This window comes from Lissotriton helveticus, chromosome 2_1, assembly GCF_964261635.1.
Source record: "Lissotriton helveticus chromosome 2_1, aLisHel1.1, whole genome shotgun sequence".
NCBI lineage: Eukaryota > Metazoa > Chordata > Amphibia > Caudata > Salamandridae > Lissotriton > Lissotriton helveticus.
Window position 1 is genome coordinate 1,985,654,826 of NC_136059.1, and position 144,179 is coordinate 1,985,799,004.

The window sequence follows — 144,179 nt, forward strand, 5'->3', positions numbered from 1 at the left end:
ATCCACCGTTCCCAACAAGTGTTGACATTTCTCAGGGTAACTCAAATATTTCCCTTTGTCTCTGTATCTGGTCTCAAAAAATCAAATTCTTCCATCCAGGTTCTGAATCGATTCTATTCACTCATCCTCTGCGGGAAGTCTCAGTCCACGGCGACGGGCATATCCTCTGGCCTCCGTGCCACGGAATAAGATTCATTGAAGAGTAAAAGGGAAGTTGAGGTCCTGCAGCTGAATAAACAAATAACATAGATTTCGAGTACTGTCGCTTATTAATTTGATGTGCACTGGAAAAAGAAAAGTGTATTTATAAAAGCTATTGAAAGCCCTGATGATGTCCGTCATTGGACGAAACGCGTCGGCTGTCTGATGTTTTTGATCATCTTGGATTTACTTAAAGTATTGGAATACATTTTGGAAACTGTCGTCAGTGTGTGACTGATACTTGAATAAAATTTTTTGGGGGGGAATCAACAATTTTTGACCCTGTGATGTTTACATGAAGTGGAGTCCACTCCCTCAAATTATTGAAGTAACATTGGACAGTTTTTGGATCTCTGGGCAGTGGATCCTTTTGAGGTTTTGAGTGGACAACGAACCAAGAAAAGACATTTCGGTGTGAATTCAATTTATAAATTTGGTTGTTTTCTGTGCCACAGCTTTTTGGCCCTCACCATCGCTTCTATTAGCATCCTATCCGCCATATTGCTAAACTCGTAAATGATGCGCATTTCATATCCGACGACTTTGTGGCACCGCATCCCTCCTAACATCATATACGCATGAAGTCACCCTAGCTGCTACTTTGGTATCCGACAGGTACACAGTACCAAGCCACGCGTTACGTCATGAATGCATGGGGTCGCGCCTGCTGCATGTTGCGTATGCAACAAGTACACGCTGCCAGGCCCTGTGTTACGTCACAGATGTATAGTGTTGCGCCGGGTACGCCATTCCCTCTTTTTTTTTTTTTTTGCTCTCAAAAGTTTATCTAAATAACTTTAAACAGTATATGAGAGCGCGCGATAATCTAAAATATTTTAAACATTTATATATTTCTAACTGTAATAAACTTACATTATGATATATTTTGTCCTTGCGCGCTCGGTGCGCGATTGCCATGTGACCTTAAAAAAAACCATTTGATTGCTTCATAAAATTTCCCATTGTAACAGTTGGTCGACCTCACCCAGTTTACTCATTCTCTCTACAGCGTTATATGAGAGACACCTCTTCTGCTTAGACAGCTTTTTTGAAAAGTTTTTTGCTTTGTTCACATATCTTATACTACACACAACATGCAACGATCATCTTGATCAATATTCATGGTCTATACATTAGCCTTCCACGTGTGATTGCCATGCATCTCAAACGTTCCATTAAAAACAAATATGTTACACCATGCCCCTGGTGTGTGTGTGTGCACATTATTGTGCTCCCTTTCGTCCTGGGTATTCGTGGCTCTAAGAAGTATCAGGAGCCACAGGCAGAGTGCACATCCTAGATCACATGTGACAAACAGTAAACAGCAATGTGTAGATTTCTTTTGCTGTACACGCTGTTGTCAGGCTTTACCAATATACTAATGTGTTACATGTGAGACTTTCAGATTCACATTTGACATGTATTCCTTGACCTTAATGAGTGTTATCACTGTGTATGACGTAGCCTCACTGCTCATCTTCCCTCCATCCGAGCACATTCACAAGTGTACGCTTTGCGATTAGCAACACTTTCAATAATACCGAACACCATTGACATGCGTGTCTACGCATATCCACAACCTTGACAACGACATGTAATGTTCACCATTCAATCTTTTCAAACACCATCTCATTAATAATAGTTTCCGCCTTCCCAACACATGCTACATTAATGTAAATTGCACACTCTGCGAGGTCAAAACTACAAAAGAAACACACATAAGTACACTTCCTGGCCAGACAGGAACTGAACAACACCCAGGTCCCCGGAATAATTATTCACACCCCTACACTGGCCTGGCGTGCGCAAGCCCAGCCCACTTTGCGTATGTAAAAATAGGATAGCCATGACAACGCACGTCCCTCTTCTTTCCACACTGCCTCAGGTGACATGTCCGCATCCACCGCGCATATCACAATGCGCAATAAAAAAAAGGGATCCATGAGGTGTACACCATTCCGGCAATCAACACGGGCTCTAAATTGTGAGCCCTGCTGCCCGTCATCTACAAAAGGGATCCATGAGGTGTACACCACCCTGCAATCATCACTCCACCTGAATTGTGAGCACTGCTGCCTATAGTGTTTGCTCAAACAACAATGACAGCAGGTAAGCAGGGCGGCCTTAGTGCACAGGGCCTCCAATTGAGTGCGGTGCGGCAGGATGGGTGGGGTGCATCACCCTGGCTGCGCAGGTGCGTACAAACGATGTTGCCATGCGTAATGATGTGATCTCTGACCTGATTCAATCTCATCTCTGTCTCATTTTAAAGACCTGCTGGACCGTACTGTAGACCTGAGCCAGCGGGCAGCGCTGCCCTACAGACACCTCTTGAGTGCGATGCTGTGGGAGGTGTAGGATGCATCAGCCTGAGTGCGCACGTGCGAATAAGCAATGTGCCGTGTGTAATGATGTGATCTCTGACCTCATTCAGTCACATCTCTTTCTCATTTTAAGGACCTGCTGTACCATACTGTAGGCCTGAGCCAGCGGGCAGCGCTGCCCTACAGACACCTGTTGAGCGCGATGCTGCGGGAGGGGTGGGGTGCATAACCCTGAGTGCGCACGTGCAAAAAAGCAATGTTGCCGTGCGTAAGGATGTGATCTCTGACCTCATTCAGTCACATCTGTCTCATTTTAAGGACCTGCTGAACCATACTGCAGGCCTGAGCCATTGGGCAGTGCTGCCCTAAAGACACGTGGCTTTTAGGGCACTGTAGTGAGCTTGTTACTAAGTGTACATGCACATAGGCTTCAGCCACTGCCTTATACACGCACACTATGCTTCTAGCATGCTCTCTGTTCCTTTCTTTATAAACCTTCGTATAACGTATGATTATTTAACCTTGTGAATTCTTGAGAACTCCAACTCCTCTTTGAACCACGATTGCCACTAACAGTTGGTAGATCATACTTCAAAAACAAAGGATGCACTCAACTCCTGTTTTCTATCAAGCTTGAAATAAATCTTCATTTACCTCCAGACATTTCCACCATTAAATTATTTCTCCATTTTCAGACATTCAATTGATTGCCTCAAGAAGGGCGGAGCGGGAGCTGACCCCGCAATGATGCCCTGGGCATTCTGACACCTTCCATCGTGGTATGAAGACACCATCCCCGACCAGAGACCTGGTCTACCGTACAAACGTACCCCGAACTCAGAGCTTGCACCAATACATCGTGGGACACACCGGTGGTGGCAGGTGAGCGGTGAAGCCTCGGTGTGCAAGACCTACAATTGAGCACAGTGCGGGTGAAGGGGCCAGGGTGTAGCACCCTGGGTGCACAGGTGCATGCAAGCAATTTTCCCGTACCTAATCATGTAGGACTATATTATCAAAGAACGGCAATAACATTATCGCTGCTTTAGTGGCAGGAAACAGCCACTAAAGCGGTGATAATGGGCTTGATAATATGCCCTTGTGAATTCCCATAGAAGCCCAGGTTCACATCAGAACCAAGGCTTCTATGGGCATTCACAAGGGCATATCATCAACCCCTTATCGCCACTTTAGCTAAAGCGGTTATAATGTTATCGCCGTTCCTTGATAATATGGCCCCTAATTTCTGGCCTCATGTATTTCATTTGAAGGACTTGCTCAACCACACTCTTTCTCGTGGACCCCCGCGTCCTAGACAAACGGGTGACGGGAGGGTAAACACTAAGGGCTGGGTGCAGTAGGTCGACGCTCTGTCTCCTCCTCCCTCTCTTCTTTTGACTCTCCCTCCCCTTCTCCCTTCCACCCACTCCCCCTCCCTTTCATTCTCACTATAGTCCTTTCATTCGGACTACCTTTCTTTACCTCTTCCACATAGCCCACATACTTATGTTTATTTTTTGTCTTGCAGGTTTCCTTCACTGCTTCCACTGGAGTCCAGCTGACACTTTTTATATTATTCTGTTTGTTTTATTAAACTATTTATTTGTGTTTCAATAAAGTTACTTTTTTTTCAAATAAATAATTGAGTGTATAGGTCTTCTTTTTCTGACAACACTTGTCTATTATTTATTGTGGAAATCATCTGTTTATAGGACATTTTAAGGGCAAATTTTTCTACTATTACAGTGCACCTACCAAACATAATCTAACTGACTATTAGACAAATGAAGCCTGGGTAATTCTACAACTGCAAGAGTTCTATGAGTGTATCACTTTATAACACCACAAGTACTGCCTGTGTGATTACCGAACAAATAAGGCACTGCCTAGGACCACCGAGGCTTCAGGGACTACCGAAACCCACCCTGCATATTTAAATAAAGCTCCGGAATGTGGCGATCCCCGGATTTCAGTTGACCTCAAATCCCCCCGAACAATTAGTAAACAATACCCGGGAAGGTGGCGGTCCCCTAGGCTGCAAAACGTCTGTGTGCCCTTCCGTGCCTAAATTACATGTGACATTAAGATCCCCAGTCCTACAGAGACCCCGCAATATAATAACTGGATTGGCCACGGAACATTAGCCACCAGGGGCTTCATTTAAAAGAACGGGTGAGACCCCGCTTTTTTTTGTTTGTTTATTTGTTTTCTCAATTTTTACCATCCGCATCCCCTCGATTAAAGCACTACGAGGTTTTCCTCCTCTCGCTTCAAGTAGTCAAACAAGTATTTGCTATCACAGGGTGGAAGCCATGCACCAGCTCTCCAATAGCAAACACAAATGTCCCGCGAATGCACACCCTGGTACATTGTATGAGCTGCGCCTGGCATGTTGCCCTCCCTAAGACCATGATGCACTTATTAGTATAAACGCATACTAACACTACTTATACAAGTGTAGTACAGTGACCAGAATGTAGTGAAGAAGCAGCAGAAGCACAAAACCTAAAAATATAAATCCTACCAGAAGTCAGATGACATAGTTCAATTAGCCAACGACCCTGGCATGACTAGAAACAGCTACACGAATAAAACGGGTCTTCAGCACAACTCAAGCAATTTTGAAATATTGGTGAGTGGTGCTTTCTTTTTACCTTCTCCCGCTCGTCGACAAATGTATGTAGTCAAGAGGCAGACAGCAGTGGATCCAATAAATAGACTTATTACAGAAAAACAAGACACCTGAAACAGCCACCAACTGGAGCAGACAGCAAGAAACCGTTTTCTCCAGGACTGTGTAAAAACTCTTCAAGGTTCCCCTTATGACAGCCCTACATTCTAACATTACATACTTAGATTGTAGTAGAATTACATACTAACATTCTACTATAACTTACATTGGAATACTACACAGAGCACATGACTTTACAGCAATGAGCTCATGGTTTCATCCACAAATCTTGAGACCGGTAGGGGTAAGTATTTCGCTTCCCACTCCCTATATTGTGTAAACTCAAACTAACACTACTTCCACAGGTGTGCTACAGCACCCAGAGCACATCACTTTACAGCAATGAGCTCACAATTTAGGCTCATGCTTTACTCCACAAGTCTTCACACCAGTACGGGTGAGTAGTTCGCTTCCCACTCCCTATATACTATATAAGCATACTAACACTACTTACACACTACAGCGCCCAGAGCCCATCACTTTACAGCAATCAGCTCGGTTTGATCCCCCAGTCTTCACACCGGTAGGCGTGAGTACTTCGCTTCCCACCTTCGGGATAGTATAAACGCACGGTACCGGTCAGTAGTTCGCTTCCTGCTTCCTGTATGGTGTTAACGCCTACTAACACTACTTGCGCCCAGAGACCATCCTTTTTATAGTAATCACCTCGGTTTCATCCCCAAGTCTTCACAACGGTAGGCATAACTACTTAGCTTCCGATATACTGTAACTCGGTCCTAACTCTATAACTACCTACTGGCGACCACCAGTAAGTAATAAAGAACAAATTAGAATAGTTCCTTGATTCTTTTAGCTTTCAAAACTTCTCTCTATTACTGTCATTCTAATTTTCCATACAAAAATTGTATTAATATTCAAGTACACATAGAAGTCAGAAATGCAACGTATTCTATCAACACACTTTCTAAAACATTCCACAACACAGGGAGGTTAAAAGTTCATCAACAAAGAATTAGTTTTGAAAATTTCTCGAAGATTCGTCAATCGGCACCAAAGTTATTGGGAATAGAATGCTGCCATTTTCCTATGGTAACTAGGTCCTAACTATAACTACCTACTGGCGACCACCAGTAGGTTATATATATATATATATATATATATATATATATATATATATATATATATATATATATATATATATATATATATATATATATATATATATATATATATATATATATATATATATATATATATATATATATATATATATATATATATATATATATATATATATATATATATATATATATATATCCTACATATATATCCCACAGATACATATATGTCCTACTGCCGGTTGCCAGTAGGTAGTTATAGTTAGGACCTATTATCCATAGAAAATCTGCAACATTCTATTCCCAATAACTTTGGCGCTGACTGATGAATCTTTGTGAAATTTTCCAAACTTTTGGCCAGCTCTGGTCAGCTCCTATCCTGAAAGTTTCACGGTGATTCGTCAAGTGGGGGCCGAGAAAAAAGGGGGTCCCAAAACATGTTTTACCTATGCAATTTCCCAGGGGACCTTTAGCCACAGCTACAGCCCGAACTACTGAACAGAATTACGCCAAATTTGGCAAAAAGTTAGTCCCCAGTTCAGACTTGTGCCGTTTGCTTAAATGGTGTCAATCTGTTCAGTAGTTACTGAGAAAATTACAGTTAAAATCATTTATATATCTATGGGCGCGGTGGATCCGTGGAGTCTGCGCGCATCATCATTGCACCATAAGCACACACTTCTGATCACGCGCTGAATGCTAATTGGCTGTCATGTGGTTGTCAACATTCGAAACCAGGAACTGTTGGCAGCCATTTTGTGCCTCGGTAGGAGCGAGGCTGAGGAAGTCAGTGGAATATGTGTGCAAAATGTAGAAAGGGGGCAGGGTAGAAATACTTTTACCGTCTAGACCTGCTTAGAGCCCACAATTTAAAAAAAAATTGTTTTAAAGATCCGGCAGGTGCTTGTAGGGTGCGCGGACTCTGCCGTAAAAAAAATAAATAAAATAAACGGAGCTTCTTTTATAATTAGCCCCCAGGGGCCAAAATTATTAAATTGAAAGGGGCCCCAGCGGGGCCCCCCAGTCTGGGGACCGCCACCCCCCTGGGCTACAAAATAAATTATTGGGAGGGACTCAAAAGCCCCTCCCAGTATAATTTGTAGGGGGGCTGAACGGCCCCCCTAGTCCCGGGGACCACCCCCCCAGGAGCTTTCTGTATTGTGGGAGGAGGGATGCATGGCCCCCCTCCTGGAGTCCTCGAGGGCCCTGGGGACCGCCACCCCCAGGATGGCTCCTGCAGTGTCCTGGGGTGCCCACCCCCAGGACACTGTTGTTTACTATGAGAGGGTGGGAGTGTCCCCCCTCCTACAGTAAACGTGGTTTGGATTTTGAAAAAGAGAGCAGGGAAACCTGCTGTCTCTTTCAAAATCCAAACCGTATTGCTTTTCCACATGCGGGGCTGCATGTTAACAGCTCCCCATGTGGAAAAGCAATGCCGGCTCCCGTAGGATGCTGGGAGTCGGCTGGGACCGTGTTGGCATTGGGGCTCCCCCCACGGTCTCCAATGTTATTTATAAGCCCCGGGGTATGGGGTCACCGGGGATAATAGTAATTAGTGATAGGGGCTATTTTTTTACGGTACAATTAGGAGTTGCGCACCCAGCGCGGCGCTCAGTGAAGCCCCCTGGTGTGCACACGTTGGGTGCGTGACTCGAAGCAACAAACAAAATATTCTTTTGAGATGTACTTCAAGTTTATGTGTTTAGTTCGTATGTGGCTCTACAAAGAGCCCTTGTGTTTATTGAGAGATTTTAGTACCTACAAGTAAGTACCTATGCAGAGTCTAAAGTTCAAGAGGAAGACTCTGTTTCCCTCATCTGTAAAATGTACACCATCTCTCCTATAGATGCCATCCATATTGAAACGCAGATTGTTGTGATAAATGGACCCCATTCTATAGTCTCTGAGAAAAGCAGAAACAGATTTATTCACATGTTTCCTAGCTTTCCCAATCTGTGGACAAAATCGATTGGACCAGTTCCAATTCTGCCTTTGGCATATGTTAGAATAGACAAATGCAGTTTTGGGGCAAAGTGACATCAATTCTCCAAAGGTGTCCTTCATAAGCATTTCCAGACCTACCCCAGTCAAAGTGCCTAGGTCATTGCCACCACAGTGCACAATTATGAGGTCAGGGTGTTGGAGATGCAAAAAGGATTTAATCAATGGCATCAATTGGTGCCACGTTAACCCTCTCTGTCCAATCCATTTAATGTCTACATTTGGTTAACCTAGGTCTTTGTGAATTCCTTTATTTTCTGCATACCTTTGGCTCCAGCAAAATATAGCTGTGTCCCACAATCCATGTTCTAAGCATCTTGAAGGGAGGTCTGGATGCACTCAGATGGTCTCTGTAAATGAAATGGCAGTTTGAAAACTAAAATTTTTCTAAAATAGTGTATAAGATGCAGTTTTGAAAAAAGAAAAGAAAGCATTGGTTGTTTGACAACATTTTACACTGAGAACTAGGGTGCATGTTTCTGTTTTTTAAAAGCATGATTCTTATTGGTTAACAAAATCTGATTGAAAGGAACATTACATAGGATAAGCTGATATGTTGAAAAGTTAAGCACACTTGCTGTTTTGATTAGCAACATTGTGTGATGAACTTTTGACCTGTGTGCTCAGTTAAGTGTTCCATGAACTGTTTCTATGGTAACAGGCAGAAGGCAGATTGGGGATAGTGTTCAAATGTATGTCAATTGGAAAGGGTTCAAATGCGTAACCAATAGCAATGTGTGTTTGCTTTTGAATTAATGTGGGAAGCAATGTGATTTGATGTTCAGGTGTATATGTGTTCAAAATGGGGGAGGGGGGACTTTGCCATTCTTTGGTTCTGGTGAGAGGTGTACAGAACAGAGATTCTGTATAAGAAAATCTGGTGTGTGACTGACATACTTATTATTGTACAAAACAATTTGAAAGGTGAGTTATTAATTTGTGAGGGGATGTATGTGGTGCATTTTGATTTTAATCAGACTAATGTGTTTCTCCTGCTAAAGTGCAAGGAGTACTTTCTTCTCTCTAGAATTTTATTGTGAGAGTGTGTGCATTTTGAAACCATTCTGAGATAAGCATTTGTGTATTTCATGTGTTTGCAGACAGATAACTATGCTGTTCTCATGTTTTGGTAGAATTAGAAACCAGTCATTTTGTATGTATTTGCAAAATGAGTCCTGTTTCTACACTAAAATGCAGTACTCCTTCTAGGCTATGAAATGTGTTTTGGTAAAATGCAAGGGATAGTGTTGTTTGTCTAGAATCACACAGTAAGTCTTGTATGCATTTAGGAATCGTTCTGATAGAAGCACTCTATACTAATGTGTAGTAGAAAATGTTGTGCAATGTGTACAGTCACCTAAAGTCTTGTAGACTAGTAAATGTGTTTTGGTAAAATGCAAGGGACAGAGTTGCTTGTCTAGAATCACACTGTGAGTCTGTGTGCATTTAGGAATCACTCTGAGAGAAGCATTTTGTTACCTTATGTGTTCCTAACATATAATTGATTAAAAACTTATTGTGTTCTCACATTTTGGTAGAATTAGAAAATAGTTATTGGTTATGTGTTTCCAAAATGAGTTTAGCTTTAATAGTAAAATGCAGTTATGAAATATGTCGAATGGATGCTTGATGTGTTTGCAGACAAATAAGTACATGTACTGTTGCAGTGAGACAGGCTCTATGGCACGCAGTGCTTGAAACTCCTATGCACTATGTATGTAGTAGTCTAACCACCTTCACAGTTGTGTTTCAGGCCTATATTTTCCCAGTCAGTATCTGTACACTCCATTTATAAGACATACTGTTATTTGTCTAGAATCACACAGTGAGTCAGTGTCCATTTGGGAAAATTGAGAGAGAATGATTTGGTTTGTTGATGTGTTTGCAGACATATAAGTGCATGTACTCTTGCAGTGACACTACCCCCAGCACGATTCCCTATACTACACAAACACCACTGTACTGCCCTAAACCCTCAATCTACCTCCAGCACGACCACCTACACTACCCATTCACCACTGCACTACCCTAAACCCTAAAACACTACCCCAGCACGACCCTCTACACTACTCAAACACCATTGCACTGCCCAAAACTTTAAATCTACCCCAGCACGACCTCCTACACTACCCAAACAACACTGCACTACCCTAGAACACTACCCCAGCATGACCCCCTACACTACACAAATATCACTGCACTACCTTAAACCCTAAAACACTATCCCTAGCATGACCCTCTACACTACATAAACACAACTGCACTACCCTAGAACACTACCCCAGCACGACCACCTACACTACCCAAACACCATTGCACTACCCTAAACTTTAAACCTACTCCAGCACAACCCCTTACACTACCCAAACACCACTGTACTACCCTACTACTCCATTTATAAGAAATACTGTTATTTGTCTATTTGGGAAAATTGAGAGAGAATGGTTTGGTTGGTTGATGTCTTTGCAGATATACAAGTACATGTACTGTTGCCGTGAGCCTGACTTTAGGGCATGCAGTGCTTGAAATTCCTATGCATTATGCAAGAAGTAGTCTAACCATCTTCACACTTGTGTTTCAGGCCTACATTTTCCCAGTCAGTATCTATATATTCCACTTATAAGAAACATTATTATTTGTCTAGAATCACACTGAGTCAGTGTCCATTTGGGAAAATTGAGATAGAATAATTTGGTTGGGTGATATATTTGCAGACATATAGGTACATGTACTCTCGCAGTGACACTATCTCCAGCATGACCCCTTACCCTACTCAAATACCACTGCACTACCCTAAACCCTAAATAAACTACCCCAGCACAACCCCTATACTACCCACATAACACTGCACTACCCTAAACCCTAAAACACTACCCAAGCATGACCCCCTACACTACCCAAATACTATTGCACTACCCTAAACCTTAAACCTACCCTAGCACGACCCATTGCACTACCCAAACACCACTGTACTACCCTAAAAGAGTACATCAGTATGACCCCCTACACTACACAAACACCAGAGGACTACCCTAAACTCTAAATCTACCCACAGTACAACCCCATACACTACATAAACACCACTACACAACCCTAAAACAGTACCCGAGCACGACCCCCTACACTACTCAAACACCATTGCACTACCCTAAACCTTAAATCTACCCCAGCATGACACCCTCACTACTCAAGCACTACTGAACTACCCTAAAACACTATCAGAGCATGACCCCCTACACCACACAAACACCACTGCACTACCCTAAACTCTACAATACTACCCCAGCACGACCCCCTAAACTACCCAAATACCATTGCACTACCCTAAACCTTAAACTTACCCCAGCACGACCCCTTACACTACCCAAACACCACTGTACTACCCTAAAAGAGTACTTCAACACGATCCCCTGCACTACATAAACACCACTGCACAACCCTAAATCCTAAATATACCTCAAGCACGACCCCCTACAGTACCTATTCACCACTGCACTACACTAAACCCTAAAACACTACCTCAGCACGTCCCCCTACACTACCCAAACACCATTGCAGTACTCTAAACCTTAAATCTACTCCAGCACGACCTCCTACACTACACAAACTCTACTGCACTATCTTAAACTCTAAATCTACTCCCAGCACTACGTCCTACACTACCCATTCACCACTGTACTACCCTAAACCCTAAAACACTACCCCAACACTACCCCACCAAAACACCATCGCTGTACCTTAAACCTTAAATCTACCCCAGCATGACACCCTACACTACTCAAACACTAATGCACTAGCATAAAACACTGACAGCACGACCTCCTACACTACACAAAGACCACTGCACTACCCTAAACCCTAAAACACTACCCCAGCACGACCCCCTACACTACCCAAACACCATTGCAGTACTCTAAACCTTAAATCTACTCCAGCACGACCTCCTACACTACACAAACTCTACTGCACTATCTTAAACTCTAAATCTACTCCCAGCACTACGTCCTACACTACCCATTCACCACTGTACTACCCTAAACCCTAAAACACTACCCCAACACTACCCCACCAAAACACCATTGCTGTACCTTAAACCTTAAATCTACCCCAGCATGACACCCTACACTACTCAAACACTAATGCACTAGCATAAAACACTGACAGCATGACCTCCTACACTACACAAAGACCACTGCACTACCCTAAACCCTAAAACACTACCCCAGCACGACCCCCTACATGACCCAAATACCATTGCACTACCCTAAACCTTCAACCTAACCCAGCACGACCCCTTACACTACCCAAAGACCACTGTACTACCCTAAAAGAGTAATTCAGCACGATCCCCTGCACTACATAAACACCACTGCACAACCCTAAACCCTAAATCTACCCTCAGCACGACCCCTACAGTACCCATTCACCACTGCACCACCCTAAACCCTAAAACACTACCTCAGCCTGACCCCCTACACTACCCAAACACCATTGCAGGACTCTAAACCTTAAATCTACTCCAACACGACCTCCTACACTACACAAACTCTACTGCACTATCCTAAACTCTAAGTCTAATCCCAGCACAGCCCCCTATACTACCCAGTCACCACTGCACTACCTTAAACCCTAAAACACTACCCCAACTCGACCCCTACACTACCAAAACACCATTGCACTACCCTAAACCCTAAAACACTACCCCAGCAAGACCCCCTACACTACCCAAATACCATTACACTACCCTAAACCTTCAACCTAAGACAGCATGACACCTTACACTACCCAAAGACCACTGTACTACCCTAAAAGAGTAATTCAGCACGATCCCCTACACTACATAAACACCACTGCACAAACCTATACCCTAAATTTATCCCCAGCACGACCACCTACACTACCCATTCACCACTGTACTACCTAAACCCTAAAACACTACCCCAGCACAACCCCTATACTTCTCAGACACCATTACAGTACTCTAAACCTTAAATCTACTCCAGCACGACCTCCTACACTACACAAACTCTACTGCACTATCATAAACTAAATCTACCCCCAGCACGACCCCTACAGTACCCATTTAATACTGCACTACCCTAAACTCTAAAACACGATACCGGCATTACCCACTACACTACCCAAACAGCATTGCACTACTCTAAACCTTAAATCCACCCCAGCATGATCCCCTACATTACCTAAACACTACTGCACTACCCTAAAACACTAGCACAGCACGACCCTCTATGCTACACAAACACCAGTGCACTATCCTAAACTCTAAATCTACCCCTAGTACGACCCACTACAGTACATAAACACTACTGTACTACCATAAACACTAAAACACTACCCAGCACAACCCCCTACACTACCAAACACCATTGAACTACCTTAAACCTTAAATCTACCCCAGCATAACCTCCTACGCTACCCAACCACCACTGCACTATCCTAGAACACTACCCCAGCACGACCCCCTACACTACACAAAGACCACCGCACTACCCTAAACCCTAAAACACTACCCCAGCACAACCCCCTACACTACCCAAACACCATTACGCTACCCTAAACCTTAAATCTTCCCCAGAACGACCTCCTACACTACCCAAACACCACTACACTACCCTAGAACAGTACCCAAGCACGACCCCATACAATACACAAACACCACTGCACTACTCTAAACTCTAAATCTGTACTGTTACAAAACCATAGTGACTGTTTATGTACCATGTAGTAATCTACTTACTAAAGTAAAAGTGAACCAATTATGAATTCACTCAGTGTCTCTCCTTATAGTATTGTGATCGTAATATGCATGTACTCGTACAGTGCTTCAGGTTTTAGTGTTATGAAGTGCTTCAAACTGCTATGCACTATGTATGTACTGATCTTACCACCTTCACAGTTGTGCTTCAGGCCTACAATTTCTGACTCAGAATTTATATGAAATGTGTTTGTATAGTAATAAAAAAGTATAATTTATAAAGTTATTAATAAATACTTATTTATGATTATTTTTTACAGATACTGTTTATCATCATTAAAATAAAGTTATCAAGCCGGAGAAAGAAAGAAGAAGAAAAGGTCAGAAAAAGGATACTTACTTGAAAAAAACTCAACCACAAGTATTGGAAGACCAACATAATGTGGCTAAAAAGAGAAAGATTTCTGGTAAGACCACAAAGGACTTTATTAAACAATTACTAGATTCAGAAAAAAACCTGAAAATGTTCCAAGCACTGAAAATGTTCCAAGCACAAAAAAAGTGCAAAGAATAGGAAAGAAAAAAAGGCAATGTACATACAAAGGATACAACTTATAGTAAAAGAAGAGAAAATCAATATAAAGATCCGCAAAAAATATTTTACAACAGAGTAGTCCATAATTTGATGAAACATACAAAGAAATAAGGCCTTTGAAGTAAAGAGGAAACTATTCATTTTAGTATTAAAGAGAATTCGATCACTAGTTAACCAATCCATTTAATGTAGGCCAAAAGTATGAGGAAAAGAGTAATCAAAAAAAGTAATTTTTGTGATATTTTCTAAGGGCAGTGGAAACACAGTTCCATTTCTGAGCCTTTTTTTAATGAAGAGAGTTATTACAGACCAATGATTTGTTGCATGCAGTTGACACCAGTGGTCGAGCTTATGAGGTTAGAAATGGTTGTCCAATTAACAAAGAGGAAATGGTTCCTAGAAATGCAGAAGAAGTGATAGCTGATGAATTTCTAGGCAGACGTCCTAAAGCTCCAGTGTACACTTGGGATTGTTGTAGTATTTGTAGTGTACGACAAGAATCTATTGATAAATTACGTGATTTCTTACAAGCATATTGTAAAAAAAGTGTTAAACAAAAGATTAAGGTGTTGCAAGGACTAGACCCTTGCAGAGTGAGAAAACATACTAGTTTGCATGGTCATTCTCTGGCTTGTCTTTCTAGGAAAGTATGTCAAAGTGTTTTTCACCATTTCAGGATGTTGGCAGTACATCATACTCAAATGCAGAAGTTAGTGAGAACATTTTATTACGCAAAAAGTCCAGCACTAAAGTTAAATGAGTTGAACAGTGATCTTTTCCGTGGGTCAGTATCAGATGTGAAAAAGGTTTGTGATGATATTGAGTTTTGTTAATTTGGTCCTGAAGAAGAGAGTGAAGAAACTCAGACATTAATGAAAGAAAATGTTGTAGAGAATGTTCAACATAGATGTACAAAACATTTTCAAAATTAAATTACAAAGCTTAAGGAGATTTCAGGTGAAAGGCCAAATTTTTCTTGTATTTGTTGTTGGCGAACTCACTATAAAAATCAGACTAGGAGTGTTGATCTGTATTTAAAAAGTGAAAAAAAATAATGATAAGTGGAAGGAATTTGCAACTTATTTGTTGGTAGAGAATTGTTTGGATTTGGGTTCTGATCAGTGTATTTGTAAATATTGTTATAACAAATTAGATGAGAATAAAATGCCAGCTAGAGCTGTGTATAATAATTTAGAGTTAGTTGCTATTCCTCCAGAATTGATAGATTTAAACACCTATGAGTCTATTATCATTCAATGTGTGCACCCGTTTCAGGCTATTGTTCGTATGGAGCCTAAAACAGGTAAATTGCCTCCTTCAGATTTACAAAGAGGATTAAAAGGAAGAGTTGTGTATTTACCATTACATTTAAAGAAAAATATTGAAACTATTGGTGTAGAGAGTGAACCACTAATTATTCTTGATAATGGTGTGCCGACTAAGAATAAGAAAATCTGGCAGGAGTTAGTAGATGTTAGGAAAGTGCAAAAGGCAACATTGTATTTGATAAAAAACAATACATACTATAAGAATGTTTATATGGGAGAAGAAGAAATAGTTTTAGCAGAAGATACTGAAATGTCAAGTGGACAAATTGAAAAAGAGGATATGTTAAGATGTGAAGAAATCTATGAACATTGCAGTGTGCATCCACTTCATTCAAAAGAAGTGATGGGGAACACTATTGAGTTGTTCCAAATGAAAAAAGCAAAGGGAAGTCCCATGAGTGTAAGGGAAGAGAGCTTGGAAGCTCGTTGTTTTCCGCAGTTGTTTCCAACTGGAAAAGAAGGACGATATGATGACCGTCCTGTGCAGATTCATGCATCTGAATATCAGACAACAAGATTATATGCAGAAGATCCAAGATTTTGACAATGTATCCCTTATATATTTCATCTTTTGTTTGAAAGTGACTTGTCTGGACTTTCATATGCAGCCAATAACATTTTAAAAACTGGAATACACCTGCAAAATGTATCTGCGAAAGATTTTATGGATAAAGTGCACCAGAGAGATGATCATCTAGAATCTCAGCTCATTAATCTGGTGGCATGTCAGCGTGGGACTAATGAATATTGGTACTGTCGTCATGGAGAACTGAAATGTATGCTATGGAACTTAGGAACTCCAACATGGTTCCTTACCCTAAGCTGTGCTGAGTACACTTGGGATGATTTGCTAGAATTTCTTCAGGAAGCAAATTCCAATATAAAAAATATTGAATACAAGACTCCTGGAGAATTGTGCTCTTTGGATCCTGTTAATGTATGCAGGTATTTCAATCATAGATTTGAGGCTATGATGTCTTTTATCTGCAATAAAAAACATCTTGGAGAAGTTGTGGATTTCTTTTGGAGAAAGGAATATCAATCAAGAGGTGCTCCTCATATACATATGCTGTTATGGATTAAGGACGCTCCCAAATTTGGAACAAATGCGGATGATACTGTTTTGAGTTTTGTTGAACAATATACAACATGTGCTGTACCCAAAAGCACACAAGAAAACAACTTAAGAGCATAAGTCTTACGATTCCAAAGCCACCGATGTGGAAAATACTGTCGACGAAAGTACAAATCTAAGGACAAGTTCTACACCAAATGTCGTTTTGCATTTCCACGTCCTGTAATATCCAAAGGAAGAGTGAACAGTTTTATGTCATCTTTGCGACATACTATCACAAGAAAGTTTCCCAAAAATACCTACAACTTAAGAAGAAATGAAGAGTCAAAATACATAAATGACTTCAACCCAGTTATTTTGTCCATGTGGAATGCTAACATGGGAATTCAGTATGCTGCGGACAATTCCATTGCTGTTGCTCGATATGTAATGTCCTATATTACAAAATCATAAAAGACAGAATTGAAAGAAATGTGGGAAGAGATTTCTCACGAGAAGACTTTAAGTAAGAAATGATACAGTTTCAGTTTGAAAATGTTATCCCATCGAGAGATCGGAGCATATGAATACTCAGATCGGTTATCATCTGCAAGTCTATACTCTAAATCTAGAAGAATCATAGGTGAGTCTAGGTCTTGCAGCAATGCAAAATCTAGTACTCAAATCTGTTCAAGAAATTGAATATTTAGCAGAAAAAGATCCAGAAAGTACAGATATTTTTAAAACGAACATGTTGGACACATATTTCCCTAACAGAAGTCATCATCTTGAGAACATGTGTCTCTATTAAGTGCTGCAAAACTACACTTTTAAACAGAATACTACAGAGAACATCAATGATGGAAAATATGGAGTCATTGTTTCCGAAGGACGTTTGGTGACACAAACAAAAGGAAATTTGATTAATCACAGAGAGCTGAGTTGTGACACTGCTGATAAAAGGGAGTTTTACTATTTAGCCATTTTACAACTATTCAAACCATGGCGTTCAGAACTGGAATTACTTGGAGATTTCCAGAGCTATGAAGACTCCTTTAATGCTTGTAAAGATAGCATACAATGCAGTGCTTTTGCAAATTATGTGAAAATGTTGAACGATGAAATTGATCAAGAAGCTACAATTGCAGGTCAGATTGCTAGAGACAGTTCTCAAGACAGTCAACGTTCTGCTGTGCTGAGTCAAGATCCACTAGGACAACCAATTGTTGAAAATGAAGCAGAAATCGCCATGAATGAGGTGGAAACAGCAATGCATCAAGCTCAAGAAGATGCAACAAACTTAGAAAACTTGGAAGAACAACTAAATGCTGAACCGAAACAAATATATGAGCAAGTGAGACAACAGATTGACCATGAATTACTTCATGAAAAGAAAGAGTGCTCATGCACGTCATTTTAACCTATCTGAATGTACGTGAGTGGAGAAGCTGGAACAGGAAAACGTTTTTTAATTAAAGTAATTACAAGTTATCTACAAAAAACAACTGAATCGCATTTGTCTTGTGTTGTCACTGCTCCAACTGTGTTGGCAGCACACAACATTAAAGGAATTACTTTACATTGTTTACTAATGCTACCAGTACAGCATGAAAACAAATTGGAATACCACAAGCTATCTGGAGAAGCTTGTTGTGAAGTTTCAAGAGTCTTGAAGAAAATGAAACTTCTCATTATTGATGAGGTAAGCATGGTATCAAACTTAATGCTTGCCTTTGTGCATTTAAGAATGCAGTAAATTCTTAAAACAGAGTGCGACGTGTTATTTGGAGGAAAACATGTCATCTTTTTTGGAGATCTACTGCAACTGACTCCTGTAAAAGAACAACCAGTATTTAAAACACTTGCGCATGAAGACACCAGAAAGTCTCTGGGTAGTGTTGGAAACTTGAACATTTGGTCATATTTTGAATACAAAGAACTCAGTACAAATATGCGACAAGCAAATGATGTTGATTATTGAATTATTCTCCAAGATATAAGAATTGGACTACTGAGTGAACATGGAAAACAAGCTTTGCAGACTTGATTACTTTCCAATTTGTTTCCAAATGAAAACGTAATTCCTGAGAAAATATGCATGAAAATTGCAGAAAACAAATCTGTAATCTGCTTAATGCCAACACTGCGTGAGTGTTGTATATTCAACGAAGAACTTGTTAAACTGGAAAATGAAGAAATAATAAAAATGGAAGCCATCGATAAAATAGAGCTTGAAGGAATCACTATTATTTTGACAGAAAAATTGAAGACAAAATTGGATTCTTTAGAAAAATCAATATCTAAAACTGCTGGTTTAGAAAAGAATCTATATGCATGTAGAAACTGTCAGATAATTTTAAGGCGTTATTTGGACGTAGAAAAAGTCTTAGTTAATGGAGCAATGGGCAAAGTTGTGGATTTTGTTAATTATCAAAATAAAGAGGATATTGAATTCTTAAAAATTAAATTTGATCACATTGAAGAAGTTAAACAAATTGGTCGTTGTTCAGTTAGTTTTTTGCTTGTTAAAGATTTATATGACCGTAGAAAACAGTTTCCACTTTCTCTGGCATATGTAGTGACTATTCATAAATCTCAAGGTTTAAGTGTTGACAGTGCTTTGGTGAACATTGGAAATACTGTGTTTAAAGAGGGTACGGCATATGTTGCTTTGTTGCGAGTCAGAACATTATCTGGTTTGTTTTTGATTGATTTTGATGATACAAAGGTTACTGCAGATGCGAACTGTGTCAAAGAGTATAATAGGTTAAGAAGAACATATGCTCCTAATTTTGCTATAAGTTGTGTTATGTTGGTACCTTGTCAGGCGCCAGGACGCTCCTTTGCTGGAGCATCTGTGCGCATAATAAATGACCTTAACATAACACACATAACATTTAGGTCAATATCCTGTATTTGAAAAGCGTGTGGTTGGTCGAAAAAGAAGGTATGAGAATATCTGTACTGAAGGTGTAGAGAAGGGAAAAAACAAGATAATGTTGTGATTGCAAGCAAAAAGAAAAAGGACACGCTGAAGAGATTGTTGGTTATTAGTTTGAAAATAGTTCTGGTGTCAACTGCTATGCTAATGTAGTGGTCAATGTTGTTTTTTTTCTTGAAGGTTTGCAACAGCAAATTATGGAGAATCTGGAAAAATGTTTTTGTTGCTTGTTGCATTCTGTTTATGAAAAATTAAGAACTGATACAAATAAAATACAAACCGTTTCCGATGTTCAGAATCTTTTGGATGTATGTTCTGGTTCTACACAATAGAGAATATTTTTGGCCTTTGTTATAAATGGGATCATTATTGTGAAAATTGTATGTATACATGTAGCACTAATATAAACACTGAAAGATTTCTATATTTGACATTACCAGACTGTAAATCAGTGTCTTTCAATAAATTAGTTAAAGCTGCAAATCAAAACATGGCGTGTAGCCAATGCAAATCAGAAATGTTATCAACATTATTTATACAAAGATATGGATAATATATAATTTTAATTATGCAACGTTGTACAGCTGACGGAAGAAAATTGGACACTTTAATAAAACATTTTGTAGCTACTCAACTGTCAATATCAGGAAGGACTTTTGTAGCTCTAGCAATAATTTTCCATGAGGGTCCTTCAACTACATCTGGACATTACACTGCCTATCTACAAAGTGACAAAGGCTGGACTCTTTGTAATAATGCTGAGTTGGTTTTCAAACAACGTTTGCCTTTCGAATTACCAAATTCCTACCAAATATTTTTAAAACCAAAGTTTTAGGAAGATAATTCATCCTCTGAGGAATTTATTATTATGATTTAATAGGATTACCATTGGACAATTTACATAACAATGACTGCAAAAATACAATTTGGCCTCAAGGAAAGGTATTTCTTTGAATTATGGACTTTTTGTAGTACATTTTGTACGCTCCACACCTGTGAGTGCCCCACATATTAGAGAGACACTCCTGCTTTGTATAAGCGGTAGGCGAGGGGACACAGAACCACAGGAAATGCAGCTGTCATTTAATTTTAACGATGGGTGCGTCATGAACATTGCGATTGGCAAGAAACAACGGGAATGAAGACGCCCATTGCTGGCCGCTCACTGGCCAAGGATACACCTATTAAATGGCAGGACTGTTTAAAAGACTGTGGCCAATCATCGATGGCTTTTCCGCACTGATGAAGGCAGAAGCCAGAAACGCGTCTGCGGATATGACAAAGCCCACTAATGCCCCGAGTGTGCACCGGAGTTGCCCTGTGTTTATTGATCTTTTAAGCGGTTCCACCTCCGCTTTTCGGTTGCACCCGCCGTGAGTTCGGCTGGCCCTGGGTGGAATGGTGTTTTTTCTGTTAATTTGGGCTGCCGGAAACGCCACTAACAGATACTGTCGACCGAGTGAGGTCGTTGCTTATACAAAGCAGGAGTGTCTCTCTAATATGTGGGGCACTCACAGGTGTGGAGCGGCAGGCGAGGGGACACAGGACCACAGGAAATGCAGCTGTCATTTAATTTTAAAGATGGGTGCGCCATGAACATTGCGATTGGCAAGAAACAACGGGAATGAAGACGCCCCATTGCTGGCTGCTCACTGGCCAAGGATACACCTATTAAATGGCTGGACTGTTTAAAAGACTGTGGCCAATCAACGATGGCTTTTCTGCACTGATGAAGGTAGAAGCCAGAAACGCCTCTGCGGATATGACAAAGCCCACTAATGCCCCGAGTGTGCACCGGAGTTGCCCTGTGTTTATTGATTGATATATATATATATATATATATATATATATATATATATATATTCCTCTTCGATGATCCCTCTCATGGACGCTAATTGAGGCACACACTGGGAGATATATATTTTTAAGAAATGTATTTGCCATAAACAAAATAAACAACCAACAGACGCATTTCGGCTACACGCCTTTGTCAATGTCGGTGGGGTCCACATTTGTATTACTTTTTAATCAAAAACAATAAAGTTCATCGACATGGAAAGGGGGATGCAGTTCATTTTGATCATGGAAAGCAAGGAGGAATTCTCAATTTCACATGATTATACTTCTCATGGCGGCCTTCTTGTAATCTAATATTGTCTCATACATTTCAATTTCATTTGTGTTATTCATGACCCTTATATGAAAAAAATATATATATATAATTATCCTACTGCCGATCGCCAGTTGTTAATTATAGTTAGGACCTAGTTTCCATAGGAAAAGTATTTTGACTTGGTTATAACTTTGGCACAGTTGATAAATCTTCACAAATATTTTCCCAAAAAGTGGCCCTCTTTGTCCAGTTCTGCATGGAAAGTTTCCGGTGATACATGAAGCAGGGACAGAGAAAAAGGGGGTGAGAAAAATTGCATTTCCCATGCAATTTCTTATAGGGATTTTGAACACTACAACTCTTACTACTGGACGGAATGACACCAAATTTGACAAGAGGTAGCTCTTGGTCCAGAAAGCACAATTTTTGTGATTTGGTGTAAATCCATTAAGTAGTTGCAGTGTTATTAAAGGAAAAACAAATTTGTATATCTCGGGACGTGGACCCTCTGCGGATCACCGGCGGTGGATCCACAAAGTCACCCGCCACCAGCAATGCCGTGATTGGCTGACAACAGCCTCACCGGGAGTGTGCGGCCACCATTTTAAGTATCGGGTAACAGTACCGGGGACTTAACATTTTTCTGGAAAATGTTTAAAGGGGTCAGGGTAGGGGTACCCTGATTCCATTAGTGTATTAGAGAAGTGTTAGAGAGACCTATGTTAGGTAAAAAGTGAGTTATTTTGGGGGTTTCCACTTCAGCCACTGACACAGACACTCACCCAAACAGCCAATACACAGCCACTTATATATCCATATTACCACTCACACAGCCATTTACACACCCAGTCACACACAGCCACTCACACCCCTATCTAGTCTGTGACACACTTGCTCACACACCCACACAGCCAGTCAAACACCTACTCACTCACCCAGTCTCACACTCACTCAGTGATCCATACCGCCTCTCACCCCCCAGTTAGACACCAATACATCTTATACATCCACTCACAAAACATCAAAACCACTGACACACCTACTCACAAACCTACACAGCCACTCCCACACTGTTTTAGATACCCATGTAGCCAGTTATATGTCTACTATATTAAATGTGTTGTTGTTGTACATAAATGGTTTTGGTAGAGGAAAACCCATTGCTATTATGTGTTGAATGTGTGCTTTTGGTTTGGGATCCACAATCCTCAAAACATTAAACCATGACCCGTAATCTGCACTATGGCTATTTTTGAGGGAAGGAGGAGTAACACAGAGGAGAAAGTTTAAGTAGAATGAGGTAGAAGTTTTGGAGATGAAAGGGAGTTAAAATGGAGGACGGCAAGTAGAATATAAAAGAACATATTTGATTGGATGGTAGTGATGTGCATCAAACTAAAAGTAGGTAGTGATTTGGAGAAAAAAATAACTAAATCTGTGTTTTTTTGGAAAAAATAAGAAATAGGGATATGCTTGAAATTGCAACCAGTCAAGCACGCCTACTGTAGTTTAATTTGAAGCTAGTATGCTGCTTACAGGAAGTACTGTGTACTATTGACCTAGTGGTAGGTAGAGAGGGCTGCTAACATGGTCACCATGGCTAAAAGAATATGGGGGAGTAGAAAAAAAATGCCTGCACTGTGAAAATCAAAAACTGTGGCGAGGAAATATTGGCAATTGTGAAGTGTTTGACTTTTAATTGAGTAGATTTTACAAAGTAAAACATAATGCAAACTATTAACAGCAGCTTGTTAAATGCTTCTACAGGTTTCCATGTGATCCTGTGGGTCCACCTCAAGATTGCACAGGGGACCAAGCTAAAACAATCAAATCGGGCTTCTCCCAGGAAACATGGAAAGGGTTAAAAAAAATACTGACCATTTAGAAGTGGTATAACAAAAATAAAAGATGAAAGGAAGCCTGTGATTTGTTACCTACAGGAGTGTAAGTAAGAGCACATGGTGAAGGGTAGCCATTTTAGCTGTTTTTGTTCTGAGAGTACTGAGAGTGGAGGAGGATTGCCATAGCTCTGACTAGAGATTTTGAATGAAAATATGTTAACAGAAATCTAAGTTGGAGAACAGCAAAGAGGTTTTACAGGTATGTTAATTAGGTTGTAGTATAAAACAAGCATATTTAGTTAAAATCATTGAGAGTGCATGCAAGATTAAAAAAAATGTGTAGCTTCTAGTCACTATGCTAGAGTGAAAAATAGAAGGTAGCTTAGATGAGAATATTAACTAAAATAGAGTAAGTAGGAAAAGAGAAAGAGGAACTGGTATACTTAAAATATTGTACTTTTATTGAGCCAGGATTAATAAATGTGTTTGCACTTGGATGTGGGTGTTTGCTTATGGTAAGTAGTTTAATACTATGTAATTTGTACCCGCTGACACAGCCAGGCAGGCACTTACACATCCAATTACAGTCCTATAAAACCACTTATGTACCCACTACTCATATAGCCAGACAGTGGTGACTAACACACTCAGTCACACACACATATAACCATTCACACACCAATTTACTCACCTATACATACACATACCTAATTATTTACACACTTGTACAGGCACTGACAGACCCACTCACACACCTGTATAGGCATTCATGTACCTAGCACTCAGACAGTTACACATGCACTTACGCACCTGTACACCCAGTCACTCACCCATACAGCTACTCTCATACCTATTTACAAAACCATACAGCCACTCAGACACCCATTGAGAAAGCAACAGAGGCACTTACATATACATTTACACACCCACACATCACTTATATATCCAGTAGTAACTAATCTAGTTGCACATACAGTTACATACCTCAAAATTCACTAACACAGCCAGTAAGCAAACCATACAGTCACTCACATGCACATTTACAGACTCATGGAGTTACTTTGGAGAGCCAGTCATATGCTAGTACTTACATATCCAGTGACACACTCACAGAGGGACCGATTCACTTATTTTGATATGTACTCAAGTATCAACACTCCTAGTCACCCATCCAGACAAGCAGCCTTTTAAAAAATGTCTTGGGCATGCTACTGAAGAGCCTGTGTGAGCAGTCTTACTGCCACATTGAAACAAATTTATAGAAGAGGTTGAGGCAATTTCCTACATCACATAACCTTACAGTGGGGAGAATATTTGAACACTTAAAAGGTGCAATGAACCGAAAGCTCAACCCCTTTCAACTTTCAATGGAAAAGATTTCCAACACAAAACAATTCTAATGGTTCGGCACTCTTTCTCAATGGACAGTATTGTTTCCTATTTGGAGCAAAATTCTTTATTCTTGTTCACATTCTTCATCTTTTTTAAATTAATAGCTACAGTAGCCAATACGTTTCGTCCAGATGGATTTCTTCAGGACTCTGTTACAAAACTGTTCCTATTTAAGTCTTAAACTCATTCATATTCGGTCAATTTCATGAAACAGATTATCCCTTGGGTCCTCTGATAAACATAAGTCCTCACTAGAGACCACCATGTGTTTGGTGTAAGGATTGTTCTCTTAACTCACTGGTGTATTTTTCATGACATTTCGGGTTACAAAAGTTTGCTTCGCCTTATACCGCAACCCAAAACTCTGCCCCAGAGCACTCAAACTCCTGAAATGTCACGAAAAATACACCAGTGAGTTAAGAAAACATCCTTGCACCAAACTCAAGGTGGTCCCTGGTGAGGACAGGGTAGTAAAATGGTACGGATAGAGAAATGCTAAGAAGCAACTTGCTTCAGTCTTCAAAAACCATTATGTGGTAACTAGAAAAAATAAATAAAAACAAACAGCAAAGCTTCTTTACTGTATCCAAGGATGCACACACAGAAGACATTTTTATAGCACAGTGAGTAGCCATCTCACTCAAGTCTTTGCAGGCAGCTGGTATTGCAATGACTGCAGCTGATGATGGTTCTCCCAAGGGTGCTGTAGAGGTGGACTGTCCTTCTGTACCTGCTTTCTCCCACCTCATCCGGTTGTACACTCATTCATGAATTTTATGGCACGACACGGAGACCATATTATGCAAATCTCCTTTATTGCCACAGCTCAGCAGCAACAATTAGAAGAACATAGAACTTGAATGAACATTCTAGAGTAATATAAAGTCCCATGGAGACCATCCATCTTCCTTCTTTGTTGCTGCTGCTCAGAAAGATAAGTACTGCTCTCAGCTTGTCGCTTATAGAGCTTATTTTTTAGTGTATTTGTAGAATCGTATTGATTTAACTGTTGTTTATGCCTGTATGTATTGATGCACAATGCTTGATACCCTTTGGTATGCTTTGGTTGGCTTATTTTATCCCCCGTTTTCCTGTGTGCCCCCCCCCCCGGGCTAGCCTGGGCTAATTCTCTTCTTTTTTATATATCTGAACTTTTCCTTTTCCACTTTGGACCGGATTTACTCTTCTGCTTGCATGTGTGTATTTGTATTTGATCTGAACAAGATTGCGCACGTTGTTTTCTTTTAATTCGGCATTCCGCGCCTACTCGCACTCACGGACGCTTACCGCTCTTTGATTCCGCAGTTTTGGGCACACGAGAGCACTCCCCTTGGCTCCCTTGATTGATTAGGACACCGACTGTTATCGGCAACGCCGCGCATTAGTTCCTTTTCCTCCCGGCCTCCTCGACGCCTTTACTCGCGTCCGAGGTAGGCCGGGCTTAGAGGAAAGAACCATAAGAAAAGGATGTACACGCTACTACATGCGTGGCGGCCATTTTGCGACTTTGGGAGACTTCAAGTCTCTCCTATGCGACACCCATTTTTATAGTTTGGGTTTGAATCGGATATCCTCCTTTAAGTAGTTCTGGCAGTTGAATAAACTGCAGATTCTTACCGATCTGCAGTCGCGACGTTCCCAGCTTCGGTAGGACTTACCCACAAGTTATTTCTTGGCTTGATTTAAAAAAAAAAAAAGAAAAAAAACCTTATCTAAATCTTTACTTTAGATTCTCTGGTCCACTAACTTTAATTTGGATTCCTGATCAATTACTAAATTGTTTAAATACCTTAATCCATTTACCACTGCCTATCATAACAAAAAGAAAATTCAAGATAATATCATCCTATTAATTAATACTATTTGGGTCAGAATACTCTACTGATATTTAATTACAATGTCTACACCTCAAGTTAATATTGAAGGGCAATTGGAGGAGCTAGTAAACAATGCCCTAGAGAAAGTACTTGGCTCAATTGACGATACAATTAATAAAAAATTAGAATCTTTATCACAATAGATCTCCACACGCCCTTCCACTAGCAATCAAGATACAGGAGCGGTTAAAGCTCCACAGAAGAGGACTCTTGGAGGTAAAGAGCGGAAAGGCTCAAACAAAGCAAAAACCTCCATCCTCCCATCACGCTCACTAGGCAGTGACAAGACTGGTGCCACGGGCACCCCATGTGGGCAAGAAAAAGGCCCTGAGCTTTCTATTAATATTGACAGTGATGATAGTTCCGATCCTAAAATCGAACTATCTTGCTCCTCTGGTTTCAACAAGGACGTGGAAGAGGCTCAAGCAAGGGGACCGAGAAGCTCTGAAGAGGCTTCTAAGGCCTCAGATCCTAAAATGGGGCTCTTTGAGCCATTCGGAGACCTAATGTTTGACCCATTATTGATAAAACACCCCCTATCCCCAGAATGGACTCCCTCACAACACGTAGGAGATTATCTCTCCTTCTGGCTAATAAGAGAGATCCCAAAGGAAGTCAGAGCTAGGCTCTGCTCTGAATGCCTGAGACCCACTCTCCCTAACAAAGTGGCTGCAACCCCCGAATTGGACCCAAAGGCAGTGGCCTTCATAGCCAAAACATCTAGAGATCCAAGAAAGGGCATGGATAAAGGCCTAATATCCTTTCAGGACCGCCTTCTTGACAGCATAGGTCCCCGTACCAAGATTTTTGAGATGGCTGAATCAGCCTATCTGGGAGACTCCCCAATTGACCCTAAAGAGCTCAGGGAGTGAGTCCATAGGGCTATATGCCTTATTGGAAATGCTAACACAGCTATCTCTACAGAGAGGAGAAAAGGGGTGTTGCTTAAGATCGAACCCAAACTAATCGAGCTAGCCGAAAATGACAGAGGGCCGAATTCTCAAGGTTTCCTCTTTGGCGAGGATTTTATTAAAGATATGGCCAAATACGTTGGCGCTTTTAGTTCAATACAAAAGTCTCAGACAGAAATTAAAAAAGTATTTCAAGATTGTGTTTTTACCTGGGCCAGGAGAATACGGGATTGTTTCCCCGGCCGCGGGAACTCTAACACAAGACCCTTCATGGCCCGTGGCGGTGGCAGATTCAACAGCAACTACGGAGGTTCTCAACAATTCTACCCTCAGAGACAGAGGAACCGCGGATGTCCCTTCAGAGGCGAGCGGAGACAACGTTCCTTTTCATCAGGTAGGAACCTGGACGGACCTTTCAGATACCCCTCCAAAGGTGGGAGGCAGACTACTTACATTTTCTGGGTATTGGAATTGGGTAACCAAAGATTCTTGGGTTCTAGAGACAGTGAATGGGTACAAAATAGACTTTATCGATACTCCTTTCCAGACAAGACATCCTCGAGAAATTACCTTCTCTACCAAAGACAGGGCCCTATTCTCAAGAGGTTCAGGAATTACTAACGAAAGTTGCGATTGTGAAGAGCTCTCACACAGGCTTCCTCAGCAATATTTTTCTTGTAGAAAAAAAAACAAGGAACAAAGGCCAGTCATAAACCTAAAAGAATTAAACCAATGGGTAGTCTACCAACACTTCGAAATGGAAGGGATACACCTCCTAAGGGACATTTTAAGAAAAGGCGACTGGTTAACGAGACTGGACCTAAAAGATGCTTACCTGACGATCCCAATCTGGGAATCCCACCAAATGTTTCTTCAATTCATGTGGGAGGGGCAACTATACCAATTTTGCAGCCTCCCTTTCGGTCTATCTTCTGCCCCTCGGTGTTTCACAAAGGTTCTCGGACCCGTCACTGCTTGGCTGAGACAGAGAGGAGTGAGACTGATCATATATCTCGACGATATCCTCATAATGGCTCAATCAAAAAAGACCATTTCACTCCACACAGATCTCACAATACGCCTCTTAGAACACCTATTTTTTTTAAACAACAAGGGAACCCAAAGAAGTTGGCAAGGGACCTTGGGAGTCAATATTATTAAGGCAACAGTGGTCCCTTACAAATAATAATGCTTAATCAATAAATATAGACAAAGTCGTTGCTATATTGGAAAGCAACATGCCCAGCCGGACAGAAGTCTTGATATTTACTTTCAGTCAATGTAAAACATTAATAACACACAATATACAAGACAGGGCACAAGCCTGTACCCAGTCAATCACACAAGAAATATCAGGATAGGGAACAATTAAATGGAACAAACAAAAGGGCTTAGGCAAGAGCTTAACGTTCTGTAAACTTGTTAATCGCACAGTTTTGATTATAAAACAGAACAATATTGACACCTTCACACTTTTAAAGGGCAAGTAAATCATTCCATGTGTGTAAGGTGCTCATAGTTGTCGACGGCGTTTCGATCCGTTTAACACATTCTATGGATATCATCAGGACTTTTAATGTTTGCCTAATAGTAGCTACCGGCACCCGCGATTGAGCAGTACTGCATCCTTACTACCGGTTATCGTACCGGACTATCTTGAACGTCCCTATATTCCCGATTATGGTCCGCCTGACGTTCTTTGACTGACCAAACCTTGGCCCTTCTTCGGTCTTACACATGCACATTGTTACCGGAATCGAATCCAAGCTGACCCCAACAGGTCACAGCAACAGCCCACCCGGAAATTCCTGTGATCGGGTACACAATAAGCCTTGAACCCCTTGGCTTCCCTCTTGGCAAATGAGGCTGCTTTACTATTAGGCATACATTAAATGTCCTGATGAGATCCGTAGAATGTGTTAAACGGATCGAAACGCCGTCGACAACTATGAGCACCTTACACACATGGAATGATTTATTTGCCCTTTAAAAGTGTGAAGGTGTCAGTATTGTTCTGTTTTATAATCAAAACTGTGCGATTAACAAGTTTACAGAACGTTAAGCTCTTGCCTAAGTCCTTTTGTTTGTTCCATTTAATTGTCCCCTGTCCTGATATTTCTTGTGTGATTGACTGGGTACAGGCGTGTGCCCTGTCTTGTATATTGTGTGTTATTCGTGTTTTACATTGACTGAAAGTAAATATCAAGACCTCTGCCCGGCTGGGCATGTCGCTTTCAAATATAGCAACGACTTTGTCTATATTTATTGATTAAGCATTATTATTTGTAAGGGACCACTGTTGTCTTAGAACACCTAGGCTTCATTATAAACTTTAAAAAATTGTGCGTAATTCCATCCCAAGAAACACAGTTTCTGGGTTTCTTAGTAGACACTGTGAAGGCGGAACTTCGACTTCCAGGCGACAGTAAGGAAAGTGAAGAAAGAACTCAGACATGTACTTGCTCTAAAGAGCTTCCCCTTAAGAACCCTGGCAAAGATCCTGGGCCTACTTTCATCCACAATTCAAGCAATCTTTCCAGGTCCCTTGCACTATCGAGCACTTCAGAGATTGAAGGCGAATTCTCTGAGACCGAACCAATCTTACTCCAAAATAGTTTCCCTAGATCAGGAATCGAGAACCGAACGCCTTTGGTGGTTGAAGAATGTAGAAGCATGGAATGGGAGAGCCATTTTTGGGGAGGAACCAGATCTGATAATAGAATCAGACGCGAGTTTGGAAGGATAGGGTGCGAGATGTGGGAATTCATCAACAGGGGGTCGTTGGACTCCTCAAGAGAAGAAATTGCATATCAACTGCTTAGAATTACTAGCAGGTTCATTTGCGATTCGCTGTTTCACCCAGAAAACAATGAAATGCTGCGTAACGTTATGAATGGACAATGTGTCCGCAGTATGATATGTCAGCAAATTAGGAGTTCCTCATTCCAAGGGTCTAACAGACCTAGCAAAAAGCTATGAAACTATTGTTTGAACAAAGGAATTACAGTTATGGCGGAACACATTCCTGGGTTGAAGAACGGGGTGGCAGATTGGTACTCGAGGAACTTCAGAGATTCCAGCAATTGGAGACTGGACAGACAAGTATTCTTAGCCATCCAATCCAAATGAAGTCCTGTCAAGACAGACCTATTTGCAGACCGTCTAAATACTCATCTGAAGAATTTCTTCAGTTGGAGACCGGACCCTCAAGCTCTCAAGGTAGACGCTTTCCTTCAAGATTGGAAGGGGTTAGCACCTTATGCTTTCCCTCCGTTTGCAATACTTCCTCGCCTGCTCCTTCATGCTCGACGTTACCAACAGACCATGGTTGTAATAACTCCACTTTGGAGATCTCAGGCCTGGTTCCCAATCATCCTAGAAATGAGTGTAGACTTTCCTATTTTAATTCCTTCTTTCAAGGAAATAATTCTAGATCCAGAGGTAAACATCCACCCCCTTGTAGAGCAGGGTCTTCTAACTCTGACATCATGGAAGAATTCAGGAGACAATGGCGAATCCCTGGGCTTTCGTCAAATGCTTTCAGACTCATCTCTGAATCATGGGCATCTGGTGCAAGAAAAGCTTATCGACTGGCATGGAATAAATGGGTTCGCTGGTGCCTTCAATGATGTTTTAATCCCATTTCAACTGATTTAGTCAACGTTGTTAACTACCTCTCTGAACTTTTTACATCAGGCTTATCTTATAGAACCGTTAATGTTTATAGATCTACTATTTCTGCTGGTCATTCACTAATTAACGGAATCTCCGTTGGCCAGACACTTAACTAAAAAGATAATAAGAAGCATGGGAGTATTAAACTCTCCTTCTCCCATTGATATAGCCCTATGGGATGTTACCCTTGTTCTCCGAACTCTATCATCTTAGGGAGATAATACTTCTCTTTCTCTTAAACGCATTTCATTTAAACTTACCATTTTACTATGTCTGGTATCTTTTAGAAGAACCTCGGACGTTAAAGCTTTAGATGTTTCTTGCAGGGCCTTCCAACCCAAAGGAGTTTGGTTTTATCTCCAGAAAAGAACCAAGACTTTGTTTTCCTCTATCTTTTACCCCTTTTTTTCTCAGAATGAAAGACTTTGTGTAGTTAAGTGCTTGAAAGAGTATGAGAACAGAACTACAAATTTAAGAATGAATGAATCCCAATTACTAATTTCTTATAGATCCCCTCATAAAGGAGTCTCCTCTCCAACCTTGGCTAGATGGGTAAAAAATGTCATGCATGAAAGCGGTGTAGATATATCTATTTTTGGTGCCCACTCCCTCAGGGGTGCCTCCGCCTCAAAGGCCTTCTTTCTGGGAGGTGGACTGCAAGATATCCTAAGGGCTGCGTATTGGTCGAATGATAGTATGTTTAAAACTTGTTACTTCAGACCAATTCCTAATGTGATTGATAATGTTCTCAATGCACTTTAAACTTGCATAATATGGCCTCCGTGTCGTGCCATAAAATGTAGATTTGTCACAGCCTGCTGGGCACAAAATCTGGATTTTGTTAAGGACACGGAGGCTAATATTATCCCTCCTCTTTGAATTTAAACCCTCCCTGTAATTACAATGATATTACGTTATGTTATTCTTTTTCTTTCAGAATAAGAATTTCTATTTCCTTTGGATTTCTTTGTGGAATATTATCATCAGTTCTATTCTTTTTCTCTTCTCCACGTTGATCTTTCCTCGCAGTTTGACAAAGAAGGAAGATGGATGGTCCCATGGGACTTTATATTACTCTAGAATGTTCATTCAAGTTCTATGTTCTTCTAATTGTTGCTGCTGAGCTGTGGCAATAAAGGAGATTTACATAACATGAGCTCCAGTGTCCTTAATAAAAACCAGATTTTCTGCCCAGCAGGCTGTGAAAAATCTAAATTGTTCTTAAGGGCTTCCACATGGAACTTGTCCCATGTGAATATGTCTTGGCAATGCCCCTGGATAACTGCTTCTTACAAACACTGCACTGCACATATTTATCTCTAACCTTCATTTCCCCTGAAGGTGTTGTACAATACTTCCAGACATCACTTTGTTTCCTTGGAGGTGGTGCATCCTCCTCCTCATCCTCAACAAGTTCTGGTTACTTATCCTGGACAAAATATGAGTTTTCAACCATTCTATGAAAGCAGAGTACCATTGGTTCTCAATCCTCTTTCTACAGAGTTCGTTGGAGAAATAAATGTTTTGGGGTGTTGTTTTATGTGACTATGGGTGGAGTTCTAATGTACCCAATCAAAAGTCAAGGTTTGGGTGTGTCAGCAGGTGATTTCGTGAATCCATTCCTTAGATTTGCTGGTTTGGGAAACTGGTAAAATGAGTAGCTTTCTTTTAAAACAGATATAGGGGGCCATGTATACATTTGTAAATATGTTCACACTGATGTTATTAATGAAAATAGAGGAAGGTATATCTGTGAAATAATCTTGAAAAATTTCTGTCAATCCAAGGATCTGACTTCGCGGATTCATTCCGAAATTGTGATCGGAATTAAAAAACATACAGTACTTGTGGTCCTGTCTATGTTTTCAAACCTATGGAGGCACCACGGTACCAAAAAATAATATTTTTAAAGAAAGTGTTCAATTACATTAAGTATGTATGACTTTTTACCTTTAAAAACATATATACGTATCATACTTAGTATTAAAAATAAAACCTATAAATGAACTTAAAAAACAAACCCTTACATGAACATAATACTTTAGAAATAGAATTTGAAAAACCTTTTAAATTCACTGAAAAAAACCAAAGGTTATAGGGACGGTATAGTTAGGGAAAGGAATTTAAAAACCCTTAGCAATTCACTGAAAAAAACAAAGGTTACAGGGACGTTATAGTTAGGCTCAGATTTCCCTCATACAGAACCATTGAAAGTTAACAGTTATAGTCACCTGAGCTACCTGTACCTTACACCCCCGCAATACACTGCTTATGACCTCATATATTACATCACTCATGACATGGTCAGTGACATAACTGATAATGGATTGTGTCCCAAATGGGAGAGCTAGGTCAGAACATAAGAAGTTAAATTGAGGTGGGTAATGAACTGCAAGATACATTTTATTTTGTTCTCATAATCTCACTATGCAATGAAATATGCAATGAAAGTGATGGATTATAATTTTGGCTATTATGAGCAACTTTGCGATCAACCTGGTTCGACTAGTAACACAAATGAATTGTAATGTCTTTCGTTGATAACAAATAGTCACATGACACAATTTAAATGGATTAACAATGGTGTTGCATGTATGTGAGTAGGGCCAATGTAATTGCCAAAGGGCGTCACAGCAGATCATTGTGTAATGAAATAAAAATCTTTGACAAAAGGATATTGGTGTCTGCTCCTGGTCCGTAAGGATTGTATTAGAGAGACTGGAAGTTGATATATACCGTAGGCAAGGTTTACACTTACCTGCAAAAATACTTACATTTGCATTGTAAAGATATACGTGGGAAAGGCATATCTTTTGTAAAGGTTTGCGTGGTAAAGACTCATACATACACTCTGAAGCCTGTGTGGTAAAGGCATGTGTGGTTCCAACTGCGTTTTAAATACTGTTTCCCATTCGTACGACCAACCATTTGCATGATCTAACATATCCCCTCCCCCACTAATGATCTCACCTAAATCTTATTAACCTAATCTACCACAAAAATACAGTAGTAAATATTCCTTGCAGTAAACAATAACCACTGGATTAATCCCTAACCTTGGGTTTTGGAATATTGATTTACATTAAAGCACTTCAGTGCCTTGTCAGGGGCGGAAGTGCTAGATGAATCCAATTACAATACAATTAAAAGTTATTGTGTTTTCTATTATTACCAGGTTTTCTTTACTTTGTTTTTATTGACAGCATTTTTAGAAGCAGGGTAAAACTGGCAAATAAACAGTGTCTTCATCATATTAAGGTAGCGGAGTGTGCCATTCTTGTGAAATGTTTATTACTCTCCTTACATGTTTTCATGCGAACGGTTTCAACATATCGCTCCATTATCCTGTATTTCTTACCTCTGCTGAAGGATTTCTGCACGATAGAATCTCGTAAATTTGTGCAACACATGAAGATTTGCTTTCCTGCTGTGTCTTGCAGCTCGCTATCAGCAATGGCAGCAATGAAGTCAGCCACACCTGGTACTGGAATTTAACATGGATTCTTCTTGGGCATTGTCCAGCGCCACATTTTCCGGTCATATTGACCTGTTTTTTTCTCCATTGTAAAAAATACTAAAGTCCAGGGGCGCAACTAGACCTGACTTTTGGGGGGAGGGGGCAATACTCCAAGCCAGTTCTGGCCCTAGCACTGGTCACACATGGTGCAACAGCCTTTTTCGCACCCCCTCCCCCATTTCCTCCTTCTCCATGAATTCCCTCACAACCACTCACCAACAATGCACCTCATCTCTCAATAGCACCTTTCTGACAAACATGTAATTTTTTTTATAGTGCTACTGATAGTTTACTCACACTCAGTTCTGTGATCTGAATGCTACACGTTCTTTGTGGCTGGCACATTAACACTCTGCACTGTGCGGGTGGCAGGAGTGCCCATGTGAGTGCACGGTGAGCGATGCGACAATGTGAGAGTAGGGTAAGAGGAGTGACTGCAGGGTGAGTGAGCTGACCATATAAATTTGGGTGCAGATGTAAGTGTAGAGTGGGACGAATGAATGCATTGTTAGTGATGGACTTGTTTGAGTGAGATTGCAGATTGAGTAATGAGTGGAACAGGTGAGTGAAGTGTTGCATGAGTGCAGGGTGAGTAGTGTGCTTGTGTGACTGCAGGGTGAGGTACAGGGTAAACAGCACAAGTGCATTGTGAGTGCAAGTGAATGCAGAGTGTTCACTGTGAGTGATCACTTTGCAGGGTGAGCGGGTGAATGGCGTGAGTGCATGGAGATCAGTCTGAGTGTATTGTGATAGCTGTGAGTGCAGGGTGAGCGTGAAAGTGAAGGGCGGGACTGAGGTGTGAGTTGTCTGAGTGACGGGGCATTCCTAGACACTTAAAGTAACTCAGCATGTTATTGACGGTGGCGTAGGGTTTCAAATATAAGTTAAACTATTGCTATTATGGCATTAATCAGGGATTGAGGGTGGAGGAAATAAATAATGTGCTGATCCTGCAACAAACTTCCATTCAAATGATTAGGGTTGTCAGCTCATTATTTTGATGTCTCAAATGGTACAAAAGTAAACAGTCACCTAAAGCCACATTTACAGCTCTTATCTGTGCTTACTTCGAACAGCAAATATAAATTGAATGCACTTTTGTGTTCTAGGGCTGCCCGATGGATCCATGACTGATAATTAAAGGGGAAAAGACAGAAAAGTTACATTACAAATTAATAAATACTTGTTTTTATTCATAACCCTATTTAGTGTCAAGAGGAGGTCTTTGCAGGCTCTTTTAACAACATGTGGCTGGCATTTTTCTTTTGGCCACCCTGCTTTATATTCCTTTTCATGAAATGCATTCTTGCACTATTGCAGTACATGTAAAAAAGGGAATAGGCAGAGTGAGGGCCCAGGGGGTACTGGAATCAGGGGAAAAACCAAGGTTCAGTAACCAGTTTACAAAGGTATATAAATATGAAAATGGTGCTTAAAGACCTGTGAAAAATTAAAAGATCATACTCCAGACAGCGCCCAGCCGAGCCCACAGCAGCTCGAGCTGCAGTAGCCCCGGCTGAGATATATGACCAGGAGGGGGAGAAGTGCGGGGGGGGCTGAAGCCCTTATAGCCCTATAGGCGTTGTGCGCCTGTTAATGGCCTTCCCATGTTTTTAGATCCTTGATGTTAGATAATTCATTTGTGAAATATATGGTTAATCCAAGTATTGTTATTTACGGTGTTCCCCACTGTCAGAGTGTGAACATCTCTGCTTCCTCGCCCAATTCTTAATACAATTGTCTCTAGGTTTCATTGTTTGTTTTTCTTTTCTTTAACACAGTTCATGTGATATCCGTAGCGCATTCTCTTTTCTCTATGTCGTGCGTCACCAGTTTTGTTGTGAGCCACTGACATCTGATGTTGCTGTAGTGTTCTTGTATGCGTACTTTTATTTTCTCTTTCATTCTTTTTTGTGTTAGTTACTACAGATTATAATGTTTTTTGCTTACTCTCAGTTGTAAATTGTGTGACTTTTCTGGGCCATAAATGGTCCCAGCGAAGACACTAGATTTTTGTGGTGATAATGTGTTTGCGAACACCACACGGTAGTAGATGCTTGAAAATGGGAGGCATGTACTACAGGTTTATTAGCATCACCGGTACTTGGTGTTCCTTGGTCTCATGTAGACTAAAATGTCGTTTTGCTCTGGTGAAAGCAAAGAGGTGTTTTAACCGCTTGATTTCTAAGGATCTGCCAACGGCGGGTGGAAATATTTTGAATTTCGTTGGCGAATGGAGTGAAAAATAAGGATGGCGGCCATCCTAACTTGTAAAGTTTTCTGCCTTCACCGAGCGACCCTTGTAATGATTGTTGTGGGCTCTCCTCCTGACCTTTTACATATTTTGGCACGGCACGTCAGTGTTTCAGCTAATACATCAAACGGCTTGTGCTCCACACAATTCTGTGTGGTACCTGGATTAAGCCCACTCAATGTATTTGTTTGGCCTCTGGATGTCCACTGCTACCTCTATGGTGTCTTTGAGGATTGCCCTTGTAAAGTACTAACACAAGGCTTACCAATAGTTGAGTGTCCGAAATGAAAGGCATGTGATTGAGCAGATTTAAAACGGCTGCTGTGTCCTTTAGAAAAGTAAGTATCTGTTCCGCCACTGGTCAAAATTAAAGTGTGCATACCAAAAAAAAGGTTAGCTGAGTCTAAAAACAAAATTAGCGAGCACTATATGTTTAGGCAGAAACACAAAGTGGTATCACATGAACGGTTTCAGAGCAAATAAAACCTATAAGTCAATTGCATTGACTGTATTCCACTAGCCAAACATTAGTGTTGTTATAACTCCCCTCTTAGGCTCTAGAAAAGAAAACACCACATAGAATTCTCTTTTTTTGTCATTGGCATAGGCAGTACATTCCCATATTGTACAATATCTCAAATATATATGCCTTGAATAACCACCTTTTTACAAAGCGACAGTTTAACAATAAATATCTAGCACACGTAACAACCATCACCTTGTTTCACGATGTAATGGACAATGCAGATTTTGAAACGACAAACATAATCAAAGCTATTGTTTTTGCCAATATATTTTAGCCATGCTGTACACGAGCGTGATTGCTGTCGAGCATGGCTAAAAGTGAGTGGTGTAAAGGAAAGTTTTGTGAAATAGAGTGGAGTGTTATGCAGTTGGGTAGAGAATTGTGGAGTGGTATGGCATGGAGTGGTTTAGAGTTGAGTGGAGTGGAGTAGTGTAGAGTGCTGTGGAGTGTCGTGGAGGGAGTAGAATGGAAGTACATAGATTGTCGTACAGTTGAGTGGCATAGTGTGTCAGAGTGGAATAGAGTGTCATAGAGTGGAGTGGTGCGGAGTGTTGTGGAGTGGTGTAGAGCAGAGAGGAGTGGCACAGAGGGTGTTGTGTAGAGTGGAGTAGAGTGTTGTAGGGCAGAGTGGCATAGATTGTAGTAGAGTGGGGTGGGGTAGAGTGAAGTGGCTCAAAGTGGTGTGAAGCGGAGCGGCATGGAGTGGAGTAATGTATCATAGAACAGAGTGGAGTAAAGTGGCATGGAGTGGTGTAGAGGGATTTGCATAGAGAGTTGTAGAGTGGAGTAGTGTCATAGAGTGGAGTAGACTGTTGTAGAGTGGAGTGGCATAGAGTGGAGTGGAGTAGAGTATCAGAGTGGAGTATGGTTTAATGGAGGAGAGCGTCACAGAGTGGAGTGTCAGAGTGGAGTGTCATAAAGTGGAGTGTCATAGAAAGGAGTGGCATAGAGTGCAGTAGAATGGCCTAGAGTGAAGTGATGTAAAGTACAGTGGTGCAGGGTAGACTGGCGTAGAGTGCATTGGTTTTGAGTAAAGTGGAGTATAGTGAATTGGCATAGAGTGCAGTGACATAGAGTAGAGTGGTGCAGAGTAAAGTGGAGTGGTGCAGCATAGATTGCAGTGGCGTAGAGTGCAATGTCGTAGAGTGAAGTGGAGCTAGTTGGAGTGGAACAGATTGGAGTAGAGTACAGTGGCATCGAGTAGATTGTTTCAGAGTAGTGTGAAGTGGTGCAGGGTAAAGTGGAGTGGTGAAGGATAGAGTGCAGAGGTGTAGAACACAGTGGCTTAGAGTGCAATGGTGTAGAGTGCAATGGTACAGATTAGATTAGAGTGGCATGGAGTTTAGTGGTGCAGAGTTTAGTGGTGCAGAGTAGAGCGCAGTTGTGCAGAGTAGAGTAGCGGAGAGTTCAGTGGTGGAGAGTGCAGTGGTGTAGAGTGTTGCAGAGTACAGTGCTGTAGAGAACATTGGCATACAGTACAGTGCTGCAGAGTACAATAGAGTGCAGTGGTGTAGAAAGCAATGGTGTACAGTGGCGTAGCTTGCAGTGGTGTAGAGTGCAGTGGTGTAGAGTGTTACAGATTACATTATAGTGGCATAGAGTGCAGTGATGCTGAGTAGCTGGTATAGAGTGCAGTGGTGCAGAGTAGTTGGCGTAGAGTGCAGTGGTGCAGAGTGTATTGGTTTTGTGTATAGAGGTGTAGGGTACATTGCCGTACAGTGCAGTGGTTTATAGTAGAGTGACATAGAGCAGAGCGGCGCAGCATGGAGTGGAGTGGCGTAGAGTGCAGTGTCATAGAGTAGAGTGTCTCAGAGTAGAGTGGAGTGCTACTGAGTAAAATGGAGTGGTACAGAGTAGTGGCATAGAGTGAACTCACATAGTTTGGAGTAGAGTGCACTGGCATAGAGTAGAGTTATGCAAAGTAGAGAAGTGGCTTAGAGTGCAGGTTCAGAGTGCAGTTGTGCACTGCAGATTGGAGTGGCGTAGAAAGCAGTGGCATACATTGCATTGGTGTAGAGTGCACTGGCGTAGAGTGGTGCAGTGGCTTAGAGTACAGTGGCGCAGAGCGTGGTGCAGAGAAGAGTCGCATAGAGTTCAAAGGCGGAGAGTGCAATGTTGCAGAGTGGTGTCTAGTAGAGTGCAATGGTGTAGAGTGCATTGGTGTAGAGAGCAGTGGTGCAGAGTACAATGGTGCAGAGTAGTATAGAGTGGCGCAGAGTTCAGTGACTTAGAGTGCATTGGCGTAGAGCGGACTTGTATAGACTGCAGTGGTGTAAAGTGTTGCAGAGTAGAGTATAGTGGTGTACAGTGCCATGGCGTAGAGTGTATTGGTTTTGAATAAAGTGACATGGAGTGGTGTAGAGTGGAGCGTCTCAGGATAGGTGGCGTAGGATGAAGTGGCATAGAGTGGAATAGTGCAGAGTGGAATAAAGAGGCGTAGAGTGATGTAGAGTTCAGTTTACTAGAGTGCAGGGGTGGAGAGTAGATCAGAGAGACTTAGAATGGATTGGCATGGAGTGTAGTGGCACACAGTTGAGTGATGTAGAATAGAGTGGCATAGTGTGTAGTGGGATACAGTGCATTAGTGTAGAGTGCAGTAGAGTAGAGTGGCATGGAGTGTGGTGGCAGACTGTGCAGTGGTGCAGAGTAACCTGGCATAAAGCTCAGTGGGGGTGAGTGTAGTATTGCAGAGATGAGTGGTGTGACGTGGAGTGGTGCAGGGTGGAGTGTAGTGGCGTAGGGTGGAGTGTAGTGGCGTAGAGTGGAGAGATGCAGTTTAGAGTGTAGTGGCATAGAGTGCATTGGCACATAGTGGTGTAGAATTGAGGGGTACAGAGCAGAGTACAGTTAGTAGAGTGGCGTAGAGTTCAGTATCAGAGGGTGCAGAGTTGCAGATTAGACTGTCATACATTGCAGTGGTGCAGAGTACAGTGGCATAGAGAGCCGTGGCATAGAGTACAGTGTGTAGAGAGTGGCATAGAGTGCAGTGACATAAAGTACTATGATGTGGAGTGCAGTGGCGTAGCGTGTTGTACTGTATAGTGCTGTAGAATGAAGTGGTGCAGAGTAGATTGGTGTAGAGTGCAGTGGTGCAGAGTAAAGTTTTGTAGAGTACATTAGCAAAATTAATGCAGTAGTTACAGTAGAGTGTAGTGACGGAGAGTAATGCAGGGTAGAGAGATGTAGAGTGAAGTGGCATAGAGTGCATTGTCAGAGTGCAGTGCTGCACAGTCGATTAGAGTGGTGGAGAGTTCAATGGCGGAGATTTCAATGTTGCAAAGTAGAGTCTGGTAGAGTGCTATGGTGTAGAGTGCATTGGTGTAGAGAGCTGTGGTGTGGATTACAATGGTGCAGAGTAGTATAGAGTGGCGCAGAGTTCAGTGACGTAGAGTGCATGGTGTAGAGCGCAATGGCATAGAGTACAGTGGTGTCGAGTGTTACAGAGTAGAGTATAGTGGTGTACAGTGCCATGACATAGACATAGAGGGTATTGGTTTTGAGTAAAGTGCTGTAGAGTGCAGTGGTGTAGAGTTAAATGGTGCAGAGTGGAGTGGCTCAGGATAGGTTGCAGTGGCGTAGGATGAAGTGACATAGAGTGGAATAGTGCAGAGTGGAATAGAGCGGCGTAGAGTGCAGAGGCATAGAGTAGAGTGATGTAGAGTGCAGTTTACTAGATGGCAGGGGTGGAGAGCAGATACAGAGAGGCCTAGAGTGGATTGGGGTAGAGTGTAATGCCGTAAAGTGGAGCGATGCAGATTATAGTGGTGTAGACTGTAGTGGGGTACAGTGAATTGGTGTAGAGTACAGTAGCATAGAATACAGTGTCAGACTGTGCAGTGGTGAAGATTAGAGTGTTGTAAAGTTCAGTGGTGGGAGTGTAGTATTGCAGAGATAAGTGGTGTGAGGTGGAGTGGTGTAGGGTGGAGTGCAGTGGCGTAGAGTGGAGTGATGCAGAGTAGAGTGTAGTAGCATAGAGTTCAACGGCAAGGGTGTCGTTTAGTCTAGAGGGGTGCAGAATATAGTGCAGTGGCATAGAGTGCAGTGGTATAGAGTTGAGTAGCATTGAGTTAAGTGGCAGAGAGTGCAGTGTTGCAGATTAGACTGTCATAGAGTGCAGAGGTGCAGAGTACGGTGGTGTAGTGAGCAGTGGCATAGAGTACAGTGGTACCGAGTGGTGCAGAGTACAGTGATTTAGAGTACAATGGTGTGGAGTGCAGTGGCATAAAGTGTTGTACTGTTTTCTGCCATAGAATGAAGTGGTGCAGAGTAGATTGGTGTAGAGTGCAGTCATTTTGAATAAGGTTTTGTAGAGAGCATTGGGAAAAAGAGTGCAGTGGTTAGAGTAGAGTGGCGCAGAGTAGAGTGGGGCGGTATAGATTGCAGTGGCGTAGAGAGGCACAGAGTAGATTGTTTCAGGGTAGAGTGAAGTGGTGCAGGGTAGAGTGCATTGGCATAGAGTAGAGCGCCATACAGTGTCCTGGTGCAGAGTAGATTAGAGTGGTGTAGAGTGGATTGGCATAGAGTGCACTGGCGTAGAGTGGTACAGAGTCAAGTGTATTAGCATAGAGTCCAGTGGCATAGAGCACAGTGTTGCAGAGTAGAGTGGCATAGAGTGGAGTGTTGCAGAGTAGAGTAGAATGGCGTAGACTGTAGGGGCCCATAGCAGTGGTTCATAGCAGAGTAGAATGAAGTGGCATAGAGTAGAGTGATGCAAAGTAGAGTAGAGAGGCGTAGAGTGGAATGGTGCAAAGTAAAGTGCAGTGATGCTGTGCGGAGTGATGTAGGGTGGAGAGGTGCAGAGTAGAGTGCAGTGGCATGGAGTGGTGAGGAGTAAAGTGGACTAGGGTAAAGTGGAGTATGCATGGTGTGGTAGCGCACTGCCATTACAGACAACACAGCTTCAATTGATATGACCCTTACATTTGCAAAGACATACAGTTGTAAAGATAAAATTAAACAGTGCATGAACAATAATGTGTGGAAATGTCATCACCTAGTGTATTGATTTGTTTTGATAGTATTAAAAAATTTGCTTTTACCACACTTAAGAATGACTCCCAGTAGTAGCCAGCATTATTATCACAGAAATCCTCTCACTTTGAAATCAGAGAAAGAAAAATAAACACCAAGCTCCCTCGGAAGACAGAGCCTGACATTTGACCTTTGTCTTTGCGCAGCAATTGTGACAGGTTAACCCCTTCGCTGCTAGGCCTTTTCCCCTCCTGTGCTGAGGCTTTTTTTGGCGTTTTGGAGTAGTGCGCGCTTAGGCCCTTGTAACTTTTTGACCACATAAGGTATCCACGCCAAATTTGCGTCCTTTTCTTCCAACATCATGTGGATTCTAAAGGCGCCCTGGGTTTGTGGATTCCCTTGGAGGGGGCCCAGAAATTTAGCAAAATATAGTGATTTTTTTGTTTTTTTCAGAAAAATGGGAAAAACGGGCTGCAAATGAAAGCCTCTGGGTGTTTCCCTGAAAATGGTATCACAAAAAGGTTTGTGGGGCTGAAATCTCCATTTTCTCAGCTTTCAGGGAATGACAGACTTTTGTCAGAGAACCGAAATTTTTCACTCAGTTTTGGCATTTTTCTGGGACATAGCCTATTTTTGCTATTTTTAGAGCTTTCCACCTCCTTCCAGTTAATGGTAGAAATGAGTTTGAAAGCAATAATGGATCCTGGAAAGCTTTACATTTTCGAAAAGTAGACAAAATTCTGAATTCAGAAAGGGGTCATTTGTCTAAATCCATGAAGGTTTCGTTATAGAAACTAACAGTTAGATATTGGAATATTTGAAATTTTGTTGAAAAAAACAGCCTTTTGTCTCAACGTTTTCACCTATAACTTTTTCTAATTTTGACAGCTCTTGGAAAGCAATATACCGTTACATCCGTTAGACCTTCCTGGTTGTGGGGATATATAGGACTTGTAGTTTCACCAAGAACCCGACGAACCCAGATCCAAAAACTGAGCAGCAACTTGCAATGGTATTTTTTCATTTACTGGGTATAGTGCACTTTGTCTTGGAAAATGTATACATGGAATAATCTGTATGAAAGACACCTATGTATTTCTGAATTGGGTACAAATTATAGACTTCAGAAACAGTATATAATTGCACATTTTCAAAGTTGGGAATACTCATACTAGCATGAGAATTATTGGTCATTTTTCATAAAGATTTTTTTTTTACTCAATGTCTTTCATTCAAAGGGAGAAATGCATGAAAGCTCAATTGGTAATAACAGTTGATTTACAAATCTGAATTACCCCAAGTGTCCCGATAAAAACGGTACCTCACTTGTGTGGGTCGGCCTTGTGCCTGCGACAGGAAACGGCGGAAAATGCAACGTGGTCACACCTAAATTTAGCAGTTACAAATTGACCCTTTTTTGGCAAAGTGCCTACCTGTAGTTTTTGCACCCTAGCTCTGCCGGCACCTAGGGAAACCTTGCAAACCTATACATTTTTGAAAAGTAGACACCCAGGGGAATTCAGGATGGGGTGACTCGACTGCCTACCACCAGGTTTTGTTACCCAGAATCCCTTGCAAAGCTAAGTTTTTCACAAAATAAACACATTTTCCTCACATTTCTGTGGTGGAAAGTTCTGGAATCTGCGTGGATCAACAAATTTCCACCCACCCAGCGTGCCCCCAGGTCTCCCGAAAAAAACGGTACCTCACTTGCGTGGGTAGGCATAGTGGCTGCGACATGAAACAGCGCAAAACGCAGCATGGTCGCACCTCAATTTCCCAGTGAAATTTAGCACGATTCGGACAAAAAGACTACCTTTTGTTTTTGCGCCGTAGCTCTGCCAGCACCTAGGGAAACCTAGCAAACCTATACATTTTTGAAAACTAGACACCCAGGGAAATTCAGGATGGGGTGACTCGCCTGCCTATCCCCAGGTTTTGTTACCCAGAATCCCTTGCAAACATAAAAATTTGACCAAAAAAACACATTTTCCTCACATTTCTGTGGTGGTAAGTTCTGGAATCTGCGTGGATCAACAAATTTCCACCCACCCAGCGTGCCCCCAGGTCTCCCGAAAAAAACGGTACCTCACTTGCGTGGGTAGGCATAGTGGCTGCGACATGAAACAGCGCAAAACGCAGCATGGTCGCACCTCAATTTCCCAGTGAAATTTAGCACGATTCGGACAAAAAGACTACCTTTTGTTTTTGCGCCGTAGCTCTGCCAGCACCTAGGGAAACCTAGCAAACCTATACATTTTTGAAAACTAGACACCCAGGGGAATTCAGGATGGGGTGACTCGCCTGCCTACCCCCAGGTTTTGTTACCCAGAATCCCTTGCAAACATAAAAATTTGACCAAAAAAACACATTTTCCTCACATTTCTGTGGTGGAAAGTTCTGGAATCTGCGTGGATCAACAAATTTCCACCCACCCAGCGTGCCCCCAGGTCTCCCGAAAAAAACGGTACCTCACTTGCGTGGGTAGGCATAGTGGCTGCGACATGAAACAGCGCAAAACGCAGCATGGTCGCACCTCAATTTCCCAGTGAAATTTAGCACGATTCGGACAAAAAGACTACCTTTTGTTTTTGCGCCGTAGCTCTGCCAGCATCTAGGGAAACCTAGCAAACCTATACATTTTTGAAAACTAGACACCCAGGGGAATTCAGGATGGGGTGACTCGCCTGCCTACCCCCAGGTTTTGTTACCCAGAATCCCTTGCAAACATAAAAATTTGACCAAAAAAACACATTTTCCTCACATTTCTGTGGTGGAAAGTTCTGGAATCTGCGTGGATCAACAAATTTCCACTCACCCAGCGTGCCCCCAGGTCTCCCGAAAAAAACGGTACCTCACTTGCGTGGGTAGGCATAGTGGCTGCGACATGAAACAGCGCAAAACGCAGCATGGTTGCACCTCAATTTCCCAGTGAAATTTAGCACGATTCGGACAAAAAGACTACCTTTTGTTTTTGCGCCGTAGCTCTGCCAGCACCTAGGGAAACCTAGCAAACCTATACATTTTTGAAAACTAGACACCCAGGGAAATTCAGGATGGGGTGACTCGCCTGCCTACCCCCAGGTTTTGTTACCCAGAATCCCTTGCAAACATAAAAATTTGACCAAAAAAACACATTTTCCTCACATTTCTGTGGTGGAAAGTTCTGGAATCTGCGTGGATCAACAAATTTCCACCCACCCAGCGTGCCCCCAGGTCTCCCGAAAAAAACGGTACCTCACTTGCGTGGGTAGGCATAGTGGCTGCGACATGAAACAGCGCAAAACGCAGCATGGTCGCACCTCAATTTCCCAGTGAAATTTAGCACGATTCGGACAAAAAGACTACCTTTTGTTTTTGCGCCGTAGCTCTGCCAGCACCTAGGGAAACCTAGCAAACCTATACATTTTTGAAAACTAGACACCCAGGGGAATTCAGGATGGGGTGACTCGCCTGCCTACCCCCAGGTTTTGTTACCCAGAATCCCTTGCAAACATAAAAATTTGACCAAAAAAACACATTTTCCTCACATTTCTGTGGTGGAAAGTTCTGGAATCTGCGTGGATCAACAAATTTCCACCCACCCAGCGTGCCCCCAGGTCTCCCGAAAAAAACGGTACCTCACTTGCGTGGGTAGGCATAGTGGCTGCGACATGAAACAGCGCAAAACGCAGCATGGTCGCACCTCAATTTCCCAGTGAAATTTAGCACGATTCGGACAAAAAGACTACCTTTTGTTTTTGCGCCGTAGCTCTGCCAGCACCTAGGGAAACCTACCAAACCTATACATTTTTGAAAACTAGACACCCAGGGGAATTCAGGATGGGGTGACTCGCCTGCCTACCCCCAGGTTTTGTTACCCAGAATCCCTTGCAAACATAAAAATTTGACCAAAAAAACACATTTTCCTCACATTTCTGTGGTGGAAAGTTCTGGAATCTGCGTGGATCAACAAATTTCCACCCACCCAGCGTGCCCCCAGGTCTCCCGAAAAAAACGGTACCTCACTTGCGTGGGTAGGCATAGTGGCTGCGACATGAAACAGCGCAAAACGCAGCATGGTTGCACCTCAATTTCCCAGTGAAATTTAGCACGATTCGGACAAAAAGACTACCTTTTGTTTTTGCGCCGTAGCTCTGCCAGCACCTAGGGAAACCTAGCAAACCTATACATTTTTGAAAACTAGACACCCAGGGGAATTCAGGATGTGGTGACTCGCCTGCCTACCCCCAGGTTTTGTTACCCAGAATCCCTTGCAAACATAAAAATTTGACCAAAAAAACACATTTTCCTCACATTTCTGTGGTGGAAAGTTCTGGAATCTGCGTGGATCAACAAATTTCCACCCACCCAGCGTGCCCCCAGGTATCCCGAAAAAAACGGTACCTCACTTGCGTGGGTAGGCATAGTGGCTGCGACATGAAACAGCGCAAAACGCAGCATAGTCGCACCTCAATTTCCCAGTGAAATTTAGCACGATTCGGACAAAAAGACTACCTTTTGTTTTTGCGCCGTAGCTCTGCCAGCACCTAGGGAAACCTAGCAAACCTATACATTTTTGAAAACTAGACACCCAGGGGAATTCAGGATGGGGTGACTCGCCTGCCTACCCCCAGGTTTTGTTACCCAGAATCCCTTGCAAACATAAAAATTTGACCAAAAAAACACATTTTCCTCACATTTCTGTGGTGGAAAGTTCTGGAATCTGCGTGGATCAACAAATTTCCACCCACCCAGCGTGCCCCCAGGTCTCCCGAAAAAAACGGTACCTCACTTGCGTGGGTAGGCATAGTGGCTGCGACATGAAACAGCGCAAAACGCAGCATGGTCGCACCTCAATTTCCCAGTGAAATTTAGCACGATTCGGACAAAAAGACTACCTTTTGTTTTTGCGCCGTAGCTCTGCCAGCACCTAGGGAAACCTAGCAAACCTATACATTTTTGAAAACTAGACACCCAGGGGAATTCAGGATGGGGTGACTCGCCTGCCTACCCCCAGGTTTTGTTACCCAGAATCCCTTGCAAACATAAAAATTTGACCCAAAAAACACATTTTCCTCACATTTCTGTGGTGGAAAGTTCTGGAATCTGCGTGGATCAACAAATTTCCACCCACCCAGCGTGCCCCCAGGTCTCCCGAAAAAAACGGTACCTCACTTGCGTGGGTAGGCATAGTGGCTGCGACATGAAACAGCGCAAAACGCAGCATGGTCGCACCTCAATTTCCCAGTGAAATTTAGCACGATTCGGACAAAAAGACTACCTTTTGTTTTTGCGCCGTAGCTCTGCCAGCACCTAGGGAAACCTAGCAAACCTATACATTTTTGAAAACTAGACACCCAGGGGAATTCAGGATGGGGTGACTCGCCTGCCTACCCCCAGGTTTTGTTACCCAGAATCCCTTGCAAACATAAAAATTTGACCAAAAAAACACATTTTCCTCACATTTCTGTGGTGGAAAGTTCTGGAATCTGCGTGGATCAACAAATTTCCACCCACCCAGCGTGCCCCCAGGTCTCCCGAAAAAAACGGTACCTCACTTGCGTGGGTAGGCATAGTGGCTGCGACATGAAACAGCGCAAAACGCAGCATGGTCGCACCTCAATTTCCCAGTGAAATTTAGCACGATTCGGACAAAAAGACTACCTTTTGTTTTTGCGCCGTAGCTCTGCCAGCACCTAGGGAAACCTAGCAAACCTATACATTTTTGAAAACTAGACACCCAGGGGAATTCAGTATGGGGTGACTCGCCTGCCTACCCCCAGGTTTTGTTACCCAGAATCCCTTGCAAACATAAAAATTTGACCAAAAAAACACATTTTCCTCACATTTCTGTGGTGGAAAGTTCTGGAATCTGCGTGGATCAACAAATTTCCACCCACCCAGCGTGCCCCCAGGTCTCCCGAAAAAAACGGTACCTCACTTGCGTGGGTAAACATAGTGGCTGCAACAGGAAACGGTTCAAATTGTACGGTGGTGAATTTACATTACCTTATTGCAAAACTACCTTGATTTTGGGGGGGGGGCATCTGAGTTTGTGGCCCGGGGCTCGGTGGTATTCTTTGCAAAGTAGCAAACCCAAACAGTTCTGAAAACTAGACACCCGGGGGACTCCAGGGAGGTATGGCATGCATGGGTCCCCCAATGTTTTCCTACCCAGAACTCTCTGCAAACCTTAAAATTAGGTAAAAATTGCACTTTTCCAAACTTTTTGGCGTGGGATCGCCGGGTCGGCAAAAAAGTCATACCACCCTGCGTTCCCCTTGTTCTCCCGAGTAAAAGGATACCTCACTTGTGTGGGTGCCCCAAAGCAGAATACGCCAAAAATGAATTTTGAAAAAAGTAGTTTTTACTCATATTTACGTTTTACAAATTAAGCACCCCAGCCTAAGTCACATGCCTTTGGCCCACCCACACAAGTGAGGTATCATTTTACTCGGGAGAACAAGGGAAACACTGGGTGGTAGGACATTTGTTCCGGCAGCGAGATCCCACCCAAAAAAGTATGGAAAAGTGGGTTTTTTGACCAAAATTTCAGGTTTGCAGGGGTTTCTGGGTAGGAAAACATTGGGGGACCCACGCATGCCATACCACCCTGGACTCCCCTGGGTGTCTAGTTCTCAGAACTGTTTGGGTTTGGTAGTTTCCAAAGATGCCTGCCAAGCCCCGGGCCAAAAGCTCAGGTGACCCCCTCAAAAAATAAGATTATTTGGCTAAAGGTAAAGTTTTTGTCTCCACAGTATGAATTGGGCCTTTTCCTAAAGCAGCCGCTATGCCTACCCACGCAAGTGAGGTACCATTTTTATCGGGAGACCTTGGGGAACGCTGGGTGGGAGGTAATTTGTGTGTGCCCAGTGATGCCACGCTTTCCCACACTAAAACGTGTGAAAAAACTGATTTTTTACCATGCAAAAAATGAGGTTTGCAAGGGATTCTGGGTAAAGGAACGTTGGAGGATCCACGCAAGCCATACCTCCTTGGAAGCCCCCGGTTGTCTACTTTTCAGAAATGTGTGGGATTGGTAGGTTTCCCTAGATGGCTGTCTCGCACGGGGCCAAAAACCCAGGTAACCCCTCTTGCAAAAGCTGGTGGACTTAGGGGTTACCTGGGTTTCTGGCCCCGTGCGAGACAGCCATCTATGGAAACCTACGAAACCCACACATTTCTGAAAAGTAGACACCCGGGCGCTTCCAAGGAGGTATGGCTTGCGTGGATCCGCCAACGTTCCTTTACCCAGAATCCCTTGCAAACCTCAATTTTAGCAGAAAAAAATCAATTTTTTCACACGTTGTAGTCTGGGAAAGCGTGGCATCACTGGGCTCACACAAATTACCTCCCACCCAGCATTCCCCCAGGTCTCCCGATAAAAACGGTACCTCACTTGCGTGGGTAGCCATAGTGGCTGCAACAGGAAAAGGTCCAAATCTAACAGTGGTGAATATAAAATACCCTGAAGCAATATAACTTTGATTTTTTGGGGGGGAGGCACCTGAGTTTTTGGCCCGGGATGGGTGGTATTCTTTGGAAAGTAGCAAACCCAAACAGTTCTGAAAACTAGACACCCGGGAGAGTCCAGGGAGGTATGGCATGTGTGGGTCCACCAATGTTTTCCTACCCAGAACTCCTTGCAAACCTTAACAAGCATTTACAATGCAATGGTTTTGCCTTTGTTAAAGTTAGAGCTATTGGCATTGCTCTTGACACTCTGAAGCTCCACTCTGAAGCTCCACTCTGCACTCTGAAGCTCCACTCTGCACTCTGAAGCTCCACTCTGCACTCTGAAGCTCCACTCTGCACTCTGAAGCTCCACTCTGCACTCTGAAGCTCCACTCTGCACTCTGAAGCTGCACTCTGAAGCTCCACTCTGCACTCTGAAGCTGCACTCTGAAGCTCCACTCTGAAGCTCCACTCTGAAGCTCCACTCTGAAGCTCCACTCTGAAGCTCCACTCTGAAGCTCCACTCTGAAGCTCCACTCTGAAGCTCCACTCTGAAGCTCCACTCTGAAGCTCCACTCTGAAGCTCCACTCTGAAGCTCCACTCTGAAGCTCCACTCTGCACTCTGAAGCTCCACTCTGCACTCTGAAGCTCCACTCTGCACTCTGAAGCTCCACTCTGCACTCTGAAGCTGCACTCTGAAGCTCCACTCTGCACTCTGAAGCTGCACTCTGAAGCTCCACTCTGAAGCTGCACTCTGAAGCTCCACTCTGAAGCTCCACTCTGAAGCTCCACTCTGAAGCTCCACTCTGAAGCTCCACTCTGATGCTCCACTCTGATGCTCCACTCTGAAGCTCCACTCTGAAGCTCCACTCTGAAGCTCCACTCTGAAGCTCCACTCTGAAGCTCCACTCTGAAGCTCCACTCTGAAGCTCCACTCTGCACTCTGAAGCTCCACTCTGCACTCTGAAGCTCCACTCTGCACTCTGAAGCTCCACTCTGAAGCTCCACTCTGCACTCTGAAGCTCCACTCTGCACTCTGAAGCTCCACTCTGCACTCTGAAGCTCCACTCTGAAGCTCCACTCTGCACTCTGAAGCTCCACTCTGAATCTGCACTCTGAAGCTCCACTCTGCACTCTGAAGCTCCACTCTGAATCTGCACTCTGAAGCTCCACTCTGCACTCTGAAGCTCCACTCTGAATCTGCACTCTGAAGCTCCACTCTGCACTCTGAAGCTCCACTCTGAATCTGCACTCTGATGCTCCACTCTGAATCTGCACTCTGAAGCTCCACTCTGCACTCTGAATCTGCACTCTGCAGCTCCACTCTGCACTCTGAATCTGCACTCTGCAGCTCCACTCTGAATCTGCAGCTCCACTCTGCACTCTGAAGCTCCACTCTGAAGCTCCACTCTGAAGCTCCACTCTGAATCTCCACTCTGAAGCTCCACTCTGAAGCTCCACTCTGAAGCTCCACTCTGAAGCTCCACTCTGAAGCTCCACTCTGAAGCTCCACTCTGCACTCTGAAGCTCCACTCTGCACTCTGAAGCTCCACTCTGCACTCTGAATCTGCACTCTGAAGCTCCACTCTGAAGCTCCACTCTGAAGCTCCACTCTGAAGCTCCACTCTGAAGCTCCACTCTGAAGCTCCACTCTGAAGCTCCACTCTGAAGCTCCACTCTGCACTCTGAAGCTCCACTCTGAAGCTCCACTCTGCACTCTGAAGCTCCACTCTGAAGCTCCACTCTGCACTCTGAAGCTCCACTCTGAAGCTCCACTCTGCACTCTGAAGCTCCACTCTGAAGCTCCACTCTGCACTCTGAAGCTCCACTCTGAAGCTGCACTCTGAAGCTGCACTCTGAAGCTCCACTCTGAAGCTCCACTCTGAAGCTCCACTCTGAAGCTCCACTCTGAAGCTCCACTCTGAAGCTCCACTCTGAAGCTCCACTCTGAAGCTCCACTCTGAAGCTCCACTCTGAAGCTCCACTCTGCACTCTGAAGCTCCACTCTGAAGCTCCACTCTGCACTCTGAAGCTCCACTCTGAATCTGCACTCTGAAGCTCCACTCTGCACTCTGAAGCTCCACTCTGAAGCTCCACTCTGAAGCTCCACTCTGCACTCTGAAGCTCCACTCTGAAGCTCCACTCTGCACTCTGAAGCTCCACTCTGCACTCTGAAGCTCCACTCTGAAGCTCCACTCTGAAGCTCCACTCTGAAGCTCCACTCTGAAGCTCCACTCTGAAGCTCCACTCTGAAGCTCCACTCTGCACTCTGAAGCTCCACTCTGCACTCTGAAGCTCCACTCTGAAGCTCCACTCTGAAGCTCCACTCTGAAGCTCCACTCTGAAGCTCCACTCTGAAGCTCCACTCTGAAGCTCCACTCTGCACTCTGAAGCTCCACTCTGAAGCTCCACTCTGCACTCTGAAGCTCCACTCTGAATCTGCACTCTGAAGCTCCACTCTGCACTCTGAAGCTCCACTCTGAATCTGCACTCTGAAGCTCCACTCTGCACTCTGAAGCTCCACTCTGCACTCTGAAGCTCCACTCTGAAGCTCCACTCTGAAGCTCCACTCTGAAGCTCCACTCTGAAGCTCCACTCTGAAGCTCCACTCTCCACTCTGAAGCTCCACTCTGAAGCTCCACTCTGAAGCTCCACTCTGAAGCTCCACTCTGAAGCTCCACTCTGAAGCTCCACTCTGAAGCTCCACTCTGAAGCTCCACTCTGAAGCTCCACTCTGAAGCTCCACTCTGAAGCTCCACTCTGCACTCTGAAGCTCCACTCTGCACTCTGAAGCTCCACTCTGAAGCTCCACTCTGCACTCTGAAGCTCCACTCTGCACTCTGAAGCTCCACTCTGAAGCTCCACTCTGCACTCTGAAGCTCCACTCTGCACTCTGAAGCTCCACTCTGAAGCTCCACTCTGCACTCTGAAGCTCCACTCTGAATCTGCACTCTGAAGCTCCACTCTGCACTCTGAAGCTCCACTCTGCACTCTGAAGCTCCACTCTGCACTCTGAAGCTCCACTCTGAATCTGCACTCTGAAGCTCCACTCTGCACTCTGAAGCTCCACTCTGCACTCTGAAGCTCCACTCTGAAGCTCCACTCTGAAGCTGCACTCTGAAGCTCCACTCTGAAGCTCCACTCTGAAGCTCCACTCTGAAGCTCCACTCTGAAGCTCCACTCTGAAGCTCCACTCTGAAGCTCCACTCTGAAGCTCCACTCTGAAGCTCCACTCTGAAGCTCCACTCTGAAGCTCCACTCTGCACTCTGAAGCTCCACTCTGCACTCTGAAGCTCCACTCTGCACTCTGAAGCTCCACTCTGAAGCTCCACTCTGCACTCTGAAGCTCCACTCTGCACTCTGAAGCTCCACTCTGCACTCTGAAGCTCCACTCTGAAGCTCCACTCTGCACTCTGAAGCTCCACTCTGAATCTGCACTCTGAAGCTCCACTCTGCACTCTGAAGCTCCACTCTGCACTCTGAAGCTCCACTCTGAATCTGCACTCTGAAGCTCCACTCTGCACTCTGAAGCTCCACTCTGAATCTGCACTCTGAAGCTCCACTCTGCACTCTGAAGCTCCACTCTGAATCTGCACTCTGATGCTCCACTCTGAATCTGCACTCTGAAGCTCCACTCTGCACTCTGCAGCTCCACTCTGAATCTGCAGCTCCACTCTGCACTCTGAAGCTCCACTCTGAAGCTCCACTCTGAAGCTCCACTCTGAAGCTCCACTCTGAAGCTCCACTCTGAAGCTCCACTCTGAAGCTCCACTCTGAAGCTCCACTCTGAAGCTCCACTCTGAAGCTCCACTCTGAAGCTCCACTCTGAAGCTCCACTCTGCACTCTGAAGCTCCACTCTGAAGCTCCACTCTGAAGCTCCACTCTGAAGCTCCACTCTGAAGCTCCACTCTGAAGCTCCACTCTGAAGCTCCACTCTGAAGCTCCACTCTGCACTCTGAAGCTCCACTCTGAAGCTCCACTCTGCACTCTGAAGCTCCACTCTGAAGCTCCACTCTGCACTCTGAAGCTCCACTCTGCACTCTGAAGCTCCACTCTGAAGCTCCACTCTGCACTCTGAAGCTCCACTCTGCACTCTGAAGCTCCACTCTGAAGCTCCACTCTGCACTCTGAAGCTCCACTCTGCACTCTGAAGCTCCACTCTGAATCTGCACTCTGAAGCTCCACTCTGCACTCTGAAGCTCCACTCTGAATCTGCACTCTGAAGCTCCACTCTGCACTCTGAAGCTCCACTCTGAATCTGCACTCTGAAGCTCCACTCTGCACTCTGAAGCTCCACTCTGAAGCTCCACTCTGAAGCTCCACTCTGAAGCTCCACTCTGAAGCTCCACTCTGAAGCTCCACTCTGAAGCTCCACTCTGAAGCTCCACTCTGAAGCTCCACTCTGAAGCTCCACTCTGAAGCTCCACTCTGAAGCTCCACTCTGATGCTCCACTCTGAAGCTCCACTCTGAAGCTCCACTCTGAAGCTCCACTCTGAAGCTCCACTCTGAAGCTCCACTCTGAAGCTCCACTCTGAAGCTCCACTCTGAAGCTCCACTCTGAAGCTCCACTCTGCACTCTGAAGCTCCACTCTGCACTCTGAAGCTCCACTCTGCACTCTGAAGCTCCACTCTGAAGCTCCACTCTGCACTCTGAAGCTCCACTCTGCACTCTGAAGCTCCACTCTGAAGCTCCACTCTGCACTCTGAAGCTCCACTCTGAATCTGCACTCTGAAGCTCCACTCTGCACTCTGAAGCTCCACTCTGAATCTGCACTCTGAAGCTCCACTCTGCACTCTGAAGCTCCACTCTGAATCTGCACTCTGATGCTCCACTCTGAATCTGCACTCTGAAGCTCCACTCTGCACTCTGAATCTGCACTCTGCAGCTCCACTCTGAATCTGCAGCTCCACTCTGCACTCTGAATCTCCACTCTGAATCTCCACTCTGAAGCTCCACTCTGAAGCTCCACTCTGAAGCTCCACTCTGAAGCTCCACTCTGAAGCTCCACTCTGAAGCTCCACTCTGAAGCTCCACTCTGCACTCTGAAGCTCCACTCTGCACTCTGAAGCTCCACTCTGCACTCTGAATCTGCACTCTGAATCTGCACTCTGAAGCTCCACTCTGAAGCTCCACTCTGAAGCTCCACTCTGAAGCTCCACTCTGAAGCTCCACTCTGAAGCTCCACTCTGAAGCTCCACTCTGAAGCTCCACTCTGAAGCTCCACTCTGCACTCTGAAGCTCCACTCTGAAGCTCCACTCTGCACTCTGAAGCTCCACTCTGAAGCTCCACTCTGCACTCTGAAGCTCCACTCTGAAGCTCCACTCTGCACTCTGCACTCTGAAGCTCCACTCTGCACTCTGAAGCTCCACTCTGAAGCTGCACTCTGAAGCTCCACTCTGAAGCTCCACTCTGAAGCTCCACTCTGAAGCTCCACTCTGAAGCTCCACTCTGAAGCTCCACTCTGAAGCTCCACTCTGAAGCTCCACTCTGAAGCTCCACTCTGAAGCTCCACTCTGAAGCTCCACTCTGCACTCTGAAGCTCCACTCTGAATCTGCACTCTGAAGCTCCACTCTGCACTCTGAAGCTCCACTCTGAAGCTCCACTCTGAAGCTCCACTCTGCACTCTGAAGCTCCACTCTGAAGCTCCACTCTGCACTCTGAAGCTCCACTCTGCACTCTGAAGCTCCACTCTGAAGCTCCACTCTGAAGCTCCACTCTGAAGCTCCACTCTGAAGCTCCACTCTGCACTCTGAAGCTCCACTCTGCACTCTGAAGCTCCACTCTGAAGCTCCACTCTGAAGCTCCACTCTGAAGCTCCACTCTGCACTCTGAAGCTCCACTCTGAAGCTCCACTCTGCACTCTGAAGCTCCACTCTGAAGCTCCACTCTGCACTCTGAAGCTCCACTCTGAATCTGCACTCTGAAGCTCCACTCTGCACTCTGAAGCTCCACTCTGAATCTGCACTCTGAAGCTCCACTCTGCACTCTGAAGCTCCACTCTGAATCTGCACTCTGAAGCTCCAATCTGCACTCTGAAGCTCCACTCTGCACTCTGAAGCTCCACTCTGAAGCTCCACTCTGAAGCTCCACTCTGCACTCTGAAGCTCCACTCTGCACTCTGAAGCTCCACTCTGAAGCTCCACTCTGCACTCTGAAGCTCCACTCTGAAGCTCCACTCTGCACTCTGAAGCTCCACTCTGAAGCTCCACTCTGCACTCTGAAGCTCCACTCTGAAGCTCCACTCTGAAGCTGCACTCTGAAGCTCCACTCTGAAGCTCCACTCTGAAGCTCCACTCTGAAGCTCCACTCTGAAGCTCCACTCTGAAGCTCCACTCTGAAGCTCCACTCTGAAGCTCCACTCTGAAGCTCCACTCTGAAGCTCCACTCTGCACTCTGAAGCTCCACTCTGAAGCTCCACTCTGCACTCTGAAGCTCCACTCTGAAGCTCCACTCTGCACTCTGAAGCTCCACTCTGAAGCTCCACTCTGCACTCTGAAGCTCCACTCTGCACTCTGAAGCTCCACTCTGAAGCTCCACTCTGCACTCTGAAGCTCCACTCTGAAGCTCCACTCTGCACTCTGAAGCTCCACTCTGCACTCTGAAGCTCCACTCTGAAGCTCCACTCTGCACTCTGAAGCTCCACTCTGCACTCTGAAGCTCCACTCTGAAGCTCCACTCTGCACTCTGAAGCTCCACTCTGAAGCTCCACTCTGCACTCTGAAGCTCCACTCTGAATCTGCACTCTGAAGCTCCACTCTGCACTCTGAAGCTCCACTCTGAATCTGCACTCTGAAGCTCCACTCTGCACTCTGAAGCTCCACTCTGAAGCTCCACTCTGAAGCTCCACTCTGAAGCTGCACTCTGAAGCTCCACTCTGAAGCTCCACTCTGAAGCTCCACTCTGAAGCTCCACTCTGAAGCTCCACTCTCACTCTGAAGCTCCACTCTGAAGCTCCACTCTGAAGCTCCACTCTGAAGCTCCACTCTGCACTCTGAAGCTCCACTCTGCACTCTGAAGCTCCACTCTGAATCTGCACTCTGAAGCTCCACTCTGCACTCTGAAGCTCCACTCTGAAGCTGCACTCTGAAGCTCCACTCTGAAGCTCCACTCTGAAGCTCCACTCTGAAGCTCCACTCTGAAGCTCCACTCTGAAGCTCCACTCTGCACTCTGAAGCTCCACTCTGAAGCTCCACTCTGAAGCTCCACTCTGAAGCTCCACTCTGAAGCTCCACTCTGAAGCTCCACTCTGAAGCTCCACTCTGAAGCTCCACTCTGCACTCTGAAGCTCCACTGAAGCTCCACTCTGCACTCTGAAGCTCCACTGAAGCTCCACTCTGCACTCTGAAGCTCCACTCTGAAGCTCCACTCTGAAGCTCCACTCTGAAGCTCCACTCTGAAGCTCCACTCTGAAGCTCCACTCTGAAGCTCCACTCTGAAGCTGCACTCTGAAGCTCCACTCTGAAGCTCCACTCTGAAGCTCCACTCTGAAGCTCCACTCTGAAGCTCCACTCTGAAGCTCCACTCTCACTCTGAAGCTCCACTCTGAAGCTCCACTCTGAAGCTCCACTCTGAAGCTCCACTCTGCACTCTGAAGCTCCACTCTGCACTCTGAAGCTCCACTCTGAATCTGCACTCTGAAGCTCCACTCTGCACTCTGAAGCTCCACTCTGAAGCTGCACTCTGAAGCTGCACTCTGAAGCTCCACTCTGAAGCTCCACTCTGAAGCTCCACTCTGAAGCTCCACTCTGAAGCTCCACTCTGCACTCTGAAGCTCCACTCTGAATCTGCACTCTGAAGCTCCACTCTGCACTCTGAAGCTCCACTCTGAATCTGCACTCTGAAGCTCCACTCTGCACTCTGAAGCTCCACTCTGAAGCTGCACTCTGAAGCTGCACTCTGAAGCTGCACTCTGAAGCTCCACTCTGAAGCTCCACTCTGAAGCTCCACTCTGAAGCTCCACTCTGAAGCTCCACTCTGCACTCTGAAGCTCCACTCTGAATCTGCACTCTGAAGCTCCACTCTGCACTCTGAAGCTGCACTCTGAAGCTCCACTCTGAAGCTCCACTCTGAAGCTCCACTCTGAAGCTCCACTCTGCACTCTGAAGCTCCACTCTGAATCTGCACTCTGAAGCTCCACTCTGCACTCTGAAGCTCCACTCTGCACTCTGAAGCTGCACTCTGAAGCTGCACTCTGAAGCTCCACTCTGAAGCTGCACTCTGAAGCTGCACTCTGAAGCTCCACTCTGAAGCTCCACTCTGAAGCTCCACTCTGAAGCTCCACTCTGAAGCTCCACTCTGAAGCTCCACTCTGAAGCTCCACTCTGCACTCTGAAGCTCCACTGAAGCTACACACCGCGCAGGGCAGCTCTGGATGCTGATGCGAGAGGCCAGCTGGGAGGCGCGCTGCTCGTCTTCCTGCTCGTGCTGACTCTTAGAGAAAACTTGTTTTCATTGGGAGAGCGGCCTTCAAAGACCCGGTCACTGCGCCTCTCCGAGTGTTTAGCTTGGGATAAAATGGGCGCAGTGTTGTGGTGATGACAGTAGAGCAAGGGAGGTGCCGGCAATGCCGGAACAGACTCGGGGGCGTTCCCGGCGTCGCGTGACGTCGGCAAAAGGCAAAGAATGTCGGGAACGCCCCCGTGTCTGGTCCGGCATTGACGGACAGGCCCCTCGTCCAATGGCAAGGCTCCGTTTGAAGCTCCACTCTGAAGCTCCACTCTGAAGCTCCACTCTGAAGCTCCACTCTGAAGCTCCACTCTGAAGCTCCACTCTGAAGCTCCACTCTGAAGCTCCACTCTGCACTCTGAAGCTCCACTCTGAATCTGCACTCTGAAGCTCCACTCTGCACTCTGAAGCTCCACTCTGAAGCTCCACTCTGAAGCTCCACTCTGAAGCTCCACTCTGCACTCTGAAGCTCCACTCTGAAGCTCCACTCTGCACTCTGAAGCTCCACTCTGCACTCTGAAGCTCCACTCTGAAGCTCCACTCTGAAGCTCCACTCTGAAGCTCCACTCTGCACTCTGAAGCTCCACTCTGCACTCTGAAGCTCCACTCTGAAGCTCCACTCTGAAGCTCCACTCTGAAGCTCCACTCTGCACTCTGAAGCTCCACTCTGAATCTGCACTCTGAAGCTCCACTCTGCACTCTGAAGCTCCACTCTGCACTCTGAAGCTGCACTCTGAAGCTGCACTCTGAAGCTCCACTCTGAAGCTGCACTCTGAAGCTCCACTCTGAAGCTCCACTCTGAAGCTCCACTCTGAAGCTCCACTCTGAAGCTCCACTCTGAAGCTCCACTCTGAAGCTCCACTCTGCACTCTGAAGCTCCACTGAAGCTACACACCGCGCAGGGCAGCTCTGGATGCTGATGCGAGAGGCCAGCTGGGAGGCGCGCTGCTCGTCTTCCTGCTCGTGCTGACTCGGAGAGAAAACTTGTTTTCATTGGGAGAGCGGCCTTCAAAGACCCGGTCACTGCGCCTCTCCGAGTGTTTAGCTTGGGATAAAATGGGCGCAGTGTTGTGGTGATGACAGTAGAGCAAGGGAGGTGCCGGCAATGCCGGAACAGACTCGGGGGCGTTCCCGGCGTCGCGTGACGTCGGCAAAAGGCAAAGAATGTCGGGAACGCCCCCGTGTCTGGTCCGGCATTGACGGACAGGCCCCTCGTCCAATGGCAAGGCTCCGTTTGAAGCTCCACTCTGAAGCTCCACTCTGAAGCTCCACTCTGAAGCTCCACTCTGAAGCTCCACTCTGAAGCTCCACTCTGAAGCTCCACTCTGAAGCTCCACTCTGAAGCTCCACTCTGAAGCTCCACTCTGCACTCTGAAGCTCCACTCTGAATCTGCACTCTGAAGCTCCACTCTGCACTCTGAAGCTCCACTCTGAAGCTCCACTCTGAAGCTCCACTCTGCACTCTGAAGCTCCACTCTGAAGCTCCACTCTGCACTCTGAAGCTCCACTCTGCACTCTGAAGCTCCACTCTGAAGCTCCACTCTGAAGCTCCACTCTGAAGCTCCACTCTGCACTCTGAAGCTCCACTCTGCACTCTGAAGCTCCACTCTGAAGCTCCACTCTGAAGCTCCACTCTGCACTCTGAAGCTCCACTCTGCACTCTGAAGCTCCACTCTGAATCTGCACTCTGAAGCTCCACTCTGCACTCTGAAGCTCCACTCTGAATCTGCACTCTGAAGCTCCACTCTGCACTCTGAAGCTCCACTCTGCACTCTGAAGCTCCACTCTGAAGCTCCACTCTGAAGCTCCACTCTGCACTCTGAAGCTCCACTCTGCACTCTGAAGCTCCACTCTGAAGCTCCACTCTGCACTCTGAAGCTCCACTCTGAAGCTCCACTCTGCACTCTGAAGCTCCACTCTGAAGCTCCACTCTGCACTCTGAAGCTCCACTCTGAAGCTGCACTCTGAAGCTCCACTCTGAAGCTCCACTCTGAAGCTCCACTCTGAAGCTCCACTCTGAAGCTCCACTCTGAAGCTCCACTCTGCACTCTGAAGCTCCACTCTGAAGCTCCACTCTGAAGCTCCACTCTGAAGCTCCACTCTGAAGCTCCACTCTGCACTCTGAAGCTCCACTCTGAAGCTCCACTCTGCACTCTGAAGCTCCACTCTGAAGCTCCACTCTGCACTCTGAAGCTCCACTCTGCACTCTGAAGCTCCACTCTGAAGCTCCACTCTGCACTCTGAAGCTCCACTCTGCACTCTGAAGCTCCACTCTGAAGCTCCACTCTGCACTCTGAAGCTCCACTCTGAAGCTCCACTCTGCACTCTGAAGCTCCACTCTGAATCTGCACTCTGAAGCTCCACTCTGCACTCTGAAGCTCCACTCTGAATCTGCACTCTGAAGCTCCACTCTGCACTCTGAAGCTCCACTCTGAAGCTCCACTCTGAAGCTGCACTCTGAAGCTCCACTCTGAAGCTCCACTCTGAAGCTCCACTCTGAAGCTCCACTCTGAAGCTCCACTCTGAAGCTCCACTCTGAAGCTCCACTCTCACTCTGAAGCTCCACTCTGAAGCTCCACTCTGAAGCTCCACTCTGCACTCTGAAGCTCCACTCTGCACTCTGAAGCTCCACTCTGAATCTGCACTCTGAAGCTCCACTCTGAAGCTGCACTCTGAAGCTCCACTCTGAAGCTCCACTCTGAAGCTCCACTCTGAAGCTCCACTCTGAAGCTCCACTCTGAAGCTCCACTCTGCACTCTGAAGCTCCACTCTGCACTCTGAAGCTCCACTCTGAAGCTGCACTCTGAAGCTCCACTCTGAAGCTCCACTCTGAAGCTCCACTCTGAAGCTCCACTCTGAAGCTCCACTCTGAAGCTCCACTCTGCACTCTGAAGCTCCACTGAAGCTCCACTCTGCACTCTGAAGCTCCACTGAAGCTCCACTCTGCACTCTGAAGCTCCACTCTGAAGCTCCACTCTGAAGCTCCACTCTGAAGCTCCACTCTGAAGCTGCACTCTGAAGCTCCACTCTGAAGCTCCACTCTGAAGCTCCACTCTGAAGCTCCACTCTGAAGCTCCACTCTGAAGCTCCACTCTGAAGCTCCACTCTCACTCTGAAGCTCCACTCTGAAGCTCCACTCTGAAGCTCCACTCTGAAGCTCCACTCTGCACTCTGAAGCTCCACTCTGCACTCTGAAGCTCCACTCTGAATCTGCACTCTGAAGCTCCACTCTGCACTCTGAAGCTCCACTCTGAAGCTGCACTCTGAAGCTCCACTCTGAAGCTCCACTCTGAAGCTCCACTCTGAAGCTCCACTCTGAAGCTCCACTCTGCACTCTGAAGCTCCACTCTGAATCTGCACTCTGAAGCTCCACTCTGCACTCTGAAGCTCCACTCTGAATCTGCACTCTGAAGCTCCACTCTGCACTCTGAAGCTCCACTCTGAAGCTGCACTCTGAAGCTGCACTCTGAAGCTCCACTCTGAAGCTCCACTCTGAAGCTCCACTCTGAAGCTCCACTCTGCACTCTGAAGCTCCACTCTGAATCTGCACTCTGAAGCTCCACTCTGCACTCTGAAGCTCCACTCTGAAGCTGCACTCTGAAGCTGCACTCTGAAGCTCCACTCTGAAGCTCCACTCTGAAGCTCCACTCTGAAGCTCCACTCTGAAGCTCCACTCTGCACTCTGAAGCTCCACTCTGAATCTGCACTCTGAAGCTCCACTCTGCACTCTGAAGCTCCACTCTGCACTCTGAAGCTGCACTCTGAAGCTGCACTCTGAAGCTCCACTCTGAAGCTGCACTCTGAAGCTCCACTCTGAAGCTCCACTCTGAAGCTCCACTCTGAAGCTCCACTCTGAAGCTCCACTCTGAAGCTCCACTCTGAAGCTCCACTCTGAAGCTCCACTCTGCACTCTGAAGCTCCACTGAAGCTACACACCGCGCAGGGCAGCTCTGGATGCTGATGCGAGAGGCCAGCTGGGAGGCGCGCTGCTCGTCTTCCTGCTCGTGCTGACTCGGAGAGAAAACTTGTTTTCATTGGGAGAGCGGCCTTCAAAGACCCGGTCACTGCGCCTCTCCGAGTGTTTAGCTTGGGATAAAATGGGCGCAGTGTTGTGGTGATGACAGTAGAGCAAGGGAGGTGCCGGCAATGCCGGAACAGACTCGGGGGCGTTCCCGGCGTCGCGTGACGTCGGCAAAAGGCAAAGAATGTCGGGAACGCCCCCGTGTCTGGTCCGGCATTGACGGACAGGCCCCTCGTCCAATGGCAAGGCTCCGTTTACGGAGCCAGCCAATCAATGACGAGGGCCGACCCAAAGCACCCTACAGTTCTCAACAGGATTTCGCCTGCGCGAAAAGCTGCGCAGAGCGCAGCTTTCGCTAGGCAAAACCTAAAAATAGGTAAAAATAGCACTTTTCCAAACATTTTGGCGTGGGATCGCCGTGCCGGCAAAAAAGTCCTACCACCCTGCGCTCCCCTTGTTCTCCCAAGTAAAAGGATACCACACCTTAACAGAGTTACTCAAAAGTCAAACATTCAAGCACGGCTATCTATTCCTCAAAGACACACACATACAGGTTGGATTTGGCACGAGGGCGAGTGATGGTTCAGTACACAAAATTTTATTAACAAGATATTTCAAAAAAATGAAATGCTCTGTCAATAAATAAATGCATAAAAACTGAACCAGTGACTCGCAACTCGTGAGCTGTAAAGCCACGACAAGGCACCAACCGTTTTACAGGCCATTCACGCACCTTTCATACCTGATACAAACCAGACCATTGACACCATCCGAATGGAAAAGCAACACATAACAACAATCACAATAAGGGGCAAGGTACACCCTACTGCAGAAATTAGAAAAAAAACAATTATTACTGCACACCCATCTAATCCGCAAGCACACACACATACTGGTTGGATTTGGCACGAGGGTGAGTGATGATTCAGTACATACAATTGGATACGCAAGTAATTTCATCAAAAATGAAATACACTGCGTATAATTGAAAGTATGATAAACTGAACCACTGACTCGCAGCTCGTGAGCTGTAAAGCCACGTCAAGGCACCAACCTCTTTACAGGCCATTCATACACCTTTCGTACGCGTGACACATACAAAACATTCACACCGCCAGCCGCGGACCCATCACATTTCAACACTCACACCAGCAAACAGCGCCATTCAAGGGCCCATCACTTTCACACGCCCACATTTCTGACACTGCAACTACACAAAATGATGGACTGTGTGGAGTGTCACTCAACTAGCAGTGTGTGTAGTGACCAACAGAAAGTAACTACTCACACACCGCCTGCCGAGCGCCAGTCCACCCACACCACCATCCAAGCACCAGACCATGCACACTGCCAGCCAAACACCACTCAGCGCACACCGACAGCCAACTACCACTCCACACACACCACCAGCCAAGCATCACTCCACGCACACCACCAGCCAAGCGCCACTCCACAAACACAACACCATCCAAGCACCACTCCACACACGCCGCCAGCCAAGCACCACTCCACACACACCGCCAGCCAAGCACCACTCCACTCACACCGCCAGCCAAGCACCTAACCATACACTCCGCCAGCCAAGCAAAAATCCACTAACCCCCCCAGCACAACTCCAATCCATGCACTATTCCAGCCAAGCACCAGACCACGCACACCACCAGCCAAGCGCCTGTCCACGCACACCAACAATCCAAGCACAATCCTGCACACACCACCATCAAAATTAGAATTTTTTAAAGAAATACCACAAATCAAATGTAGAAACCTACAAATCTGCTAACACAAATTCAAAACCTAAATGCTTTGCACTAATGCAAACCTAAAAGCAAACAAAAAAATATTACAGAAAACAAACCAGACAGTACACTTACAAGCTCAATGAAACTCCCAAAACTTCTTTTGTGTGTGGTACGATTTAAAACAAGCTGGCACACACAATCCAGGATTTGAAGGACAGTCAGGACAGTGCATACGAGACTCCCTCCGCACTTCTCTTCGCCAACAGACTCTACATCTTTTAGTGGGTTTGTCTTTTGCAGTTGTGGGAGGAATGTATTCTGGAAAGTGGCGATCTTTCAGTCTAGCCACTTCCTCCACCACTCCAAATCTTGGCACACTTGCCTGTTCCACTAGTACAAGGCTGCCTATTATAGTCTCCTGAAACTTAACAAAAGGCATCTTTGACTCAGGACAAGATTTCTGGAAAACAACAAAAGCATTAAAGGATGCCAAGTGGAAAAGATGGATAGCCAACTTCTTGTACCAAACGTAAGCCTTTCGAAGAGCAGCATAAGGTTCCAACCTCTGATCTACTCTGTCAACACCACCCATGTGCCTATTATAGTCTAAAATGCACACAGGTTTACGCACTTCAGCAGTCTCACCCCGAACTGGCAGAGCTTCAGTGCTTTCGTCATGGATAGTAGTCAGCATGTAAACATCTCTCCTGTCTGAAAACTTCACAGCTAGAAGCTTCCCACATCGCAATGCAGTAGACTGTCCCCGCACAAGCCTTTTGCAAACAAGTTCTATTGGAAAACCTTTCCGGTTACTGCGCATCGTGCCACATGCAACAGTGCCCACTTTGGCCAACTCCTTGAACAAACGCACACTAGTGTAGAAGTTATCTACATATAAATGGTGGCCTTTGTTAAATAATCGTCTACCTAGTTCCCACACAATTTTCTCAGTCACTCCAAAAGTGGACGGACAAGCAGAAGTGTTAATGCTGGAATCCTTACCGGTGTACACCCTGAAATTATAAACATATCCAGTCTCACTGTCACACAGCATATACAGTTTGATGCCATAGCGTGCCCTCTTACTAGGAATGTATTGCCTAAAAACCAAGCGGCCCTTGAACAACACCAAAGACTCGTCCACAGCTATTTCTCTTCCAGGTGCAAACATCTCAGGAAAACGATCAACAAAGTGATCAAGGACAGGCCGAATCTTAAAAAGACGGTCACAATCAGGGTGATCGCGTGGCAACGCTAAATCATTATCAACAAAATGCATCATGCGAAGAAGAAGCATATATCGATCACGAGTCATAAGTGCTGGAAATATAGATGTTGCCATCAAGGGACTAGTGGACCAATAAGAAGACATTGATGGCTTCCTTAGCAAGCCCATCAAAAAAGTTAATCCCAAAAACTTCTTCATCTCTTCAACATATGTGGGAGACCAATGGGTAGCTCTGGAATGGGGCTTAAGGCTGGCACTGTGGTCCCTCAAATACTGCTCTGCATACAAATTAGTTTGCTCCACAATCTCCTGCAAAAACTCATCGTCAAAAAACAATTGAAAATATTGAATTGGCAAAAAATTGTCAGTATCCACTCTACACCCTGGAACACCAGTGAAGTCTGGCAATTCCGGCTGCACCATGCCAGGGGCAACCCAGACGTCATCACTAACATGAGGAGAAGAAGCCACCCTAGCCTGCAGGCCAGATGCCTCTTGCTGCACTACATCAACGGGAACACTAGCATCCCCAGATGCCTCTTGCCTCACTACACCAACAGGAATACTAGCATCCCCAGATACATTTTGCATCTCTTCACCAACAGACGAACTCACATCCCCAGCTGCCTCTTGCATCTCAACATCAACAGAAGAACTCGCATCCCCAGATGCCACTTGCTGCTCAACAACAACAGAAAGACTAGCAGCACCAGATGCCTCATGCTGCTCAACAACAGGAAGACTAGCAGCACCAGATAACCTTTGGCGCACCACAGCAATGTGAAACCTTTTGGGCGCAGCCTTTACCACACTTGCCTGTTCCTGACGAGAAAAAAAGGGAAACCTTGAGGACCTAGGCTGCCGCTCACATGGCTCTTCCCTCTCTACCGGCACATCAATGTCCCTCTCTACCACAGGCACTTCATCAGCACTAGAAGAAGAATCATCATCCGATGATACCATGCGAAGAGAAAACTCACTGCCTGAATCTTCTGCACCTAACTCAAGCTCCGAATCGGAGTCAGTGTCTGGACCATGGTCAGAGGAAGACTCAAAAAGCAAACTAACAACCTGCTTAGCAGTAATCCTGCGAGCAGCCATTATCCTTACAAATCAAGAAGACTACACACACAAGTGAACAACAACCTACACTGTGCAAAGGAAGAAGTAAACAAGGTAGAGTCTTCACACAAAAATCAATACACTCAAAAACAATTCAAATCTAACCAAATATAAGAAGACTCACCAGCACCTACTCTGCTGAAACACAGCAAAAAGAAAGGAAATCCCACTGGAAAGAAAAAAAAACAAGTATAGATTAGACAAAGTACACATCAAGCAGCAATACAAAAAAAAAGTTAACAATCAAGAAACACAAAGCCACACAAACAGCAATAACTTCACTTTTCATAACAACACATTTATCTAGGAAAAATAGTACAAAAAACATTTCTTACCAAGCACATGCAACTACACAAGCTGCAAAACCAGCATTAACCGAACCACAACCTACACCAATACAAACAGCAAAAGCCTGGATCAAAAACAAAGAAGAAAAAAAATAATTTAATACTACATTTCACAAACAACATAACAAATGAATAAACAATACACAAATGTACCCCCAAAATCACATCCACACAGATGGGCCATCAAAAAGGGCAAAACGGACAAAAGTACGGGTTGATTTGCCCACCGGGGGGGGGGGCCAGAACATCTAAATTTAAAATCCGACCCACCTGAAAGCGACCCTTGCACAATGGGTCACTTCCTACAATCTAAAATAAAATCCCTGGTGCTAGTGAGGGCATTTCCACCGCACAATCGCAATGCTGTGCGCGACCGTGAGCCAGAAATGCCCTGCAAAGAGACATCAGAAGAGAGGAAAATCACTTACCTCTCCCCTGAAGCCTCTTTGCAAACCCCCCCAAATATCTCAAAACCAACCTAACACCTCCAGGCGCAGGAAGCAAATGGCTTCCCGACCGCCTGGGAATCCCTGAAGATGTTGGCGCGTGCTGTGCGCGCTGACATCATCAGGGATTCTCATGGGGAGGGGGACAACAGAATTACTGTGGTTAACTGCGATGCTGGACAGAGGCACTTGCATCCTTGATTTTCACAAGCGCAATCCTAAAACAGTTCCTATGACCAGGAGCTTCTTTCTCCCCATCTGCTGCTCTCAACAGTCTCTGACCATTTATACACAGAAGAGGCATGTGAACTCACACAGAAGATCCCCTATTGGCAACGCCCACCAACTAGCGGAGTGCACCATCTTTCCTAAATTTACCCACTATGATGGACAGCTCACTCAAGGGACCTGTGCACACATTGGTGCGATGGCATAGTAACACACACGGACACTGGAGACAAAGCAAGCGCTCGAGTTGCAGCACAAATTCAGAAAAACATTCATCAGCCCAAAAACATTTGTGACCTTCCCACTATGATTCACAGCTCACACAAGGGACCCCTGCGCACATCTGTGCAATTGCATAGTAACGCACACATGGACACTGGAGACAAAGATGGGGCTCGAGTTGCAGCACAAACTCAGGAAAGCAATCATCAGCCCAAAAACATTTGTGAACTTCCCACTATGATGAACAAATGGTCTCTGCTTCCAGATACCTAAGAGCGTTGCTAGTTTATTCAGATAACAACCAACACACACTGGGGTCGATTGTGAAAATATGGTATTGTGTACAAAAAAGGGGAGAAATGCTCCTCTTTTAGGTGTCCCCTCACTCACCAGGGTTGCCCCACGGTGACATGCTTCATCATTGGGGCCATCCCAGTCCTCTACGGGCTGGGGCGTGCTGCGACTTGCGAAAGTTACGTAGGAGCACTTTATTAGACTATGTGTGGTGCATGTGTATTTGAGGAGTGGACTATGTGATGTGTGAAATACCTGCCCAGTAGGTTTACAATAAACTTTATTCTTGCCTCTAGGTGGTAATAAACGGGGTGGAAAGATAGGCTGCCCTAAACGTAATGTGTCCAGATGTACCTATCAACTCCTATCGTCGACATGTTTCGTGCATACCCCAAACACTATGATGGACAGCTCACACAAGGGACCCCTGCGCACATCTGTGCAATTGCATAGTAACGCACACATGGACACTGGAGACAAAGATGGCGCTCGAGTTGCGGCACAAACTCAGGAAAACAATCATCAACACAAAAAAAATTGTGAGCTTCCCACTATGATGGACAGCCCACTCAAGGGACCCCTGCGCACATTTGTGCAGTTGCATAGTAACGCACCCATGGTCAATGGAGACAAAGATGGCGCTAGAGTTGCAGCACAAATTCAGGTAACAATCAACAGCCCAAAAACATTTGTGAGCTTCCCACTATGATGGACAGCTCACTCAAGGGACCCCTTCGCACATGGCATAGTAACACACACATGGTCACTGGAGACAAAGCATGTGTTTGAAAAGCAGCACACAAAAAAAAAACATTCATCAGGCCAAAAACACTAGTGAGCTTTGCCTAGGCAGCACAGGTGTGTTTTTTAGCCACTTCAGAAACACACATCAGTATAAGTAATGAAGGACAGAGGCACTTGCATCCTTCATTACAATGAGCACTATTATTTTACTTTATAAATGACCCCCATCGGCATTTTTGTAGAAAAAACGGCCTTTCAACAACATTGCAGCAAAGAGAAGACTTCATAGATAATGTTCCCCCAACAAGGGGAGCGACCCTTCCCCAAGGGGCCGCTCCCCGAACTACGAAATTGATCATCCATGAAAAAAAAAAAAAAATCCCTAACATTCCTGCTGCACGATCGCACGATCGTGCAGCAGGAAACCTCTAAATGCCACCGAGGGAAAGGAAAAGCCTTTCCTTTCCCTCCTTAGAACCAATACTGAAATCTCCCCCGCCCCAGCCGCAAAACTAACCTGTTTACCATCCGACGCGCAGGAAGCAAATGGCTTCCCTGCGCGTCGGTAAACAAATGGAGCCTCCGGTGACGTCAGCGCGCCTCGCGCGCTGACGTCATTGATGACGCGGGCGGGGAGGGCGGGGGGAGGCAGGGGAAGGTCTTCCCCTGCCATCCCCGCAGAAACTAAAAAAATCGGGCTGACTCGGGGGGAGCGCTGGCGCTTCCCCCGAGGGTGGGGCTCATGACGAGCTGGGCTCGTCATGAGCGTGCGAGGAGGCTACGCCATGACGAGCCCAGCTCGTCATCAGCCCCGAAGGGGTTAAGAACAAGATTTAAAGCACTGTTCACAGAAAACTAGTACTGGTGGAGGAATGCAGTAAATAGGGTTTTGCAGCGGAAGTGATGAGCTCAAGCTGGACAGCCTTAAACAAATAAATCAAGCAAACAGAAAGCGAGTAAATGTGAGTTACAAACCACAAAGCCAATGGTAAGCAATGGGTGGAATGTTTTACCAGGGAAGCTTCAGAATGGCCCCAAGATGTCATTAGCAAATCAGACACCTGTGCTGTCTGGCAGGTTTGAGCTAAAAATCAGTCAACTGCTGTGAGAACCTGTAACAGTACTCAAACTAGGGATTTTACTTTAGACTAGAAAATTCAGCGCTGCGGGGCAAGTGTTTACAAGCATCTCTAAAGATTCAGCACATCCAATACCTAAGGGACCAGTGCTTCCTCAAACACAAACTATAAAAACCCAGAATGCTCCTGCCAGACTTCTCCTTTGCCTACACTTGAACTAACATAGGGTATTAGGTATAAAAGCACTTCATTGGCTACCTGGAGTTAGGTGATTAACATTTTAGGCATTCTACATCGTTCAGTCTCCTTCAATCAATCAATAAATTAGGGATTTTTAGAGCGCACTACTCACCTGCAAGGATCTCAAGGTGCTGGGGGGAGGGGATTTCTAGCAGCTCCGGGGTTATTTGAAGAGCCAGGTCTTGAGATCTTTTCTGAAGGCTTGTAGTGTGGGTCGTTGTCTGGTGCTGAGGGGAAGTTCATTCCAGGTCTGGCCGCGATGTAGGAGAAGGATCTGCCCCCCATTCTGGCTCTGTGGATGCGGGGATTTCGGCAAGGGCTAGGGCGGCGGAGCGGATGTTTCTCTTGGGGACGTGGAAGGAGATTCTTTCATTGAGGTATTGGGTCCAGTGTTATGAGGTACTTTTGTAGGCGTGTGTGAGCAGCTTCAAGGTAACTCTCTTTTCGACGGGGAGCCAGTAGTAACCCACTACTACTACTACTATTACTACTACTAGAGGCATATTCTCTTCCCACAGCTATTGAGCAACTATAAAAATCCACAACTTACAAATATAGAGTCATATTCGCCCATATGAATAGAACGTAAACGACTAGTCTGCTATAGCTGGCCACTCAATACTAATTAGACAAGCATATTATATTTGTTACAATATCTTATGGGGTGCAATCTGATGCCCAAACAAGTGTGCCCAGGCACTAGATACTTACAGAACATACATTCTTTCACCCGCAAGCAGATTTCTCAAACAAAGCAGTTTCTATGGCTTTCGTAAAAGGAGAATAGGCCATAATCTCCTTCATTTTACAAGGCAGGGCATTATAGACTTTAGCAGCTAGCAAGCTAAGCAAACTTCCTCCAAACTTAGCCAATATTAAATGAGGTATTCTTAGATTGTTCTCTGCAATGGATCAATGGAAACTAAGAGGACAATATTCCTGTATTCGGTCCTGGAGGTAAAATGGGCAAGTCTTCTCTATTGCTTGGTTCATCAGGCATAGCGTTTTGAAACTAATCCATTTCTCAATTGGGAGCCAGTCGAGCATCCTCCTATGGGAGCAAACTGTGGCCATTTTTTAAAACATGAAAACCGGTCCCACTGTCCTAATTTGGAGCTTCTTGATCTCAGACTTGTTTATGCCTAGGAGACAATTACAAGAGTCCCAGGACCTAAACTGCTTACTTCTCCTTTTCCAAAAGAAGAAAAGGAAGAATTCTCTTCAGCAGTTTGAGATCAAATACACAAGTCGATATAACATGATATATTTGTTTCTGAAAAGACAAATTATCATCAAGGTATCTCGGACCCTTGTCTGCTCTTTTTTGGGGTCAGGGTTGAGCAAAGGTCTAAAGACCACCACGTGTTTCACACAACTTTTTAATCCGGGCATCATAGTGAAAATGTTTAAGAACAATTGTATAAAGGATGCCGGAATTCCCTCCACGTGGCAGATCACTGTGTCTTGCTTTCATCCTGGTGCTGTTTAGCCTCCTTGATCCATAAGATCTTAGGGGATGACCTGCTACATGCTGCATATACATTTGGACCCAGAATATATATGAATCATAATCCTAATTATGGGACCGGAAGAGCAAATGACTGGCATCGCCATGTTGGGGCAGAAAGTTCCTCTGCATGGTTATGGATGTACAACACTGCCCGGAGTGCCCAAGTGTACTGCTGTCTGGAACGCTAATGCTGATTATTGTTGTCATAGGCAACCACTGATCATGCTTGTGCGCCATGACATAGGCCTGTCTCGCAGATTGCGCTCTTGTTGGACTGAGAGGGGCACCCAAAGTGCTACCCTCATAGTGGTGAAAGGTTACTGCCTTCACCAAGAGTTAAGCAGCACAAGCCGGTGGTGGCAGCGTACCATGTAGTGATCTACTGGAGTGAACAGGCCCTTTTAAATCTGTGTCACTGGAGTAAGGTCTACAGGTTCACTCACCTTTTTAAAGTTCAGTGCTGTATTTTTAACTTCCCCTCAGCATACATCAGTTAGATGTAGAGTGCTGAGCAGCGCAGGAGTGGTGACTGTGCTCTGGATGTATGTGTGCAGGGCAGGCATAGAGCTGTACTGTTCACTGTATACAAATGTTAAATGTCGTATACTTGTAAAGCGCACAGCTGCCCCAGCAAAGGGGCGTCCCAGCGCTGTATACCGCTGGGGAACCCGTCCTGGCTTTCCCTGTGGGATGGTCCCTACTGGGAATCCCCAAGGTGGAGCCAGGCATCCCCGGCGTTGATGGGGCCGTTGTGGAGATTAGGCAAGCTAATGCCCAGAGTTACCGAGTGGGACCCCAGGTTAGAGTAGGCACTGAGGCGAGAATTGTCGAGTCCGCTGACCCTGGTCCACGACCCTGCCGCGTCGGGAATTGAACCCTGGTCCCGGGCCGACTTCTGCTCCCGGGTCTGCTGCCTCTAACCAGTGAGCCACACCACTCCACAAGTATACAAGCTGAGTGCATCTACTGGTTCTATGTATACCAGAGAGGAAAACATTACATGACATGTAGTGATGTGCAGTGCATACTCAATGTTGGCGTGTGCTGGGTGTATGTATGCTTGCAAGAAGTACAATACATGAGGAGTAAATGTGTTGTGCAGTGCGCTGTTGCGGAATGCGTGTACTTGCAGTGGGTATGTTTGCATGTCACAATACAGAAACGATATAGTACCGAGCATTGAGCACAGAGTGATTATCTGTGCGGACAGCCACGGCCTGTGCAGATAAGAGAAGTGGGGCGGTGGGGCCGGGTGGGGGTTATTTTGAGAGGCGACGATGAGGGAAAATGAATTATATATTTAATTTTCTCTTTTCATCGTCCATCGAAATACCCCACCCGGCCCCACTGCTCTTACCTGCATGGGCCGCGGCTGTGTGCGGAACATACGTGTGCCTGTGGTGAAAATATATGGAGGTGACGGTACTGGACAGTTTGTGTGCTGTGTATGCACACTGAGTGCAATTACTTTTTGCTGTTATACTAGAGACAAACATTTGACTCTATAGAATGTGGGCAAGCACTGTCCACAAATAGATGTTGTACCCGTAAAACATTCAGTAAATCTAGAGAATATAATGCTGAAATCCCTTAATTTTACTCTTCACCTCTCCCCTTCAATTGTGGTCCAGCGTAAAACTGTAACCAGTTGTCTTGTTTTAACACATGGCACCATGCAACCTGAGGTTCATTGACCTCACATCCAAATAATATATGAAAAGGCACCACTGCATTAATGGTCGGGTTGCAAAATTGAGGCATAGTGTGCACAATGCAGACAGATGAGTTAGCAGACATCGGTCATCAGCGCCTATCTTGTTTTGTGAGCAGATGACTTACTAACTGAGAGTGAGACTAGGGTCAAGGCAGCGCATAAAGTAAGGCATAAACTGCATCCAACCAAAAGTATGGAGTGAGTTGAGAGAAGGTAAGTGCTATGGTCAGTTTTCTTTTGGTAACAAGCAATGATGGGACAAGAATGTGCACCTATCTCTCAATTGGACTTAGTAATCGGCAAAAAGCTACGATTTCTTCTCAGTAAGTATACCTGTTGATGCAACTTGGATCTGGAATTAATACAGTACATGACATTAGGAAATATGCACAGGTCAGACCCCTTCTAAAGAAATGCTTTGCAGACCCCATCAATCTAAAAATGTATCGACTGATCTCCCTGATCCCCTACCTGGCATAAGTACTTGAGAACACCATCAACAAACAATTTACTGAATTCCTAGAACAAAACCACCTACTAAATGCCTCACAATCAGGATTCTGGGCCGACCACTGCACTGAGACCACAATGATTGCTGCCACAGATGACTACAGAACTCTTCTAGACCGCTGAGAAACTGTAACCCTGATCCTTTTTGTCCTTCTGTGGCATTCAACACCGTCTCTCACAACACCCTCATCAGCATGCTACACAGCATAAGCATAAAGCAAGGCACCCTCAAGTGGATTGCCCCCTTCCATACAGGACGCACACAGGGTATCCGGATGCCTCCCTTTAACTCCGCACCCGAGGACATCATATACGGCGTACCCCATGGATCATCTCTCAGCCAAACCCTATTCAACACCTACATGACCCTCTTGCAGACGTCGTCAGAGCCCATGGCCTCAACATAATCTCCTGCACAAACAACACTCAACTCATCCTCTCCCTCACCGAGGACCCTAACAATGCCAAAACCAACTTCTCCAATGTCATGACCGAACTTAGCCAACTCGATGAGAGACAACTGCCTCAGACGCAACAAGACAGAGTACTGATCTTCTAGAACAGCACCTCTGCCTGGGACCACAGCTGTTGGCCAGCTGATCTCGGACCAACCCGTACACCCACAGACCATGAGCGCAACCTAGGTATCTTCCTCAACAGCCAACTGACCATGAAACAAAAAGTCAACGCAGTCGCCTCCTCCTGCTGCCTCACATTTCGCATGATCAACACCAGATAGATCATCACTTAGGCCCTCATCACCAGCGCCTCGACTATGGCAATGCTCTGTATGCCTTCTTTAGGAAGTAGGGGACCCCTATATGAGAATGCACTAGCTATACATAGGGAAATTTATCTAGTATGAAAAGGTCTATAACTAGTGAATGACCCTAAATGGATAGATACATCTGTATCTTATAACCCACTACATACAGAGTTGTCACCAACTACATAAGTGTGTTTATTCAATTTTATTATTCAAATATATATATTTTTTTTGTTGCTTTATTTTAGGAGAATAAATATACATTTTATGAGTACATTCCAAAATATTTTATAATGAATTGATATTACTATGGACTTTCTCTTACAAATCTTAAAAATTACATAACACACACATAGTTGAGCATAAGACAAAAAGTCGTCTTCTTTTTTCTTGTTGTAATAAATATGTCTCCTTTTCCTGCTGAAACAAACATCAGTACAATAGCATTATCCGTATGTTTTCTTACATTATAGAGTGACTGTCCGCATCCTATATTATCCTTTTGGCTGCCCATACAAGAATGATTATACCTATCATGGAGCCCTCCATATATCGTAGAAGCATTTTCTTCTAATCATCCGCCCACGTGTGAAGGTACACAAGAAGCGTGTAATGTAGAGTATTAATATACTGTAGACATTTCCATATGTCTCGTAAATATTGGGTCGTTATAAGTATTAATATTTCTTTTTTATTAGGACGCCCAGTTACCAAATTATTTAACTTTATTTTTGATAAACGTCGACTTCTGGTAAGTTATTGTTATTGTTAGTGAGGTTTTATATTGCGCCTAATCACCTGCAGGTCTCTAAGCGCCTGGAAAGATGGTACAGACAATAACTTAGCAAGATGGAAGTTGAGGTCATAACTGGATTATACTTTGCTCATGCTATTGCTGAACAGGACTGTTTTTAGGCTCTTCCTGAATCGTAGTAAATTCCCTTCCCGGCGCAGCACCTCCGGCAGCCTGTTCCATAGCTGAGGAACTAGCACTGAAAAGGCTCTCCCTCCCTTAGTCACTAACCTGTAGCGAGGACAGACCAGTAATTGGGAGTCTGAAGATCGAAGTGTTCTCATAGGGCAATAGAGTTGCAGACGATCTTTGATGTAGGTTGGGGCTTTGCCATAGATTGCCCTATGGGCCGTGCATAAGTTCTTAAATTCAACTCTTTCTTTAATGGGGAGCCAGTGCAAACTTTGTAGTAGGGGAGTGGCTTTAGATCTCCACGGTAGCCTGAAGATCAGCCGGACAGCGTCATTCATTATGACCTGAAGTCTACTGGTCAGAGTTTTAGGTAGGCCAAGGTAAAGGGCATTACCGTAATCAATTCTGGAGATGATGGTGGCCACTACTATTGATCGCATCATGGATTGTGAGAGGACAGGAATTAATTTCCGCAGTTGCCGAATGATGTTTGTGCAACTTCCCACAACCGCAGAGATCTGAGGGGCCATTGACAGATCATCATCCAACTTGATCCCCAGGCTCTTTACAAACGGGCTTGGTTTTGGAGCCGGGCCTAACTCTGTGGGCCAATAGAGATCACACCAGGGTGAGGCAGTGGATGGAATCACTAGTACCTCAGTCTTGTCAGGGTTAATTTTTAACAGGTTATCCATCATCCATTGCACAGTGAACCGCAAGATGTTCTGGGCTTGGAGTTGTGCGGCCATAGTGTCATCGACACTTAACAGCAATTGCGTGTCGTCCGCGTAGTTAAAGACTTTACAGCCCATGGTGGCCAAAGAAGCAATCAACGGTTGCAGGTAGAGATTAAATAGAAGCGGGGACAGGGCGGACCCCTGTGGCACCCCGCACTCTAAAATCCCTATCTCAGATGTTTCATCCCCCAGTTGTATCTTTTGGGTCCTTCCTGTAAGGAATGATTGCAACCATTGAAAGGCCAGGCCCTTAATCCCAAAGTCCTTGAGTCTTTCCAGAAGCAAGGCATGGCTGACAGTATCGAACGCCGCTGATAGGTCCAGCAAAATCAGGGCGCTCGGTTTCTTGCAGTCAGCCATGCCTCTTAGTTCATCCAACACCGAGAGCATCACCAACTCGGTGCTGTGATGAGCTCGGAAACCTGCCTGTCGCTCATGGAGTAGATGATGAGTTTCCAGATAGAGGGACAGGGATTTTAATACATGCTGCTCAAGAACTTTTGAGAGAAAAGGCAGCTGGGAGATAGGTCTGTAATTCTTTAACACCGCAGGATCTGATCCAGACTTTTTCAGTAAAGGTCTTACACGCGCCTCCTTAAGCTCAACTGGTAAGTACCCCATATCTAATGATCTATTGAGGAGGGAGATGATAGATTCCTCCAACAAGGGGCGCGCAACACGGAAGATCTCAGGTGGGCATGGATCAGCTGGGGAGCCAGATTTAATTTTACTCATCAGCTGTTCTAGGATCAATACATCCATCTCTGGAAACATTTCAAGGGAGCAGTCGGTCAAGATCTCAGGTGCTGATGTTATAGCAGTCCCCAATGCCACCCCGTTCTTTATCTCCTGGATGATTATCTTCACCTTCTCTAAAAAGTAAGCCTGAAAGGTGTTACAGTCAATAGGGGCCTTGGAGTTATCTGTTTTTTTGCTCAACTCTGCCAGTATTTTAAAGGTTTCTTTCTGAATATTCGCTGCCTTACTTAGGCGGGACTCAAAATGGTCCGCTTTAGCTTGGGTCATAAGCTTTTTATATTGTTGAAGGGAAGCTTTATAGAGTTTCCTGTCAGTGTCCTGTTTGGTTTTCCTCCACACTCTTTCCAGGGCTCTAAGCTTTCTTTTTGTTTCCCTTAAGGCTGGCGTAAACCAGGGAGCCCCTTTACCGGATCGCTTTATTTGCTGCGTTCTCACCGGCGCTATTTGATCAATGGCCCGGGTCATGTTCCTGGTTAGATCAGAATATTCATGGTCCAAGCTGCGTCCCAGATCTACGACCTGGGATGTTACCGGGAGCACCTTAGTCAGGGATGCTAGATCAACCTCGGCCCATTTCCGGGTTTTCCTGATACCAGGCGGGCATCTAGTGGTACAACCTTTAATGCGGGCCTCACAGGATATCAGGTGGTGATCAGACCAGATGCAAGGGGCTACGTCTTTAAGGGTTAGACTGGCATCTGTGGTCCACACAAGGTCAAGAGTGTGGCCTTTTTCGTGTGTGGGGACATCCACAATTTGTTTAAAACCCACCGCAGACATTAAGGTGTCCAGCTGGCGCGTGGGCAGGTCCCAGTTGGGTTTATCCCAATGTAAATTAAAATCTCCAGTTACCAGGATTTTCTTATATCTGGAACATAAGTCAGATATAATAGGGCAAAATAAATCATAGAAGAGTGGAGTTGAATTGGGTGGACGATAGACTGACAAGATCACCCAGCACATATTGTGCACCGTGACCTTTATCCCAAGCAAATCTGTCAGGTCAATTGTCTCTGATAGCAGCTTCTCAACTAACAAGGTCTTCCTATAGAGGATAGCTACCCCTCCTCCCCGTGAGCCACCTGGGCGGTTGTGCCACATTACCTCATACCTGCTAGGGAGAGCGGCGATGATATCCGGCAACGAATTCTCACCCGTCCAGGTCTCTGAAAGAGTCAGGACATCGATGTCATTGTCCTGAAGCATGCTGTAGACCTCCAAATGATGGCGATGGAGCGAACGAGGGTTCAGGCTGACTATCTTTAATGTAAGGGACTGAACCGGAGGGGGCGTGACCTTATCGGGATGCAATATTGTGTATTTCTTGAGCGTCAGTAGGACTGCCTGATCTACAAGCGGCTCACCTCTATTCAAGGTGTATAGCTCCTCCGAGGAGTAAAAGCGGCGCTGGCCAGTGATCCCACCCCCTGCGCCCGTCCGTGCGCGGACGAGCGCAGACGGGCTGGACTCTGGCGTGACTCCGGCGATGCTCCGGCGAGCCCGCCGCGCGTGCCCGCTGCGCGTCAACATGGCTGCATTCATATACCGGTCTAGCGTCCTTGTGACGACTAGACCGCTCCAATCCCCAGCCCCCACCCAAGATGTCCGCCGCTCTGGTGGCACAGTACAGCCCCGAAGGGGGAAGGGATCCGCTCCAAACGCGGTGCTCTAAACAATTATGTGCAGGTATGCGGCCGTTAACAGAACATTTAAAACAGTTACATCAAAATATAATGTGCACGAAGAATTATCAGTGAGCAGATAAAAAACGAAGAAATTGTTTTTTTTTAAAAGCTATAATGCTCCTAATGAGCACGCTGCGCTCCACAAGCTAGCAGAGCCTCTCAATGTCGCTAAAATCGCCAAAGTACTTTCCAAGTGATTGGCCGCCTAATTTGCCTGCATTATATACCGGTCTAGCGTCCTTGTGACGACTAGACCGCTCCAATCCCCAGCCCCCACCCAAGATGTCCGCCGCTCTGGTGGCACAGTACAGCCCCGAAGGGGGAAGGGATCCACTCCAAACGCGGTGCTCTAAACAATTATGTGCAGGTATGCGGCCGGTACCGACAAAGTTTTCTGGGATACTCACTATCACTTTTTGTGGCTAGATTATGCACTTCGAGGTATATGGCTATACTATTTACTCCTTTTTCTTTTACCTATCAGTCACTGAGCTCTGGTTAACCTCTGATAAATATGTCAGCCTATCTATTCGACATCACACTTCTATGCCTCTCCATCCTCTTGTGGAGTTATTATTTTCTTGCCGTTCTCCACAATGGTTTATCCTCCTCTTATTATACACAGGAATACAAGGCTCTGACGATCTACATGTTTTTAAGCACGCATTTCCTCACATCTTGAGCTATCTACCTATGTAAGTACTAGAGGTTCCTCATGTACTCACTGCCTCTTAAGACCATATTCATGAAACAGGAAACTAGGTGGTAGCTATGTGCTCTCATCCAAATAGAGTTGTATGATTCTAGTTACTATGACCTACTTGCATCTTTTGTCTATACTGTTCATTAAGTACTATCTATCATATTAATTTGACAACATTTAAATATTATTAACTTGGATGTTAGATATACCGAATAGAATAAATGTAACAAAGCTTTGGTTCAAGATTTATAAATGAAAGTGTCCATTTTTCCTCTTTGTAGTATACTTGTGGATAGAACGTATTAATACAAAGCTGTTCTGATAAAATTCTTGAACTAACATACATCTCATTCCTTGATGTGGATGTAATGAATATGCAATGTATGTTTATCAGATGTGGTTTTACAAATACCAGACCTTTGGACATATACAAGATCTACTATGATGTTTTTAATTTGTATATAAGTAAATAATAATTGTCTGGATTTAATACCTAAAATTGGATTTAAGAAATACATATGCCCACTACAGTAATGTTTGTCTATGTATATGTTTGACTGTCACTATGTTTTTTTAAATTGTAGTGCCAAAGACGGGTCACCTGATGAAGGCTTCCAAGCCGAAACGCGCGTAGTGTTACCCACCGCTTTGTCTGTGTATTATCTACCGCTTTGCCTCCATCACTTTTTGTCTTATGCTCAACTATGTGTGTGTTATGTAATTTTTAAGATTTGTAAGAGAAAGTCCATAGAAATATCAATTTATTATAAAATATTTTGGAATGTACTCATAAAATGTATATTTATTCTCCTAAAAAAAGCAACAAAAAATATATATATATTTGAATAATAAAATTGAATAAACACACTTATGTAGTTGGTGACAAGTCTGTACGTAGTGGGTTATAGGATACAAATGTATCTATCCATTTAGGGTCATTCACTAGTTATAGACCTTTTCAAACTAAATGCTCTGTATGCCGACATCTACACCCAGGTCCTCATAAGACTCCAGACCATACAGAATGCTACAGCCAGACTCCTGGATCTCCCCAAACGATCACACATAACCCCCATTTTAGGAACCTCCATTAGCTCCCCATTCAGAAGAGATGCCCGTTCAAGGTCCTCAGGCACATGTACAAAGCCCACCAAGATCAAGGACCATCCTACATAAACCATTGACTTGAACTTCCATCAACCCTTCAGGCACCTGCGCTCCCCCTCACTCGCCCTCGGCCACACCCCTGCATCTGTTGCAGCCATAGCGGGGGCTGCTCCTTCTCCTACATCACCACCAACGTCCTGCCCAGTCAGACTTCAGGAAGAGACCCAAGACCTGACTTTTCGACTGTGGCACAGCTTCCTCAGTGCCCAGATACTCCTTGGGGCTACAGTGTCGCGCTTTACAAATGCTGACTGATTTGATCAGGCAAGCTATGTTGGTAATCTGAGATTAGTCATTGTATAGGCCAGAAGTTGAAGATGTAAATGGCTTTCTTTGAAGGAGCCACCTAAGAATTGGAGCGGATGTATAAAAAGGATACAGGGCTGCAGACTAGGCAACCTACTCGTGCCTATCTTTTTTTCCTGGAACACTATTCGAGGGTGTGCTTTTATAGCAGGTTTCTTTCCTTGTGTTTTTAAAACTGATATTTCACCTAGACATTCCTATAGGTTTAGATCACAGAAATTCTAATAATGTAGCCCTACGTGATACCATGCGTGTTATGGTATTTGAAAAATCACCTACTGTCGTATGGTTTCATAGGGGAGGAGATATGATGCTGCCCTCTGCCTCCACCAGCGGTGATGTCAAGCCTGAAATGCTTACGTCCAATTGAACGCGAGCAGGCGCATGTGACGTTGCTTTCTAATAGGGGTGGTTGCTTCACTGCATTGTCTGTAAATGTCTGTATTCTGTGAGCTACCTTGTGTGGGAATGTCTGCTCAGAATTGGCGAAAGACTACCAGCACCTTTACACCACAGTTAAATTACGGTTATCCATTTAGGACAGTGATGGAAGGGATAATTGACAGTCTGGAGTGCGGCGCAGCGGGAGAACGCCTGAGGCAATACAAGCATCTGGGAGAAGGCATCCATTGTCTCCTAAAAGCTCACTTGGCACACTTAAGGTGTGATGGATGGTGGAGGCTGCCCAGAGTTACTGCAGCAGATACGTGATCCGAGGTTGGCTTGCAGGTACATATCCTGTTTTCCACACCATGCGGAAACTATTGTATTTGTTTTCGTATATGCCAAACTCTTTTTTTAGATCTTTTAAAATGATATCTAGCTAATCCTGCCTGTCTGTTTTCTGTCTGTCTATCTATCTATGTTCTTGGCAAGCCACAATATGCCTTGCAACAACAGACAGCGCCTATGCTGTCTGGTAGGCTCAACCTAAATATCCCTTCTGGGGTCTCCAGTGTACAGGTGGAGGTTCACACCTCGTGAATACTAGCCACACCACTAACAAAACAAATAAATGCCTATTTGACTGCTGGGTTGCAGAATTGGTGAAAAATCGGAGTAGTGCATGCAGGTTTGCAGTAAATCTTTCAATTGTCTTGTAAATCGCTATTTTAGTGCACCATGATGAGCCAGAGATCGCAAGTTGTCACGTACCACGCGAGTGGCTCACCCAGACCTGTATTTGCCATTCACATCCTGGTGATTATACTCATGGAGTTGTGAAATAGGAAAACTACAAATACCTAAAAACTGGGACTGAAGGAAATCCTTCCCACCTAAAGTTGACTTCTCTACAGATGTCGAGAAACGGCTTAAAATTAGCAACGTATAAAGTTTGGCGTGATGTTCAATGTTGTGATATGTTGTTGCACAGTATGATGCTAGAAACGGTAGCCGCAGGTCTTGAGCTGGGTCGCGTGATATTTTACAGAGATATGTCAAGCATTGTATTGCAATTAGCATTGTTTCAGGGCTATCTCAAAATGCGCACACTTGTGTCCCGTGATGACCTTGATTACTTGCAACTTTGCCGCTTTCGCCATTCAGAACCACCAGAACAAAGCAAGACAGAAACCAACCCAGACGCCCAACAAAGACAGCATTTTGACATCAGAAACGTCCCTTTAGTTGCTCCATGTATCGGTGAGCAGGGGACAATGGAAACCCTCTCTCCCCGTAGAGCGTAAATACACCACGTGACAGAAAACATGTCTCTAACTGCTCGCCCGAAACTACAAGATGATGGCCGCCTTCAGATCCCATAACCGGGAGCTCTTTAGTGTCTGTCAATGTCTACTTTTAGGAGATGGCAGGATGACGTGTTTTGAATAAGCTCGTCAAAACTGTGAAATTGGATAATCTTTTTTACATGCTGTGTTTTGTCTGTCATGGGGATTTCTACCTATTGTATTCAAAGCGTCGCTTACTGAAGTGTTCTCAGCGTCCCGTCATGTGCACATTTAATTGAGGGTGCGTCGCCATTAATAGCAAGATTACTAGTGGGAAATCCAGTTCACTAGTTAAAGAGGATTTCTATGGTGCTCCATGTGCTACCATGCAAGTGCACTGACATCTGCTGAATTGCTATGGGGTGAATTCCAGTTAAATTCAGTGAGATCTTGGAACTGGCAATTGGTTTTAGTCAGTATTTTAATGCAACCATTAATTAGGATGTACTTTCTTTAATTTGTGCTGTCATCACTAGGTAGTAAGGTCTGCTTTTCCACGAAAAGAGTATTTTTTGGTTTGCTAATAACTTTGGCTCTGTTTGTCAAATCTTCACAAAACTTTCCTATAAAAAGCTCATCCACTTCAGCTACTTCCTCAAACGTTTTGGGGTGATCCATCAAGCAGGGGAAGAGAAAAAAGGGGGAGTCCAAAACTCAAAATCCCATGCATTTTCCATGGACTTCTTTAAGACAGGCTGCAGAAAAAACTGCTGATCGGAATGACACCACATTTGGCAGGAAGCTAGATCTTGGTCCGCAGCTTGTCCTCGTTGTGATTTGGTGTCAATGCTGAGTAGATTTTGAGAAATTAAGGATAAAAAATAATTGCACAGCTGGACAGTTGGGTCTCGGAGCGCCAATTTAAAAATCGAGTGCCATATTTATCAAGGGTTGTGTCGCTTCTACACCAAGCAACGGGGTGCAAAAGCGATGCAACCCTTCAGATGTGACATACCAAGCCACGCTAGGCCACCTTGCGTGGCCCTGAATGGCTTGATAAATCCACAGTAACGCAACACAGCCCAAATCGATGCGTTGTGTTACTCTGCCCCAGGGAGGCGTTCTATGGGTGGTGCATGAGTGTTCCCACGCAAATCCATGTATTTTGACAAATTCCCAGATTTACCATAAGTGGTAGACCTGGGGATGTGCTAAAAGTGCTACTCCTCCCCAGGGGAGGCATAACAAGTAGAAATATTGGTATTTCTGATCGTTTTGCATCTCAGGATTATTTTTGTGCAGGAAGGTAATCCTTCCTGCACAAAAACAATCCTGCTAGTGACACAGGCACCCTTGCACCATGGTGCAAGGGTGCCTGTTTTAGCGCTAGGTAGCACATTGTGCGCCAGCACTGGAAAAAGGCAGAAATGCACTGTACAATGATAAGTACTGCACATTCCTGCCCTATCCCTATCACGCAGCGCAGCAAGGTGTTCTTGCTGCGCTGCATGACAAAATGATGAATATGACCCAGAGTGGTCTGATTGGCCCAGGGAGCTTTATTTCCCTTGGCCCATCTCACTTCTGAAGCAGTCAGACTCCGCTAGAGCCAGCCCCCTGATTGGCTGCCAGCAACAAGAGAAAAATGTTGCTGGCAGCCATGACAGGACTCGGGGACCTAGTCCCCTGTCCTGAAGTTATGAAAAAATAAAGATATATGGGAACAGGGTAGGGATACCCTGACCCTCTAACACCCATGGGGGACCCAGAGGGATTTCCCTGGGTCTAAAAGACAAAAAGAAAAACAAAAATCTGCAAAAATGCAGTGATCCCACAAGACTCCTGCACGATCGGAAAACAATGACGACTAAGCCACCCTCAGTTATGGGCCCAGGGAGCCTACCCCCAGAGCCAAAGTTATCAAAAAAAGGAAGGGGTAATACGGCCCCCTCCCTGAGCCCCCATAGGCCCCAGGGACCCCATCTCCAGGGGCAGAATTTATTCATAAACTGGAGGGGGCTACGTGGTCCCCCTTCTCAAGCCATTAATTAGCCCTAGGGATCCCACCCGGGGCCAAAATGGGTTAAAAAGGGGATTGGGACACACAGCCCCCCTCCCTAATCATCTAAAGGTGCCAGGAACCCCATCCTCTGATGCTGAGTTCTTTAAAGCAGGGGAGGGGAGCCGGGAGCTTGCTGCCATGCTATAGGCAGCTCCACCAACAAGCTCCCCGGCCGCCTTGAGAATCCCCGGACCCTCACGAATCCCCGGCCCCTCACGGTCCCTACACCTGCCCAAAACAGCCTGCAGTATGGGCCCTGACCACCACAGACTCAGGGGCATAGAGTGCATCCAACTCTGGGGCACGAACCACCCCCAAAGACCATGATGCTCCAAGGGTGATTGGAGCCCCCTGCTGAGCTAAGGTGGCAGCTCCAATGTAGACAAAGCAGTGCTTGCAGCTCTCCATACTGCCATCACATTGGCTGCATCATCCAAGTGGACAGCGAAGAGACCGCTCTCGGTGGGGACTGCGACTTGCCATCCTTTCCTCTCATTGCTGTGCTGACTACATTGTGAGGCCCTACGGCCCTGCCCACACACTCCTGTCAGTGTTAAAGTCCAGTGACCCATTTCCTTTCTTCTGTCAGCGGTCAGTGCTGGATGGAACGAGCAGTGGGGACTTACCCTCTAAGAGATCTGGACTATGCATTAGGCCCACCTTGAGGCTGACTGGTGGCCCTAACCTTGGAGGCACATAGTGACTGGGGACACAGCTGCACAGCATCGATGGTGATCAGGGCATCTGTCGAAACAAGAGGCGGCTCCGATTTGAGTTGAACAAAGGGGAAACAACCATTACAACAAACTACCTTTACAACGTAGTTATTACAACATGACTGCATTTACATTGCACACCATTACAATGCATGTCACTACAACGCATGCCATTACAACGCATACCATTACAACGCATGCCATTACAGCGCATTATAAGGTAAGTAATGGAGTTTTTTCGTTTTAGGGTGGGTATGGGTTTGGGGGTACATGGGAATAGTAATTTTTACCCCTACACTATCCAGCACTTACCCTCCTATTGCACTCACCGGAGTGGGAATAGTAATTTTTAGCCCTACACTATCCAACACATACCCTACTGTTGCACTCACTGGAGTGGGAATAGTAATTTTACCCCTCAAATATCCAAAACGTACCCAACAGTTACCCTAAAAGTATTATGCGTTGTAATGGTATCCATTGTAATGGAATGCGTTGTAAAGGTAGTTCCTAAAAATGCATTATAATGGCATGCATTGAAAAATCATGCGTTGTAAAGGTAGCTGCGATGTAAAAACCCCGCTGTAAAGGCATGCGTTGTAATTGTTTGCTTTGTAACATCACATAATCAAACAAAATAGTGCCCACATCGCTCACTGCCCGCACTACATTGGCCACAGCATCTGAGCAGATGGTGATGAGACTGCTCATTGTGGGGGCCACCATTGGCCCTCCCCTCATTTTGTCAGATTGTCTGCACCGTGGAACTTGGTGGGCCACCCACCCACCCCCACCGGCAACGGGACCTGGTGACCCAACTTACTTGCTTCAGACAACAACTGGAAAAGGACGAACCATGCAGAGGAGGTCTGTCATCTTGGGGATCAGAGCTACGCCCTGGGGTTGGCTTGATTCCGAATAGCCAACCCAGCATTGAAGGTACATTGGAATCAGTATCACTGTGCTAGGGGACCAGCGACACCAGTCCAGTGCCAGGGAAATGTGGGTCCCATTGGATTTACTTATACTTCCCCACCTTCTACACATGCTGTTGGACATGTATGCCTCCCGTCAGTGCACGTTGCTAGTACATGATAAGGGACTGATGAACACGTGTGTCATTTGTCAGATCTGCGGGGGAGGGATGCCCTCAGTTGAGGCTACTGCAAGACTGATTGTTCTACAGTGTGGGTAGGTGTTGACCCATGACCACCTTGTCTTCCCTGTGTGGAGTGGACCTTGAGTCTCATGCGGGTGGTGCAGGCAGGATTTGAGAGGGGTCTGGAACAGCACAGGTTTGGAGGGCACACTCCAGCGTATACTAGATGATGAGTGGCCCCCTCCATGAGGACTGCACCTTTACTCACTGAATTATCTCTCAAAACCGAAGCCATGACTGTGTTGAGTATGGTTAAACTCTGACTAGCTATTAATGGTGGACTACCTCCCTCTATCCTACTGAAACATGGACCGGTCTCAGAGACTAAAAGACAACACATCAGTGGGTGCCGCCCAAGAGGGGATAAAGCAGGGCGCCAGGGCGACACGACCTCTCAACTCGATAGTGATTAGTTTTAACTGTATGTTTTCATTTTTCAGGAGGAAAGGAAGGGGCCTACTCCAGGAAGGAGAGATGGACAGAGGCACCCTACCCTTTTCTTCCGTATCACGCACACCTGGTATAGAATACAGCATAAGATAAGACTGTTTCTTTTCTTTTCTTCTAATTACATTGGGATTGTAATTTTTTCATTAATGAATTGTAACACTGCAAGTTCATTTGGTGTGCACTAGGTTAAAGGGGGAAATTGGGTGGGGAAAAAAATGTGGTGACTTCAAACCACACATACATTCACAATTCTTAGTTAATGGCAAGCTTCTCTTCAGAAATAGCTAGAGCATCTACAACTTATGTGTTGATGGCATTTTACAGAGAACAGTGATTGTGGGGATACCCGGACGGATCGTCTTCTCAGTCACCATATTATTGTTAAACCACTTGGCGAAAGCAGATTTGCTGAAAATTGGAGATGCATTGATGAGTGGACACGAGATATGCACTAGCAAACACACTCAACAAACACAAATGGACAATGCGCAAGACAAGTCATTTAAGTTGTTACTTTTTTCTAATTTCAGTTTAGACCTGCCTTCTAGGGTGGAACCGTTTGCACCACACTGGCGGAAATAGCCTTTAACCACATGTACAATGATGTGCGAATATTTCGCTATTTGTAGCAATTTGCGATTACAAGAAAAAAATGTTGTAGAATACGTTATGTAAATAACTGTTTAAAAATGTTCAAAATTGCTTGAGAAATAAGCAGTAATCTATTATGATTTATACATGATTTCATATTTTGTACGGTTCCCAACCGGGATTGACCCATTACAAAATGTATGCCATATGAGAATCATGTAATGGCAGATTTACACAATTGTCCTTTGTTTGTGTCTATTCACTCCTATGTAAATGTGTGGCTTGGAAAAATACCGTTGTGTGAACAAGACTGCTTTGATGGTTGAAACGCGTAACTGGTAATAAATCTTTTAGATCAGCAACTTGCCCTGTGTGTGTGCCTATGTTGGGGATCCGCATTGGAACGTTCCATGTTGCCTGGTTCCCTGCGTGGAACATTGAATGTACGGTTGTGGCAGTTGCCGCCTTGACGGGACATATTAAATGAAGTACTTACCTGTGGCTTCTGTACTTGTTTTCATTGGCGACGAGGGTCCCGTCTTTGGCCTCCACATCCTTCAGTGGATATTGGTTGCCTGTTAGCCGGCTTGCCAGAGTTCTGCCTCTTCAGTTTTCCGTGTGGCGCCGTTGTGCCTTTGGCCTCGTTTCTGTTGTGATTTTGTGGTCTGTGGAGGATCTCCATCGAGGTGTTTGCCATGCTGTCACTGCTCCGACGGACGGACGTGGTCTTCCTCACCATTGAGGTACTTATTCTGGGATGCGTGCGAGGCTGAAGCAGTCCCTTACAGTTGCTGATCGCGGCTTCCCTGCCGGTGATGTCGTCCTGCTGGAGATGTGCTGCTTCGCATCATATCCTCCTTAAAGGAAATGTGCAACGTTTAATTCTGTGACGTGCTCACATAGTGACGTGCTCGTCAGCTGTGAGTAAGCCTGTAAACAAACTGATTCTCTGCCTATTCTGTCTGGCGTCATCCTCACGCAACTTCGTCACGTTGCGTGCGGCCATTTTAAATAGCCCCAAAATGCTGCAAGCATTGTTTGTTCACAGTCACCATAGCAATGTGAGTGTTGCATGTGTTGCTGATGCGCACAGATGTTTTCGACTTTTTCTGCAGCAGTTTTATTGTTTCAGTTTATGCGCACAGCTCATGTGGTAATCGCTGATGCGCACAGCCTGGTCCTCTTTCATCTGTTTCACTGCGTGTATTCTGCTTCCTCGCTGACACGCACTGCCCAACATTTTGTTACAAATTACACAGGTTTCTGAATTCCTTCCTTCTGTGATGCGCATTCAATGCGCATTATAGGAATCTGATTCTTCTTTTACAAGAGTTTCATGCTGTTTCAGTTTCTCTTGTGTTCTCAGTGTATTTATTTTCTTTATACTAATCACACTGTAATTTATTTTCGGTCACATTTGTTATAATTGTATGGGCAGCAACTCACCCACACACAGCCACATTATGGAGCGAGTTTCAGCTCCACCACCGTCTTTGCAATCTCCTGGTACTCCTCAAATTATGTGGTAACAGTGGAAGGATACATTTGAATCTTATCTTGAAGCCATCGAAGGTGATACTTTCACAGCAAAGGAAAAAAAGGCACTCCTCATTTAAAATCTTGGGGCTGAAGGTAGAAACATTTTGAAGACTTTATCTCTTGAACTTGTTAGCAGCAATGTAAGTGGTGGTGATAATTGTGATTCCTTAATTGTCGATGACTACGTATCTGTAATCAAAACTTTGGACAAAAGATTCAACTCCAGGAAAAATGTTGTGCTAGAGCGTCATACGTTTTTGCAACGTGCTCAAGATCTTGGTGAATCCATAGATGAGTTTGTCACTGCACTCAGATTTCTTGCTATCACTTGTAATTACAGAGAATTCAGAGACAAAATCATTCGTGATCAGCTCATTGAATACACCGGTAATAAGAAAATTGAAGAGAAACTCCTATCATCAGATGACCCCGATCTTGAAACAGCTCTCACTCTTGCCAGAAGCATTGAACATTCTCAATTTTGCATGAAGGAAATTAGTAGTTCTGTGTAACCTGCTGAAATCAAATTATTATCTGTAAAACACAATGGCAAGCTTACCAAAGTCTCCAATGAAAATTTGATGCAGAATGCTTCATCCATACCTACGTCCAAGATTAAGTCTGAGAAGATGTTGTGGGAGCAAATCTAATTTAGGAAATGCTAAGTTTTGTTTTACCTTAAACCAAACTGGTTTTAAATGTGGCAAAAAAAGGACATTTCGCACGTGTCTGTAAAGCCATCGGGTCACAGAAAGGAATCACACAAACTGTCAGGTCTATCGAAGAAGACTTTGTTGACTCAAGTGAGGAGAATGATAATGTTTTATTAATGTTGTCTTCTTCATCCTCGCAATCCAAAGGAGGGATTGAGATTGCATATATGCTATCTGTGTGAATGGAAAAAAATTTAATTTCTTGGCTGATTCGGGTTCTCCATTTACTCTTATCGATGTCAAAGAGTTTGGGTTAGAAGACATTTAATTACACCAGTCTAACATTAGAATATTTGCGTATGGTGGCAAAAGAGTGGAGGTTCTTGGCAAATTTGAGGCCAATTTGGATTTTTGTGGGGATTTTGCCACTGGAACTATGTGCATTGTAGAGAATGGTGCACATTTGTTGGGGTGGGAGGAGCAGGGAGAGCTTGGCATCATTCTTGATCCCAACCATCTTGACATGGTCTTGTCAAGACATGAGGCATGTACATTTTAAAACTCAGCCTCATCTTCCAACCCTTCTGGCACAGTGATGGTGGGGCAGTTATCTGGTGAAGAGTGGATCCAGAAGTATTCCAAACTTTCAGCGATAGTCTAGGCAAGCTGAAAGGTTTTCAGTACCGCATTATCCTTAAGAATGGTGCGAAGGCAGTTACACACAAGGTGTGCAAGGTACCCCTGAGTCTGCGTGTTGAACTAAAGTGTGAACTGGAACGTTTGTGTGTTAGGGATGTAATTGAGTCCATTGAGGGGTCTGAATGGTTAGCCCCTATAGTTTTAGCACACAAGGCTGACAAATCCCTTAGGATGTGTGTGGACCTGCACGATCTGAATGCCAACATTTGGGATGATCGCCAGCCATTTCCCCACATAAACAAAATGCTGGCGACATTAGATGGAGCCAAGTATTTTTCTACATTCTACATTTCCTCAGCTTATCACCAAGTCGAGTTAAGCAAAGACTCCTAACACCTTACCTCCTTCGTGACACCAGAAGGAGATTTCCTTTACAAATGCATGCTCTGTGGTTTGGCGTCGGCTTCGGCAGTGTTTAGTGCCTCATGGGCAACCTATTCAAAAACACTGTGAGAGTTGCATTTTTTCAAGATGATATCCTCATCTATGGACAAACTGAGTTGGAGCATGACCGCAGAGTCAAATACGTTCTGGATACTCTGAAGTTGCATGGCCTGACTTTAAGGAGTGACAAATGCAAGTTTTTTGTGGATGGTGTGGATTATCTGGGTCACTACACTTCCAGTAATGGAGTGGAACCCAAAGAGAAAAGTTTAGATGCCCTTCAAGATGCACCGGCACCTACAAACAAAGATCAACTTCGCTCCTTCCCTGGGCTAGTGGAGTACTATGCCAAATTTGTGGGAAATTTTGCTGACAAAACCTCCTGTTTGCGTGAACTCCTAAAGAAAAATGCCAGGTTTGTGTGGTGTGATAAGTGTGATGATCAGTTTAATCTTCTCAAAAGAAAATTATGTAGGCATGCCCTCTTAAATTATTTCACATTAACGACCTGTGTATTGTCTCTACCGACGCCAGCAACGTTGGGTTGGGAGCGGTCCTTTTGCAAAAGAGAAGTGATGGTCGTGCATTTGCCTCCAGGACTCTTCGAGGTGCGGAAAGCACTTACTCCACCATTGAGAAAGAGGTATTACCCTTATTGTGGGGCGTTCAGTACTTTCTGAATTTTCTGTGGGGGACTGAATTTGTTCTTAGGACTGATCACAAGCTCCTACTTGACCTTTTTACCACCAAAGGTGGCGGCCAGCTAATGGCAATACAGACTACAGGACTTTAATTATCATTTGATATTTGTGGCAGGTGCTAAAAACAACATAGCTGACTGTTTATCCCAGTTACCCCTTGTAGAAAAGATCCGCGAATTTCCTGAGGATGATCTCAACATTGTATGTGCTGTTGGTGCTCTCATAGACACTGTGAAGGGTGCACTTTCAGAGTGCGAGTGGTTTCAAGCTCTATCTGCATACAAGTTAAAATTCTGGCATCAAGCAAACCTATTGGATTTGGAGGAATTACAATTTCTTACCAATGATTTACCAGCAATACCCACAATTTACTTTTTACCCAAAATACCCAAGTCACTGAAACAGCCACCAGGGAGACCAATTGTTTCCTTATGCAACTCCATTTATGAGAGGATATTGGAGAATGTTGACCACTTTTTAGCCCCTATTGCACAAAGTTTAAATTCCTATATACACAATACAGGATATTTTTAAAGAATTTTGACTGGAATAAACTGGAATCCAGATTACATCATGGCTACAATAGACGTGGTCTCGCTCTATACGTCAATTCTTTTTACAACAATGAAACATATCAGAATTAGAGCACACAAAAATGCTGTTGACAATGATAGAACTATGTTTAACAAATAACGTTTTTTTCTTCAATCATGACCTGTGCCGGCAAGAGTGTGGAACTGCTATGGGCATTTCTTTTTCGCCCAATTACGCGAATATCGTGATGGGATGGTGGGAAAAAGAGATAGCCTGGAACACGTAAAATAAAGGTCATGTAAATAGTATAATTTTATGGGTCAGATTCATTGATGACTTGTTTATTATTTGGAATGGTTCAGAAAGAAACTTTATGGAATACTTTGACAAATTGAATGATAATACCTTAGGCTTAAGGTTTGCATCTAATACAAGTACTCAAGGCATTGCATTTCTTGACACCTGGTTATATACTGAGGAGGGCCAAATTAATTCCACCTTGTACCATAAGGAAACGTCAACCAACAGCATATTACATGGAAGAAGCTTTCATCCCAAGTCTCTTCTCGAAAGCATCCCTTACGGAGAATTCACAAGAATGAAACGAAACTGCTCAAAAGAAAATGACGCAAGAGAAAAAATAAAGGAAACATGTTTAAGATTGAGATCACGAGGATAAAATGAAACTACATTACCCAAGGGCAGACAAAAAATACAAAAGAAAACAAGAACTGAAACTCTGATTACCAAAAAGGAGAAAATGTCACCATAAGATGAACAACAGAAACCCCCAAGATGCATCCTAACATATAGCAAGGAAAGTGGTTTCATCCGAAAAAATATTACAAAATATTGTCATCTGATTGCCAATGACCCAGATATTGGTTCCCTACTTGGACCGCGACCTATGATAACATATAAGAAAACTAAATCAATAAAGGATTTAATTGTACGAAGTCACTTTCAACAGGAAACACCATTGAATTGGTCAAACCAACAACATCAGGGATTTGTAAAATGTACCACGTGGAAGGCATGTAAAATTGAAGAGAACCGAAAAAAGATACTGGACTTCCAAGGCAAAACAATTGAGATTAAACAAACCATCACCTGCACAACAAAGTTTGTAATATACAGCATCCAATGTAATTGTGGCATGCAATACAAAGGAAGCACAATATGTATGCTCAAAAAAAGAATCCTTGAACATATCCGGGCTTAAAAAATAAGGACATTTCTTATGCCACAGCAAAACACATGGCATGTCAAAACGGTGACTGGGGAGCAATGCATTTCTTTGGAATCCACCCCATACAAAATCATGAAAGAGGTGGCGACAGGATCAAGAAATTACGCCAAACAGAATCTAGGTACATAATCAGATTAAGAAGCAATACTCCTCCTGGGATTAACAATGATGAGGAGCTATTTGTACACCTGGATTGAAACACCTGAATTCATTTGAGCTTCCTGGAATACACAACAAGACCTAAAATATGGTAAAATACCGTGACAAGGGAACTAATCCCCATAAATGGAACTGCATTTGAGCTACACAACGATTAAACACGAAGATCTAATCAAAAGAGAGAACAGACTTTAGTGATGTACTAAACATATTAAAATGTGCAATTTCGATTTTTGCAATGATAAATCACTGTATGTAAAGTAATGAATTACACCTTGAAACTGACAGCCTTGTATATATTGTAAATACTCATGTATAAAACAAGCAAGCACTACGTTTCCCTCAATGCCTCATTATGGGAAATATGTAAATGGTATAAATGGTGAAATAAATGAGGGACTCACTAACCATGAAAAAGGCCTTGCTGGGCTGAACCTCGTTGGTTGGAGCCTGAGAAAGCTAAATAATTTAGCTTTAAACCTGGATTCTGGTGTGCATCGCATCCTTGTATATAAAAAAAATAATATATATATATATATTCACTGAAAAAACCATAGGTTTCAGGCCTTATATAGTTAGGGATTAGCATTTAAAAAACCTTTAAAATTCACTCAAAAAACTATAAGTTTTAGGGGTGTAATAGTTAGCTGGACATTTCACTCATACAAAACCATTGAAATTGCTCCTATATCGTTAGTTGTACTAACTATATGTCGCGCACCCGCAATCCACTGCTGATGATGTCACATATTACATCATTCATGACATGGTCAGTGACATCACTGATGACATCTCAAATGACATCACTGATGACATCACTGATGACATCATCCAGTGAATGTGGTTTGCTTCGTTATTTAAATATGCATTATATATATAGCAATTTGCATTGAAGAATGAGTGGATATATAAAAATAAATATTTGGATGGAGGATTTAGTAGCAGTGTAATTGACTGTTTACTTGACCAATTTATAGTGTCTCACTAAATATAGTGGATAGTGACTAAACTGTTTGAATATCTGTATCACTTTGTCAGTTGTTGTGTAAACTGGTTCTCCAGTTGGTTACTAGCTATGTGAAAGTCTATATTAGTTATTGATTAGTTAACTGAGTATTTGTATGGGAGAGTGAATGTGTGTGTGGTTCGGTGGGGGGTGTGTGACTACCCAAAGATGAATAGTTGATTCACTAGATATATGAAGTTAAAACTACATGTTCTAACAGATGTTTGGTTGAGTGAATATCTTTATGGGTGTGGTGATGAGCAAATATATTTCTCAATGGTACATGTCAAACAAACTAGGAAAATAAAAGGCAGTGTATGTGTCAGTTGTTGTATATAAATAAGTATACATAAGACTCAATGATTGTGTGAGTGACTGTATGGATAACTTTATACTTGTAATAATGATTTTGTAATTCACTAAGTATGACTTACTATCTAAATGAATAGATGAAGTTGTGTTTGTATAAGTGTGTAGCTAAGTAAATATGTAAGTATGATCTATTGTTTGCAGTGAGTAGGATGACTTCATAAGTGAAAACGATGTGTGCTGGTGTGTAATGTCGATTTAGGTGTATAAGTATTTTTGATAGTGTTCTATTGTTCATTGACAGCATGTATGAGTGAATCTACAGGTAAGTGATTAGATGTGTCTATACATCTATGAATCACTGAGTGGGTTTTAGATACTTGTATTGCTGTAACAATGGATTCAAATATGATACTCTGTATTTTACAAAGAGTGATGAAAGATTTTACTAGTGTATGAAAAGGTGTATGTGATTGTCACGTGGATGATGTCATCAGTGATGTCATTTGAGATGTCATCATTGATGTCACTGACCATGTCATGAATGATGTAATATGTGACATCATCAGCAGTGGATTGCGGGTGCGCGAAATATAGTTAGTACAACTAACTATATAGGAGCAATTTCAATGGTTTTGTATGAGTGAAATGTCCAGCTAACTATAACACCCCTAAAACATATAGTTTTTTGAGTGAATTTTAAAGGTTTTTTTAAATGCTAATTCCTAACTATATAAGGCCTGAAACCTATGGTTTTTTCAGTGAATTTCAAAGGTTCTTTAAATGCTAATTCCTAACTATATAAGGCCTGAAACCTATGGTTTTTTCAGTGAATTTGCAAGGTTTTTTAAATGCTAATTCCTAACTATATAAGGCCTGAAACCTATGTTTTTTTCAGTGAATTTCAAAGTTTTTTTAATGCTAATTCCTAACTATATAAGACCTGAAAGCCCACCAGGAATCTCCAGTATGCGCCAGGGGACTGCATTGCAGAGAGGTGTAATGAAGCCACGCCCCTTTTTACACTTCTCTGCAACGCAGCCCCCGTGCATGTTTGAAGAGGGGGAACTAATTCCCTTTGCATACTGGGGGCCCCTGGGGGCCAACTAGCCCACCTTTAACCTCCAGTATGCGCCAGGGGGCTGCATTGCAGAGGTGTAATGAGGCAATGCCCCTTGTTTCAACTCTCTGCAACGCAGCCCCCTGGCGCGTTTGCAGAGGGGGAACTAATTCCCCTTGCATACTTGGGGTCCCTGGGGTCCAACTAGCCCACCAGGAGCCTCCAGTATGCGCCAGAGGGCTGCATTGCAGAGAGGTGTAATGAGGACACACCCTTTTTTACACCTCTCTGCAACGCAGCCCCCATGCATGTTTGAAGAGGGGGAACTAATTCCCCTTGCATACTGGGGGTCCCTGGGGGACAACTAGCCCACCTGGAACCTCCAGTATGCGCCTGGGGGCTGCATTGCACAGAGGTGTAATGAGGCTATGCCCCTTTTTACACCTCTCTGCAACGCAGCCCCCATGCATGTTTGAAGAGGGGGAACTAATTCCCCTTGCATACTGGGGGTCCCTGGGGGACAACTAGCCCACCTGGAACCTCCAGTATGCGCCAGGGGGCTGCATTGCACAGAGGTGTAATGAGGCTATGCCCCTTTTTACACCTCTCTGCAACGCAGGCCACTGGCGCGTTTGCAGAGGGGGGACTAATTCCCCCTGCATACTGGGGGTCCCTGGGTCATATCTGCCCAAACGCCGATATTCCGAACGATTGAAAATTAATTTTCTTGAGAAACATTTGGATTTGGATTATCATGTCCTATACTTTGGAATTTTTGAAAGACTGACTTTGACGATGCTATAAATTACTCGTCTGCCCGAATTGTGTGGGTAAAATTGATACCTAGTCACTTTGAATAAGAATGTACTTACGTTTCGTCTAACATTTGGAAGAAATATCTAGTTATATGACAACAGGATACCGACATAACTTGAAGGAAATAAGAACGCCCTGAAGAAGTTCTGTTGTACAGAACGAAATGCGTCGGCTGGCTGTGGTACATAAACTTAAGGAAAATAAAAGCATTTGAATATACACCTAGATTCAGGGCTTCAATAAGGACTCTAAGTGATATGATTTGATTGGACTTATTGTGCAAGTGGTGCTGTGCCAAACTTTGGAATATTCTCCACTACTCTCTACTACTTACTCTCTACTACTCCACTACTCTCTAATACTCACTCTCTACTACTCATTCTCTACTACTCTACTACTCTCTACTACTCTCTCTCTACTACTCACTCCCTACTACTCACTCTCTACTACTCACTCTCTACTACTCTCTACTACTTACTCTCTACTACTCCACTACTCTCTACTACTTACTCTCTACTACTCCACTACTCTCTAATACTCACTCTCTACTACTCATTCTCTACTACTCTACTACTCTCTCTCTACTACTCCCTCCCTACTACTCACTCTCTACTACTCTCTACTACTCACTCTCTACTACTCTCCACTGCTTACTCTCTACTACTCCACTACTCTCTAATACTCACTCTCTACTACTCATTCTCTACTACTCTCTCTCTACTCTATCTCTACTACTCACTCCCTACTACTCACTATCTACTACTCTCTACTACTCTCTACTACTCACGCTCTACTACTCTCTACTCTCTACTACTCACTCTCTACTAGTCTCTCTCCACTACTCTCTCTCTACTACTCACTCTTTACTACTCACTCTCTACTACTCTCTACTACTCACTCCCTACTTCTCACTCTCTACTACTCTCTACTACTCACTCTCTACTACTCTCTCTCTACTACTCTCTACTACTCACTCTCTACTACTCACTCTACTACTCACTCTCTACTACTCTCTACTACTCACTCTCTACTACTCTCTCTCTGCTACTCTCTACTACTCACTCTACTACTCAATCTCTACTACTCTCTACTATCCTCTCTCGCTGCTACTCACTCTCTACCACTCTCTACTACTCACTCTCTACTACTCACTCTCTACTGCTCTCTACTACTCACTCTACTACTTACTCTCTACCACTCACTCTCTACCACTCACTCTCTACTACTCTCTACTACTCACTCTACTATTCACTCTACTACTCTCTACTACTCACTCTCTGCTACTCTCTCTACTGCTCTCTACTACTCACTCTCTACTCTCTATTACTCACTCTCTACTCTCTACTCTCTACCTTTCTACCTCTCTCTACTTTTCTCTCTACTAGTCTCTACCTCTCTACCTCTACCTCTCTATCTCTACCTCTCTCTACACGCACACATATACACATATATATATGCATATATATGCATATGCATTTATATATATGTACGTGCATATATATATATATACATACATATATAAACATATATAATCTGCATATCTATATAAATACAAATATAAATGCATGCATACATATACATATATGAATACATATGCATGTTATTTACATGAAAGTTTTAAAAACACTAATAAAAGCTAAGCTAAAAAGCCACCTCATTACAAACAGAATGGCTTTAACTTAAACGAGGGCGAGATCTATTGCATTTTCAATGCTTGTTTACTTTGGTTCCATCAAGAAGGCATTCAGATGTGTCACACATTTGCCATAAATTCTGAATGTTAGCACTCTAGTTGCTCATTAGATCACTGTAGTAAAGCTACTGCTCACCAGGGAAGTCTGCTGCTGGTATTCAAAGTGCATGTTTCAGTCTGCATGTCAGAATTTTTTTAATGAAATAGAAGAGGATTTGAGAAGTCACTCAAAATGTGCCCTAATTTTTCTTTCTGAAGCACTAATCATACTTTCTATGGCAAAATGAACCCCCTCATTTTGTTCCTTTTTAAATTAAATGTTTTCAGACTTACCACTTCATTCCAATCAAGATGGCTTCTGATGTGCCATACTTTTGTCATAAGTAAGACTGTTAGCGCTCTAGTTGTTCTTTAGAACACTCTGGGACATTCTGTCATTGGGCTATACTAGGGCTACATCTGGGTGATATTTGGGCTACATTTGGGCTCTTTTGTCTCTGGTGGCCATCTTGGGAGACTGCATGTCAGAATTTTTTAATGAAATAGAAGAGGATTTGAGAAGTCACTCAAAATGTGCCCTAATTTTTCTTTCTGCAGCACTAATCATACTTTCTATGGCAAAATATACCCCCTCATTGTATTCCTTTTTAAATTAAATGTTTTAAGAGATACCACTTTATTCCAATCTAGATGGCTTCAGGAGTGCCATACTTTTGTAATAAGTAGGACTGTTAGCGCTCTAGTTGTTCTTTAGAACACTCTAGGAGGCTGCAGTAGAACACAAAGGAATCAACTGACAGTCTCTGTCCTTGTTGGATGTACATGTTTTACTGAGAATGTCAGACTTCATTCTCACATGACTGAGAAAGATAATGTGAATTTACAGAAAATATGCTTTCAGTTTAGCTTATAGATCCCCTTCCAAACCACTGTGGGAAAAGCATGAGATAATAGTTTTCTTTCAAACATGATTCATGATATCCCAGCAGAAGGCTTTTTCACATGGTAAAATCACCTTAGAACACACCACAAATCCTAAAATGAGTATGGTACCATCAACAAATGATTTATAATGTAACTAAAGTCCTAACACCCTCTATTAACTACAATGCTTTTTAATGAGGTGCTATCATGTATATTGGTCCCAAGATGGCTGCCAACACTTCTTGGATGAAGTGCTGACAGCCAATCAGATCTCACGCGTACCCCGCAGGCCTAGGGGGTCTGGGTGCTTCTACCCTGCCCCCTTTTTGAGTTCTACAAGTTTGTTTTTCTGCTTTCCTGTGCCTCAGTCTACCGAGGTACAAGATGGCTGCCAACAATTTCTGTTTTGGAGTATTGACAGACATTGGCAACCAATCAGAATGCAGCTCGTACTCGGGAAGGTACAGAGTACAGTAAGCTTACAGTAAGCTTATATAGATATATATGTGTTTTTGAAGTTAATTTTCATAAAAACCACTGGAGCAATTTTCACCAAATATAGAAAAGGCACTTCTGCGTACCAGTCCCTACAATTTTGCAAAGTTTGGTGTAATTCCATTCAGCGGTTCGGACTGTAGCCGTGTCTGAACGACCTATGGAAATTAACATGGGGAAAACACGTTTTGGGACCCCCCTTTTTTCTCGGCCCCCGCTTGACGAATCCCCCCAAAACGTTCAGGGAAGGAGCAGAACTGAGCTGGCCAAAATGTTGGAAAAGTTCACGCAATTTCCTCAATCAACGCCAAAGTTATTCCCAATAGAATGTTGTGGATTTCCTATGGAAACTAGGTCCTAACTATATATACCTACTGGCTATTGCCAGTAGGTAATATATAGATACACATATAAATATATATGTATATAACAGTTAGTCATATAGCGACATAGCCACTTGCTCATCCAGTGACACACCCAGAGAGGGACTGATATACTTATTTAGATGTGTACTGAAGTACTGATACTTCTACTCACCCATGCTGACAAGTATCCCATAACATATGGGTTGGGCCTGCTAATATAGAGCCTTTGTGTTCAGTTTTTCTACTAGCTTGAGTTGAGGTTCAAAACTCCTTTCCAAGCTTTAAACTTCCCTTGTACTACACATAGGCCACTCCTAAGGTAGGTTGTACATAGGGCATGTTGCTATGTGCTTAAGAGGTAAGGCAATGTTTATAGTGTACTAGTAAAAAGCTGAGAACAGAAAAAAGGGAAACATTTAGGGCCATATGTATCATCAACCAGTTTTGCGATTCTGAAATCAGGGCATCGGGTCCATTGTTAAAACATGTTCCTGCACTGCTGCAGGCTTTCCCCAATAGCACAAAAGACCGCAGGCCTCTCCACATGCTAACAGATCAGACCCACTCTGTAGTCCTGTTTGGTGTAGCGAGCAGCAGCCTTACTTTTTCTGTGCCATGCTTTACTTACTATTGGTGCAATGGTCTAAGAATACTACGCACACACACACCAACTGCAAAAACACAAACAGGCCTCATCCTTACTGATATGTTTCAGATTCCAGACTGTGAGAGGGATTTGGGGAATTTGGGGTCTGCTTAGTATGAGAGAGATTTTGAATACATGATCTTCATTACCTAGCACACGAGGTTATGCACAGTTGCATACGTACTGTCTACCTCAATTTTCCCAGTTGGTAGAATAATAAAGGGTTATTTATTTGTACTTTTTGCAAATATTGTTTTTTGCAAGGGATATTTACTGCATTCCTATGCTGTATAGTGCAGTTAACTGCTGTATGGGGCACAAGGTCTAGCATTGACTTCTCCCTTGCAGATCCTCTACCCTTAGGTTTACCCAAGCATCCTCTCATGCTCCCTTCAGTGTAATCTGTACCAACCGCTGAAGACGCCTTTGCCCATCTAGGAAAACAACAGCGTGGGGATGCTTATTACCAAATTCCTTCAATAATTATCTTTATTCACGAATTCATTGTAAATAAACCTTTAATATAATATTAGCCTTGGCCAAACATTTGTTCCTTGTATAACACTTCCTGCATTTGAGATTTCCATTCCACCATCTTGAAGCCGTAGGACACATCCATGAGCATGTCATTAAAAAGTATTCTAACAACCATAGCAAAAGAACACAAATGGCATTCCACATTGTCTGATAGTGCCGACATAATGAATTTTAAAGGTTTTTTAAAAGCTAATTTCTAACTATAACATCTCTGAAACCTATGGTTTTTTCAGTAAATTTCTAAGGGTTTTTAAATGCTAATTTCTAACTATAACGTCCCTGAAACCTATATTTTTTTCAGTGAATTTCTAAGGTTTTTCAAATGCTAATTTCTAACTATGCCTACATAGATAGGGCATGTGCAGAAAGAGGAAAAAAGGTGCAGAAAGAAGCGAGAGATATGCAGAAAGAACCATCAGCGGTGCAGAAAGAGGTCTTTTTGCAAAGTCATCCTGTGCCATGGGCACCCCCCAGCTTTTTGTTGACTGGTACTGGACGAGTGAGTGGGTAATGCCTGGTTCATTGCATGAGTGCATGGGTAGTGCCTGAGTGATTGCATGAGTGCATGGGTAATGCCTGGGTAATTTTATAACTTCATCAGTAGTGCCTGAGTGGTTGTGGGAGTAGAAAGGTAGTCTGTGGTGATTTTTTAAGTGCTTGGATATTGGCGGAATGTTTGCATGATTGCATTGGTAGTGCCTGGTGATTGGAGGAATGCATGGGTAATGCCTGGGTGATTGCATGAGTGCATTGGTACTGCCTGAGTGATTGGAGAAGTGCATGAGTAGTGCCTGGGTGTTCGCATGAGTGCATGGGTAGTGCCTGGATGATTAGAGGAGTACAAGTATTGTGCATCGTGATATTTTAAATGCATGCTAATGACTAAGTGATTACAGGAGTGCATGGGTAGTACATGGATGATTTGAGAAGTGAATGGATAGTGAAATACAAAAGGTACAAAGTTCCCCGAGAACGTTTGAGAGAGGGAAGGAGTGTGTAAATAATGACTAAGAAAGTGGAGGCAGGGAGCAGCAGGCTCCCTTGTTAGAACTGAGAGGCCTCACACACCCAGCGAGCTAGATGTCAAGCTTCATCATTGGCCTCTTGCTCCTCGTCAGACTGGCGCTGCAATGTCTGACGGGCGCCTTAAAGGCGCTCTTTGTCGGAGTTCTTTTGTTCAAAGCCAATGGTTGTGTGCGTGTGAGGGGGAAATGGGGGTGTAGTCATGTGGGGATAGTGATGATAAAAAAGGTGAATCAATTCACAAGGACTTTTATTCGCGTGACTGATTCCCTTGGTTAAAAGGTGGGAGGGGAGATAGAGGCTGTAAAGGGCACAGTGGACTTACCTCAACCCTCTGATCAGGTCGACATGTTTCTTGCTTAATTCTGCAATTCCTCAGGACCTCAAGTGAACAGTACTACACGGTGAAAAACCAAAAGTGAAGATAAAAAGTAAAGATAAAAAGAATCAATACAACCTCTCTGGGTCTGTAAGGGTGCAGGTCTAGTGGTTCTGCGGTAGAGGGTTGACCCTAAAGAAATCCCTAAAGGGCCTCGCAGTCTGTTCCCGTGGGGCAGCACAGTAAAGGTATAATAACCTCTCCTAGTTGCAGCCCAAAGCTTGCGAACCTACCCACACGCTAGGCGCTCACGTAGTAGCGCGGAACAGCTGGTGAATGGATAGTGCCTGGGTTATTCCATGAGTCAATGAGTACTGCCTGGGTGATTGAAAGAGTGCATGGGTAGTGCCTGGGTGATTTAAAAAATGCTTAGTTACTGTTTGGGTGATTGCATGAGTGCAGAGGTAATGTATGCGTGATTGGAAGACTGCATGGGTAATGCTTGATTGATTGTATTAGTTTATGAATAATGCCTGGATGATTGCATGAATCGATGGGTGGCGCCTGGATGATTGTAAGAATGCAAGGGTAGTGTATGGTGATTTATAAGTGATTCAGTATTGGTAGGGTGTTTGGATAACTGTATGGCTAGTAGCTGGGTGATCGGAGGAGTGCATGGGTTGTGCACAGGTGAAGAGAGCACTGTATGGGTAGTCCCAGAGATATTACATCAGTGCATGAATAGTGTCTGGCTGATTGGAAGAGTGGTTTTGTAATTCCTGGGTGTTTTTGTAAGTTCATGGGTATTGCTTGAGTGATTTTGTAAGTGCATGGATAATGCCTGGGTGATTGCATGAGTAAATAAGTAGTGCCTGGGTGATTGCATAAGCGCATGGGTAGTGCCTGAGTGATTGCATGAGGGCCGAGGGAATGCCTAGGTGATTGCATAAGTGCCTGACTAGTGCCGGTGTGATTGGAGCAGTGGTGCATTTCTACTGGCTTGTTAATTGAAGGAGTAAATGAGTAGTGTCTGGGTGATTAGAAGAATACATGGGTAGTGCCTGGTTGATTGGAGCAGTGCACGAGTAGTGCCTGTTTCATTACATGAGCAGATGAGTAGTGCCTGAGTGATCAGAGGAGTGCATGGGTAGTGCTTGGGTTATTTTGTAACTGCTTGGTTAATGTCTCGGTGATTGCATGAGTATGGAGGTAATGTATGGAAGATTGGAAGAGTATATGAGTAATACTTAACTGATTGCATTAGTTTATGGGTAATGTCTGGATGATTGCGTGAGTGCATGGTTTGTGCCAAGGTGATTGCATGAGTGGAATAGTAGTGTGTGGTGATTTTATAAGTTCTTGGGTATTGGTGGAGTGCTTGGATAAGTCTGTGATTACTAGCAGGTTGATTGCAGAAGTGTATGGGTAGTGGATGGGTTATTGCAGCAGCGCATAGGTAGTGCCTGTGTAATTGTTTCAGTGGATGAGTAGTGCCTGGGTGATTAGAAGTGTTTTTGTAATGCCTCATTAATTTTGTAAGTGCATGTGTAATGCTTGGGTGATTGCATGAGTTTATAGGTAATACCTAGATGATTGCATAAGTGTATAAGTAGTGCCTGGGTGATTGCATGAATGCATGGGTAGTGCCTGGGTGATTGGAGGAGTGCATGGGTACTGCCTGGGTGATTTTATAAGTGCTTGGGTAGTGGCAGAGTGATTGCATGAGTGCTTGGATAATAACTGGGTGATTGGAGGATTGTATAGGTACTGCATGGGTGATTGAAAGACTACATTGCTAATGATTGATTGATTGCAATAGTTTATGGGTAATGCCTGGATTATTGTATGAGTGCATGGTTAGTATCTGGGTGATTGCAGGAGTGCATGAGTATTGTCTGGGTCATTGGAGGAGTGCAAGGATAGTGCATGGTGATTTTATAACTGCATGAGTATTCACAGAGCGATTGGATAAGTGCATAGCTATTGATTGGTAGCTGAGTGCTAGAACACGTGGTCTCTGCAGCAGGCTCTCTTCACACTGAGATGTCCATCCATGTGGGCTTGTGCCTAAGCATCATTACACTCACCAGTTTGTGTGTTGTGTGTTATAAAACAGAAACAGCATATTCCCTAACAAGTCTGTTACCCAGCATGCCCAAAGAGCAGGTACTAATGATTAAGTGCCCATGTGCGCACTGGTAGACCCCAGCGCAAATTAAGCAGTAGTTTAAAGTCTAAAATTACCAAACTGATGTAGCAGCATGGTTGCCTGCTCCTAAAAGATGAAAGGCTGAGAGCTAGAACAAGTGGTCTCTGCAACAGGACCTCTTCACATTGAGCTGTCCGTCCATGTGGGCTTGTGCCTTAGGATCATTACACACGCTAGTTTGTGTGTTATGTGTTATAAAACTGAAACAGCATATTCCCTAACGAGTCTGTTACACAGCACACCCAAAGATCAAGTGCTAATGATTAAGTGCCCATGTGTGCACTGGTAGACCCCGGCACAAATTAAGCAGTAGTTTAAAGTCTAAAACTGCCAAACTGATGTAGCAGCAGGACACAAGAGGACCTCATCACCCCACTAGCAGTGCGCCAAGAGGTGCATTTGCAGAGTGGTGTAAAAAGGGGCATGGCCTAGGACCACCTCTCTGCAATCCAGCTGTGGGGCGCTTACTACAAGTCCCTGGTGGGCTAGTTGGCCCCCAGGAACCCTCAGTATTCAAGGGGACTTTATTACCCAACTTAGAATGCACCAGGGGGTGCGTTTGCAGAGTCTTGCAGGGAGGGGCGGGCCTCCAGCGAGTTGCCGGTTTCTTTTTTCTTTTTCTTAAATATTTATTTTATGGGAGGGGGGCCGCGTGGCCCCCCTTCCCTGGACTACATTTGGACCTGAGGACCCCATCTCCCAGGGCCTGGCAGCCCTTTTGTTTTTTAAAAAAAAAATGTGGGGAGGAGAACCGAGTTACAAGATAGCTGCCAACACTACCTGGTTTGGAGTGTTTGCAGCCAATCAGAGTGAAGCTTGTGCTCGGGAGGAGTCGCAATTCCTCGGTGCTCAGATATATACATTTTTATTTTTTGAATTTCTCAGCAACTACTGAATGAATTTACACCATTTAAACGAACAGTGCTTTCTGAACCAACACCTACCTTTTTGCCAAATTTGGTGTAATTTCGATAAGCAGTTGGGGCTGTATACAAGAGTCCCCTCCCAACAATACCTCTCCATCAGAGTTATGGTCCGCAGACCTGCAGCTGCCTGACTGTGTTTTCACATTCAGATTTCTCCTACTAAGAGGCCGATTCAGATCTAGGTCGGAAAGCTTTCCGACCAAGCCAGATCCGGAGTGTTTTCTGACCCAGCCGGACTCCTGCAGTCTGACCGAGGGAGTACGATGCGGCCGCATGCTGCCGGACACGGTCCGGTCGGACTCCCATAGAAGTCAATGGGAGCCAGTCATATGGCGCGTACATGGGCTCCCATTGACTGAATGGGTACGTCTTGCACATGGGCGCCCGCTACAGTGGGTACGCGTTAGTGCCATCCGCACCGTACATGCCTGTGGTGGGGTGACCCTAGGGTCTCTCCCTATGTCCGAGTCGTAAGGCAGCGGGTGATGGGGGTTTGATGCGTATCCCAAAGGCAGCTTCCCTGACGTTTTGCGAGCTGGAAACTTCAGCTTGATCTGGCTGTCCGATGCATGCATTGAACTGGGTCGGTCGGAATTTGCCTCCATTGCACGGCACGGTTTGCTTACGGACGAGGTGTATGAAACGGTTCGGACCCGGAAATGATTCGGTCGTCGATTTTGCGTTACTCGCATCGTACTTGCTTGCTCGTGCAGCTGTACGAGTCGGGCGAAGAACACGCGCAAAGCTCGGACTTTTTACAGCCGGATCGCTTACGGGGACCTACCAAACGAGATCGGAATCGGCCCCTAAGTTGTTGATGTATTCTGAGGTGTTGCTGTAATTTCCTAATTCATCATTCATCTCTAGTTATAGGTGGATCTGAGCATTGGTGGCATACATTCGACATTATATTTGGTGTTTCTTGCTGAGCTGACATATCTGCAGCCTTCAACTCAAGTGACCATAAAAACCCTCTTAAGTATTGAATTGCTTTGCAACATGTAAAGTCTCTTAAAACTCAGTATGGCGGTGTGGGCTTTTACCAAGGGCAAAATGTGTCTGGGGTTGCTTGTGTTCCGGTTAAGGGAGTACCTAGTTGGTAGTTCGGGCTGGACTGTTCCGATTGGAACCAGGGTCAAAACTGATTTGCATACAACTAGATCCAAACTGATGTGTCATGGTGTGCACAATAACGATGGATTAGGGTGCAGCCCGAGTAATTTCCAGTGGCTGAGATGAATTCAAGCATTCCATTCATCACTTTATGTATACTTTTCTATGACAAACTAAAGGCATCCTAAATGGGTCCTATGGCCCCAGTAGTCAGACTCATAACACAGAGATTCTTGCTACACATGCTTTGCACACACACACGCACTCAACATGCACAACATAATTTTCTGGGCTTAACAATACAGATGAACAATGCAAGACACTAATACAGAAAAAACAGACTGCTCAAACTATTAATTAAACACAGTACAATGCCACTCTGTACGTGTTTTACACAGGTCAGGCACAGTAATCTCTTCCTAGTGTGACGGTTTGCCTGATATGCCCTTCCAGGTCATGAGACTAGTACTGGACTTCATCTTTTCAGAAACAGGCCTAGGCTACTGTTCACACGCTAGATGAGCGTGACACCAGGGTCAAAATAAAAGTCATGATATAATCTTCACATTCAGCCAGCCACTCAGGGCCAGGGTAAATACCCGTTTACTTTGCAAGAGACATTCCAATCCCAGCAGTCACCCTGGAGGTAGACAAAGGGGTAGTGAATACCTCTTACAGTTAGCAGACAATTCCTCCCATGAGGAATTTTATCTCCTGGGACAAGGTCAGTGGATATTGAGGAGGCAATTGATTGCCCCCCTTCTTACTAAACATGTCCTGAAACTCTTTCAGAGAAGGAACCAGTTCAGTCCTTCTTGGGGAGAGAAGCTTTGACCAGAGGTGTTACATGAGAATATGATGTGCCTTCCAGTCTATTAAAGGATAATGCTTGGAAAGTCATGGAGTTCCTAAAACCACAGCAAATGCAGGAGTCTCAATAAGGTCAGATCTTATGGTTTTTACACTTCCTTTCTCTAAAGCCATTCCTATGCAAGATGTTGCTCAGCATACTTCCTTAGATATCCGGGGCTTGCCATTGATGCCTCAACGGTTTCTGGAGTGCTCTTTGGTTGTTTTGGCAAGAAATATTGGTTGTGGGACCCTAGGCTTTAATGGGTTTCCTGTTTCTTTTGTTAGGAAGAATGCTACTAAATTAATGGGCCCACTTGGAGCTTTGTTTAGGAAAGTTCTTCACTCTATTACATAGCCAGATGATTTATGTGAGACTACAATAGTAGTGATCTCCAAACCTGGTAACTGTCTGTGCCTCCTTTAGGCCCTTAGCACTAATAAATACAGAGGTGAAAATTCTTGCCAAGGACTTACCTAACAGAGTATCAAAAATAGCACGATTGTTTTTAGGGTGGGATAAAAATGGATTCCTCCTACACAGAGGGACCAGACATTCTATAAGACGTTTAAATGTTAGTTTCCAACACCGATAAATTAGTGGAGCCAGCAGCGTTAGTCCTGGTGGACTTTGAAAAAGCCATTGATTCTGTTTCTTGACCCTTCCTGTAACATGTCCTGGAAAGATTGAACTTTAGCCCCAGGTTTCGGGCATACGTACAACAGTTCTATTCTAAAGCCTTGGTTAATGTTCAAGTAAGTCGGCCCCCTTGCCTTTTGCTCTAATGATGGAGCCCTTGGCAAACTGGATTAGGAGCGGTGTGCAGGTATAGGGTGTTGATTGAGGTGGAGGATTCGAAGACCGAATCGCCCTCTATGCAGATGATATCCTGTTATATGGGCAAAAATGCATCTCTCCATTCCAAGAATTATGCATATCATTTACATATATAGTGCGGCTTTAGGGGTGCAGATGAATTGGCTTAAATCAGTGGTGGTCCCCTTTTCAAGTGCTTACATATTTCAGGCGTTGGATATCTCCAATATTAAGATCACCCAGGGATCCATATTTTTCTAGACCCAGACATAAGCTGGAATTGGAATACCCTACAGTTCTTCAATAAACCCAGCCTGCAAATGGGTGCCTTGGATAAGTTGGCGCTCTCTGTAATGGACAGGGGTGTCCTACATAAAATTATCTCACTCCCTGAAATCTCTTATATATTCTAAGGTTACCCCATAACAATACCTGTGTTCCTTTTTAAAATGCTAAAATCTAAGTTGACTTTCATTTATGGAATGAGGGCATTTAATAAATGTGTCCAGTCACCCAACAAAGGAGGGCAGGGCATCCCTAACATTCACTTTTACTACTGCGCTGCACAAATGCTCCCTACTAATGGTTAGTTGTTTGGGGATCGAAAAGACCCAGATCTTCAACCAGAATTGCATTGCCTAAACTGGTAAGGCCTAGTAACAAATCTATATAAGAAAAAATCTAAGGCCTTTCTTCCACTCACCACAAAACTAACCATTGACAGTTGGTTCAGTCCCTTGGATGGAAAAGCACATCTACTGTTGGGCTAGTTTATCAGGGCTGTCTCTCCTTTCTCTGTTACTATCGCCTGCCCCTCCCAACTTTTTGCACTGCCCAAGTCTCACTGCATTAGCGGTGTCAAGGGCGGACTGCCGACTGGCCGGCTCCCACTCTCCAGTCTCTGTCCCACCGCACCGAACCAACTTCTACCGTTCCTCCATTTGCAAACTCCCCTACACTGGCTATGGAACCTTCATGCCCTACAGCGCCAAACTACACCCCTTCCCATAGTTGGAGTCCAACAAGAGCTCAAGAACAGCCCCGGGATCCAGCATGCCGCCTGCACACCCCCCCACACGGCCTTCTGCCCCTACGAACATTACCAGCTCGGGGATACCTCCAGGCCTAAGATCACTGCCTGTGAGTGCAACAGCACCCTGAAGGCCTGGCTGAACGAGCACCACAAGAACCCCAGCAATGACAAGAAGATTATGATCTCTTAATATTTAATTTATAATTGGCCAACCTTAATCGCTTCAACTCTTCTTAAAATGTAATCTTGAGTAAATTTGCAACGTGTTTAGATCTAACTCTAACCACTAGTATCTGTAGTAGACATTTGTACTTAATACAATTCCTGTGTTATTTTAGTGTTTATGTTTCGTTCTATTGTAAAGTACTCTGACACTTTTGGGTAAAGTTCGCACTATATAAAAACGCATAAATAAATAAACTAAAGAAACTCCTCTATGGTTTAGCAATTCGATCCCCAAAATGAATAGATTCTCGAGTTTTTGGTCTTGGGAAGTTATTGGTACTACTAAACTGGGGGACAATTGAACCACAAATCATATGAAATCATACATAGATAGGACTGCTGATTATGACTTACAATAGATTATAGTTTTTTTGCTTTGTGTAACTTAGACGTCCTATATAACTATAAGCATGTCCCATCCCGGATTTCAATCCATTAGAAGCAAAGATAACTTTGCTAAAAGTTGGGAATCTGGGCGTATCGGGTTTGTATCAAGTCCTACTGGATATTACCCCTGTACTCTTGACACAGCTCAGAGCCAAGTGGACGACATATATTGTCAAGATTGTTGGCGATGATTGGCGTGATGCAGATGGCTGCTCATGAATCAACTATCTCGGCAAAGCTGAGATTGATTCAATTTAAATATTTTCACAGGGTGTGCTATTCTCCAGTCCAGATCGGCTCCATTGTATCAAAAGAAGCGGGCCCCCTGATTGTACGAGGCGTGCTGGGGCCATTAGCCCATTTATCCATATGGTCTTGGAAAGTCATGTTATACAATCTTACTGGTCGCAGATTTCTAACCTCCTGCATGAGATAATCGGCATCACTGTTGATCAATGTCCTAAAAGCATTCTCCTGAAGACACATGCCAATTGGGTGGGGAATAGGGGTGACATGACCCTGATTGCACTGCGTCACTTGGTGGCTAAATGAGATATAGCTCTCCACTGGAGGGCACCTGTGGCCCCGACTGTATCAGAATGGATGTTGGTGTCCAGAACCCGGGGTTGCTCTGGCAAATACAAACAGTTCTGGGGGAAATGGTGGGATTACTACCAATCCCACGGCCCTCCCCCTGATATCCCACTCTGCTATTCTTGGAAATAGTGATTTGATGTGCTTTATGCTCCCTGTTTACGATCGGGCATGTTCTCTTTTGAATGTCTATATACTGCTGTTGCTGTCTTTATGTTGCGCTGCTGGGTATTTTCAAAATAAAACAGATGTTAAAAAAACCAACAATGATGGTTATGAAATCTTTGGTCTATAAAACAAGCACCAGTTCGAATTTCAATTAAAGGCAGGTTAGTTAAGCTCCTTTGGGCTGTAATTAATTTTAATGGGAGTTGCAACTGTTATTTTCCATGTTCTTCACGGAGTGAACCTCTGTGTAGACCCGCTTCTCATCGCTGACTCTTTTCTTCTGAACTTAACGACCTGATATTTCCTAACTGCGTTGGTTCTTTTGGGGAACTCACTTCTTCCTTGTCTGACTCTGCCTGTACTGGTTTGGATTTTCATTTAGAATACCATCTCCTTGCTGATACTGCTGATTTTGTTGTGCAGCAATTTGTACTCTTACATCTATCAGTGCAGTTGTTGTGGTCGACTATTAACCAATACCGATAGGGCTTCCTTTATCTTTTTCCCAGGTCCTGGTAAAATGCTGCCGCAGCTGCCTCATCAGTCCAGCTGCCCATTGTTGTTAATAACTGAAGTTTATTTAATGCGTTTAGATATAGTGCGAACTTTACCCGGTGTCAGAGCGCTTTACAATAGGACCAGTTACATTACATAAGGGCTTCAGAGTACATGAGGTACATACAAGATACAAATCGAAGAACTCAAAATTCACATAAGAATGGTAGTAAGTACAAAAGTCTACTATAGATACTAGTGGATAGAGTTACATATATATAAGGTGCAGATTTACTGAAGGAAAAGATACAGATAAACTCTAAATTCACATAAGAATGGTGGTAAGTACATCAGTCTACTACAGATACTAGTGGTTGGAGTCACAAATAAACAAGTTGCAAATTCACTCGAGGTTGCATTTTAAGAAAGGTTGAAGGGTTAGGGTAGGACAAATATATAGTACATATTTACACAGCATGATCTTCTCGCCATTACTGAGGTTCTTACTTTCAGCCCGGCCTTCAGGGTGTTGTTGCACTCACAGGCGGTGATCTTGGGCCTTGAGGCCTGACAGACTGCATGCCTGTGATGTGAAGAGCATACATTCATGGTGTGGCCTAAGAGTAGACATAGGGGGCGTCGTGAACGGGCTGCGGGGACAGGAGGGCAGGCCTAGTGCCAATGCCATTTGTTCTATGCCTCTCCGGGGGAAAACAAAGGATAGGCAGGCGAGGTCCATGCCATCCAACGCAGTAGAGACCCTGTGACGGGCATCGAGTTCGCAGTTCAGCACAGAAAGGGGCCACTAGTGGGCTAATATTACTGTCCCAGGGGGGACCGCAGTCTGGGTGTAACGGATCACACGCCCACCCTCCTCACCTCCAGTCAATTGCCGGCGGTGGGTGGAGGTCCGCACTGCGAGAATCAGGAGCTGAATCCCTCTGTGTCTACACACATTGGGGGCAGCAGCAGGGGGTAGCCCTGAGTCCTGCAGACGTCCAGCAGCTGGCCCCAGATACAGCACTCAGGGCCATGTTCTAAGAATACAAACTACTTGTATAAACATTCTGTTTGCAATACAACACTGGTGATTCATGTGCATTTATACGCGCTACTATGTATGTAATGAAATCCTTTTTTCCTTGACTTAAGGTAAGTAACCCTGATTGAGTAGTTGACAGACAGTAATACTTCCTTATTGACGGAGTGAGCTTTTTCCCTACCTGGGACTGTTATTGGGACTGGTGCTTCCGTGGTGGTATAGGGCCGCGAGGGACGCTTGAAAACACCTGGCGGTTCTCTGCTGGTCTCCCCCGCCGCCGCTGCACCCTGCCATCCGTGCACGGCCGCCGAGGGGGGAGACCACAACCCCCAGCGCTCCCCGCGGCTGACCCCGCCCACAAGGATTACGCGCCATCTGGCGCACTAAAAGGAAGACAGAGCTCCCACGTCGCGGGACGCGAAGGGCGGGCCGTCTGTGGCCGTCCGAGTCTGGCTGGGGCTGGGCTGGGCCACCCCCCCCAGGTCGGATGTCCCCCTTAGATTATATTATCGTGTGGTTCAGACTCCATGGTAATTAGTGAGGCTCTGACTAGCAGATATTTGCACTTTTGTGCCTTGGGTCGTATTTGTTGTGTTATTACTAGTTCCTTACTAAATACTAATTACTGTTGCAATTACTTTATTCTTAATTATTGTGGTGATCTTTAGAAACAATGGGCAAAAATATCCCTGAACAATCTCGCCCTAACACCAGGCAGAAAAAATATACAACTACTCCCTTACCAAGTCTGACTGCTATAAACAAAATGCTGCAAAAGACCATAGGGGTAGTTGCTACAGCAATTGAGAATACAGAGAGACGTCTCTCGCTCCCCGTGGGCATGGCTCCCCCCCTACAGTCTGCAAATACATCCCCAGTTTTGGCCAATTCTTTTAACTCAATGTTAATGGCATCGTATGCCGGGCTACCAGGGGCTGATGCTATCCATGAGATGTTTCCTATCAACGAAGATCTACCTATCGAACTTTCACCCATGGTAAGCAGACTTTCATTAACACCTACTTTGCTGGCACCGGTCACAAATGTAGAAGCTCCACTTTTAATTAATGACTCCATAGAGCCTGACGATGATGATATTGATGTACAGCTAACCACTGAACCTGCACATTCGGATAGGGCAACCATTGAAAGTGTGCCTGCAAGGACCAGAGGGCAAAAAGCGAAGAGTAAACAAAAGCACATTACCAAAGAACAACCTGTACACAAATACAGGGGAAAGGGCAGCCGCATACATTGCAAAACAGCTTCCAATCCGTCAGGCCGTAAGGGGGAAAAGCTCGAGGGCCAGTCAAGCGCTGTAGATGCCGAGCCCAAAGTGGGAAGGTTAGAGTTGGAGATGAAGGTTTTTGGGGGAGAATGGAGACCTTACTATCAACACTTTTAGGGCCAATTAGTGTAAAAATTAACAGCATTGAAACTAGGCTAGGTCTTATTGAACAATATATAACAAATACTCCCCATTTAAACAAGACTCCACATGCTATAACACTGGCGCATCCACCTGCATCTACTTCAAATGGAGCCGCGCACAAACCTGCGCAATATATAACTAATGGAGCTAAGGACAAGTCAAGGGGAACCACTGTAAACACCCAGGCAGATCGAATAGCTCCAAATAACCGATCCAAAGCAGATAATACCACTAATAGCCGTATTGTAGGAGAAAGACAGGAGCAACAAGAACAACCGTTAAAGGATAATGCTGTTATATTACCAGTAGGAATGGGAAACGAGGGGACCAACCGACAGAACAGATAAAGGGCCCTTGTATTTCAGAATACCCCAGGGGAAATATTATACCACCAGTAATAAACTTACCACCGGAATGCAGGGCTTATGTTACAGTACTTTGTTACGTCCCCAAATTGAGGGAAGGACAAATAGAAACACATGAAATCCTTAGAAATAAAACTCTTTATTGGTTGACTAAAAACTGTGGCTACCCAATATTAGGCATGGAACAGATTATACTTACACAGAGAGTGGGATGGATAGGCCCCACTACAAAAACATTTGATGGGGACTGTGTAATAATTAATTTCAGTTCACCGAATTGGGCATATAAAACTTTACTTAGTGCTCCTCCTCCTTCATGCTGGGATTTTAATATGACTTTATTACCACTTGCGTATTTCTATAGACATTTGTTGGTAAACAACCCAGCTACTGATCATAATATCTATCAACAAAGCAAAAACTGGCTACCTACACCATTGGCAGCATGCCCCATGAGATCTTCCATACCATTATATAATAGATTTCAATGTCTGTCCCAGTTAGAGGAAAATGACTGACATGAAACCACAGAAAGGGCTTTCTCCAGAAGCGTGTCAGGGTGGATGGTAAATCAAAGACCATTAAGAAGTGGAAATGAAATGAGTAATACTGAATTTTTATACACAGGCCCCAATATGGAGTGTCAGACTAATAGTGAAATTGAGAATGGGAACTTAATTGTCCCCCAACCTGTGGAGCCTACAGTGAACGTGGATATGCCTACTGACTGTAATGATATTCTAGGAGCAGAAACCACGACACATGAGGGGTATACCCTTACAACCTGGAATATTGCAGGTCTAGGTAAAAAATTAGCTATGTCCTTTTGGCAAGATTTTATTACTTATGGTAGTGACTTAATCTGTCTACAAGAAACCTGGAGTACAGAACATGTTGTAGTGGAAGGTTACACATCTTATTGCTTAAATGCCATACCCTCCCCATCAGGCAGAGCCAAGGGTGGATTAATGATGCTTATATCCAACAAATTGATTGGGTGTAGAATTATACTTTATTCACCCATTGGTAATCATAGCCAAGTTTTACGACTATCTTTCCAAGGGGCAATGACATGGTTTTAATTAACCATTATAATAATAAGTTTGATAAAGACAGGGGAGTACTATTAGACCCTTTAGAAAAAGAGATAGATAGGGTACTGAATCTTTCCAGCAAACTCACAGTTATTTTGTGGGCGGGCGACTTTAATATTAGAGTCTGTCCTACAATTAATAACAATTCTTGTGGATTTATGAAGGTCCACACTACTGTAGTTGGGACTGACGATTATATGCTACATTTCCCACATTGTGGATATGGAATGGCCCTTAATACAATAATGGCAAAGTTTGACTTAGAGTTGTTAGACTGTTCTAAGAAAATGGGCAACGTAAAATGCTCAACATTTACTGGGGTGAATGGGAACAGCAACATAGACCATATTTTAATGTCGAAGAATAGTTTTTATACTGACCTTTGGATATTAGAACAGGAGGTTAGTGACCACAATAGTATCTCCATCGTTTTATTAGCATGGGGTAATAAATTGTCTTATAACGCGGACAGAATTCTAGATATACTCCCCGTTAGACCTAACGGGATGAGAATAAAGGGGGATGGTGTGGACCCACGGAAGATCCAAATGGAAGTTGTCAGGAAATGTAGAGAATGCATCGACTATTGCCTTAGTGAGGAGGTTACCCCCGATACATTACAAACCTCTTTTTCTGAGATAAATAATGTAATTAAGAGTGTACTAACCAGAAATACCAAAGGCCAGAAACAAGATGGGACGAGGTGGTTTGATTCAAAATGTGCCCAGGCATTACACAAACTTAAACTGGCGCTGGGGACAAAACCCCGAAACCAAATTCTTGTCCATGAGCTTCGAATTAATTATAAACAAGCCCTGTCGATACATAAAAAAGAGATTCGATCAGAGGCCTGGGAAAAACTAAATATGGCAGCTGAAACTAACAGCAGCAAACTTTTTGGGGAAACTGTAAATAGTCCATTTTTAAAAGAAAATCACATCCCTGAACTGACGTCCTATGTAAGTTGTACTGAATGGATTGATCACTTTTTGAATATTTTTAATCCGGATAAGGTACTTTTAACTTCTTGTGTAAATGATGATTTGACGTGGCCCAATTGTTAATTGATGTTGAAGAGGTCCAGGAAGGGCTGGTAATTAGCAAAGGGGGTAAAGCGCCGGGACCGGACGGCATCCCTATTGATTTATATAAGGATATAATGGATTTATGGGCCCCAATCCTAACAAGGATCTTTAACACAGCTGCCTTGGGGAACTTTCCAATTTCATGGGCGCAATCATTAATTGTTCCATTACACAACAAGGGTTCGCGTTCCGAAGCATGCAATTACCGCCCAATATCATTACTGGACTCTTCAATAAAGGTGAAGAGTAGCGTGCTTTTAAAAAGATTGGAAACATGGGCCTCAGACCTAAACCTTTTAACCCCAGTTCAGTATGGTTTTAGAAAGGGTCTAGGGACTATAGAACAATGTGTAAATTTTGATCTATTAATTAACAAATATACAGTAGCGAAAGAGGGAAATTTGTTTTTATGCTTCGCCGATTTGAGCAGTGCGTTTGATTTAGTGGACCATTCTCTTTTATGGATGGTGCTGCTCGAATCTGGGGCCCCAAAGGAGATTGTGTTCTTCCTAGCAAGGTTATACGAAAAACTTTCCTGCAGTGTACGATATGGGCCGACTGGCGAACGAACTCCATTTTTTGCTGTGCGAAGAGGCATCAGGCAAGGGTGCGTACTCGCACCGCTTTTATTTTCCCTTTTTATTAATCAAATAGCTACTGTTTTAAACAATATACCAGCAGATGCTCCAAAAATAGATAATACTGTTGTGTCGGTATTATTATATGCCGACGACGCGGTTTTAATTTCCCGAACCCCTCTAGGCCTGCAAAGGCTCATTAATGGATTTATTGATTTTATCGAAGGCAGGAAACTTTTAATTAACAAATCGAAGACATATACCATGGTATGCGGCAGAAAAAGGAAGTCACCTAGCTCCTTTTATCTGGATGGTTCAAAGATACAAGCTGTAAAAACTTTCTGCTATTTAGGTATTACTTTTGAAGGCAATTGTAAATGGACTAGTGAGCAGGAAAATATTAGATATAAAATGACTGTTTTGCTGCTAAAATAGGGGACCGCAGAATTAAGGATATGATAACAATATATAAAGCAAGGTGTGTCTCCTCAGCCTTATATGGAGCTGGACTATGGGGTAATTCCTCCACAGCACAACTCCAAATAGATGAAAATAGTTTTCTTAAGCGGATGCTGTGTGCCCCGGCGTCAGCATCCACCGACCTAATTCACCAAGAAACTGGTCTAAATTATATTTCAGATGAGGCTACTTTACGTCCCTTACTTTTATGGCGTTACATTTGGCACAAGAAGGAAACCGAGTTCACACAGACCATAATCCGAGATTGCCTTAAGTTAGATTTTTGTTCACGTATTCCTTGGTTGAGCTGTATCACTCATTGGTACAGCGTACTATTTAACTTTATCATCTCCGAGGAGTCTGATTTTGTAATACCTTTCTCTAAGAAAGAAATAAAAGATCTGTTTCTTTCTTATAAGAGGGAAGAAAGAAATACATTACTGAGGACCCATAAGACATCTGTATTTTATAGGAAATTGGAACTGAAAAGTGGAGTTCATGCATATCTGTCAGATGTGACCAGGCCTTCACATCGATTTGTATTGATACGTTTGAGGTTGGGCATTGCTCATCATCTTGTGTCCTTTCCCATCATAGGGCAAGGCACTACTGCAAAGTGTCCCTGTGATAACGTTTCAAAACAGAGTTGTTGTCATTTCCTGCTATTTTGTAAATTTTATGCATTCTTAAGGAAATTTTACTTGAAGCCTATCCTTTTAAAATATGGCATTTGTTTATCAGTTGATGCTATGAAATTATTATGTTCTTTTGAGAGCCCAGACATTCGCTTTTATGTCACACGTTTTATACTGAAAAGTAGAGCTGCTAGGAAATCGATATTACTGTAAAATATTTGCACTTTAGCACATGTCACTTTTAGTATAGAAGGTTTAATCACTGACTGTGAATTTATGTCAGGTGGGCAAATAATATAATGAATTACAAACAGAATTATAAAGATGTAAATTATTGTGTGAAGTTTGTTTCTCTGGTCATATATGCATTTAAGCACAGGTCACTTTGTTATGCATATGTCACTTTAAAGAGCTTTAGCTTAGCCTGGCTCAACAGTTCCAATGTTATTATTGCGATTTTGCACATCTGGACTCCTGTACATGAGTTTTGACCACTATGTATTTTAACATGAAGTACTGACATATGTTGTCTTTAGTTTACAACTGAGGATGTTTCAATTGTTTATTTTACTTATTTATTTATGCACAATAGTGTATCCCCATTCTAGTATTAAGTCAAAAGGAAGGTCGGTTCATGAATTAATTCCCTATATTGTTTAGTGTTTGATGTATAATATTTTGGTGTCTATGATGATATTTAGGACGTGTAATAATTAATAGTCTTTTATTTTTCGGATTTTATTGTTCAGCTTGCATGGTTGTGTATATACAAACCGAATAAAAGCTTTTGAACCGAGTAGTTGACAGTTTCTTCCCGAAGATAACTCTGTACAAATGTAACATAATCGTAACGTAATTAGAGGAGTAAACCAGGCCACAACAAAGTGTCTTTAGGGGAGCACAAATATGTATTTAGCTTGATCAGCAGAAAATGGCTGATGTTTAGCCAGAAATGTAAATTACTTTGATCCATGAATGGCGCCTGATCCTTTGCCTTGTTCTTAGGAGGCAGAACAACCATTCATTTTTGTCTTTGAAACAAGCATTGTCTTCTGGACTTGCAGTACAATTACCTGATTAAGCTAAACCTTCAGGTTGTATTGCTGTGAGAGGGAGGGTTTTACTTTAGGTGTTCTGGTTCAAGATCATGGTAGCAAAAATAAACTTCTAGCATGTTATTTACTTGCTCTCAATGATGTAGCTTAGGGGTTTCTTCTTGTCCATGTGCTGTGGCCAGCAGCTGCCCATCTATTTGAGGCCTCTGAAAACATTATTTTGGGATTACCCCTCACTATTGCTATGTCACATGCTGTAGATACATTGTTATGTTGAGGTCACTGAGGAAAAAATATTGTTGGCATCTGCTTCTCCTATGTATGATGTCCTGTGTTGAACATGGGCTCTCTTTCCCCATAGCCTTTCATGGGAACTGCATGATTATATCCTGGTCACTACCCGTTTGACCAAAGCTCATATTGACTTCACTGTTGCCCTGTAACCAAATTGTGATCTTGTTTATAATGTTGATGATTTAGGTCTCAGATATGATGAAAGGAATTTTGGTTAGTTTTAATGCTGTTTGTACTATACACAAACCTTATTGAGAGTTGATGTTTATTGCATGTTCATTCTGCTCATGTAGACAAACTGGTAGCCCTTATTCATGCCTATATTCGACCTGAATACAAAACTGTCACTATTTTCACAGATTATAGATACGCTTTCAGGTTGGCCCACTTTTTTGGGCTCCTCTGGATACAGTGAGGAGTCCTCATGTCTGAGGGTGCCTCTATCAAGAAAGGACCTTAAAAAGATGCCCTGATACTCTTCAGTTACCTCTCATAGTTGCTATTATCAAATGTACTGCACATCAATTCACACAGGTGTCCAGCAGCAGTAATGGCTGATTTGCGAGTGGTGTGGCGGGGTGGAGGGGACGAAGGATAATGAAGAAAGCACCAGGGAAAAAAGGGGGGAAAATGTACATGCCGCTCGCCCCTCTTCTGCTCCGGGTCCTCGCTGCAGCACAGGCTCCCAGATTCCCCTGCGGCCAATTCTGATGCTGCTCTCGTGCTGCTGGCAGCATGAACGCAGTATCAGGATTGGCCTGAGTGCCCTAAATTTGCAATACCAGAGAGACTGGGAGCCTGTGCTTGCTGATTCCAACTCGGCTCGGGTAGAAGACATCTCAGTGCGCTTGTCGGTGCGGCCGGCCTGAGACAGTCGGTCAAACGCAAATGCTCACTGTTTGCAGTGCCCAACCCTCGTGACTGGCTCCACGGTGCCCATGCCTCCAAGACTTCGCCCGGCACTTAGAACTTGAAAAATATAACAATAATAAACCTGTATTATTATCATGTTATTTTTCAGGTTTTGAGTCTGACAGGGGGACGACGCTCCTCCACCATTGCCAAGGAGTTGCCAATGTCCACCAAGCTGCCAAAAGTGTTGTGTTGTCCCCCACAGTCGTGGTTATCCTCAATGAATCCCAACCATTAGAACCTCTTATGCTCACCTTAAAAGATCTTGCTGAGTTACAAGAATGGCCTACTACAAATGTAACTAATTAATGGCAGTAATACAATTGTGTAAAAGACCCCAATGGAGCGTGGTGGGTTAAACATGCAAGGGCAGTCGCTCTCACAGAACTGCTCCTAAATCTAGCCTAATTATAATGCAGTGTTGCTAATGTTACCTGAGACAACATGAAAACGGTGGCAAGTACCTACTGTTTCCTCCTTGTTTCCCTCCTATTCCCAAACTGTTTTGCCACACCAGTGACACTTGACAGGCCTTCAATGTAGGCAAAGATGTCAAAACCACCCCTGCTGGCCTGCCACCTCCATGGGGACCCTTTTTCCACAATCACATATAGTTCATTCATATTTCAATCAATCAACAAAGCTTTATTTCGATATACGATATCATAAAAGCACATTCACAAATACGAAACACATTTCATAAAAACATTAAAAAGGAACATTTCATATAAAAACCTTTTCGTTACAATAAATAGTTAAAAATATATTAAACTTTAACTGCTTTGTGAATATATAAATTCTTTTTTTTTTTTTAAACAATTGGTTGTACAGATTCATCATACAGCCTTCAACCTGATCAGCCAAGCCCAGCTTAGAAATTTAGCCACCCCGCACACTAAGGTTGTGCTTGCATCAGCCTTAAGTATTCTAAGTGCGACAGAGTGGTCCCTGGTTTCAAGCTGCAAGCACACTGGTTTAAGCCATTTCAATCTAGGCTTTGCATAGGCTGGACATATTTCTCAATGTTGTTCTTATTTTTATGTTCTGGTTCTAGTGTGCGCACTTTCTGGATGGATTGACACCTGGCTGTGTACCCAAGCTGACTTTTGCTAAGAAACTGCTCTGAGACTTTTATTCTGAAGTTCTGAATCCCTCTCTGGACTAGATTCAACAAAAGAACTAATTTGGCGGCCTCTGTAGTTCAGGAATTTTGTGTAGGATTAGGGAGTAAACAGCATCCCATTGCACGTATCACCCTGAATTGTCTGTCAAGACTAAGAGCTGAAACGGAACTTTGAAAAACAAAATTCTTTTTTGCCCAAAAACTGGGTATAGTGGCCCGAACTTCTACATTTGCCAATCTGGTCAGTTTGAGCCACGTCTAACCGAAAGTCTAATTTATGTGCTTCTGGGATCATTCTAGTGTGTCCTATGCTACTTCCTGTCAACCCTTCATTGTTTCCTTCTTTCCTCGATTTGCACTAAAATTATGATGTGACTCTAGAGTGCTACAAACAATTTAGCTCTCTCGACAGCTTTGGTTCTCAGGTCAAAGGTGCTCTGCCCTCCAACACGATTGAGGCCTGTCCAATCTACAGCCCAGAGACTTGGTCTATGTGAAGACTCATCAGAAAATGTCTGCACTCTAACCCTCCGGTGGTGAGGCTCATACCAGATCTTGCTCACTATGAACACCACCCTGAAATGCGGCAGGCTGCCTGCTTCTATATACGCATCCCACTACAAGTGGACCACCAAACCTAGAGATACTGTCAGGGTCGTCCAGCCAACACCAAGGGTAACCAACAAGGACACTCATTGCTCATGCACAAGGTGAGGTGGGGATTAACACATATAACCCCCAAAAGGCACACCCAGGTACAAAAACACCAATTGGGCCCACAGCAGAAGAGCACACATGCATTCTGGTAAGGTTTCCTTTCACGCTGCCATCCTACCACAACCTTACCACGGTCTCGCGAGAATCAGCTGCCATTTAGTGGGTGGGCAGCCTATTTAAGCCATGCCCAAACCATTGACCATGCTTGTTATCCATGGATCGTGGTGAAGTCGGAAATTCTTTCTTGAAGTGTGCATCTGCTTTGCCTTAATTTACCTATTTTCTTGCTCCCAGAGACCATCCAAGATTCCAGAAGCGGCACCGTCCGAACTACTTAAATAAACAGCCAACCGGGAGGAAGAGAATCCCAGTGCAGAACTTGGGAGTGCTAGGTATACTGGAATGGTAGAAGAATTGAACTCTGACTGTTTTAGAAAGACCCACATTATATCCTAAAGGGAAGAAAGCAAGTAACTTTGGTGTTTATTTTCAGTTACCATCAGAATACCCACTATCCAACTAAGAACCAACATCAGCAGGCTGAAAACACCACTCTACCCGACAGACAGGGCCATCCTGTGATGGACTCACATGCTTCAATAATTTTCTTTCTTTCTCCACTCCCCTTCCTCTGTCTTTCTGACACTTACCTTTTTGTTACTTTTATTTGCTCGAACTAGGTAGATAGCAAAGTCATGCCCGAGCAACCTGGTGGCCACGGAGCCTGCAACCCAAAGAGCTCCTGCTACTCAAAGCAACACAGATTCTGCATCTGCTCCTGTAGTCCTTAGGCACCCACAACCACAGTACTCCTGCTTATGTTGTTGCTTCTGGATGCATCCTCTCTTGCTGCCCATGGCTAAGGTCTGTGATCACAGTAGTAGAAGGCCTCCCAGCTGACTCATCCCTTGCCTCATCATGTGGCTGTGTCTGCAGGGGATGTGAGGCGGGCATTAGGCAATCAACCACATGAAGTCTTCTCCTCATGTCCAGAAGAAATGCTCCCTTTACAAAGACATTACCTTCCTGAAACCTCTGTAGCGAAGCACCAAGATTTTAACCTTTCTTCATTCTGGGTGTCCACCTATCTGCCCCTGGATTGTATAGAGGTGTGCCCATGATCTCAATCTTGTTTGATTGGGCCAAACTGTATGAAGACTTGCATGTGCCCAGGCACTACATCTCGGAGTGCAATTATCATATCAATCTTTCATCAACAGGGAGGAAAGCCAATCACCTTTTATTTGTTGACCAAGCAATGCCATTGCCCGACCAATGTATCATGCTCTCTACTATTCATCTCTCAGATGTTTCCTAAGGTCTATTCTGCAAAGATGGAAACAGGAGTCTTCTCATGGGGCACTATGAATGTAACCTGACTGCACCCAAGTGTACAGAGCCAATACCTTATCCTGTTTTTATTCAAGTGACCCTGGCTCCAAAAATCTATTCTTCTGGAGCCCTGCTGGCATATAACGGTAGAGGTATAAAAGACAGTGACGGTTGGAAAGCTTGAATTCACCTTAGTGAGTCAATGGTGATCACTCGGGCCACCTCCCAATCAATTGGTTTTTTGCCAACAATGTCACTTCAGGTTGGACCCAGCCAAAAGGAAATCAGCCTTGACCCTACTCCAATGGGAACAGTCCAGCCCACACAGCCAGACCAGGTCCTCCTTGAACCAGAATAAAGCAACCTAGGACCAGTTTCATCCTTATTATGGCCTCATCAAGCAGGCCTACTTTGATTCCAGTGTCACAGTGACCACGGGACCCATGTCTGGACATACCCATCACACTTAGGGCATCAAAAAACTGGAAACACTAGGGTGAAACTGGCCCTGGGTTTTATTTTTAGAGCTTTATATAGCGCAACTAGACCCGAAGAGATCAGGTATCAGAGTGCTTTATATGAACACCAATTTCGTTACAGATGGACACGGGGAGATTAAGTGATTTGCCCAGAGTCACAGGTTGTTGTGCGTCATTGCTGAGACTCGAACCCGGTTCCCCAGCTTCGAGGTCGACCGCTCTAGCTGTAAGGCTACACCCTCTCCCCAAGTTGCTTGTGTTCGGTTTCAGGAAGGACCTGGCCAGGCCATTCGGGTTGGACTGTTCCTGTGAGGAGCAGGGCCAAGACTGATTTGCACATGGCTGGGTCCAAACTGAGGTGGCTTGGTGAGAAAAAGATTGATGGGTTGGGATGCTACCTCAAGTGGCTAGACAAATTGCAAGCATGCCTTCCATCACCTTTTGTGTGTTTCACGCACCGCCCTAAGTGGCATGGGCATTCCCAGACGTGGTCCCCATACTCACTGTGCCTCAGAACCAAGCTCTACCCAGCTGATGAGCCCAAAATTAGGGCAAAATGGTCCTGGGTTGCTGGCCTGGCAGATTGGACAGTTCTGATTTGCATATGGGTGGGTGCTAACTGAGGTGGCATGTTGAGCAAAAGAACAATGGGTTGGGATTCAATTCCTAGTGAATGTCAGCAGCAGCGGCCGATAAATTTGGACAGAGGAGCGACACCCCCCCCCCCCCCCAGCTGTGGCACAGCAAAAGTGAAAATAAAAATTATAATAAAGTTATTTATTACCATTTTATTTTTTGCCCTGCCAACCGCCAGAGCTAAGTCACCTTTTGTGTGTTTCATGTATTGACCTAAGTGGCATGGGTATGCCCAGATGTGGGTCCTATGTTCACTGTGTCACTGGAACTAAGTTGTACCTGGCTGATGCACCCATAACTAGGTGAAAACAAGTCCTGGGTTGCTTGCGTTCCAGTTCATTGAGGACACGGCATGGCAGTTTGGGCAGGACTGTTCCCATGAGGAGTAGGGTCAAGACTTATTTGCATATGGCTGGGTCCATATTAGGGTGGCATGGTGAGCAAAAGAACAATGGGTTGGCATGCTACCCAGAGTGATTGCCAGTGGTTTGTGTGTTTCATATAGCGGGAAAGGCCCAGCACATATTATGTGCATGGGATCAGAGCCTAAGAGTGGTTGCCCAAGATCTGGCACAAATCCTTCTATCCTGCCTGCGTTATGCCCTCTAGCAGACATATTACCATCCAGTCTCTGATTCCACGGAAAAGACAGCCTAAAGACATTTCAGGAACTGCATGGTTCCTGACCACAAGTTACACAGGGGGACTATCCATCATAAAACATGCCAAAGTGCTAAAGTTTTGGAAGAAGTAACAAACCCAACTATAATCACTTTAGGGTTGATCTCTGACCAATTAGCAGCTCAATGGACTGATCTCATGAATAGAATGGCTCTTGTCAGACCCTAGTCACCATTAACCTGTATACCCAAATGTTGCTGAGGGAACAACATTGAACATGCAAATCACCTTCCCCATCAACAGTGTTGAACAACATCCAAGACTGAGCTTGGTTCTGACATTGAAGAAGGGGTAAAGGGGATAGGAATATGAGAGAAGGCACACAAGAGACATCATTGGGTTGTAGTCACACAGTGTGTGTCATCAGATGGAGGTTATCTCAGATTTTCTGTAGTCTCTCATGAGTGATGGATTTGTTTTTATACTAAACAGGATACAAGACTAACATTACTCTCTGCTCTACATCAATTTAAAATACACAAAGATCTTTCATTTACATGGATTTTATATTAATTATAACATTCTACAGGAAATGAGACATACACAATATTTAATCTAATAACTGATGTACTATGGTAAACATGCAATACATCATTGGCAAACTACCTTTATCTTATTAGAGCCCAAAAACATATCATGAGGCTGGTCTCGTTCCAATGTCCTATAGCAGTTGTTAATGCTCCACACCTTGAAACACCGATTATCAGAAACAAAGGTTCATACAGGATCTGCAAATAACACAGTGGAGGCCAAGGGATGGCTGTTACAGCACAACTTTGAGAGCATGACAGAAAACCCAGGTCGCTGGTGCAGGAAACAGTATAGTGGCCCAACAGGAGTCCTACAGTCCAAACAAGTATTATGTAATTCTCCCCAGCTATCATTAATCTGAGGCCTCTGAGGACAGCTTGAGACCTAGGAGAACAGATGAAGAATTTAGCCCAAGAAGTGGGTCACAGGCCATGAGCAAAGCCCAAGCAGAAGCTTACACACATCAACAGGGAGAAAATCCAAGCAACAGGCCACACCATGGGTGTGGGTTTATAGACTGTGGGATCCTCAAATCCGCAGGAAATTGGAGAATCCCAGGATCCTTAAATCCTGCAGTAGATGCTGGATTCCCACTTTAGCCTGCTACTCAAATAAAGCATGCAGCCATGCCTTTTCGGATACCTGTCTGGGGACAGGATTGATTGTGTCGGCGATAGTCAAATAAAAACTGGACAGCACACATGTGACAGCCAGAGTCCTGGGTGGCATGACGCCCCTCACGCAGTGCACACTACAGTTGAATGGCAATGCCCTAGACAAGGAGTGGAAGGGTTGGCCAATAACGCCATGGGTAAGAGGTAGATGGGAGTGGCAGCAACCTGTGACAAACCATGATAGTTCATGATTTTAATCTGGCTGCCAAATGTGGAGTTTATGCTACTATAGGTTCAGAATGTTGCACATTTATCCCAATGCCTGTCTAGGCATACATGAACAAATTGATCATATACTTAAACGTTCCAAGGTAACTCATGCAATAGATGACAAATTTGTATTTGAGGGTGTCTGGTCATAGTTAAAAGGCATTCCTTGAGGTTAGTGATTGAAGGTTTTAGAGATTGTGTTTATCATCTCTGCTGCACTTCTATTGATTTGCCTCTTCATCTGAGACTGTAATGCTTTGTGATGACTTTTGTTAGAAATGTGGGTCTCTAGTTGGCAGAGGTAGGCACCTTTGTCCAAATAGGGGCCCTTGCTTTTAGTCAGGGTAAGGGGGATGCACTCCTAAAATAACCCCTGCTCACCCCTTGGTAGCTTGGCACAAGCAGACAGGCTTATCTCAGAGTTGGTGTGTAAAGCATTTGTAAACACATACAGTAATACAGTGAAAACACTACAAATGGTCACCACACCAGTTTAGAAAAATAAATAATCTTTATCTAAACCAAAACAAGACCAAATAACATAAATCCACAGTACAGGTATCAAGACACCCTCAAAAATAGGTTATGCACAAAAATAAAGCTTGTAGCAACAAATAACTCCACTTGGAGTTATAACGATGTCGTGAACTGTGGAAATCCCAAAGTACGGCACCTACCACAAGGTGTGCGGCGTCGGGCCCGGAGTCAAGCAGACCCACAAAGAACAGTACCTTGGAATTGATGAAAACAAAGACAGTTCATGGCGTCTGGGAGGTACGGCTTGGTAGGCACGGCGCGGTGTTCGGTTCTTTATGACCCCAGGGGAGGTGCAGCCTCTGTTCATTACTGCAGCACAGGGGAGGCGAGACGACGGTTCCTTACTGCGTTGTGGAGGTGAAGTCACAATGGCGCTGAAACCACTGTTTCTTATGATGACGCGATTTCGATGGATTCAGGGATCCTCCATGTCGAGGATCGGCTCCGCGATGTTGAAGTCCGCTTCGGAGTCGATGCGGCCCGGTAGCAGGTGTCGGGCCTAAGTCTCAAGTCGGTGCAGCTCTCACGGCTTCGGTGCAGGTTACGGTGTCACTCGCGGGCGTCAGTGTTGCGATTTCCTTCTGTTGCAGCTGAAAAAGCAGTTCCAGATACACATAGACAGAAGGGGTGAAGTCTTTGTGTTCCTGAGACTTCAGAACAGGAGGCAAGCTCAGTTTCAAGCCCTTGGAGATCTTTTCTTCTAGCAGGTGGCAAAGAAAGACAGCAAAGTCCTTTTTCTCCTTTCCTTGGCAGCACGCAGCCACTGCAGGCCAACCCCATACAGCAAACAGCACATGGGCAGTATTCCAGATCTTCTCCTTGGCAAAGGTTTCCTCTTGATTTCCTAGAAGTGATCTAAAAGTCTGGGGTTTGGGCCCCCCTTTTTATTCACAAAAATCCTTTGTTCACTGAAGGCAGAGAGTATCTGTACCCAGCCCAAACCAGTTCTGTTCTCACTGGTGCAGCTCCTGGCAGGAGGTGGAGAGGGCATTGTTGAATGCAGAAAATGCCCATTCAGTTGAAAAGGAAATTTCCTGCCCCTCCTCTAAATGCAGCCCAGCCCTATTCAGCCCAGCCCTGACTCATCAGACTTCTGCAGCCATGGCCCTTCTCCAGCCCCTGTCATCCAAAAGCCAGACATGCAATACACAAACCTAGCAGAGGCATACTGGATGGTTAGGCAAGAAAATACCCGCTTTCTAACAGTGGTATTTTCAAACACAGAATGTAAAAATGCCCACTACTAAAAGAAGCACTTTAACATTCTGAGTTCAAGCATACTAAACCTTTATTTTCTTCCCAGAGTCAGTTATGTTTATAAGATGTTATAAACATGCAAGGCTATCTGTTCCTATGGGAACAGATAGCCTTGCAATAGTGAAAAACCAAATTGGCAGTATTTCACTATCAGGACATGCCACACACATCAGGGCATGTTCTACCTTTCACATAAAATGCACCCTGCTCACAAGGGTACCTTGGGCCTACCTTAGGGGGTGACTAACACGCAGAAAGGGGAAGGTTTGGGGACTGGCAAGTGTGTGCACTTGCCAAGTCGACATGGTAGTCCCAGACTGCACACAGGCTCTGCAATGGCAGGCCTGAGCCACATTTTACAAGCTGCTTCTGTGGGTGGCACAGTCAGTGCTGCAAGCCCACCAGCAGCATTTTATTTAGAGGCTTTGGGCCCACATGGTGCAATGTACTAGGGTCTGACAAGTAAATCAAATAGCCAATCATGGAATCACTAATCCATAACAACAATTTACACAGGGATCACTTGCACTTTGGCACTGATCAACAGTGGCAAAGTGCCCAAAGCATCTAGACCAGCAAAAACACAGGAGGCAACAGCAAAAAATGGAAGGGGGACCCATGCCAATAGTGCCAAATCTAACAACTTTTAATCATGACCAGACACTTAGTCAGAGAAACAATTGTTAACTAGGATTTAAATCTCTAAGGTGAAATACATGCTTCTCTAGTAGGAGAAGCCAGAGAACGTATACAATTTTAAATTACCAAAGCATAAAATGAAGACTGGCTGAAAGAACAATGCTCTCTTGCAATAATTGCATGTTTTTAAACAGTGTTATACTTGTTTACCAAGGAATCTGGTGCTCATGCTGTTAGTGAAGAAGACGCGCAGTGAGGGGTTATGGAAGAAGCTAAGTGCATCACTATTAAAAAGACATATGACTCTTTCATACACAATTGTTACAATGTTGATGGACTCTATATAGGTCTGTTGTCAATAGCGTTTCGACCCTGCTTATTTTGAAGTCATCATCAGGACTGGGGCAAGAGAGCCCAGTATCTGAAAATTAGAGAAAGGCATTATAAGAATATAATTAGGTGAAGAGAATATGCCTGTAAGAATAATAGCATGTGATTATGTAATTACTTGCCTGGTATAGGGGAGAATTAATCACAGGGGACACCCCTTCAGTGAAGGGGCATCAATTACTGCCCCAGACACAAGAAGAAACAATGTAAGTCACGTGAGAGGAGACACATATGGCAGACTCAGTATGCATGTGTCATATGTGGTCACTAGTAGAGTAAGACAAATCGCTTGTTGGATAAGAATCCAACCATATTATTCTCCCATGAGGGAGGGCTGGAGTAGGCAGCGAGTTATTTGAGAATACATTGGTGCTTGTGGCCAGCCAGCCAGAGGGGAGAGGACTGTAGCAAAGGCTATCTAGTCCTGCCAAGGCATGTTTCAATGTATGGGGGGAACAAAGCGAACTTAGTTAGGAAGAAGTTCCTTAAAGGATATAATGAATGTTCAAGATTAGCCTCGGAAGGGAACAGATGTTACTAAGGATACTAACCAAAAGGAGAAGAGCATCCAGGACCAGTGCCGCGATCAATGTGGAAGGGTGTAGCACGGTTACAACAAATTTTTTACAACGCACTACCATTACATCGCAACTTTTACCACGCAAACCATTACAACGCAATGCGCTGGGGGGCGCTCTAGGATAGGGAATGTATTTAATATACTATCCAACACCTTCCCTGCTATCCACGGGGACTGGAGTTGGAATAGTAAATTAAATAATTCACTATCCAGCGCCTAAAAGCATTATGCGTTGTAATGGACTGCGTGGTAAAAACCGCGTTGTAAAGGCATGCGTGGTAAAAGCATGCGTTGTAGTGACACCAATCCATGTGGAAGAGCCTGCAGTATTAGGCGGGATCAAGACAAATGGCTACAGTGAGAGAAAACAGTAAGGGCATGCCAGTTAGAGTTTTTAACGGGCGGGTTGAGAGGGAAAACATCAATGAAATTAGCGAAGGGAGCACCCCCATCTGCATTAAGGAGCCTGTGGCACAAGGGCAGTCATGTCGAATGTTTTGAATGTATCAATCGGGAGCCAGAGTTAGTCCTGGCATCCACGAGTGTGCAAGGAGGAGGTGGTTAAAATACCCATCAATGCATGCATGTGGTCCAGGATGCTGAATGCCAAAGGAATAGACCTCTAACTTGATCAGCGCGTCAAGTAAACGTGGGACACTTGGTAGCGTAATGTGATGACATGAGAGGCTGAATCAGAATTTAAAAGGATTCACATGTGTCGGGGGTGTGCAGAAGTCAGGGGAACATGATTGAATCATATCAATGACGAAATACAGGAAAAGATTAAGCTGACAGATGGCTGATTAAAATTAATCAACTAACAACCACAAAAATATTAAAGAAAAATTAAGTAATAATAAAAAATAGATAAATCAAACGTATACAATAATGACTTGTATAGGCTAACAAAGCTCAACTGTTAAAAATAATTATTCCCAGAGCTTGTGGGAATAAAGAAATGTGGGATATTTACATATAGAATCGGATGTAGATTTCTTAAGGGTTACAAAGGAGTAGACCATCAAATGAACCACAGGAGTGTAGGTTTTATATGATTATGTTCTGTGGGAGTGAGACGCAGCCCGAGTGTGAAGACCTACCCGGTGCTGATTTCCCCGACGTTGCAGCTGAGCGATCGCGTGAAAGAAGGGAAAGGCATCCAAAGGGCTAACCCTTTGACCTCCCCTGTACAAGTTGACAACCAGTCTGCCCCTCCGGAGAACCAATCAGCCACCCCCGGCGGCGTAGTAGGCATAGTGGGGCTACGCGAAGCTACGTGAAGTGGCCGAGAAACTACGCCCACCCACGCACTTCGCGTAGCCCCACTACGCGCCACCCGCTTCCCTCCCTAAATACTTAAATTACCTTTTAAAAATGTATAAAAACCACTTACCTTGTACGCTGCGTCCCCCGGGGCTCCCTCTCATAATCACGCCGCCGTCTTGGATACTAATGCACATGCGCGGCCGCCCGCGCATGCGCATTTCTTGCGAGAAATGCGCATGCGCGGGTGGCCGCGCATGCGCATTAGTATCTGAGACGGCGGCGCGATTACAAGAGGGAGCACCGGGGACGCAGCGGACAAGGTAAGTGTTTTTTATACATTTTTTAAAGTTAATTTAAGTATTTAGGGCGGGAGGGAGGCGGGTGGCGGGCAACTTCGCTACGCCCACGGAGTGGGCGTAGTGTTGCCTGCTACGTCTACTGCGCAAATGGCGAAGTAGGCAACACTACGCCCACTCCGTGGGCGTAGCGAAGTACTTAGCCCAGGGTTAGTGGTAGCGTCTCCATCAAGAAGATGGGCTGTTCTGTTTTGTGGCGTTTTAGGTTCCGATTGAATTTTCCAGATTCATGCCCTTATAGGTACAATTCACGTTGCCCTTATATAGGCATAGAAATCAAGCCCTTATTTAGGCATAGGCCATGCAACCCAAATACAGGCATGGCTACTTCCATCTGTTCACCAAACGTCACAACGATTTCTTGGAAGACCAGCTTAAGCCGTTAGGGACTTCCCCTTGCTTGAATTTTGATTTCTCCAAGAACTCAGTTAGTTTTACAATGAACATCTATTCCTTAGGGGTTCATTCATGACGTTCATATGCCCGACTTTACGTCAAACATGGCATTCCTAAACACCTTCAAGGTATAAATATACCTTCACTTGCTATGTCAAAGCACGGTGGTTCGGAGCAGTTCGACGACCTACTTGCCCGATGCAGCTCGCTACAGCAAGTGCCGAAGGAAGCCGACTGTCCAGCTGACGCACTGATCAGGAAACCGCCCTCCTCTGCTGAGAATTCCAGCACCAGTGTTTCTGACTCCCCTTGCGGGGTTATGGGAAATCAAGTCCCGAGACAGCGATACCAGACCTCCTTCATTCTAAGGTATGGAGCTGGTTAGAACCTAGAGAAACCTTTGGTCGATTCTTGGCAAAAACTAAACCTATACTAAAGACCATACTTACTTCTTCCCTCGTACTAGACCTAGGTTAGGTACATTGGGGTAGGCGTATTTTAGAAGCACCAGTTGAGTATTTTAGCCTGTGTTATTTATGTATGTATTTTTATATGGCTTAGAAATCATACCATGCTATTACAGTATTATATCATAATACTATTCTAGCTGTACTCATTATACTTTGCATTCTGTCTAACGATTGTAGCAGTTCACCTCTCTTTCATGAGAAAGAAGACTGTTCAATATACCTTTTATTGAAAACGCCTGTCTCACCATTTCTCTGCAACTCTGTAAAAACGAAGCATGCACGATTGACTGAGTGAAATACTTATCTATTGTTTCTACGACTCTGAAGATATTTTCCAGTCCTAGGGAAACAAAGTTGTCATGTTTATGCGGTTGTCAGAAACTAATCCCTTCTTGTGAATTCAAAAAAGTTTCTAGTGACCTTTGAGCTACCTGGCACTCACAATTAAGTTTAGTATATTCAATAGAGACCTACTGACCTAAGTCCTACGTCAAATCTATGGGATTTATTATTCCAATGTGCAGAGCCTATTGGGAATATAGGGACTACACTACAGTTCCAGCGGAAGCAGAAAGTCAGGCAGAGCATCGAGGAGCAATGCCAAGATGAGAACAAGATGCCAGGAGCTGTGGAAGAAGCAGGAGCCCTACGGCGAGTCCAGGCGGGAGGAGACACTGAAGACAACACAATGGAGTGCTGATCGGAGGAGTGGTGGACCCCTCAGGAGAGCCAATGCAGCGCCGCTGCAACTCAGGAGAGTTGCAGCCAATGCGGTGAGTGACCGAGTGAGGGAGGAGGGTGGGCGGCTGACGGACAGTACCCTACCCCGGACCCCCAACAAGACACGGGCTAAAACAAACAAGTACTAGACAACTCGAGAGAAGTGTTATTTTTGCCTTTCATTGTTTGTTTACTTTTGCTTTTGTTCATGTTTACTTTTGCTTTTGTTCATTGCCATAAATCAATATATGGGGGGGGGGGGTCCTTTGCAATTGTCTACCAGTGCTGAGCATTTGTTTTTGCCTTTATATTTTCCTATTGGGAAAGGCAATGACCAGACCAAAGCATAAAGGAAAGAAAGCTATACCTCATATGAGAAGAGAAGTAAATAAAAGCCCTCAGTGTGCGCAACATTCTTTTTTTCCATTTCTTTACTTTGTCAATTCCCTCACTCCCAATATAGAGGGGTTTTCGACACATACTCTGTATGGTTGAGGCCTATCCTGACAAAAGTCAAAGTAACCTTCTCTCCTTTCCTCCGAACCTCCTGGGGTGTGTCCATCTTCAAAAACACATGCTAAGGGTCTAGAAACTACTACAATGTTGTATACACTCAAAAAGTAATGTAATGGAGTAGTTGATGCAAGGAGAGAGTGAGAGAAGTGTGTAGAGTGTGTAGAATAATACCCATCATCCCACCTGGCGGCGGAGTCTCGTCATCTGGGTTTTGTACAAGACTGATATCAACTAGGTACCTCTCTGTTTGTAAGTAGAGGAATTCTAGTCTCAGATCCACCAGTGAGATCTGAGATCTTACGTCCCTGTGTCCAATTACGGAACAGTAGGAAGGACTTGGGTGTGGTTTCCTCTCAGGTCCGCATAGCCCAAAACAAACAAGTGGCAACGGGATAGTTTTGTGACCAATGTGGAAACATTACTATTGCTCGGTCTCTTCACTTTACGCAATTTATCACCCTACGCTATTTTTATACACAATACTTGACTTGCCCTCCTCCATTTTCGTTTTTTCTCTTGTGCGGGCCTGTGCCCAATCACGGGACAGTAGGAGGGACTCCAATCGGTTTCCTCTCAGGTCCGCTGAGCGGATATAAAACCTAGCCGATAACATTACCCCTCACCTTCCCCTCGGCTCAGTTTTCAGCCGGAGGCACCGACGGACAGGTGGGTTTTCTGGCATTTACGAGGAAGGTCTGTATGACCGTGGCTCCAAGGCGTTACCACAGCAGGTTTTCCTGCTTGTATTTACTAACTGAGTTTTGTTACTACTTTGACAACTTTAACGGTATAGCCTGAGGTTATGATGAACGAGAGTTTTTGTTTTAGTTTTAGTTTTCGTTTCTGAACGTGAAAATTAATACTCTAACGCTCTTTCCTTTGTCAACCAAATAATTATGAATTCAAGAGTCATCCATATGCCTCTTCAGAGGATAGAGTTTCTTGTTATTTTCTAGGCTTATATGAGTTTCTCTCTCTGATAACTTGTCCAGGGTGATTTTTTGGAAACAAATAAGAGGGAACTGTGATGAAAGTCAACATTATGTGTCTTCCCTCCTCTCTCTTTTAGAGCGGGGCCTCTTTCGACCTGAGCGAGTGCCAGGCGAGGTGAGGCTATCTCCATATAATACTATGGGTGAGTCCTGATTTGAGTTTTTGATTTGAAACAAAGCTGTACACAGACATATTTGATAATGATGCTGTGTGTCTATTACATTTGTTTTCTCCATAATTGTTTTTGTTGTAGGAGAGTTTTTCTTCATCATGACGTGAGACCACCTTATAGTAATTTACTACTGGTAGGTCAACTGTTATGTGTGTTATGTTATTTCACTTCACTTTCTAATGTTGCAGTAGTGTATTTACAACAGGTCCTGACGAAAGCCTTGACAGGCCGAAACATGTTGACCATTTAGTTTGACAGTGATATTTGTTTAACACACTATCTTCACTCTGCTTTTAATCTTGCCACTATGATGATTCCTCTTTAATAAAGTTGTTCTCTGGCATCATATTAGGCAATCTTAACTTATCACACACATTTTTCACATCCTTTCTGTGAACTGCAACTTCTTTTCCCTCACCAACATACCTTGATGGCTTCCTCTCACTGGTGGATCTGAGACTAGAATTCCTCTACTTACAAACAGAGAGGTACCTAGTAGATACCAGTCTTGTACAAAACCCAGATGACGAGACTCCGCCGCCAGGTGGGCTGATGGGTATTATTCTACACACTCTACACACTTCTCTCACTCTCTCCTTGCATCAACTACTCCATTACATTACTTTTTGAGTGTATACAACATTGTAGTAGTTTCTAGACCCTTAGCATCCCTTGTGTTTTTGTTCATAGTCAGATTGGGGGATAGGATGCAAGTTGGTCTTTAAATTTTCTTTCCCCTTAGACCCTCCTCATATTTTGTTTCTTTGTTCTCTTGGTGCAGCCACAGCTGCGGGTCTCCTTTTTACAGGCTAGTCTAATTAGCACTGCCATACAAATAAAAATTAAAAAAAAAATGTGTCCCTCCTGTTTCCTAAGTGGACAGTGAGATGGCAGACTTCGCGGGCCTGGCATTTGACGACGAAACTCTTAATTCTATTTTAAATGAGAATCCGAGTATGTTAGATTCATTACCGACTGCAGGACCAAGCACTCTGGGAGATTGGGATACCATCCTCAATCTGAAGAAAAGCCATACTCGAACCATTATCCATGGACAAATTATGGCCGAATACCTGCATGGCAAATGTGCCCCCACGGGCCTATTGGTAACTAATGCTCCTAGACTGTTTTTGACAGATAAAGCTTTCCTCAAAGATTGGTCATTGATCGCGTGGCGATGCACCCGCGACTGGCTAATCCTTATAATAACGACTGTGAAAAGGGTTGCAGATACAATCCTTGTCGAAATACAATTGCTAGAGGGCCAGATAAAAACTACACTAACTACCAAACAATTTCAAAAACAACTAGATGAAGCTAATAAAACTAATAAAGAGTATAGAGACCCTATCTTTTTGGCTAAAATTGAGAAATTTAAAAAAAGACCTGGCTAAGTTCTCCCATGAGAGGATTTACCCATATACAAGCGAGAATTATACTTCTCCAGAGTTCACCAAGAAAGGGAAGAACTATGGGTCGAGTTACTCCACATCCTCTTCTGACCCAGACTCTAGTGATTCCGACACAGGCACTAGTGGGAGGCCACAATGGAGAGGGAGAGGCCAATACAATCGAGCAAATCGTAGACAATCAGGACAAGGGAACTTTTACCAACCAGGCCCATGGTGGACACCTCCACCTTGGGGATACCCACAGTTTCCACATTCTATGCCCCAATATCATCCGCAGCCCCAATTTTACAATAGCCAGGCTTTTTTAGGACAGGGCCGTGGCCGAGGCAGGGGCAGACGGAGAGGCCAACCTCAGGTCCAGGTTCAGTGGCAAGACGAACAGGATCTTCCAAACACTCGCAGCAACAAACGAGGCCAGTAACTATCATTCCGGGAAGTAATGAAGATCTGGTAGTCAACCTGAGTTCACGTACACTCACTCCTACTGAACACCTAGTCCTGAATAAGGGACTAGGATTTGTACCCACATATAGTGGTGATGCCTTCCAACTACGTGGAGAGGTAGAAAAATTCTTTCGCAAAGTTCGGCTCCACTTCTTCTTTGGTGAGAAAGAGCAAGATCAAATTGAAATTGAGAACAACAAAGGCCTCAAAAAGAGGTCTACATATACCCCCCTTCTTCAGCAGGTACCACCTAAAGTAGGTGCTATTGAAAAGGTGGTGGTTCATGAGATCAGTTCACTGAATCTATCAAAAAATGACAACTTTCAAAATCTGTCAAGAGCTGAGAGAATGGCGATTGACACTCTGTCTAAGGATAAGAACATAATGATCAAACCTGCCGATAAGGGTGGTGCAATAGTCATCTTAGACACCACCACTTATCGAGCAGAATGCCTGAGACAACTACGAGATGCTAATTCTTACACTCTGCTAAGCACTGACCCTACTAACAGGCTGACTATTGAGATCAAAAATCTAGTGGAGGAGGCAAGTGCAGAGGGCTGGATTACACCGCGAGAAGCCCAGTTCCTTGTCACTATCCATCCAGTGACACCATATTTCTACGCCTTGCCCAAAATCCACAAACCATCAAGGCCACCCCCAGGAAGACCCATTATTTCAGGTATTGTGTCTCTTCTCGAACCTCTTTCAACCTTTGTTGACTTTTTCTTAAGACCATTGGTGCGGACCATGCCCACCTATCTCCAGGACACCAAAGACGTACTTCGTCTTTTGCCTGATATAGAGTTCAACGTTGAGACTGACATTCTTGTCAGTTTCGATGTTGAGTCTCCATACACCTGCATTCCGCAGGATGAGACCCTGCAGGCTGTAAGGGGTCTTTTGGAATCTACAACCCATGAAAGCATTACACCGATCCATTTTATTATGGAGCTTGCAAGACTTGCAATGACAGAATTATTTTTCCAATTCGAGGATTCCCTATACCTCCAAACATCGGGCACCTCGATGGGGAGCATTTTTGCCCCCAGTTTGGCAAATTTATATGTCCTCTTATTTGAAACACAGCACGTACTCAACCACAACAACCCGTATTACCATCAAACGGTGTTGTGGAAGAGATATATTGATGACATGCTAGTAGTATGGCGCGGTGACACTGCTTCCATACTTGACTTCCAGAATTGGTTGAATACCCGTAACCAGTTTCTCAAATTCACGGTGGAATACAGTGAGACAGAATTATCATTTTTAGAACTACTGATTTTACCCAAAGATGGACATCTAGCAAGTAAATTGTATTGAAAGCCCATGTCTAAGAACTCTCTTCTTCGGTTCGATAGCTACCACCCACGTTCTCTAAGAGAGAATTTGCCGTTTGGACAATTTTTGAGGGTGCAAAGGAATTGTTCAGAAAAATCTGATTTCAAAGAACAATCCACAGATTTATGTTCTAAACTAAAACAACGATTGTATCCCAGCACTTTGATCAGAAGATCATGCAAAAGGGCTTCTAACAATTCTCCAGAAGCATTGCTGGCCCCCCCAGTTGAGAAGCCTCCTCTGGAGAAATTGACCTTTGTGACCACCTTCAGTACGGTGTCCACGCAGATCCAGAATATCATCCGGCGAAACTGGCGGATTCTCAACACCGCTGGGCACAGCCTTTCACCTCCGCTCTTTTCTTTCAAGAGGAGCTCAAACTTGAAAGATGATCTAGTTCACACTAGACCTCGAATTACACCTCAGGATTCCGTTACTACACTCTGGAATCTGCCACCAGTTCAAGGCCATCACCCATGTGGCAATTGCTCAGTGTGCCCCCAAACCACCAAAACTCTTACAGTTGATATTGGCACCTCACGTCCCTGGGTGCTTAAACGTCATACTAATTGCAACAGCGAAAGAGTGATATATTTGATCACATGCCCCTGTTCACTACGGTATTTTGGTATGACGTCTAGAAAGGTAAAACTTAGAATCCAGGAACATAAAAGCACTGTCAGGTGTAATAAACAGGCCACACGACTAACCAACCACTTCTTGACAATGAAACATTCTGCAGAGGACATGCAATGGTTAGTCCTAGAGCAGCCTTTTATTCCCCTACATGTGAGTGACATCTCTCGCTATTTGTTCATCAAGGAACAAAAGTGGGTCTTCAAACTTAAATGTGACACTGTAGGGTTAAACGATGAAATTCCATGGATTCAACTTCAATGCATCACTGCCACCATTGCCAACAAAGAAACTGTGCATTCATACATCTTGTATCTGTAATCTATGCACAGAGATTTCTCTGCTTGTAAATATGGTAAATTCTAACATTGAGAAGATTTGAGCATCACTGTGGATGCAGTTCACACAAGTGCTGTTCATTTTTTCATTTTTTCATTTTTTGCAACAGTATGCAACTATCGATTGCTTACACAAACGGCAAATCCTAGTCATAAAATAAGTCGAGCATCATCGTGTATGTAGTTCATACAAGCGCTGTTCATTTTAGGACCCTGATGCACCTATCAATCTAGACGGGGGTGCACGATTAACAATATAAAAAACATTGCTTGTGTTCAACACAGCGTGTCTCCCCCTTTTTTTGACAACATCCAGTTTCCAAATGATTTCCGGTTTCAATACAACTATACACGTGATAAAAGGGTTTTCTTGAGTGTTGCTCCCACTGTGGTCCGCAACGATTACGTGGCGCAGTTTGCACGATACATCAGACCTGTGACCAATGAGGAAGCAGCATTTTTTGCTCAGATTCTTCAACGCTTCCTGGATACGAACACTCTATTTCGGATACTCCTATCTTACGTCCCTGTGTCCAATTACGGAACAGTAGGAGGGACTTGGGTGTGGTTTCCTCTCAGGTCCGCATAGCCCAAAACAAACAAGTGGCAACGGGATAGTTTTGTGACCAATGTGGAAACATTACTATTGCTCGGTCTCTTCACTTTACGCAATTTATCACCCTACGCTATTTTTATACACAATACTTGACTTGCCCTCCTCCATTTTCGTTTTTTCTCTTGTGCGGGCCTGTGCCCAATCACGGGACAGTAGGAGGGACTCCAATCGGTTTCCTCTCAGGTCCGCTGAGCGGATATAAAACCTAGCCGATAACATTACCCCTCACCTTCCCCTCGGCTCAGTTTTCAGCCGGAGGCACCGACGGACAGGTGGGTTTTCTTGCATTTACGAGGAAGGTCTGTATGACCGTGGCTCCAAGGCGTTACCACAGCAGGTTTTCCTGCTTGTATTTACTAACTGAGTTTTGTTACTACTTTGACAACTTTAACGGTATAGCCTGAGGTTATGATGAACGAGAGTTTTTGTTTTTGTTTTACTTTTAGTTTCTGAGCGTGAAAATTAATACTCTAACGCTCTTTCCTTTGTCAACCAAATAATTATGAATTCAAGAGTCATCCATATGCCTCTTCAGAGGATAGAGTTTCTTGTTATTTTCTAGGCTTTTAGGAGTTTCTCTCTCTGATCACTTGTCCAGGGTGATTTTTTGGAAACAAAGAAGAGGGAACTGTGATAAAAGTCAACATTATGTGTGTCTTCCCTCCTCTCTCTTTTAGAGCGGGCCTCTTTCGACCTGAGCGAGTGCCAGGCGAGGTGAGGCTATCTCCATATAATACTATGGGTGAGTCCTGATTTGAGTTTTTGATTTGAAACAAAGCTGTACACAGACATATTTGATAATGATGTTGTGTGTCTATTACATTTGTTTTCTCCATAATTGTTTTTGTTGTAGGAGAGTTTTTCTTCATCATGACGTGAGACCACCTTATAGTAATTTACTACTGGTAGGTCAACTGTTATGTGTGTTATGTTATTTCACTTCACTTTCTAATGTTGCAGTAGTGTATTTACAAGAGGTCCTGACGAAAGCCTTGACAGGCTGAAACATGTTGACCATTTAGTTTGATAGTGATATTTGTTTAACACACTATCTTCACTCTGCTTTTAATCTTGCCGCTATGATGATTCCTCTTTAATAAAGTTGTTCTCTGGCATCATATTAGGCAATCTTAACTTATCACACACATTTTTCACATCCTTTCTGTGCACTGCAACTTCTTTTCCCTCACCAACATACCTTGATGGCTTCCTCTCACTGGTGGATCTGAGACTAGAATTCCTCTACTTACAAACAGAGAGGTACCTAGTAGATACCAGTCTTGTACAAAACCCAGATGACGAGACTCCGCCGCCATTGGGCTGATGGGTATTATTCTACACACTCTACACACTTCTCTCACTCTCTCCTTGCATCAACTACTCCATTACATTACTTTTTGAGTGTATACAACATTGTAGTAGTTTCTAGACCCTTAGCATCCCTTGTGTTTTTGTTCATAGTCAGATTGGGGGATAGGATGCAAGTTGGTCTTTAAATTTTCTTTCCCCTTAGACCCTCCTCATATTTTGTTTCTTTGTGTGTCCATCTTCCACATGAGAACCTGGGAAAGAAAAGAATTAACGCATGGACAACAGAGCAAAGCTTCGTTAAGACACAAAAGAAACCAGAAGAATTCAGAAATGCCATAGACCCATGACGATACAGAGAGAAGCCAGGGAAGGAAAAGACAAGAACATTTAGGAAAATAGTGATTCACTCTGTCACTAAACCAATAAACAGTTGTGGCTGCTGCAGATAACAGCGGTGGGGCCCGGTGAGGGTGGATTTCGAGCGACGTACACAAGGGAAAATTAATTATTTATTTAATTTCCCCTCATGGTCGTCACTCGAAATCTCTTCTCACCCGGCCCCACCGCCCTGCCACTCTTACCTGCAGCGACAGTGGCTGTCAATAAACCAGTCAAAATTGAGCTCCTCATTTTGGCTCCTAGATTTTGTTTCCGCCCATCCCTCCGACATGCTCCATTTCTCCTGTGTGTTTAGAGCTTTGGCTACTGAGTCACTTTTGAAAATCCATTTGCATTCAAGTCAGTTCAGTAGGTGTTAATTATTTCCTCCTCTTGGTTGGGATATTATGATGTTGATCACTTGCCAGGTGAAGTTGTTCTTGCTGTGGCTCCTTTGAGTGAAATGTTCTACTAGGGGTGCCATTGTTACTTTGCAGCAGATCATCCTTTTGTGCTTGAAAATGCTGCATTTCACTTTTTGTGTGGTTTGCCCAATGTAGACGAATTTACATGGACAACGAATGCAAGAGACAGCATTGTTGGACTTACAATTCAAGAAGAGATTAATGATTTTACGTCCTCTTTTGAATGCAAATAATGGTGTTTCTAGAGCCAAATTTGTCGTGGAAGAGGTGTGGCGCAGCGGCCAGGGCGACTGACGCCGAATACTGGGGATCACTGTTCGATCCCTTACACCGGTGGCAGGGGTCTGCCCAGCACCATGTGACTCTGGGCAATAGCTTGCTTAATCTTCCAAACGGCCCCCAGCGCTGGGAAACCTACTACGGGTAGCTGTGCGCTTTACAAATACAGGATTATTATCATTATTATTATTAAAATGTTTTTTGTCAATTTTAGTGTGTTTTAGCAATGGGACATAAGGTGGTCACACATGTGATTCTGTTGAGTGGTGTTCCTTCTCTAGGTTGTAAGAGTACTTCTCGTTGTGTGTACCATGCACATTTGATTGAACGCTTGATAAGTCTTCTTGAATATCCTGATTCTATCAGTTTATTGGAGAGGATCTCTGACTCTAAAAAAAATCTTCCTTAAATTTACAGTTGCGGTGGATGTCCAATAATTGGCCAAATGGGAGGCCATCATTCAGAGCTCCGGGTGTGAGCTGGAGTATTTGAGTAACATATTCCTCGCAGTGGGTTTCTGGAACAGTGTTGTGTACAGCTGATAGTCTGCTGCCTTAACTGTAACATCTAAGTAGTCAATGTTGTTGTTACTGTAGTGTTGTGTAAATTTAAGGTCCAGTTGGCATTGGTTGAGCCATTCGCAACAGAGAGCTAGTTCTTGCTCGTTGCTAGACCTAATCATGAAGTCATCATCTATGCACCTTTTTCAAATACATATTTGTGGGAGAAAAGTGTTAATGACATTGAGGATGTATTTGTTCTCCATGTTGTTCTCATGGGGTATGACAAATATAGGGGCAAAGACTGCTCCCATTGAAGTCCCTTTGTGTTGCTGATTGTATTTGCCTTCAAACAGAAAGTAGTTCCTAGTAAGGGCACTTTTGAGCAGAGAGATGATGAAATTGGTAGGGAATTTTGCAGGGGCAGGCCTGGAGTTGAGATGATCCATTATCACTTGGATCCCACCGATCTAGGTATATTAGTGTACAGGGATTCAATATCTAATGTCACCAAATTTTCAGTGTCAGGGTTGAAATATGCTGTTTCAATGAGATTGATGAAATGGTACCCTGTCTTTAATAAAGAAGTCGAAGTAACGCCTGAGGAATTCCAGAACAAAGCCACAGCAGGATAGTACAGGCCTACCCGGTGGTGTCTCAAGATTTTTGTGAATAGGACTGGTGTCTGGGAGTTGTGGTTATTGAGGAATAGATAATCATTGTGACTGAGAAACCATTCTTCCTCTGCTGATCTGGTGAATGTTTAAAGTCAGCCTGCATGTCAGGTAGAGGGTTACGTGTAAGTGCTTCATAATGATCAGTGTTGTTGAGTTGGTGAAAAATCATAGTTGATCTTATCTTGGAT